This window comes from Anser brachyrhynchus (assembly GCF_964034855.1).
Source record: "Anser brachyrhynchus genome assembly, chromosome: Z".
In the NCBI taxonomy this organism is placed as follows: Eukaryota; Metazoa; Chordata; class Aves; order Anseriformes; family Anatidae; genus Anser; species Anser brachyrhynchus.
Window position 1 is genome coordinate 68,608,072 of NC_137697.1, and position 143,667 is coordinate 68,751,738.

Genomic DNA, 143,667 nt, shown 5'->3' on the forward strand with positions numbered 1-143,667 from the left:
TTGGAGGTCTCTTCCAACCTAGATGATTCTGTGATTCTGTGATTTTGATGGTGAACATGTATGTTAGCAAGAGGAAAAGTCTTCAGCCTGATCACACCTCAAGGACATGTCCCACTGCAGTAGATACCCCTGGTACTCCTTGGTGCTGCAGGTGGGCTCCAGCACAATGAATGCAGAATGATTGTGGCCATGAGCAGTTCTTCCCAGAGAGACATCAAGATGTCTTATCTGCCCTAACCTCACACTTGAAAAGTCTGCCTGATAGCTTTGAGGAGGGAAACAATGAAGAAAGCAGAACAAAATGTTCAAGGGGGAAAGCACTAGGCAAGAATCTCAGAAGTGGTCAAAGAATGCTTCAACTACAATGAAGATTTTTAGAAGGAAGTGAATTAAAACAGCTGCTCCAGCATTCTTTAGATAGTTTGCATTATTTGAGAAAGGATATATTGAAACTATTTATTTTAATTAAAAATAATAAGATTCTAGGCAGGAAAGAAACTCACAGCATCAGCAAAATAAGGAAAAATATAAGGAGGAGGGAGTAAGCCGAGCCAACATTTAATATACAGCATAGCCCAGGGCTTGATTACATTCATGGAAGACTGAACATAAGATAATGTAGTGTGTGTAATAGCTATTTTAATGTTTCATACAACAGTGGTTTTGAAATAAAAAATAATACATGTAGAAGAACAATAAGACTTCAGAGATCATGCATCTAAGTGCTTGAACTCCTGGCTGCACTGAATTATTTTTCACATTCAGGCCCCACTGCACCCCAAGGATGCAGAAACATTTGCCACGTTTGCCTCTGTTATTGCCAAATTAACCCCTGATCATGCCTTGTGCTTTCGTGCCCCTCAGGCCTTTAGACCACTGCTGCTGACTTCTTTATGACCAGCCAGGAGACCACAATTTTGGGTCCACAGGTGACAGCTCCCACCTCTTCCATATAACGTCCCTGTAGTTGTACCATTTCATAAATGAGTACTGAGGTGATGGCTCTCCTTGGGGCTGGTTCACAACGTTTCTGAATCCAGTAGGTGTTATATACCACCTACCTGGGTACGAGGGATGTGATTTCAGCCTGTGTCTGTATAGTTAAAACATCTGCTAGTGTTTTTGACAAGGGCATTGATACAGCTAGCAGAACAGAGAGAGAGGAAGGAAGTTTCCTTCAGATTTTCATTCTCCACCTCACATGGAAGCCTTCAGTGTTCTTGGGGCTCTCGTTCATCTTTCTGTTGAGGAATACCCCACAACTCACAGTGCTCAATGGTAATTTCCACACTCAAGGGAAGAAGTTTTGGATGTTGTGGCCCAATGGAAATCTCAGCCCAGGAGTCTGTACAGCCCAAGGTGGATGTGGAGCAAAGACTTGGTAAATTATCTTCCATACTGTGATGGAAAACTCTGGGAACATTAAAAAGAAAAAAAAAAAAAAAAGAAAGAAAGAAAAAAAAAGCAGCTATTAAGAGTTGCAACAGCTTTCTAGAAGTGGGTGGCTCATGACCAGATTCCAGTGCTGGATGATGGGTTGTCATTCCTGTCCCTTCTCCTGCAAAAACTGCCAGCTGCAAACACCTTTTCTGGTGCTGGCATAACCCCAGCCTCATCCCCTCCCCTTCTTTTCCTTTATTAGCTCCTGAGTGGCGTGCAGTACGTTGTGCAACAGGCTGCTCCCTTGGCTAGCAGTCCTTGCTCCACGTAGCCCAGCCTCACAAGGGCGGGGGCCTCCCCGGCCATCTCTGCACCCAAGGAAGCCAACTCTGACCTCACAGCAGGAGTCTGGAAAACATCTCGTCCCTCCTCCCCATTAATTGCTTGGAAGGAGACGCTGCTGCAACTAATAGCTTGAGGTAATTCACCTAATTCGCAGCTGGCCTGGAGCATCGTGAATGTTGTGGGGGTTGGAAGTCAGAAGCTGCAAAGCAATCTTATACATCACGGTTTGTATAGAAGGCTGCATCACTACTGGATGGTACAGTGTGTCCCCAGATCATAACACCAGGAACTCCTAAAAACTGCAGAAAAAATAAAAATAAAAATAAAAATAAAAATAAAAATAAAAATAAAAATAAAAAAATAATAATAATAATAAAAAAATAGGCTTCAGGCTCAATTATCTAAATTAAAGCATCTTTGCAGACCAACACCACATGTTGTTCATGGTGTGCTATATAGGAATGTGCTATAGTCTCCTGCACAGGACCCTCTTAATTGTGAGTGATTACAGGCAAGGATATGATAGATGGTGAATAAAGCAGAAAACAGGGCAATCATCTCCAGCAGGCATCAGATGATGTGTTTTTTTCATCACCCCAGGTTTTTTCAAGTGCTAGTTGCCCAAGCCAAGCTGCTGCTGGACTTACCAAACACCCCCAAATCCTGAGGGAGAACCTCAGGATGGCTGGACTCAGCTTAGGGGAACACACCCTGAGCAGCCTCTTTTGCCACCCTCCTTTTTTTCTTTTCTTTTTCTTTTCCTACAGTTACAAAAGCCGTAGCAATTACTTTACTCACATTTTTAAGCTTTTCTCCACCGCTGTGAACAGCAGAAACTCTGGGAAAAAAAATGCATTTCCTGGAGCTTCATTCATGTTCATTCATTCAGTGTAGCCTCAAGCAAACAGCTAAATGGGGACACAGGATGGGCAAGAGAAATACACTTATCTGGGGAAAAATAGGGAAAGAAAAAAAAACTATCCATGCCAAATTGATATTTCTCTTTCCATTATCAATTAGAATTTTGGAGCAAATATATTAACTAGTTCTGCTAGCTTCTGCACATCATTATGAAGGCTACAACAGCAGCTGCAGTGCATGGACTTATGCTACAACTGTCTGCAGAGCACAAGAATCACCCTCGTGGGCAGAGAGGGGGTTCACAACTGAGCGTTGTACTCCAGGAAAGGTGGCAAAAATCGCCTTTTCTGATGATAGGCAACCAGGTGAGATTCATAGTGCCACTGTATACTTCTGCTAAAATTACATAAATTCAGCCAAATCCGTTTCTTATCGTGTTAAAACAGGTATAACTCCTCTGTGAGACACCTAACTTTTGTTAAGTGTGGTTCAAATGGATTTTGATCTAAATTAAGTCCTAAAAATGATGCAGTCTTGGTTGGGATTATTTTTTAGTAAGTGCCCTAGGAGCTGTAGATTTTTTTTCTGAAAAGACTTCTTATTGATTCTGCGGAGTTTTGATCAAACAGCTGTGGGATTGGCACGATAATGGAAACTCGTGATTTTTGGTGCCCCTGGTAGTTTGCATTCGGTGTGAGATAGGTTGTGAAATCGCAAAAGGGCTGTAGTTACATGCGCAGAATTAAAGGACACTTTAAGGAATGTTGAATTTGGTGGTAAATTCCTCTGAAAGCTTTGGCTTACACAAGGACTATCATGATTATTTTATTACTCAATGCCAGGTTTGCTATTCCCTTAGCCCATTTGATCTTAATGAGATCCACATTGCAAAAACCCCATGCAGTCTGTAGGGAATATATACAACCTTGCATGTTTATTTAATGTTGCTTACTTCAAGACCACTTAGGATGAGGAGAAAGAAGAAGGCTTGGTTTCTGAATGTGCAAAAGTAAAGGCAGATACAAGCTGTGTCAGGAAATTAGGGGCACACTTGGAATTAATTAGTTTCTGTATTGCTTTGAGAATATTATACGCTGGGCTTGAGGAGCGCTGCTGATGTCATCTGCCATGAAAGCACAGCTGGAGCGCAGCGTGAAGGCAGCAAAGCCCTGGGACACGATCACACTCTTGGTATTGCAGCCACAGCCACGTGCAGTTTTCTGGGAACTGATGCTGCCTCACAGAGAAGAAAGCCACTCAGGAAGCAGAGCTGTGGTGGATCTGTCCCCGCAGGCAGGAGGGAATCCTGCCCAAAGGCAGGGCAGGGTGTCCTTCGGACCTGGTGTGGCACGGACATCCGCTGGGTCCTGCGTGCTTGTCCAAGCTCCTGCCAGCTGGGTCTGCCTGCATCTGCACGCTGACCTCTGAACATGGCAGGAGGATGCTTCTTGAACCAGCATTACAGAGGCATCTCACACACCCGACCTGTCCAGTCCCTGCAAAGCACCTGGAGCAGTCAGATGAGGCTGGCAGAAGGAATAAGCGACCAGCCCAATTTAGGGACAGAAGGGGGGAAAGCTTTGACTCATGCGGCATTGCCCAAAGTCCTGCTGATTGCCTCGAAGGACACGCTGGGCACTGAGCTCAGATTGGTGGTCCCATCTCAACACATAAACCTTGAGACAAGCACCTTCTCTCTTAGGGTAGATCTGAACCAAGCAGCAGGGAAAAAGGTCTGGTTGAAATGTAAGCTAACTGTACTCTGATTTTCCAGATTTTGTCATAGTGTAAACTTGGAAAAAGAGAAAAAGGGACAAGCTTTAGGTCAGGCAGAGCTGAGTATAAATCAGAATTAAATGGACTTTGCATTATGACTGTAACTGCAGATCAGTTTTCCCCAGAGCTACCCCATATACAGTTGATGAACAGCATGCACCTTTCCCCTAGCTCCATCTGTTGTGACATTGCTGTTTCCTCGATTGCTTTGGTGTGATTCTAAGCAGTGTAAGACCGGGCTTCTTCTAACCCCAAGGCAAACAAGAAGCTCCTGCCCAGGATGAAGTGGTCTTTGCAGAAGTGGGGGCCGTTTCCTCCTGCTTCAGCCCTTTTGTCTCTTAACCTTGAGCAAAACATTCCCCATACATTAGTGCAAAGCGATGTTGAATTTACGAAATGCAGCTGTCTGTACAGGTATGGACAGAGTTTGGCTTTCCCTTCACCCATTCCTAGTAACGGAGCAGCATTTCATCTGCATTTACAGCTTGGTAAATGCAATGTCATCTTTCAGTTGAAATTTGGCTGCACTGTGAATTGTTTTGCTCTCTTCCCTTTCCTGCGCAGCTGGAAGTGAATCCCTCTCCAGTCCTTTTTGGGATAGGATGAAGAGTGGAGAGAGAAGGGAAAAAACTGGCAAGGAAAATGCTTGTTCCAGATTAAGTGAAGTAAGCTGAAGTTAAACAAGGCAGCGTCACCTCTTCAGGGATAAGCTGACGCTTGCATCAACACTGTATTTTGGGGGTAGCATCTGCAGGGAGAGCAGAAGCAGCAAGGTTCAGGAGCCTGGGGGAATGGGAGTGACTGCTGGCCGGTGGTTTGGGCACAGACCCGAGAAACAAGCGTGTGCTCTCAGTGCCCTGAGGTGGGGAGACAGAGGGGAAGCGCCCTGCCGTGCCATGCAAACTGTGGCTGACCCCAGCTGGCGTTCATCAGCAGTGTTGAAGCCTTGTCTGGGTGTAGCAGTGCAGCAGCTTTCCTCCCTCCCTGAGAGCAGGGGGAAAATCACCGCCCTGACGAAGCATGTGAAGTGAAGCTGTGATGCACCAGGCTCCCACCGAGCCCCAGCCTGATGCTGCAAACAGCCCAGAGCATGACTCAGCCCCACGTCCTGCTCCCGTCACCACCAGGACAGCAATTGGGGCTGCAGGAGGGGCTCTGCAGGCAGCGGTCAGAGAGAGTCAGCTTCTCCCTTGCATACGTGACGCTTGCAGAGCAGGAAAGGTCAGACCGTGCAGACAATGAGGTTTTGGGGTTTTGCTTCTGGAAAATATACTGTGGGTTTTTTTGTCAGGCTTGAAGTTTTTTTTTCCGCAAGTCGTCTTACCAGCAGCCTGCCTGCTGCCTACTGCCACTATGCTGCTCGTTGCAGACATCAGCTTGAACATGCGTTCTGCTACCAGCTTGGGAAACCTACAGCCTCCTGCAAAGGTTTTAAACTTACAAGCAGCTGCAAGAACTGAGCATGCAGCTGAGGCCCGACCAGAAAGCCATAAGCACTGGCCTAATTAAGCTGAGGCTGTTTAGAGTGATGTTAAGTGACACCAGTTGTGAAGCTTTGTGAAGATTAACCACCCACCTCCTAATTGCTTTGGTATTCTTCAGTCTCCCTGCAAGGGAATTAGTCTCTGCAAGTGCTGGTGGAAAGAAGAGTGAGGAGCATGGCACAAAGAAGGAAAAAAAGGCTGAGTGGAGTTTCTTTTTGAACAACAAAATGTGGAAAACCTGTAGTTTCTGCAAGGCAGGGTACACCAATAAATAGAAAATTCCTAAGGTTCCTGGGAGCCTAATTAATACTGACTCAGACTTTCAGATACAAAACCATGCTATTTCCTCCTGTCTGTTAGCATACTGCATTCTTGTCAAGACAACAATGTTGTATATGTAAACAACCATAATGTTGATTTGATGTTAAATAGGAAAGTGTAATCCATCTGTTCACTTGTACAGCAGCTCTTTAGATTGGGACAGTTTTCCTTGCAGTGAATACTTGCTCTGGGATCACTCCAAGTGTATTATGTTTCCTAAACTTGTCTGGGGGCATGGCACGCCATGAAAGGAAATCAAAACACCAAGGAGAGAGCTGCACAGAGCTCCCAGCACCTGCAGCATTGCACCTATGGATGATTCCTTCACCCTGGGGTGCCTCTGAAGGACTTTGCTAAAAGTTCCTTCTCTTTGTAACAGTCCTGTTCATTTACACAGTCTGACTTTGTAGTATCCTTCGTAATTTCATCCACATTCTCATGGCTATATTTTCCTGAAAAATTTGCTTCCTTCTTTCTCACAACTCAAAAAAGCTGTCTCCCATTCACAAGCAGACCATCATACCCATACACCAGTATAGTAATGCAATGATAATCATGACTTAGAGCACATCTGGCCATCACCAGCAAGCCTGTGACAACTGTCTCCTGAATCCCACCCCAGTAGAAAAGGATAGGTACTCCTTTCCATGACCCACATGTGACTTTCCCTCCTCTCAATTAGGGCTAGATGAAACTAATCTACACTCTACCATAGAATGCAGAAATGGCCATGTGTTTTATTTCATTATTATTATTATTGTTGTTGTTGTTTTTGTTGTTGTTGTTGTTGTTGTTATTATTATTATTTTCCCATGGTTCACTGTCTTAAAATCCTCACTGGACTCACAGGTGTGCCTCAGACTTTCAGTGTCACAGACTGTTTCAGTTCTGGTATTGTCACCCCAAATAGTGGTCTTACAGGTGAAGTTATTCAACATCACAAAAGCAGAAAATAAGTGGACTCACCCACGGGTGTGCAACGAAGTATTTTTTCTGGCAGTAACCGTGTTTCCAGTTTGCTGTGGCTGTCTGAGTGCCACCAGGTTCGTTTCCAGCAGAGGGCAGAAACAGACACGAGGTTCACCAAGCTTGAATTTGAAGTACATGAGTTTTGCCAGAGCTGCTCAACAGAGGTGGGCCCAGACCGAGATTTTGGATCCAGAGGAGATTTGAGAGCATTCAGTGCTGTGATTGAAACTAAATTGAGAATTCACCGCAGTTGTGATGCTCTAATAGAAAATTCGGCATCCAAACACTACCAGCCTTTGGGAATACTTGTGTCACTGTTTGCACTTTATCCACGTCATTCAAGCCTCGCTCAGATTTAGAGTTTCTCACTTCCAGGGATATGAAAAGTTGTTATTTTTTGAAGCATACTTCTCATTATGCTTAACATACATCTAATTTCTTACACTTAATGTCATTATATGGTCTGCAGAGCACACTGTTCAATGGCACCCAGAAGACTATGTTATTGGTGGTGTATAGTTCATAGCAAGGCTACAGAAATGAAGAAGGAATTATGTTTTGGAAAATGGTGCCTGTGCTAAGCAGGTGTTACAGCGAAACAAGCATTTTCATGCAAACACCCCATCCCAGAACGTGAAGTTAAAATAATATATGAGAATCTCTATTTTGGGAATGGGCTGTGTTTCGAAACCTTTATTTTTCTTCTTCTTCCCCTATTTCCCATCTGTCATTGCCACCCTTTCCTAGTGGTGACCCTGATAGCTTTGCGCCAGAAGGACAAAAAAGCCTCACAGAAGGTGCTAATTTTACCTCCTCAGGAGTAGGTGATGGCTTCAGAGAGGTCAAGGGACCTTGCAAGGTTATTAATTTTCTCACCCTGTTCTCTGAAGAATATTTCTGCTATAATCTGGCTGAAAAATATGCACAAAGGAGGAGTGGTAACTGGTAAGTTCTACCTCAAGAAACACATTATTTATAAGCAGTTTATATTCCCAAAGATTATCATCATGCACTAAAGGTCGAGTCACTTTTCTCACTATTGTTGGTAACCAAGACTTTCTGTGGCCCTTGTTTTCACCTTCCTCATGAACTCAGACTTGCAGGCTTCTTTTCACAAGAGTGTAACCTTGTTTGGGGTTTCCAAAACACGGGAGGAAGGACTAACCCATCCATTTGCTTTGCTGCTTTAATTTGGTGAAAGTCTTACTGCATCCATTTAGCTGTCGTAATGGTGGGTAATCATAAAATCATTAGCTGAATACTTTCAGCAGCATGAAGCAAGAAAATGCCTTCATAAGGGAAGGGAAGGGAAGGGAAGGGAAGGGAAGGGAAGGGAAGGGAAGGGAAGGGAAGGGAAGGGAAGGGAAGGGAAGGGAAGGGAAGGGAAGGGAAGGGAAGGGAAGGGAAGGGAAGGGAAGGGAAGGGAAGGGAAGGGAAGGGAAGGGAAGGGAAGGGAAGGGAAGGGAAGGGAAGGGAAGGGAAGGGAAGGGAAGGGAAGGGAAGGGAAGGGAAGGGAAGGGAAGGGAAGGGAAGGGAAGGGAAGGGAAGGGAAGGGAAGGGAAGGGAAGGGAAGGGAAGGGAAGGGAAGGGAAGGGAAGGGAAGGGAAGGGAAGGGAAGGGAAGGGAAGGGAAGGGAAGGGAAGGGAAGGGAAGGGAAGGGAAGGGAAGGGAAGGGAAGGGAAGGGAAGGGATCTTAGTGTCTAAAAATAAATAAATAAATAATAAATAAATAACTAAATAAATAAAATAAGGAAAAAAGCATTTTTCTTTTCCAGGATATACACTGGAATTCTTGAAAAAATAAGGAGGAGGCATTATATCCTTCAATAAAAATTCTTATTTCTTTGTAAGAATAATTGCTTTCTGTTACTTGCATGCACACTGCTACTTGCTGAGTATCCCTCCCGCTGGGTCAAGCAGTCATAAGCGAGCAGGGAGGAAATATTCACCCACACTAATTAACCTTTTTTTTTTTTTCCTACTGAGAGCAATGTTCAAGGTTGCAGCTGCAGGCGTGCCTGCCTTGAGAGGAGGGCCCACAGAAGCAAGGTTGATAGAGCAACCGATAACTAACGTGACCCGAGCCCCCAAGGGCTGAGAGGCACAAGGCTGCCTTGTGTGGTGCAAGGTCCCACGGGGCAGCGTGGCTCTGTGTGTGGGAAACCCATGCTGGCCTTGCAATAACCACAAGAAACTGCTGGGCCGTACCTCATTTTGCAGATGAAAGCCGTTTTTGTTCTCTGGTGCTAGTAAGCAAATGAGACGGCAGGTGATTTGTCAGATGGTGCTAGCATGTTTGGAAAGTCAAAAGAGCTTACAGAGGCTGAGAAAAGGCACAAAAATCAGGGGCTCTGACTAAAGTAGAAAACCGAATGACGTTAAGTGTCCCTGTCCATTGGACACCAAGCCTAGCTTCCTTCCTCTTCTGTTGCATGTCGTATTTGCTCAATAACCCATGCATAATCACTTCCCTGCTTCACACTGACTTGGTCTGTCCCAAAGTCACGCTTGTCTTCTGCTGCCTGCTTCCTTTGCGTCTCTGCCCCTGCTGATGCATTTCACCCGTCACCTGAGCGCTCTTTGGGATGGAGATGAGTTCTCTACTCAAGCAGAAGCCCACCAAAGCCCACCCTGATGCCCACAGGCTGTGTAAATGGCTCCAGGAGCGGGCCAACACAGGCCAGGGACAGGACGGTGGCTCATCCTTCCAGGGTTGCAGGAGCAAGGGAGTGCCCTCACTTTGGTTGTGACCGCCCAGCTCCTGGGACATTTAGTGCTGCAGTGAGGATAACCGTGAGGGTGAGCTTCTTACAGTGCTGGAGTGGTCTGTAGTAAGGACAGGCTTGATGACAGCAACCTCAAGATGTCTGAAATACCACAGGGATCCTCTAATGGGATTCAGGAATGCCTTTATTCTCGTTTACTGGCTACAACTGGAAAGACACATGATTTTAATTTTAGCTCGTTCTCCGCCATTTGAGAGGGAGGTTTACAAGAGCATACACTGACAGGAGAACAGCTCTGCAGAGCAACAGTTCACTGAAGTACCCCACAGCACTTAAAACAAAACAAAACACTATATAGCACCCACCTAAGAACACCTGATGGAATAGACAAAAATGACCAGAGAACGGGTTCATGCTTATAAAGGTGTATTTTTTTAGGGCTGTGTATGTGGATTTGTGCCTCTCCAGCAGCCAGCTGAAAGTAGCCACTGTATGAGGCATCTGTGAGTCTTCATATTTACAGAGCTGCACAAGCTGCTTTTCCTCTGATCATTTTGCTGGATCCCAGAACAGATACTTTATTTATTTAATTACTTACTTACTAATTTTATATATTTATTACCTCTTTCTGTTTTAACAAGTCTTCTTGTAGGGTTTCTACAGGATTTGGGCCATGTGAAGGAGACAAAAGAAATAATATTTGCTTTTAATATGACCAAAAAAAAAATGTTTGGATGTGTTCAGGAAAGCATCTGTGCTGTTGCAAACCTGAAGTTTTCTGAGTACAGTAACAAGAAGAGAAGAAGAAATAAAACCTGGTAGGAATAAGAGGAGGAGCACAGTTTGGAACAAAGTAGACTTACTGTATTAGCATGGGCTCGAGAAAGAAAGAGCCTAAGTCCTATCAGACACGTTCAGATTTTACTTTATTTTATTATTTTTTTTAACAAGCCATGTTTTGTCTATGTAGCCAAAAGCTACAAAAACAACAAGGATTGTTTTTAAATAATGTGTTGAAAGCACCAGTCAGGTCCTTCGCTGTAGGAGTTTCCAGCCTTTTAGTCAGATTGCTGTTGCATCTGGCTGTGTAAATATAGGATGGCTGGTTTGTTAAGGGCTAAAATCTCTTCTTTTCTAAATAAATTGTGGATGCCTCAAACCTGGCACTGGAGGAAGGCAGAGCTTCGGAGAGAAGAAGTGACTCAGACCTAAAAGCTCACACTTGAGGTGGGTGATATGGGACATTGCCTCTGGCTGCTATCTTGTTGTTTGGAAAGTCTGTGTTTTTTTTTTAATAGTCTTTGTTTTGTTGTGAACAATATCTTGGAACTATGTCTGGGAGAACAGAACGTAGCGGGAGGAAACTTTGTTCTTGTATACTTTCAGTAGCCCAGTGCTTCATTAAAAAAAAAAAATGCTAATAGGGATAAGGGATTTTTTTTATTGGTCCTCAATTATAAAGCATTCCATATTTATCCCCAAATCCAGCCTTAATAGCACACAGTCCTTTCTCACCTTGTGTGTGTACCTGGAAAGAAGAGGAAAAGAAGTGTCTAGAAACCCCCTTGATGCTTTCTCAACCCACCCCAGACCAGGCTTGGTCACTGCAGCAGAGCCTGGGCTGATACAGTACCTAGCGGAGGTGACATTTGGACTGCACATGAGCAAGGCATTTGTCTGCATCATGGAGTCCTGCTTCAGGGCCTCGCGTGTGACATGGGCAGGACTTTTGTCCCCGTAGCCCCGCTCATGCCTGTGCGGGAGGGCAGTGGCTGAGATGAGCAGCAGCATGGGCATAGGACAGGGATAAATACAATAGCAGCCACAAGGTGCTTAGATATGTACGGTACCCAGAGTCATATCCCTGCCTAAAAAGCAAGGAGAAAAACAATAAAATGCTTTTTATTTTTATTTACATTTATAATGTACATGTGACATCATTTCTGAGCTGGGAGTTGTGGCTCCTGAGGAGTCACTGGTTGTATTTTTGTTCTGTTTCAACGTGGAGGCCCTGAGAGCCCTGCTTTGTGCACACGTGTGCATTCAGGAGAACACTCCTGTATCAGGAATATGCCCAGGACTTGCCCAGCAGGGCCAGGAGGTCCCAGCCCGTTCCCAGTAACCTTCCCTGGCAAACAGCCTGCAAGCATAGCAGCGGTGCCAGGGGCTTTGCTTCCTGGCCTCACAGACTTACTTTCACTTCACGTTTAGGCAAATTTACATTCCCCAAGCACAACTGGAAAAGTCAACAGGGATGTCAGGGGTTGTGTTAGCTCACACTCTTTCAGAGCATTATTTGGCACAGCGCATTCCCAGGCCCAATAGTACTGAGCGTTGAACAGGAAAAGATAACTGGGGTTAACTGCATATAGACTTCTGTTTGCCATATTGGTAATGCCTCAGCCAAGATAATGCCCTATATCAACAGTTAAATTGCTGTGTTATCTGAAAACCAGCGACTGCCGAAAAACCCAAAGGCAAATTCACTCTAAGCTTTCACCACTCAGAAGTGTTGATTTTAGCCACAGCCGTTTGGTACCAGGTGAGGCCATCGAGTGAAGGTAAAACCAGCAGCAGCTCCAGAGATATCTCTGGATGGGCTCCTGCAGCAGGGAATGGGTGGCTTGCCAAAGGAGAGCCCTGCCTAAAAAGCAACAAAATTACATGGAGAAGTTGGCCTTTTGAGGCCTTTCCTTTGTGCTCGGTGGCAAAGATGCAGGGGACAGTACTGCCAGGGCCCCGTCTGCTGGCTGTCCCTGACACTCAGTCAAAGGAGTTCATTCTTCTGAGGCAGGGATGCCTAGATCTAGAACAGAAAGCAATTACTTGCACTGGCAGAAACTCCCGTAGTAACCATGGGAAAGCAGCTCAAGTCTCGGTGCAGCAGAGCAGCATCTCACAGGAGTGCAGGAGAATAAATCCGACCTGTGCTCAGGTGCCATGGCAGCAGAAATGCGAAGAGGAGAGAGTCACAGCATCGCCCGTGAGAGCAATGCCACCGAAGTATCACGGATCTTCATCGAAGGAAGAGTGCAGCTGGAAAGCATAGTTCAGGCATAGCAATGTGAGATGTTAACCTGAAAATTTAGAAAAGCTATTACGTGCGTTATCACCACGAGAGTACTGTTTATGGCTAAAGCAGTATGTTTACAGCTCAGTAAAGCAGAAGCTCTGCAGTGAGAATTAGACTGTAATTGCATAATGGACCTCAAGTGTATTGAGGATTGTAGCCATGAGATTTTTAAGGGAGAAAATGAGGAATATAGTTCTGGGTATATAAATAGAGCCCAGGAGGCTGAGGACAGAGGAACAAGAAGAGCTCCTCAGCTGGAACTGGCCACTGAACAAAATCTCACTGGTGTGGACAAGAACAAAACACAAAAATTAGGGTAAACATTGATCCATCCTTCCTAGAAAAGGAAAGAGTGACAAATCAAGTACAGCCACTTGTGTTAACAAGAGTTAGTAATGGTGATTAGACAATGAAAAAACACCTCTCATCTTGAAAAATATTCCTCTGTTCTCAACTCACAGTATGCCGAGCTTCTCTCCAGCGGGTACACTGACACCCCTGTTTCCTTCCAGCAAAAGGGAAAGATGCACATGTAAAAAGTCTGGCAATCTATCTTGATATCTAAAAACTGTTAGGAATTTCAGTAATATTTTCTATATAAAAAATTATTTACAGAATTGGCTATTTTTTCATTAAATACCAGTATTAAGTAACTGTATTCTTTCTGTTGTATTCACAAGTGATCTTTCTCACTAAAGATATCTCAAAATCATTTCTTTGTGCAAGATTATTTGGGGGGACAAGATACTTTAGTTTTCTCAGTGCAATAATGAGGATGTCATTATTTAGGGTACTGCTGGATGCTCTCCATGTCTGGAATTAAGATTATTTTATGGCTTGGAAAGGTAAAAGCTATGAAGCAACAGTAAGTGTGCCAATGCAAGGCAGATCAAAATTAAGTTTATGAGAGCAGCCACTAAGTTTTGCAATGAAAAATTACAAATTTCATTCCTTACTATATCTCTGACTCTAGAAAAGTATTAATTCAGGAAAGCAGAAGCTATGGAGCAGCAATAAGCATGCCAATCAGAAGATCCCATAGAATGAGCTTAGCAGAATAACTCTGAGGTCTTTATAATAAAATTAAGAGCTATAGTAGAAATTCCATTTGTAAGGTTCAACATTAAGTTTAACGTTATAGCAGGAGAGAATATTCCAAATAAATGTAGCATGCAGTTGCTCAATTTCAGGAAAGGAACCACATAAAAACTAGCAAACTGTAAAGACAACACATACATCAAAGATTGAGGAAAAAAAAAAAGAAAGAAAGAAAGAAAAAAAAAAAGACTATGAGGCAGCCAGGAAGCTTATAAAAAAACACCATTGTAGAAGACAAAGTTGAGTACCACAACTAAAAAAGAAAACAGAGCAAGCCTAGCCCTTCTTACTTCACAATGATGGAAATTAAGGAGTTATCAAAACATTAAAAAAAATCAACATTCATTTTTTATTTTTATTTTTAAAGGAACGTTCCTTAAATTAGAAGAAAAACAAAGTTTAAAAAAATGGATTGAGGTAAATTCCTGGATGACAGGTCTGTAAGGCATAAGGAAGTACATCCTAACATCCCCAACACAAAGAGATGCTAGGGGAATAGAGCAAGGGCCATGAGCTGAAGAGCTCAGCCTGGCACACATGCTTTTCCCAAACACTATCTCGTTATGCTGATTTTCAGGACCAAAAAGTGAGCTGTATGTACCAGTGAGCTGGCCTGGGCAGGTAGAGTATTCTTTTAATTCTTATTTTACCCTAGTTCAGGTTTAGGTTTTAGGTGAATTAAAATGTACTGAATCTAACTGAGGAAAATAAATAAATAAATAATAAAACACCAGGAAATAAATAGAGATTTTTATTATTTTTTTTCAGTGGTAGGAGTGCATTTCCAGGAACAATGCTGATAACTAGTAAGATGGGGGTGAGAAAAGTTGTTCCTTAAAACAGAAGGTAAAGACATACAGTAACAAGGACATTTTGAGACATATCCCCCAAAACTCAGAACGGTAGATATCTTTAATAGAGTTACCGAGAAACTTACTGAAGTTTTCTGTCCTTGAGTGTGGACAAGGGTTAAGACTAGTCTCATGGTGAAGAAAGGGAGTGTATTTACTATGGCGTTCTGAGCTGCCCTGAGCAAACTTAAATGAAGAGCTGTTTGCTTCCTTGGTGATAAAATTGGGAATGTCGTTTTATGGGTATCACTGAAGCAAATCTGAGCCTAAACTAGGCATTGGGGTTTGAGTTCAGGCTTAAAAATGTTTGTCAGGTGAAAGTGGGCTCCAGGTTTATTTAGGACAGCCACAGGGCTTTCCAGTGACAATATTAGGAAAGCATTCCCCTATGAGCCCTCTAAATTTAGTCTTGACCCAAAGGTAGGGTCAGAGTGAGAGTGCAATAAAACAGAAGTCTAAACACTAAGGGTAAGTTATGGATGGTGTTTGCAAGGGTAGACCACCATAAATGTAGATCTCTGGCCTAAAGGTCCCTTGAGTAGGACACTTATAAACGTCAGTCTTCAGGGTATCACTTCATCTTGTGAAATGGGCACGTCGGGATTAATTTTTTGTTTCAGTACAGTGGGATCTACAGAGCTACGGCAGTGGTGAGAAGCAAAGAATTCAAGACAGTCAGTTCTAGCTTCTAAGTGACAGACATGCAAGTTCCACTGGGTATCACTGAGATAAGTCTAAATCTAGAATTAGTCCAAGTACATTAAAGCAAGAGCAGAAGAGCAATAGTAGGGATGTCATTGGGAAGGCAGATCCTTGGTTTAAGGGTTTAGGATGAGAGACAGAAGTTGTCTATACTGGAGAATTTACTCTGCCCAACTAATATAGGAGGCTAGGCCCCAGCCTACTGCTGTTTCTCAGTATCACGGGTTTGAATTTGGCTTATAAAAAATTAAAGAATATATTCTGAGAAAGCCTCAAGGTCAAGTTGTGGAAGCTTCCAGTATGGTGCATTTGTGTCTGAAACGGAACTGTGAGCAATCAAGGAAAATGAAAACTCATAAAGCAGCAACAAGTTGTCTTACCTCAAAATTCCCTTTTTATAAACACATATTGGACACAAGGATTGCTGTGAAGCTCCCATTGGACACACTATGTACTCACTATAAAGAACAGTTGTTGGTTTTTTTTTTGTGGAATATCAGCCTCTCTAGGACTCCTAACAGTACTTCTAAACTACAAAGGGACTGCAGTACCTACCTCCAGAAGGACAAAATTTGTCCCATAGTGAAGTACGTTTTTGATAGTGGGAAAATGCTACACTGCTTCATAGTAGAAAAATAATAATAAAAATAAAAAGACAAAATTACCCCAAAACCTGGCTCTAGTATTTGCTTTAAGATTCTTAAATCTGTCTTCCACTCCAAAGCAAATGTGATTAAGATGGTTAGGATGCATCTGCACTGAATTTGCAAAGCAAAGTGCTTTCAGTGGCCTTTGCCAATGTGTGACTGCAAACACTTTACCTTTCCATTTAGCTAAGACGTTTAGGTTCTGTTACACCTCTCTCCAAGCAAAGCTTGATATTTTTATGTGTGAAATGAAAGGAAAACCAAGATGTCTCTAACATTCTGCATAACTGTAGGTATTCCAGATGATGGGAATACAAAGAGATCCATCAACTACATTTACTGTTTTTATGAGTGGGTATTACTGGCATCCTTATTTCTAAGTACCAGGGGAGGTTGGACAGGCCATAAATTCCAGAATGTCTTATTTCATACAGTCTTCTAGTTTGACCCCAATGTTTTGGTGTAGGTTTTGCATTTTCCATTTTGTTTTGTTTTCCATCCTCTTTATTTTAGTGTGACTGCAACAACTTATTCAGACCCTCTTGAAAGGTATCAGACACACAAAGATGGTAACTTTCTAAATGATTTATATACCTTTCACAACTCTGCAAACAATTATGTACTTCACTCCTGTGTTACAGCAGGCTAAAACCCTCTTGTTTTGCTTCACTGGGTCACTCCACCATAAATAAATAAAAAAATAAATAAAGATTTTTTTTTGCACATTTTCAACATCAACATCAAGAAACTATCCCATTCTGTTTAACTAATGACTTTGTTTGGCATAATTTGATTTTTGTTCTTGTTGTTGAAAATTCTGCTCTTGACTACATGGGAAACATGCGTTGGACCATCCAATGTATAAAGAGTTCCTTTCATTTCTTCTTGGTATCGAAGCAAAGCTTCAGTCCAGAGATTAGGAAGGGAAGGTCATATTTCCAATTTGAGCAAAAGATGCCCTGATGGTCTGCCCCTAGAATCCAGTCAAGTCCAGACTAGTCCAAACAGGGGTTGGTTTTGTAGGAGATATTGCTAATGAATACTTCTATGCAATATAAACACTGCAAGAAAACAGTGAACTAAACAGGTTTTAATTTTCTACAAAATAAAATAAATAAAATAAAATAAAATAAAATAAAACAAAACAAAACAAAACAAAACAAAACAAAACTTATTATTCCTTATTAAACAAAAGAAGTAAAGCCCCTGTAGCAATCATATTGATTCTTGTAGTCCCTCCTATAAGTAGCCCAGCAGAAAGTCATACGGAAGGTGCCTTGGACTTTTCCTGGACCGTTTATATTAAGTTCTGCTGAAACACTTGTGTGACTTAGCAGGCAATGGTTTAATCCATATGCCCTGGGAGTTCTCTCCAATCCATTTGTCTTGGGCAGAGTTTAATTGCAGAATTAATTTCTTCCTCTCAGTACAAAACAGAATTAGGAGCTAGCTCATGTGACTTTAATCACGTGCTAAATGGAAACTATCTACTAAATGTTTCCATTTAGCCTAACTTGAATCATTTCTCAGAGGCCAGTGCTGTGAGGATTCAGATACAAGAAATACACATAAATGAGGACAGAGAGTTAAGATGAGAAACCAGACTAGCATGGAAACACTCCTGTATTCTAATAAGAACAAATGGATTTGCAGAAATTTAAATTGCTTTCCTGGAAGAGACAACACAAAACTTCAACCTCTCTGTATTGTTATACTTCAACTGCTTTACTCTGTCCTTTTCTTCTTTGTTTCTTAAATCTTCTTTTTCTTATTTATTTTGTTGTTATTTCTTTAAGGTACTTCCCCAGGCTGACCTAGTCCTTCTCACAGTATCTCTCCATTCATGGGTAATGGATGAAATGTAGTAGGACTTCAAAGGCCAGATCATTTTTGATCTAAAATTCATCTATGGAAAGATTTTTAGTATGGATGAAAGTAAATGCATCATGCAAAATCATCTGATGTGACTTGAACTCTGGGTTTTTAGTGCTTTTATGGCTAAACTGTGAGCAAAGAAAGATTCTAGAAAATATCAGTCAGGAAGTTGCTCTGTTGTGGTTTGCAAGGGGGTATATTATTGGGGTTGTTATTTTCATGCTAGCAGTTCTCCCAGCCCTCTCTCTGTGAAGTATTCTTTAGACAGAAGCTGCAATTAAATGCCCCTAACGTACCTCAGACTCTGCAAAACTCTGAAATGAGTTTTGGAGGAAGAGGACCTGGGAAGTAAGGTAGGATGTGGAGAACAACAAACTGAATACACTCAAAGGAGGGACCTCTCATGCTGGAAATCTGTAATTCTCCCAAAGCTTTCTGAGTCTTTTGTGTAATTGCAAGATGGAGACATGGAAACAGGCAAGCGAGTTGTTTCCATTCAATAGGGACGATAGGAATAGGAAAAATAGGAAAAACAGTTTCAACAGGAAACTTTATGCTTCCAGCCAAATTATTCTGACATAAAATTCCAACAAGGAACCTCTTGTGCATATGTCCACTAACTATACAGGCTGCAAGGATCCATTAAGCATCAGGATGCTTTCGTGCTTTTTCAAACCAAACTCAAACATGCTGAGGCTGCCTATTATTTCAGGCTGCACATAAATCTGTGCCGAAGTCAGAGGGAAACCTGCTGCATTCACCTGTTGTCCAATCATTCCATGTCCTCTCTGAACTATGCAGCAGTGGGGTGTTAAATGGCATGAAAAGCACTTGTGGAACCACAATTTGTTACACTCATTACCTCTGACCTGCTTGTAATTCACTGCTGAAGGCATACGGCTCACTCTATTCGTGACCCTCCCATGTGGCATAAGCCTTCTCCTCTCTGTGTTTACTTACATGTATCTTGGATTTTCCCTGTGCTTAAAAAATGTGGTTTGCCAAGTGCAAAATGCCAGGACATCACAATTCCTACATGATGTCCTGTCCCCTACTGAGGAATTGGAGTTTGAAGATTATCCCACTCTTTCTTTGCCTGGGATGTGGCTTTACTCTAAATACGAAAAATATGCCACTTCCATTCTTTACTGTTCTGTTCCTGGTCTGAACTTAGAGTCATGTCTGGGCGCGTCAGTGACAAAACTATTATTTTTTGTTGGCTTTCATTCTAGCCAACACTCAAGAGCCACCCAGGGTAACTGAGAAGGAGCCATCTTCAATTATTTTCTCTACTTTGCTGCACAATAGAAATAGTGTACGTTAGCCAACATTTTGTTAGTTTGCTCATGAAATCCATCAGATTCATACCAAAGCAACTGCATCACCGAGACAAACAATATCCAGAGAAGCAGACTTCTAACTTTTTTGTGCATTAAAAAATTTGGGCTTGTTTTCCTCTTCTCACTTCTGAGAATACTGAGTCAGTTTTGGCTAACACACTTGCTCTTTAAAATATTATCCCTCTTAGCTGATGAAAGAAAGAAAAAAGGATGGCTTCTTTGCTGGAGGAAAATGACACGTTTCATGAAGAAAGATGTGGAGCACTCTGCTGGGTACAATGGTTCTTCATGCTAATAGCTGGCAGCCTCTTTCTAACCTTCCCATCTTCTGACCGAGTACAGAAAATATTGCTAAGGCGCTTAGGCAGTTTTCACATTTTCCTGGTGTCTTGGAGTACTGTTTCAATTCAGTTATGGCACAAAGTTTCCTTGTTGAACTGTGTTATGCAGAAGCAGCTGAGGTCATGTGAGTACACAAAAAAAAATAAAAAATAGTTCTGCATGCAATAGGCATCTCAGCTCAGCCCACAACAGCTGTTCCCTTTAAGGTGAAAATCAAGGAAGAAAGGAAGGAAAAGGTTGCTTCTTCAAGCACAGGGTGAGACAGAGAGATTAAATAATTACGTGCACACATTACTTTCAGTGCAGAGTCATGAGTGGCAAGCGTGTGGACTCCCGTGGTGCTGTCTGCATGAAGGACAAGCAGACAGGATCCTTACATGACTTCAGTTTGCAAACTGGATGTAGTTCTTCCTTGAAGAAACAGGATATTGGAAGATACAAGGAGAGGCTGAGAGATTCAGAATGTATTTTTTTCTAAGCCAGAATTTGTTTCCGCTGCTGACTGATTAAATACAATGGTTAAATCTGGCAACCCAACTGCATGGGGTTCTAAGGGTTGTAAGGATTCAATTAAATTTGGGATAATCAGTTATACAACTACAGTGCATGAGTGATGATTAGCCCCTGGCAAAAAGCAATGGTGCAAAACAGGAGAATTTCCCCTTCTTTCTCGCTGTGCTGCATAAGTTTCCACAAAGTGACAAAACTCAAGGCCAAGGAAATGTTCATTAAAAGAGTCATTTGCTTTTCCTTATGATTCTAACGCTTGTCCAACTAAAGCCTGTCTGTGGCCTATGGCTGTTGGCAATACAAGCAATTGCAATGGCAGCTTTGTGGGTTGCTTCAGTGTGAGCAGAGCCCGCGTGCCTAGGCACAGCCCCAGTGTCTCTGCAGGGTCTGCTGTCTGTATCACAACAAGCTGACGGAGGAAAAATACCCATCACAGCAGGAAAACAAAAAAAAGGATAAAAAAAGGAAAAAGGAAAAGGAAAAGGAAAAGGAAAAGGAAAAGGAAAAGGAAAAGGAAAAGGAAAAGGAAAAGGAAAAGGAAAAGGAAAAGGAAAAAGGAAAAGGAAAAGGAAAAGGAAAAGGAAAAGGAAAAGGAAAAGGAAAAGGAAAGGGAAAGGGAAAGGGAAAGGGAAAGGGAAAGGGAAAGGGAAAGGGAAAGGGAAAGGGAAAGGGAAAGGGAAAGGGAAAGGGAAAGGGAAAGGGAAAGGGAAAAGGAAAGGAAAAGGAAAAGGAAAAGGAAAAGGAAAAGGAAAAGGAAAAGGAAAAGGAAAAGGAAAAGGAAAAGGAAAAGGAAAAGGAAAAGGAAAAGGAAAAGGAAAAGGAAAAGGAAAAGGAAAAGGGAAAAGGAAAAGGAAAAGGAAAAGGAAAAGGAAAAGGAAAAGGAAAAGGAAAAGGAAAAGGAAAAGGAAAAGGAAGAAAAAGAAAAAGAAAAAGAAAAAGAAAAAGAAAAAGAAGAAGAAGAAGAAGAAGAAGAAGAAGAAGAAGAAGAAGAAGAAGAAAAAGAAGAAGAAAAAGAAGAAGAAAAAGAAAAAGAAAAAGAAAAAGAAAAAGAAAAAGAAAAAGAAAAAGAAAAAGAAAAAGAAAAAGAAAAAGAAAAAGAAAAAGAAAAAGAAAAAGAAAAAGAAAAAGAAAAAGAAAAAGAAAAAGAAAAAGAAAAAGAAAAAGAAAAAGAAAAAGAAAAAGAAAAAGAAAAAGAAAAAGAAAAAGAAAAAGAAAAAGAAAAAGAAACAGAAAAAGAAAAAGAAACAGAAAAAGAAACAGAAAAAGAAAAAGAAAAAGAAAAAGAAAAAGAAAAAGAAAAAGAAACAGAAACAGAAAAAGAAAAAGAAACAGAAAAAGAAAAAGAAAAAGAAAAAGAAAAAGAAAAAGAAAAAGAAAAAAGAAAAAGAAAAAGAAAAAGAAAAAGAAAAAGAAAAAGAAAAAGAAAAAGAAAAAGAAAAAGAAAAAGAAAAAGAAAAAGAAAAAGAAAAAGAAAAAGAAAAAGAAAAAGAAAAAGAAAAAGAAAAAGAAAAAGAAAAAGAAAAAGAAAAAGAGAAAAAGAAAAAGAAAAAGAAAAAGAAAAAGAAAAAGAAAAAGAAAAAGAAAAAGAAAAAGAAAAAGAAAAAGAAAAAAGAAAAACCACCTACATCCACATGTTCACCCACATGTTTTCCTGCCTCACCCTTTAAAGACTCTGTTGGGAGCATCTGAAAATGTTTCCTGCCCATGTTGTAGGAGGTAGTGGAGTCTCAGTGCTTTGAATCAAACCCTGTTCACTCCATGAGGATGTCCACCTGCTCCAGGCTTAGCTTTCCAGTGCTAAGCAGCATGAGAAGAAGGGTTCAGGTAACCTTTTCCCTACTCCATGTACCTTGGTACAGCTGCCAGTATGCTAGTAAACATTTAGCTACTCAGGTGCGCTGAAGTGATTGTCAAATGAACAGGAGAAGCTGAACCTCAAGTCTGCTGTGGGAAATTACCCAAGAATCACTCAGAAATATCACCGTGCACGCAAAAGCTGTGCATCCATCCTGATACTGCTGAGTAACCTAAATGGCTGAGCGTGGCAGCGAAGGGTGAATGCCTTGCTGAAGAGACACCATGAAGGCATGGAAGCTCACCTGTCAGATGAAGACAGAGAGGTGTGTTAGGATGTCCTCCAGAAGAAGCAGCAGACTCTCACTGCTTGTGACTGAGCAAAGCATGCAGAACAGTCAGCTAACAATAGCTGCAATGTAAGTCTCATTTGGATCTGGTATTGTTTTACAACCAGAAAATGGGACTGCCATGGGAATAAGGAGCGGTTGCAGCAAAGGTAACAACATGGAGTGTGCTGCTGCTGCTGCCATGAGATGAATACACCCAGCCTGTTCTCAAATGCCCAGAGGAGAGAAGGGAAAAAAAAAAAAAGGACAAAAAGGAGTAACTTGCATGTGTTGTTCTGGTGTTAGCCTCCCACAGCTTTTCCCAGAGGCCTTTGAAAATGTGCAGGAGTTTATTTCTGCATATGTGCACTGCAGTCAACTTGAGGTTGCACAGCGAATTACACCATTCAGAGAAGTCCTCGACCTGTTGAGCACATAAAAGAGGTGTGATCATGGGTCACATCTATGGCATAACAACTGTCTCCCATCACCTGGCCAGAAGGTCTTGAAATTTCTCCTCTAAAGCATAGTTATTTTTATCTCTTCCAAAGAACAATCTGTATAAGCCCATGTGCAGCTATGCAAAGACCTAGCATTTATTTCTTTTCCTGAGAGCTCCTGAGAGCCTGGACACTGTGACTTGTGGCACATTTGTGCTTTCAGGAGGGAAAAAGTAGCATCTTCTCACAAGCAGAGGTAGTGCTCAGTGTGGGAACTTCTCTCTTTAGTTTTGCCCTCTCCTTCACTGCTGATTCTGTCTGCTCTGAGGTTGCAGTCAGGTATCTGTCCTCCCTGGGAAACAATCTTCTTAAATGTTTCTCCTATGCACCTTCCTTTCCTTGCTCTTCTGGCTTTCCATTAGATGCTTTTAGGGGAGACTGAAAGATGCTTTTAGGAGAGACTGAATATCGGCGTGTTCTGCATTCATGCCCCAGATATTTCCAGAATTTCTTTCTGGCTGGTGAAATGATTTTTCCTGCTTGGCAATGAAGTCTTCTACTCTCAAAAAATTCCAGAAGCACAGATATTTTTTTCATTATTATTTATCATTATTATTTTATTTTTAGTTTTCCAGTCTGAAACTTTGTTAAGATTCCAGCTCCCACAGATCTCTGCTGGGCAGAATGAATTTCATTTCAAAATTCTCTGTTTGGTTCTGTGAACATGCATCTTTGATTTTCGTACTGTGTTAAGCTGCATGAATGCTGCAGTTATCTTTCTGTTCTTGATTGCTAAACTTTCTTGTGGTTTCTGTTAGCTGTTATTGAACTTCTCATGTAAAGATATATTAAAAATAAATAAATAAATAAATTATGATGATGTTACCCAGGTTTTAAGGATAATTTCTTTGGCTTAATTGAATTTGAGCTTTGCTTGATCTGCTTGTCCTTATCCAGGTGTTCTGCTTTTATCTATCACTCCTTAGAAGCATTGTTCAGTGGCATACCAGCAATGAAGGTCATCTCAGCAGCTATTGACTACCCATACATGCTAGGATGTGTACTGTTCGTGCACATGTTCATGATCCATCCATGGCAAGACCTAGTATAACTGGAAGCAAAGTACAGCCACATTTTTAAGAGTATTCATGCCAGATCACTGTTTACTTTTTCTCTTACACTAGGAAAGAGAAAAGTGAAGTGCTATATCATATATCATATATCAATTATATATCATATAGCTCTTCACTTTTCTCTTTCCTAGTGTTAATAATAGAGGCAACTGGGACCAAAAGATGCTTCACAGCAAAGATTTCTCGAAGCTATTCTGGGAGTTTTGAAGAACGGAGACTTGTGTTGCATATGCTATGATGGTCTACAGAGGGCTGTTCTCAAAACTTTCCATCTACTGCTCCTTTCACCCCGTGGGGTGCAGCACTTGCAGAAAACTTTTCAGACTACAGACAGCTCGTAACTCTTTTCCAGACATCACTGTTTCTGTGATTACGTGTTGGGGGCATTTTGACAACAATTTTGTGTTTCCAGTGCATTGGAGGCATCTCTTTTCTTTTTCAGGAAGTGCTGATGAGCTCCACCACAGCTTCTTTTAAGTGGTACATGTCACATATCATTAACATTACTGCTGGGACTTTCTTGACTGCTGTTCTATTGTTTTTCATCTTCTCAATTGCAGCTTGTGTTTCTGACATCTCTATTGGACTGATATTAATGAAAATTTGGCTAAGTTCCCATATTTCACTGAAGGTTGTATTAAGGTGGAACTAAACTTTTTTTTTTGGAAGTTCTGTGGTTTTTACTTTGCTTATCTTTTTCTCTTTTTTTTTTTCTATCCAAATCTGAGGGTGTTTCCTGCTTTGCATTTGATTAGCTTATTTCTTCTTTTGCAGATTGTCACTTGGCACAAGGCTCTGTGTTTGCCCACTTTACTACAGCTTCTGCCCAAATCATTAGGTATTCGGTATTTTTCACATACCTTTTCTGCATTGTTTTTCCCTCCTCTGACTGCTTGCACTTTTCCCTTATTTATTTTTTTTTCCCCACAGTTTTTCAATGAGCTTTGCTCAGAAAGTTTCCACGCCTCTCAGCTCCTCCTGTTCATGCTCACTGGGTGAGCATTCAGTTGTCCCACATGCAGCTTGAGTTGCACTGTCTCTGGACAACATCATTTTTTCTTCCAGTGTGCTTTTTCTCCCTCCTGTCAAACCCATACTTCAGTAAAGGGGGAGTTTCTCACAGCACTATCTTTCTTTGCCAGCACATGCTCTGCCTTTGGTGACTGCACCTACTCTGCATTTTCCATTGTGTCTCTCCCCCTCTGAAGGTGGAGATCCTGTTTCAGAAGAAAAGTTGGAGTCACACAGGTGCGCCTGTACTTTCAGTCTACAGGACATGGTTAGATCTAGCACCTGCTCTGTGATAAACAGGGTATATTAGTGTATATTGGGTATACAGGGTATATTTTATTGTATAAAATATAATTGTATATATATAAAATATAACTGTATTTTATTGTATAAAATATAGGGTATATTTTACTGTAGGAACAAGGTGCAGTGTAGGACATAGCTGAATCTCACCAGAAGAACCTTGGTCGAGCACTTTCTACTGCTGTGCTCTGTGGAGAAGTTTCTGTAGGTCAATTTCAGACAGACCTGGGCAGGTGCAATCCTCTCGCTGTCACAACTGGCTGGTGTGTTACCACTAATCCCTTCCAGCTGTATTTTCAAAGACCAAAGAGGGCAGAAGGATCTGACCCTGGATTTTTTTTCTGCTTTTTATCTTTGCAGAAGGCTAGCTGCAGTGTTAGTTAAGCTCTCTTCTGTGCAAAACTGCATAAAATAAAATCACAGATTTCTGAGAACTGACTGTTCCACTTATTGTGACTGTAGGAACAACACTGCAACATGATCTCCTTTGTCACAGAAATTATAATGCCTTCTGGCCAAAAGACAGGAGTTCTGTTTCTGCTTAATAGCTCTTTCTGCCAACTCTGTTTGTGCTGAGTAGCGTCTTGCTCGGCAGATTCTGCTCTTGAAGCCAAAAGAGGAACCTCAGAATGAGGAAGGGCAGAAGGATTAGCCCCACTATTACATATTTATTCCTAAAATTTTTACTCAAAGTGCTGGACAATGTTTGCAAACATTAAAAGAAAAAAAAAAAAAAAAAAAAAAAAAAGAGGAGTGAGAGAAAAAAAATTGAAAGAAAAAAAAAAAAAAAAGAAACCAGAAACCAGAGCATTAGGAATCTGTTCCATTAGGAACTCAGCAGGAAGGTGAAAAGTTTAAACAACTGAAAAACAGAGTAATAGACAACAGTTGGAGATTGTGGTGCAGATGCATATGTACAAAAATACTAATGGAGTATGTTGTCAAAGATGCAATACCTCTAGTTCAGCCCTATGTAAACAGGCACAGCTCCAGGGGAATAAACCAAGCTTCACCCACTTAAACTCTGAATACATCTCCGTGTGTGTCTGTACACGCATATGGAATTTGGGCTTGAGAAAGAAGGGATTTTACTTGCGCATGTTTTGATTTATGTCAAGCATATAAAACCTTCAGGTTTATTTTTTAAGGTGTATTTTTATTTCCTTTAATCAGAGCTGAGCAAATCTTGCAGAAGTCTAGTTTCTTAGTTCTGGCACTTAGAGAGCTCCAGAGTCCTGTTTTCAATTCTTAGCTCTGATAAATTACATGCGCAACTTGAGCAAATCACTAAATCCTTCATTTCTTAATGGGAAATAAAATTCTTCCTTCCCTCCTGCTCTCTGCATATCTTGCTTATTTAAATTGTAAGCTATAGAGACTATAAAATACTGTTCCAGCATATGCATATCTGGCACGCTACAGTCTTAATCCCCATGGGTAGAAGCTGGGAGGCAGAAGAGAGAATAGGTGCTACTGCAGTACAAATAATTTCCAGATTCACCAGTAAAGGACTAGGATTCCGTGAAGGGTAAGAAGGCAACTGGGCGGAGATTGCCTTTTGATAGATAAAAGCGTATGAGTAGCCATGAGCCACTAGAGCTTTCATCCAACCTACTGCTCACCTTCAGCAAAAGGCAAATACTACATGGTTCAAGATTAAACAAAAGAGCAGAGATGTATAATTACTTCCTGTTAGGTTGGTTTTTTTGTTTGTTTGTTTCTTTCTTTCTTTCTTTCTTTCTTTCTATTATTTTCTAACCAAAATTTTCTAACCAAAAGCAGCCTTTACCACTGCTATGGTTTGAGTTTATTTATGCATTTATTTGTTGTAAAGGAGTAATGGATTTTTTCATCTGTGCTGATGATGCTGCTTTCTGGCATCCCCGATACTGGTCGCTTTTATCCTGTGCTCACCTCTCAAAGCCACAAGAAGGTGGTCGTGCATGGAAACCACCCCAAAAAAACTTACTGCAGGCAATACTCAGAATGACAGAGATGTTTAGCTTACATGTTCTTTTCCAGAGTCTCTGTTTCTGTATGCCTAAATTGGCTGGCATTTTTAAGTATATACTTGGAAGAGGAGACAGAGGAGGTCAAGATATACATACTTGGAAAGGAAGACACCCGAATAAGGAGGAGGAATGTGTGTCCTTGGGTATATACATTTCTGCTTCAAGCAGTCACCTTAGCCTTGGACTGCCAGGCTGCCCTCATTCACTGAGCTGCTCAGATACATTAGTCATGTGTTGGTCAACTCTTAACGTGATATCTAAAATCAGTCATGACTATGGGACAAAACATGTCTTTTCCTGCTGGCAGGAGAGAGGGAGGGAAGGGGGGGGATTTACTTTCCAAGCAGATGGCAGCACTGATGACTCTTTAGTCTTTACAAAAATGAAAGAGAAATATGCTGTCTTCTAAGACTTTCATCTTAGGGGAGGTTTTCAGGTATGGGGAAAAAAAATCAATTGAAAAGACAAGTCATCTGTGCTGTCCCCTTATTCCTGTAGTGTAGAGATGATTGAAATGAGGAGATAGCCACAGTCCTTGGACCAAATGGAATTTTTGCCTGTTTTCCAGATAACATTGTTTGCAAGAGGAAACAATGAAACCCACATAGACAAAAAGGTCTTTTTTGTTTTTATTTTATTATGCTAGATAATCACTTAGGCAAAATTCTGTTTTCTTCCTGTCTTTCCATAAATTGCTACTTCATAATGTCAGAGCAGCAGCATAGAGCTTTCCCAGATTCCCATTGCCAGCCCAGTGCTTCCCATAATCCCATCAAATCCAACTCCTCAGCACAGGTCTCCCAAAATTAAAGGGGGTTCAATCACTGGGCTTGTATCTTCGGCACCCCCAGCCCCCAAAGGAGCCATCTGCAGCGCGCTGGCTGCATGGAGCAGCAGTGGGGGGACGTTCAAACCAGCCTGCTCGCAGACTTGCCACGGGCTCGGAGGGGGACTTGATGGTTTCCAGCTGTGCTTATTCGACGGTTTCCTGGCTTTCCGCAGCCGTCACGTCTGCCATCGCATGGCAGAGGCTGCAAGGAGGCTCCTGGCTGCTGTGGGGCCACTTTGACAGCACAGCACAGGCACCATTGGAGGGAGGTAGGCCTCCGTGTACCACCGAGGCCTGCACTTCATCCCCTCACCTTCTGCATGGCTGGAGGTGGGACATCGTGACATAACCGTTGCCAGTGAGGAAAGAGGCAAGCCTGGTGGCTGTGATGCCATCGTGGAGCACTAATTTGTGTCTGTAGAGTTACGGCAGGGACCTCAGAGTTGTTTCAGAAAGTCAGTGAAATCAGGAGAATGTCTGCAGCAAGGCATGCGGCCAGCAGCAAAGATACTCTCGACTCTAATAGACTTCTTGTGTCATTTGAAGCTCAAACCCAGGATTCACTTACTCCCAAGACAAAATGTGTGGGGTGGCAGTGTTTCAACAGCATTGCTATTTTTTTATGGTAACACCCATAGGTTCCACTCAAAACTGATGCTGCTCTTTGTGTCAACACACAGTCTCTGCACCAAGGAGTTTACAATCCCTGCTGTTGCTGTCGCTAAGTTTTGTGCTGCTTTTAAATGGAGCATTTGAAAGGAGATGTCCTCCTCCTCCACTTTTCTTCCCCCGCCTTTTCTCCACCATGCCTAACTGACAGGAGTTTCTGAGGATGATGAACTTTTTAAAGATATACTCTTTAAATGATGATCTTTAAATGATATATCACAAAATCCATGCATGGGAAGAAGAGGAGCAAATTTATTGTTCTTGGTGGTCCCTGGGAATCAGACTGGAAACCAACAAACTAGAATGGGAAGGGAGAAGGGGAGAAATATTCTCGTCTTGCCACGGATATTGAAACGAGCTCTTCCTGCTCTGTAAAGGGAATCCCCTTACTCTGAAAGAAAACCTGCTCTTTCTTGTACCCAGAATCTCCTGTAATTCCAGTAATGTAAGGCCAATAAATCTTTGGTGTAACAAAGCCAATTCTCCTGACTCACTAGGAAGCAGAACAGGGAAGTCCTGCTGCCTCTTATTCTTAAATTTCTTCCAGGGGAGCACGGGTATTTGTTCTGCAGAATGAGCAGTGTAAGGAGCACTGCAATTCGAGGAGCAGCGCTGCTCTCAGCCCCTGCTTGACTGACTGACCAAAAGAGCGTCTGGAAGCCACTCGTCCTGAGCCACAATGAGTGCATTGCTCCAGCCTTCCTGGGAATGTGCTGAAATAGGGGGGTATGTTGCTAGTTTGAAGATGAGGGATTTTGCTGTATCGCACTCCTTTCAAGTGCTAATGGGAGTCACATGCTGAACTACCTCAGCATGCAGACAGTGGTGTAGACTGCTTCATGTAAAGCTGCTAAACTCACATTAGCCCTCCCCTGACACTGAGAACTTGATTTTGACCTCAATCATTAACTCATCCTTGCCTACAAGACTTGTGTATCTTGAGGCAGTAACTGATTTCTGGAGTTCACAGAAGATAGGCATGTTACTGTGTGAATGACTTTACAGAGGTTTTCTTGTTAGGCATTAGGTCTCCACAAAACATAATCCTTCACTTATTGCAGTAAATAAAAGTTTGGATGAATCACGCTGAGGATGAGAACAGGTCACAGTTCAAAAGGCAAGAAAGAACAATAGGGTCCAAAAGCGTTTGGCTGAGAATATCTCCTTTAATGAAACAAATTCAAAAAATATCCTAGCAATGTTCATGAAGATGCAATAAATCATGGTATTCAAAAAGCTTTCTTAGCAAGTTTTACAGATTGTTATTAAAAATGTAAAGACTATACATGATACCAGTCTTTTTATAAAGAGAATTTTTAAGCATTTTGCCTCAGGATTTTTCACCCCCAGCTGCTTAGTGCTCCAGGTAGATTGTCAGCATTCCCATTCACCTTCTGGGGAACATGCACAATGGGCCTTTTGGAAGCTGGCATCTTCTACGCTTGCAAACAGTTTCTTCTACCTGAAGGAGAAATAGTCACCCCTCCTTTACCTTGCCCTAAACTCTGAAATCAGGAGGTCATGGGATCTAAAACATGCAAATCCTGGGAGCAGACACTCATTCTACCCACCAACTGGGGAAGCACTGTTGGTATGGTTAAAACAAACAAACAAACTAACTAACTAACTAACTAACTAACTAACTTCACCTATTCACTGCTTATGGGACCAGGTACCCACCTGGTCAGGGTTGTGAGAAGAATTGTCATTATTGCCTGTATTCACCCTCAGCTGGGAAGGACACAGGGTGAAGGGTGCATTTCACTTGGGTCATCCAGCTGTCCATAAACCTTTAGGGTGCCTTGAGGAAGAAAAATTGGCTTCTGGCATACACATAGAGGAAGTCCTTCTTTCTTGTCCTTGCAATCTGCTATTTTCCTAAAGATTTCAAACACAGATTTTTGCTGTGTATCAGAAAGTAAGACACATTGCTAGCACAATAAATCTGTGACCACAAAGCTGAAATAGTACACAGAAAATATTGCCTGAAGAGGAGGTGGATTTCTGATCTTTTTGAGGGTATGAATCTTGCCCTGTAGATGCCAGCTGAATGGAAAGAGGCACTGTGACATGTCTGTTTCCGGTGATTCAAGCATTACACCACCTGAGTCAGGATTCCTTTTTATTACCAAGAGATTGTGTTAAACCTCTAGCTTCAGATGTTCTTCCTGACTAGCAAGAACTTGGTGGCCTTCAGCAGAAAGCAGTCAGAATGGGACATATTTTTAAAGCTTCTTCTTAAAGCAGCTCAAGACTTGGGCTGCAGCACGTGCCATCCAGAGGTAAGGCTCTCAGTATATAATATTGAGCAGCCTAGCACCTCGGTCTACTTCATCCTACTCAACCTTAACAATTCAAAACTTTGATGAGAATTTTTGCTTAGAAGAGAAAAAATAAATAAATAAAAGTTTTGATGTATCTGTGTAGGCTGAGGTGCTAAAGACCAAACTTCAGGTCAAGCATTTTAATAATCGTTTATTTATAATTCCACTTTTCTATGGGGTAAGTGCTTCTGTAGTTCTCATTAACCTTCAGAGGGCTTATGGAGCTACCCTCAATGAAAAGAAAATATCTTAGTTTTTAGCTTTCATGCACAGATTGTAAGATGGAGACTAATTTTTTCCTCAGGGTCTTCTATGAACAAGTTTCCAGGACAGTTTGAATAGATCAGTCTCAGGCAGTAGGTTTACATTTTTGCTGTTGCCTCTTATTGTGGCATCCATTTAATGACGTATTTGAGCAGTGTATGTTCTTCTTCATTACCCTATACCATCAAACAATCCAAAATTTCACATTCCTAAAATTACCATTATTCAACTGATTTAAGCCCAAACACACAACTGCAGATCAGTTTCCTAATTCCCACTGGGGGAAAAAATAATAATAAAGTGCCTATTTTAATCACTCATTGTTGAATTTCCAGTTGTTAATTTGGTCCCCAAACTAGTGGGTGCCTTTCTTTATTCTGCTCTGTTGAACAGTAGGAGTAGGCAAAACTATAAAGCACAGCCTGTTTCTAATTACACTCTCATATTTCCTCTTAATGAACAGAAAATCTCCATTCTGTGCATTGCCTCTTAACCCCTGGAAAGGTCAGTGCCTTGCTCCTGTAATGCAGCACATGTTTTCCCCTTCCATTTAACACAGTTATTGCTTTCTGGAAGTGAGGATGTTTCTTGCCCAGGCTGGTGCAGAATTAGGCTGGCCCTTTTCATTCAATGTATATATCTGAAAACTCACTTAGTCTGCCCTCCAGTACAATACCCATCACAGACTTTCCCTTGCCTACTCATCCTTTATGTACAAAATTGGTGACTGATAAAGCATGTTTGTCAAAAAAAAATAATAATAATAAAAAAATCTACATACCCTTGGCTTGAAGATCTTATGCTATGGTACAGCAAGGCCTTGGATTCAGGTATTTCTGGTCCTGTACAACCTGACATACATTACTTCCATCAGCAAAACTGTAGGAACCTTCAACCAGTGTTCTTCTGCCTTACCAGGCAGCAAAGGTGGGCTTTTTTTGCTCCTTTCTGTCATGGAGGGAAAAATACATATGTATTATGTCAGGAAATTATTTCCAATTAACAAGCTTCTAATTACTTATTCCAGTATTGAGAAATAAAATTAAGCAAACTCTTAGGGAGACATTTCAGTTTTGCTCCTGACACTTCTCCTCCCTTGGTGCGGCATGGGGTTGCACAGGGGCTGGGGCAGGTGTGTTGGGATTCCTTGGCTTTGGTCTTCTCGTTCCTTACTCCACAGCTCCAGCATGGGCTCCTCTCCAGTCCCCCTCAGAGCTCTGTGTCGTCCTGTGTCTCCTCCCTGCCTCTGCTGGGGCAACTCTCCACTCTGCTTTGCCTGGGAACTGAAAACCTGCCTGCTCCTGAAACCAAACCTAAAAATCAAAAAGTGATGTGGCCTCACATCCGTTTCATGGCAAAACTCAAAAGCCTGAACTGGAGCTATTTCTGGTTTCTCTCAGTGCTGAGGAGGTCACAGTCAGGCTGACAATGTCTCCAATGAGTTACCATAGAAATTACCAAAACTTCCTCTGTGCTTTGGACACCCTCTTCCTACTAACATAAATGAGAACTGGATATCCAGATGTCTTCTAAAACCACAGTCCGAGCCAGCAAACTTCTGGCAGCTGCTCAGTAAAGCAAAAGTGGCATCAGGGAAGGTGGACTCATCTCTTAAAAATATAGAGCTAGACTTTTATCAGGCTCAAAATGTCTTTAGTTGATGAAGTCAAGGGGTCTGTTCCCCTAACCGACTGGCATTAAACAAATACTTTATACTTGCTTTTCATCATTGCCCTTACTCTGCCTGCCCTACAAAGGCGACACAAAGGAATGACAGGAACATTTGCAAACAAACACTGCAAATATTATGTGTGGGTTTGTAAACACAAGCAGTGATTCAGCCCTAAGTGACAACAGATTGCAGCAGGCACTCAGGCCTTCAATTATTAACTAAAGAGGCTGGGCTGGCCCAAAGTCTTCCCTCTGTGATGGGTGAGGCAAAGAGGGGGCATTTCACCGAGTGTGCAAGGTCAGGCTGATGGGAAGGCAAAGTGGTGGCCCTCATCTCCCACCATCAGCTGGCAGAGCAGATGTAAGGGTGCAGTGTGGGTTTCTGGGTTATGTGGGCTTTGCTGCCAGGGTGGTGGGAAGAGACTTGAGATGTCCCCACCATGGTGGTTCTCCTCACTCTCCCTTAGGAGGGAGCTGGATTCAAACCCACATGCCTTTTCCACCTGAGATGCTCCAGAGTGTCCTACCCCACTGTTCCAGAAAGACCTCCGAAAAGCTGTGTGCACCCTCTGCTTCTGTGCCACGTCTCAGATACCCCATAGTATCCAGGTAGAATGAGATGGTGGGGTGAATCCCATTTTACAGCCTGGTTTTGAGGCTGGAGGTCAGCAGCATTACAGCCCCTGCCTTCAGCACCCCTAAGAAGCAAAACTGAAGTGTAGGAGAAGCAAACCACATGAAGGGCTGCTGGCTCTGCTGCCTGGTGTCACTGCCTCTCCCATCCGGGCTCGCCTTTTTACTCCTGTGTTCGTGCACCAAAGGGGGAGCTGAGGAGAGCAGACACCCAAAGATCCCTCAGCCACCTTCTTTCTCAGTGTGATACTGCCACCAAAAAGCAGCATCAGAACTAGTCCCTGAAAGCCTCAGTGGGAACTAGGCAAAAAGGGGGGGGGGTACAGGGGGCTCTTGGGAACAGAAAAAAAGCAGAAACAGGGTCTTGTGAGCTGTCTGCATCCACACTGCTCTACACAGAGAGACATCTTTCCCTCTTTCTTCCCATGTGTTGTTGTTGTTGTTGTTTTTATTTTATTTTTTTTTCATTTCTTTTTACTATATTTTTAGCTTGCTTGGTAAGTACAACCTTCAAAGTGCTGACATGGGAGTGAAAAAAAAAAGAAATGAGAGAGCTGGCTTTACTGGTGGCAGTAGGAATTACAGCCCCTCCAGCATCCCAAAGGCTCCTGTCCATAAGGTCTGTTCAGATATTGGGCTCACAGTTGAGCAGCAGAGGACAGAGATATGCTTCAGACCTAACTACAGGAGGCCTGTTTGTGAGAGCAGGTGGCCTCAGAGCCGTGATGGAGCTGCATCTAGTGTAGAGTTGAGTGTTGGAGCTGCGAGTGAGTTTACAGTGTTACAGTGGAGGTTTAAGCCAGAAAAAAAAGGAAAGTGCCTGTGGTAACACACCCGAGTAGTGAGCTCCTAGACTGGTCATTAATTAAAACCTGGAGACTGGGTAAATTACTGTAATAGGAATGTTATTTAATGAAGGGGGTGTGTGCTCTAGAGGAAGAGTGAGTCTCCCAGAACCTGACATCATTCCTGCATTTTCATGTATCTAGAAGGAATTTCTCCCCATACACACACCCATGATTTTTTTTTTGTCCACGATATTCATCACCAGGTAATCCCGTTGACTGTAACAGAGAGTCACCTGGAATGAATTTGCCCGTGCCTTGGAAGAATATATTGTGCGTGGGTCCTGCATACATTATTTAAATGGCAGTACTAAGAAAACAGAATGAAATGTATTCATCAGCCTGACTGCCAGAGGTGTTGCACACCTGCAGGTCCCATTTAAGCCCAGTGGAAAGTGGAGGCTGAGGTATCTCCTCTTTTGCGTTCTGAGGACTGAATAATTTATCGGGAGGTTATTGAAGGTTTTTAATGGTGCAGTCAAGTCATTATAAGCAAAAAGCTACAAAATCAAATTCAGAACAATGAAAGCATCAGTTCATTAATGGAACAGTTCCAGCCATCTGGCATTCATATGTTCTGTGCTGGGGCTGCTCTTGTGCAGACATAAATGACACAATCTTACCTTCAAGCAAGAGCTTTCATTAACTGAATATATCCAAATTCTTTACAGTTCAGCTAATATTACAGGTTCTGTCCTGTGGTCCTGTGTTTTTTGTTTGTTTGTTTGTTGTGTTTTGTTTTGTTTTGTTTTGGGGGGGAAGTGATCTTATTTATTCATTCATTTATTTTATTCAGCTACTGCTTCAATCCTAAGCCACATCTCCTTTGGGGATGTGTGTTCCCAATCTCCCTGTCGGCACAGCATCTTTTGGAAAACTTTTAGTGGTTCTTGGTGCCAAAGCTCTGGAAGAAAGAGAAGAGGCAAACTGTATTTCAAGTGAAAATAATAACACTGATTATAAATACTGTTGCTCCAAATGAAAGCGATTCTAATGTAGGACTGATTTTCTCATTCGTCATTATTTAACTTTTTCAAATGAAACCTTCAGCAGCTCTTCAGGGATCTGACATTTAAGCAGACCAAACCGATGCACAAGGTTATATACAGTACAGAGACATCCACCAGACTATTCCAAGTGTTTATTTATTAACCCACCGTTTTATTAAGAGTATAGAGTTCAGCTTACTAGCGGCAAAATATCATTCAGTTCCTGGTGAAAGGTCACAGAGAAATAAATCATGCATTCTGGATGCTGCCTGTGTTAGCTAAGGATGTCCATGGGGAAGGACTCTACATCAGCTGCATCTCACACCTGCAGCCAAAGGAGTGGCTGCAGTAGGGGTGTCGAAGCAGTGCAACCCTCCGGATCCTGCTGTAGTTGCTGAGGCTAAAGCTCTTGGTTGTCTCCTTGCATCCTCACAAAAAAAAAAGGCGATTTCAGTCCTTCCATGGCAGACCTGGGCCCTGTGCTTGACAAATGAGAGCAACAGTCACCCTCCAGTTTTCCCCAACTGCCCCAAAACCCAACATTCCTAGTAAAGTTAACAGAATGCTCATAGGGTTTCAGTGTCCTGGCAGCTACATGGGCTATTCGGCATCTTGTATACATGCACATCCTCCCCAAAACAGGGGCAGTGACAACAGGCTGGTTACACCTGCAACCAAGACGGGCAGATGTCACATTGGGCTCTTCAGCAATGGCAGACACCTTAGCCCCAACAAAGCCAGCATCCCACACTCCACACAGCCACTGGATCTTGCGCACTCCAGTACTTGATGCTATGCGGCTCAAAAGATTATTAACTGCAATGCTGAGGATTATGGTCCTATGCAAGTTACCATCGGATTATCCAGTAACATGTTGAGCTTCTTTGCATATCTGACAATAACTTTCTCAAAGCGTTTTACAAACCCCATTGCAATCATCTGTATTGGGTTTACGTGGCAAGGTTTTGGTAACAGGAGGGGCTGCAGGGCTGGCCTCTGTGAGCAGAGCCCAGCAGCTGCCCCATGTCAGAGCAGAGCCAGCTCCAGCTGCTCCAAAAGGGACCCGCTGCTGGCCAGAGCCGAGCCACGAGCCATGAGCCACGCTGGGTGGGCCTCTGAAGGAGCAGAGTGAAGGAAGGGAAGGAAGTGCTGGGCAACAGCAGCTGGGAGAGAGGGGTGAGAGCCAGCCCTGCAGCCCCCAAGGGCAGTGCAGCAGGAGGGCAGGAGGTGCTCCAGGCAGGCAGCAGCAGTTCCCCTGCGGCCTGTGGAGAGGCCCCTGGTGGAGCAGGCTGTCCCCCTGCAGCCCACGGGTCCCACACGGAGCAGATCTCCACGCTGCAGCCCGTGGAGGAGCCCCCGGTGGAGCAGGTGGATGTGGCCTGGAGGAGGCTGCGGCCCATGGAGAGCCCCCGCAGGAGCAGGCCCCGGGCCGGAGCTGCAGCCCGTGGAGAGGAGCCCACGCAGGAGCAGGGGGTCTGGGGGGAGCTGCCGCCCGTGGGGGACCCGTGCTGGAGCAGTTTGCTCCTGGGGGATGGACCCCGTGGTACGGAGCTGTGTGGGAGCAGTTCTTGAAGAGCTGCTGCCTGTGGGCAGCCGCTGCGGGCTCAGTTCGGGAAGGACGGCATCCCATGGGAGGGACCTCACGTGGAGCAGGGGCAGGGAGTGACCAAGGAGTGGTGGAGATGAAGAATCCCCCATTACCTGTTCCCCTGCACAATTTGGAGATGAAGTAGAAGAGGGTGGATGCGGGGGAAGGTGTTTGTAGCTTGCTTTTAGTTTATCACTGTTCCAGCTAGTTAGTAATAGGTAATTAATTATATTAATCTCCCTATGCCGAGTCTGTTTTGCCCATCGTGATTATTGTTGAGTGATCTCCCTGTCCTTATCTCAACTTGTGAACCTTTTTTTTTCTTTCCAGCATAGTTTTTTCTCCCCCTCTTCTTTTAAGGAGGGGGAGTGAGAGAGCGGTTGTGGTGCAGTGCAGCTGCCCAGCAAGGTAAAACCACCACATCATCTCAGTGCAACATGGATGGTGCAAGAGCCAGGGCAAACAGAGTCAACACAGTCGTCACCCGGACAGATGCCGCTCTCCTGTCTGGCACGAGGCTGCTCCAAACATCCTGACGTGGCCCACATCTTGTCACGGAGATGGTAGGGCACAACCATCCGGGATGGGCATGGGCAGAAAGTCTTTTCCCAAAGGCAAGGCCTGGCTTCCAGGCATGGTAGAGTCATGTTAGCTTTCCAGCAACCAGCTATGGTGCAGGAGAACCAGGATGAGCTCTAGGCTGAGGAGCATGAGCCAGGGAGAGAGAGAATTTGCATGGAAAAAGCAGCTCTTTGACTTGAGAGCTCTCCAGGTTTCAGAGTCCATGGCTCATAGGATGCTGCACACAGCATCTCTAAGTACATAGCAGGAGGCTGGATGAGATTGAACCTGGGCAGAAGAACTACAATGACACAAAGATGATGTGGCTTTGGGGATAGTGTTATTTTCTGCATGACTTTTGATCCATCTGAAGGTGCTCAGGCGAGCAGTATACTTTCCAGCCATCGGATAATGTTATTTGCTCAAACTTCTCTGCACCCAGCTCCAAACAGATACCTCCAATGTGAGCACTGGGGTTCTGGTATTACAGATATAACAAATAAGTAAAATTTCAAACTCTAGAGAGCACTTTCTTCTGCCTGGATTGCTGCCGCTGCTCTTCATAACATAACACGTGCTTCAGCAATGCACTATGGACCGCAGTATTTTAGGAAACTGGAACATTTTTAAAAGCTGCTTGCTTATAAGGCCATTTCATCTGATCAATAGAAAGTGTATGTTGAAAATATTTTTCAAGTTCTCCAGTCATTTCTATCTCAGAGACAGTGATGTTCACCATTTTTTTATTCGCTAAGATACTAATTGCCTTCTCATCTAATGCTTCCTTCAAAACACCCACTGCACTAAAAGATGTAGATGAAGTACAACGCACTCCCAATCTGAAATGAAATATCCATCATTAAAAGAACTCCACAGTACACTGCACATAGAAGTGCCAAAGTGAAGAGACATCTTAACTGTAAATTCCCTGAATTTTTATTTTTTAATTAAAAACACCAGAGGTACTTTCCAGGCCCAGACTAAAGAGGAATGAGATGTCTAACTTTTCTGGAACTGCATGAGTAATCTTGCAGACACTCAGCTCAAACTGTATGAACACTGAGAATTAAATGTAAATATATCAATATGTGTACATGCTAAGCATATTTGTGATTTGAATCGATTCACAAAACCAAGCACATGGAACTTATGTGGTTTGTTCTGGAAACAGACACTTTTTCCAGACTGAAGGATGTGAAAACTACTTCCCTATCTAATGTGATTCAGTACATCTGTATGTGATTACAGAAACACGTTACAGACTGCAGAGCAGCATAGCCAAGTCTCATAGAAGTTACATTCATTAAGCTCTGCTGGACCATGTGATCTTCCCCGGACCTTCAATATTTGCCTGTTTCTAAGCTTACTGAAGTTCCCCCATATTTTCTAGTCAGAGAAAGAATGGAGAACTGAGATTTAATTAATCATGTTAGCCCTTAAAAAATAACAAGTCACTGTTTCAGGGATGTCTGAAGCTACTAACAGAAATCAAAGGAACTTGCATGCTATTGTAACTTAAAGTATATCATTTCACCACTTCTATGGACTAAGAAATGCTTTTTTTTTTTTTTAAGTGTATGTCATCATTTTGCCATCACATAATTCCATCTCATGCATAGAGCAGCATTTTCCTACAAGCACAGCTAAGACTGCTATTTTCCTTCAGGCGTCAGTAACTCAAGTCACTGCCGAGAAGGTCTTGACTATCAAAGCCATACTGTAACCATATTAGGTGAGACACTGTTTTTATGGAGTTAAGTGCTGTTAATTCCCGATTCACAGATGCTGTAGCTCTTCCCACAAAATGCCTTCCTACCTGCACCATCCCAGTGAAACATGTTCCTGCATGCTCAGGGTGGTAGGTCTCACCACTGACATGTGAGCCCTGTCAGGCCGTTCCTCGCTTGAAGCTTTGATAATTTGTGTTAATCTTGGTTGTTGTAGGGGCATCTGGGCAATTGAATGAGCATGGGACAGGAACTGTGGACATGTGCCCGCAGTTCCTGGTCCACAAAGCCAAGGAAAATCCTTTTTCCAATGAAGCTACATATGGAAAGCATATTGCTACAGAACTGGAGGAATCACTTTTACTCTCTGAAGACCTGCTTTTCAAACAGTAGGTCATGCAGATGACTCCAATTCTGCCCTAAGGTCAGGACACCTGTCTAATTTAACCATACTGTTTTAAGTATGCAGTTGTCCAGACTGGATGCAGCCTGTGCATAGATGGGAAGCTATCAAGAACTGTCCTGGTCCTTAGTGTATGGATGCTAAACCAGGTGTTATAGCTTGTGACAGAACATCCGTCTTGGCCTCATCTGCAAACACTTGATAGCTTGCTTTGAGCACAGAAGAAACCAAACATTTTGCCAAGTTAATGGCTTGCTGAATGCTTTACAAGTCCTTTGAGCATGCTGAATACCAATCTCTGTGCTAAAGTACAGTGCTGAGAACAGAATAAAGTCCAGGATTGCGTGGGGCGTAAACATCTCTCTTCTTGAAATATACACACACGCCCGTTGTCAATACACAGAAATGCATTCAGCTCTTTCCTGAAGGGAAAGAGCTCCCAGCCAGCCACGACAGCAAGAGATCTGGTAATGCTGACACCTAATACCCGTCAGTAAGTGTTGAGGCCAGTATCATTGCTGTGTTGATGGTTCACAAGCAAAGATCTGCTTTCAGGATAGCTACCTCTGCTGGTTTCTGGTTCCTTGAGAAACACCAGAAAGAGTGCTTTAAATGGGCTTGGTCTTTCATTATAGGCTTTTGTACTGCTGGAGGCACTGCCACCGTGTTTAGCTGTAAGTAATCTCTCTAGAAATCTCTCTACAGCATGTAGAAACACCTAGCCATGTCAGCCACTAAGCACGGAAACTTTGCACCAGATGCGTGCACATGCAGAAGCGGCCTCTAGATGCTACTGCAATCCAACTAAATCGGAGGTTACCGGACAACAAAAACTCGCGGTGACAAAAAAAAAATAAAAAATAATAAAAGTAAAAAGAAGTAATCTGAACCTGTTTTTGCATAATGAAATGACTCCTCTAAGCCTGGATAAAGCACCCGCTGTGCAACCCTGCCCCTTCCCAGCTGCTGGCGTTTGGTGAACCTACGGACCGATCCCTGCAAACTCCTGCCGCCGACATCTCCCGGAGGTCCGGGCGCTTTCGCAGAGGCAGCAACTCTGTCGCTCCAGCTGCGTACCGCTTCAAAGCTGTTTCTTCCCCGAAAAACCCTTGCAGTAGGTCCTCTCCTCCCCCGGCACCGTGCGGGGACCGGCGGGGGGCCGCGGGGGCGCACCTGGCCCCCGCCCGGCGAGGCGGGCGGAGCGGGGGAGGAGGGAGCCCGTCCCGTCCCTCCCCGTCCCTCCTCCTCCTCCTCTCCTCCTCCTCCTCCTCCTCTCCTCCTTCTCCTCCTCCTCCTCCTCCTCCTCCCTCCCTGCGCGCCGGCGGCGGCGGCGGAGCCGCGCTCCCTCCATCCGCGCCCGCGGAGCCCCGCGCAGCCCCCGCAGGTAAGCGCACCCCGGACCCTGGAGGGGTGCCCGGCTCGCCTCTCCCCGGGGTCTCCGAGCCCACTGCTACCCCCTTTCCCTGCCGGGTTCCCGGTTTCTGAGAGTGGTTTTGAAGTCCCGTGGGTGTGCGGTGATGCCCGGCGCGGTGCGAGGAGGAGGAGGAGGAAGAGGAGGAGGTGCGCCGGTTGGGTGTGGGCTTCAAGGGCTGTCCATACTGGGTCGGACCGCTGCTTCTGCCGGGCTAACGCCTGCGAGGTTGGCCTGGAATAAGGAATGGACACTTGTTTGATTAAGGGTCGCTAACAGTGCTACCATTGTTCTATGGCTTAGGGCCTGTCCTGATTTTCTTTTTTATTTATTTTTTTTTTCCGTGAAGTCTCTTTAGGTTTAGTTATACCGAGTTGAGGCGGTGGAAAGAGTCCCAGTGTAAAAAAAAAAAAAAAAATGGTTGCCACCTTTCTCTCCTGACTTTTTCACTTCGGACGATGAGCCCGCTAAAGTCAGGCAGAAGCTGCACTGCTGTGTCCGTGGTGCTGGCAAAGGTGCGGGACGGGGAGAGGATGAATGACAAGCACAAGGGTAGGGAGTACAGGAGAAAGACTGGGAGGGTGGAGAGCAGGAGGGAAGCTTTAGGACAAAAGCCGTTAGCAAACTAAAGTGAGAAGAGGGAGGTGGAACCAGAGGGACCAGCTTTGTTCCTCTCGCTCTTTTCTGCATGCTCTTTTCAGATAGCTCCGCAGTGGGAAAACCTGAAAAACCTTCTTCCTGTGAAAGTGTATGAAAAATCTTCTGTACAGCTCTTTAGCAGAAAAATGTTGGGATATCTAAACATTTTTTTGTCTCGTGGAGCTCTCGTTGAAACAAGCTCACACCTCTCTGATTTCTCTTGCAGCTAAGTTGTCCACGAATAAATTAGAAGCTGCTCTAATCCCCACTTTTTATTTATTTATTTTTTTTTTTTTAAGATCCGAGGCAAACTAGCTTGCAAAAGCCTCTGCAGGCATCCTGTGTTCCCAAAGAGTAGGGGAAGTGGGGTGGCTGTAGCCGCTGGCTCTAACAAAGTGTTGCTCCTGTATCTTTTCAAAGAAAGGCTCTTGCATGCTAGGTCCGGTTTGGTGCGCCGTACCATTTGGTCTGAAATGAGTCACTCTCAGGTCTGAGACTCATGTTTCAATTTGGCAGCCAGGACTGCGTGCCATGCAGCCTCGTTACTCCTGTGTTAGGATGGGTATAGTGTAGTATTAAAACAATATGTTCTGGCAATTCCAGCCACGGGCTGAAGCAGCACTGTCTGCACAGGCGTAACTGAACTTCTCTCCTGCAGTTTGCCAGTACTGGCTGTAGGCATGCTGTGCATTTCTCCTTAAATGATACACGCTCAGACTTTGAAAGAAATTTTTTATACATCTCTCTTTTATTGTTGCTTTTATTAACTACTCAAAATCAGATGTTGTTCTTCTCCAGAAAAGATTGACACTGTCCCATCCTATGCAATTGTACATATGCTGTGTTTTTTCTGGCTGCAAATTTGTTTCAGATACAAATAACTGAGGAAATGTTATTTAGGAATACTGGGAAACTTTTGTGCTCAGCGTGGTGCTGCTCTTATCACTCCCTATTGCAGGTTGCACTGGTTAGACCCTTGGCTGCTGCAGTAAACCTTGTTCTGAGAAGTTATCTGTAATTGTGCTGGATGGAGTGGGAAAAATACTGACTGGTGTCTGCTTTCTTTCCCTCTCTTCAAAACAAATATTGAGAATGGAATGATTAAACAGCTTTTGAGACAAAACACGTGTGCAGTGCGAAACTAGACTGTGTACCCAGCTTTAATATGTGAACCTAACGTGTGAGTAACGGGCAATCCTGTCGCTGTGAGCAAAGGCACTTATGGCCACATGGCTTTCAACAATAGCTCTGGAAGAATGTGTTGTTAACTAAAATACAATTCCTTAACTACAAAGAAATGGGATGAAATAAAAAGCAGTCTTTAAGCTGGTCCCCTGGTAAGTGTCACAGTGATACTATGTGGGGAGCCCAGGGTGCTGAAGGAAGCATTTTGCCCTGTAGCTGAAACTTAGGTAGGAGTTACGTAGGGTCAGCTTTTACATCTCTGTGATGAACCATTGATAACACTTTAATGAATGCTTAATTGCTTCTCTGTAGCCCCTCCGTACTGAGCTTGTTTTGTCCAGCATTCAAGGGTTTAAACTGAAAGGAGAGAATTTCTCCCAAGTATCTTTTGTCACTGGGGGACCACCATCATCCTACCTTTGGGTACACAGCAGCTTTGATTGTTTTCTCCCAGAGGTAAGTGGCCTCCATCGGGTATCTGAAGAGCTGGCTTTGAGCACCTCTAGGTGGTGACCTGCCAGCACTCACTGAACACTAGTACGGTGTCATTGCTGTGCGGATGGCTGCTTTATTGTATGGCCACAGGTGAAACCAGTCACTGCCAAAATCCTGAGGTAGTTCTGTTGCTGGATGAGGAACTCTTTGTAACTGCTTTTCACAGTATTTGTGATGGCCCAAGGACACGCAGAATTAGGGAGTGGGAACAGACTGTACTGTCAGGCTGTTGTCCTTATCATTTCCAAAAACATCTTGGAATTTGATATGTTCATGGGAATTCTCCCTCTCCCCCCAAAAAAAAAAGAAAGATGTGTGCAATTTAAGGGGCGCTCACAGTCAGTTTATATTCATCTAGATGAATGACTTCAACTGCAACTACAAACAGTGCTAGCAAAAAGAAGCAGTTTTACTGAAAGGAGGATAGAACAAACAATATTTGATCCCTGCAGCATCTTTAGTTATTTGTGATTTAGTTATTTGTATGTAGTCTGCTATTTCACTGAGTCTTCCTTCACAGTGGGTTATATTCATTTTTCCTTTTTTTTTTTTTTTTTGGCATTTTAATAGTAGGAAAAGAAAAGGAAATGAACAGACTGACTTCAAAAAGTAAACAGTGTGGTTGAAAAAGACAAAACAAACAAAAACACGGGAGTTATCAAAAGACAGCTGTAACAGATGGAAAAAAAAGAAATTTTGCACTCTCCTTTTTTTTATATCTCATTTCCATTAAGTTTGCTTCCCCTTCAGGTGAGGTACCCATTTGAGTTCTTACAGTTTAATGATAATTTGAGGAGAGAGCTCTGCCCAGTGCTCTCCAGAAAGACCTAATCACGAGTGACTCGTGGAGGTGATGGCTTGAAATGGTAGTGATTATGTGTGTGTAATTTTGCTTTTCTGTGCATCACAAGGTAACACTGCAGAAAGGTGACATGCCTCAGTGGTGCCCCTTTTGGGCTGAACTTAAACATTTCTCATTTTGTCTGCTTTCTAATAGTTAACTTCATCAATGGCCTATTGATGTCAATGATGAATCTGTGTTGAGATCAAACGGCTTTGGATTTGACCCAAGGCTGATGTGTCGCTGTGACAGAACTATGAAGTTATTTCCAGGGCAGAGGAAAGCTCTGTCCAGGGAAGAAGAGATGCTCTTCTGTTTACATTACAGGGGACTTGAATTTTGGTTTTCTTCATTTGTCTTTCAAGCTCAATTGCTCTAAAAGAAGTAGTAGCTTGTCCCATACATTCCCCTCTTTTTGCTGCTGTTCTGAAGGAAATTGAACATCTGAAGCAAGTCTGGTGTCTTATTTTGATTTTCAATAAGCCAGAGGAGAATTCTGAGAATGGTCTGTCAATGTATATCAAGAACTCATTGCTCTCACCCAGTGCTGTTTTTTGACGTCCTGTCACTCTTCCCAAGCAGATGAGCAGCATACCTGGTTTGCAAACCCTCAGTCATTGCTTGGCTGAAAGGTTGCACTCTAGGATTAATTTCTTTATCTTCAGTGTTTGGTGCCTCTTACTCTTCCAAGTGTATTTTCTGTTTGTTCAGCGTTTAGCACTGGTAAGGAAAAGAGCCCATTTAGTGCCAGTTTAGGTAGCAAACACGTGAGCCTATCCCACGTGTCCCCACTCCATGATCATTGCGTTTCTCCAGCAAGCTCTTGAAAGAGACGTTTTGAGGTGGTTCAGGCACTGTATTTCTGTATGGGGGAACAATAGCCGTGCTCGGAGCAGTGCAAGGTCTTCAGCATTTCCTGACAGGCACAGCCTGGAGTGGTTTGTTAAACACATTTTTCTGAGTCCTGCCTTCACGTCCGACTGGATCCAGCTCCTTCTTGACCCAGATAACGTCGGCAATTACGTGAGCTCACATAAACAGGAGAGTGCCGGCGCCTTTACCCCGGGGTAAAGAGGAATTTCTTCATAAAATGAACATTGTTCATCACATCATATATGTGGTGTTTTCGCCACAGGTACCGCTTGTGAGAACTGCGCCGCATTTTTGTGCCGACTGGATTATTTTTGTTTAAAGTTACTTTAACTCGAGAGGCGTTGGAACTGCTTATTTTCTTTGGCTTCCACGTGGCATACCCCAGATAACATTTGGAGGTGCTTTCACCTTCTATTTAGAAATACAAAGGTGCCAAGTATGCGAGTCTAATATTGTCTTTCTGCTTTTGCCTCTGTGAATAACAGGCAAACCTCTCCAGAAGTCATTTTTCTAAACTGCTGGAAAAAGTGCTGATGAGTTTGGTGTCTGCATATGATGAAGTTCACCTCTGTGCAACACACCAGTGTGAGGCCTGCACAACATTTCGCCTTTTCCTTAGGAATTTACGTGCTGCAGTGACCCTCTGAGCAGGGTGAATTTCACAGGCACTCTCTAGACAGTATGCTGTTTCTTTGCCAGTTAGAAAATGTATTGCATACTGTACTGCTTGCAGGAGCAAGCAAAAAAGCATTGGATTGACATCAAAGGCAAAATCTTTTTGTACAAAATGCTGGAGATTTTTAGAGTGGTAAAAGTCTGGCAAAGGAAATGCATACTGTTTTTCATTGTAAGCCCCTCTCCCTCCTCCTCCCCTTCTTTTTAGGGAGTGTGTGTCAAATACAAAATGGTGCCAGCACATTATTTATGGGAGCAGTTTGCAGAGACTTTTTGTAGAAGTTATTTGGCCGTTTGGGGATGATTGTTTTCAGCCTGGATGGAAAAATGTATGTATAACTAGGGCAGTATCCTCTTTTTTTCCTCCTTTTTTGTCATGAAGAAGCTAGCTGCAGCTTTGTTTAAAAAATAAATAAATAAAAAATAGTGAAACTTGTGCATTCCTTTGAAGGTGAGTGATTATTTAGGGCTTCTGAGCTTAGCATGAACTCCGGCAAAAACTTACAGGTATCTGAGAAGTGAAGGAAGTGCTGTACAGGTCACATCCATTTTTTACGTGGTTGGTTATGCTTTGGACAGGCATTTGCAGGAAAGGAGAAGGACCACTGACATCTCAGGAGTAACACCTACGTACCTTACAAGTGTGGTCAGTGTCATTTGTCTGCTGTGGTGGGATATTGGTAAAGGGTCCACAGCCAATGGATTTCACTGAATGTTTAGCTGTGGGTAATGCAATCTGTTTTCAGCCTGGACATTGGACCTACAGGATGGTGTCCTGAAGCCTCTGGGCTGCTGCTGGTGGTCGCAGGAGAGAGACAGTGCAGCTGTAGTGAGTGCTTCCATCAACTGTACAGCTAGTAGAAGTAAGCTGTGTGCACTAGATGCCTGTTTGTGTAGCTTCTGTTCCCGTGCATCCTGTGACAGGTATGTTTCTAGCAATTCCCTGGAGAGATTGGGTCTGTAGGTTTACAAGGTATGTACAGTTGTGAGGTGAGCTGCAGTGGAAAGGTGTTGCTTTGATGTGGTAATGAAGCTGTAATGTAGGATGTAGAGGGACACTCTGACTACATTGCCTCAGGTTATGCTTTAGGATTAAACATTTTAGTACATATCTGCAGTTGCCTCGTAGCTTTAAACATATAAAACTAATTATTGAAGCACAAAAGCATTTGGGAAACTGGTAGAGGAGTGTACAACAAACCAGAAGAGGTTCAGACTGAAGACAATAAGCCTGTAAGTCCCAGAGGAAGGCGTTGCACAGTAAATTCCATACTAACACCACGTTGCAAGTGAATATTGCACTGGGAAGAAGACATCTTTGCAAATGTGTACACAGCTCTGCTGACAAGTCAGATTGATGAGTTTCTGGCAAATTACTGGTACAAGACGATATCCTGAAGTTTTCTGGGTCCACATCGAGAATGCCCCAGGGCATTCCTATCTTGTCAGGAGGTACCAGACCAAGGTACAGAAGCACGTTGTACTCTGTGCCACAGTAACACCTGGGACCTACTGGGAGTCACATTTAAATGTGTGTGTACCATAACATCATTCAGATTCCGTCAAGGAGGGAAGCCTTGGCTTTCAGTGAGGGATTCTTGGGACAGTCAGCTGTTTCTGTCCATGTGTCAAGTTCAGGATGATGCTAAAATATGGTTTGAAAAATTCCCCCACTTACTGCTACACTCTTGCAGACACAAGGCCAGTACTCCAACACAGTCTGTGCTCCTTGTGCCTTGTCAAGGAAGCTGGATTTGCTCACCATTTTGCTCAGATGTTGCAGCAGGGTAACTAAATGGTAGTTGATGTTTGGGTAGGTATACAGCATTCAAGGAATACCGTTGTAAATGTGATGTGTTGTACTTTAAAGATACCTCTGTAATTATCTGTGGAGCGCAGTGGTCTCTGCTTGTGCTTGCAGTTCCTCCCAAAATGCTGCAGCCAGGGCCTACACTGAGCACAGTCTCTGGGCTTTGAGAGCTGCGCCTATGTGGCTGGCTACAGGTCAAGTTCATTTTGCTCCTCTTTGGATGGAACTCATAAAAACTGCACCTGAGAACAGAGCATATCCCCTTACAGAAAATATGCAAACTGGAGATGACTTTTCCAAGTCAATCTGTTTGCTGTCCTCAAGTTCCTTATTTACAGCCGTTGTAGCATCCGATTTCACATGTCCCATGCAACTGAGACTGCAAGGTGACTGAAAGTGCAGGATATTGCTGTGATCAAAGCAATTCAGGTAATTAGTGAATAGGCTTAAAAACAGGTCTGTAGAAACTTTGCATTTTTGCAAACAGCTGATAGGAATAGCACAGCTCGTTGCCTGGTACTCCAAGAAGGACAATGTGTTTCTGTTCCTTGCTTAAGTTTCACAAGCAAAAGCATCCTAAGAGGCTCAGCCTAGAGAAAAACATGCGGGGAGAGCTGTGCGAGCTGATGACAACCTGATGACAGGAGGGAACCACGTGATTGTTGAACACACAGAAATGCCTTAAAACTGAGATGCCTCAACAAACATTTCTGCTGCGGCCCTGCGTGTTTGCATCCTCAGCGTCTCCTCTGTGTAGTTTCTTGTGAACAGAAACCAGCTTGCCCAGATTTTTGTGACAAATTTCTGATCAAGAGACTTGGTTAATTCATATCTATTTTTTTCTGAGTGCTCCACAAGGACTGCAGAAAGGGGCTCTAAGCGTGATCATTTTGGGAAAGCAGTTGCTTTTTGGCACCACAGCATCTGCGCTTCAGCATCGGCAGGCATGTGGGAAGGGAGGGAGAGAAAATACCGTCCTCCTCGGGGCTGCCAAGGCAGGCGGTGTGTCTCAGTCGGCAGCGGGCCCCGGCGTGATGCTGCCATGCCTCCGGCTCCCACAGCTCTGCCAGAAGCCATCCCTGCCCCGTATCCTCCTCCGTTACTTCTGCTTGAGGTTTGATCTGAATTCCCCCTCCGTAACTGTGCAGAAGGGACTCTCACTGGTGTGAGCTGCGTCTCCACTAGAGGGGGGTGCCAGTATAGCTATACCAGGAAACTTTGAGGATTTGCTGAGTTACACTGCTGAAAGCTTCCCGGCAGGCGTGGTTGGTTGTCTGCTGGGGTGAGCAGAGCATCCTTGGAGGCAGAGCTACTGCGGGACCCAGCAGAGGCCATCCTCAGGGGCTGGCCGAGCAACAAGCACTGGATTTCTCCAAAACAGTGTTGATTCAGCCGGTGCACTGTCATGCACGTTTGCAAAAGTTTGGCCAACCTCGAGCAGGCTGCTGAGCCCCGGGAGAGATGGATCATCATCAGTGGGCTCAGTCCTTCAGCTTCACTCTCATGGACAAGCTTGGGTGCCTTTCTGGGATGCCCAAAAAGTCTAGTGGGTGGATGGATGGCAGCATGCTCCCCTTGTGTGGCCCAAATCCCTTGGACTCCTTAGTTTATGTGTACAATCGCAAAAAAAATCGCAGTGGTTCCCTAGGAATGCTTCATGGTTCGTGCTTCTGTTGTAAAGAGGCTTTGAAGAGTGTGTGTGCACTTGAGTGTTTGTGCCTGTGGTAAAGTTAGGTCCAAGGAGAACATTTGAGGAAAACTATTTAATTCTGTTTTGTCTTTTTTTTGTTGTTTTTTTTTTCTTTTCTTTTTTATAATAATCAATTGTTCTTCAGTTGCATTCTTCTTTGACTGAACCACGTTTTCCCTTTCTTTGCTCTTTAAAAGATGTGCAAAAGCAGGGCATCTGAAAAGAAGTAAGAGAGACACTAGCTAGTCCTCGAACACAAACTTTTCCCTCATTGTATAAGTGTTAGAAGTATATTTTTTTTATTTTGTTCTCACATCGATTGCATTCTGCCTTCTGGCTTTTTTGTTTTCCTCCTGAATTCTTGGTGTCTCCCAGACACTCTGCCTGAAATATGTCGTTCCTGCTGGACGGTACGTATGCAGAGAGAGGACCTAGTCAGAGAAGCTGAGTAATCACTGAAGTATGGTGTGAATTTACAACAACCTACTTAATTCACGTGACCTCTTGTATGCCCTGAAAGCCCGTCTGCTAAACACAACTCGGAGTTAATCCAAGCCAGCTCTTAAAGGGAATTAGTCAAGCTGCGTGCTAATCCCCTGTGTTTACCTGCGTATTCAGATATGCAGCAGCCCGAGCTGTATCAAACCTAACTTGATAATTGAGAGGGGAAGGGTTGCAGGGGAAGGTGATGAAATTTTGGTGTTTTCTCCATCTGTCTCTTTTCGGGGCATGTTTCAGAACTGATTTGTGTTTATAAATCTTGAATTCGTGGAATGATCAGCATGAGCTACCTGAGGCCAAAACCCCATACTCTGCTACAGCTCTCCAGTAAATACCTCTGGAGCTGCTGCTCCCAGGATGTTGTGGGGGTATATTGCTTCCTGATCATCCCTAGAAGTTGTTCCTCGAAAACTGCAGCTGGTAGAGAGGGGGCATTGTAGATGGAGAGGAATATGGTGTGGACTATGGGGATAAAGGAAATCCTTTTGATCCCCACCAAGAAATTAGCATCCAGCCCCAGTTTTACATCATGGGCTCACAAATTCCATGTGTATTGTTGTGAGCACACCGGTGACTTGCATGGTGGGCAAGAAGTAATTACCTTTAATTTGTCAACATTAGGATTTTTGTTGTCTTGAGCTACTGGGTTCATTGCCCCTCCCTTGTGGTGAGATCAAAGGTAAGATCTTATTTCTGGGCCACTGCTGTCCATCAGATAAGTTTGTTTGTGGCCTTGGGAAAAAAGCAGTTACGTGAGAACAGGGAATTTAAACCCCGCCATTAAGATAATTCTTTCCCGTTGTCAATTCTTAGTTCTTTCAAACTTCGTTTGGCTTAGCTATGCAAAATGCAGTGCAGCAGAAATTGCCAGGATAACAGTCAATTGAACTGATGCAGATGTTACAGAAATATTTCTGAAGCAGCTTGAGTATTATTTCTAGTTTGTTTTGAGAGACTGATAAACAGTTACTGCGTTGGTGCTGGCCTGAACCACGTTAAGCTGATGCCTTGCAGTCTTTCATGTAGTTTTCTGTGGGGAGTGGAGGGCAAATTTCTGCTTCAGATAAACTTAATTAAACTCCTGTTTGCACACCATTGGTCAGGGTCCATGCAGATCTATATTAAGACGGTACGTTTTGTAATTTGAGGTTTGGGGTTTGGCATGCTTAATTGCGGACTTCCTTGGCTTCAGCCTTTCCAGATTATTGTATTTTGTGGTGGTTCGTTTTGTCTGAAGAATGAACATGTGTTTTGTGTGTGTGTGTGTGGAGGGGGTGTATTTGCTTTAACTTTGGTCCCCCTCAGAGCTGTTTAGAGAATTGTGACATTCTGTTATCATCCAGATGTTTTTTATCCAGTGAAAAGGATAATGCCTGAATGTCTAAATACAAACTCGTTTCAGAAGAATGCCAGACTACTACTACTTCTTTGTGTTTTAAACAAGAAGTGGATCATGTCAGGTAGGGTTAGCAGATGGAGTCTATGTTGCTGATCCATGGAGGTGTTGAACTGTATTACTTTGCTTTTTCTTTTTTGAGATACATAGTAGAAATCTGTAAGATATTATGAAGAACATTTCTTGCTGCTTTTCCTGCTGAGGAATGATAACAGCATCTTAGTATTTTAAATGGTGATTTATACCTTGATACGAGTGACTTTGCCTACTGTTGTCTTCTTTCATGTTACCGAGTACTAAGAAAAATAATGAGAGCTCTCTAAGAGTTAAATTCTCTCCACTACCTGTGTGAGGCCATGCCCCCCCTCTTGGCTCTGTGTTGTGAAAGCTGCTGCTTTCCCAGCATTCAGAATGGTTTCAGTGAGCATCTCCTTGCTTGGGTTTAGTCATTGTTTATAATGGAGGAGGACAAATGTATGCACTGCATTTCCTTTTTGCATGCCCCCACCCCAGTGATGCTGGTGACAGTTAGTGATGCATCCTAAAGGATGAGCTATCCATGGTGACTTTGAACTTTTCTCCCTGTTGGTTAAACTCTTCAAATTTCGAGTCTGTCTGTAGGAATAAACCATGTTGAAAGAGTTTCAGAAAATGTTTTGAAATAGCTTATTTTAGAAGCATTCGGTACTTCAGAAGTCATTACGATGGAAGTGCAGATTATCAAAACATTGTCATATGATGGCAGCTTCCTTGTAGTTGTGCTCTGAGAGACCATCCACATTGAAGTTACTTGTTTACATGAGCCTGAGCACATTGGTGTTACTTTCCAGCAGTCAGTGTCTACTCATATTTTTCTCTTGTTTTCTGGTTATTCTTTTATAAAGTTTATTTTAGAGTAATGGGATGATGTTGAAATTCATTGATGGCATGAGTTATTACTCTGGCATTTTCCTAGTCTACATTGCCTGTACTTGAAAGAAGGAAATCAGAAGTTCACTTTCAGGGATATCTTATTGTTCCAACATTCACTGATTCAAAGAAAAAAATAAAAATAAAAAAATAAAGAGAAAATGAACAATAGAGCAGCTGCTGCCTACAATTGTTTCTTGCAGCTGATGCTGTGGTTAGTACAAATACTTTAAAGAATTATTTTTTTTGTTGTTCATTGGTTGCTTTTTCTGTTTGCTTGTTCATTTTATCTTATGCCAAACTGATCATTTTGGTGAAGAAGCTCCTAAAATAACTGAAGAAACACATATGTGCCAGCCAGCATCCCTGTGGTGGTAGATGCCCACTCACCCCCTCAACTGAGAGCAGGAGGAGGCTCTGCAACCTTGCTGAGTCGCAAAGTAAAAAGCATCTCTAAGCAGTCTTTAACATGCAAGTATTAATGAAGGTTGTTAAGAGAAGCTATACTGCTGATAGGTAATGACTAAAATAAGTCTAGAGGTTCTGACTGGTGATGGGAAGGCAGCCTATCAGAGGTTGGTATGTTGGTTTAAAAGGTGGAAATGCAGGAAAATGAGAACTACGGAAGCCATGCAGAATTTCTTAGATTTTTCAGACAGAGCTCAGAAGAAGCTCTTCAGAGAAGTAGGAAGCTTCAAGAAAAGATGAAGTATAATTATAGAGAAATTACAAGAAAATGCTGTCCAATAGATGTTTGTAGAACAGAAATAGCATGAAAATAATCAAGAAAAAAAGCTGAGCAACTGAGGGAATGGAAATTAAATAGTGCAAACTGACTTCGGTCTGGGAAGTACACAAAAGACTTTTAAAAGGGACACCTAAACGAACCAAACAGAAGTTTTGTCTGATGGTAAATAAGATTCTACAGAACTGAATATGTAGCGGAGTGAGAGAAGTTGTCCTGTGTTCAGTGGGGGAAAGGGAGTGTGATTCAGTTACGGACAGCATGGTGGTGGCACTTTTAGCAAAATGTTAAGATATGACGAGTGCCTCCTGAGTTCTTCAAAGCTCATCTGAGCAGTATGCAGAGAAACTTGGAGTGCTGCTGCATGCCTTGTGGATTAGCCTCCAGCTAGGTGGAATTCACGCTGTACCATAATTGACAAGATTTAGGGAGAGTGCATTTGTGATTTCACGTTACAAAACCAGACACTGTGGACTTGTTCTTTCAAAATGTGTTATCTATTTATTAGTAAAATGTAACATTTGCTTTTTAATCGCAGAAGTCAAAATAGCAAAGATGCAAGTCCCCTAAAATATCCTGAGGCAAAGGAGTTAATTGTTTTGGACACAGAAAACTAGAAACACCTTTTTTTTCTTTTTTCTTTTTTTTCTTTTTTAATCAGATACGGCAATGTTTAGTTTCTTGCCTTCATGATGGGATGTTTATGTGCCTTAGAAAAGACCTTTTAAGTGACCCTCTTGCTACCATTGACACAGAGGAGGGAAGATGTTTTTTTTTCCCATCAGGATGTTCTTGGTCCTTTCCATTAATCTGAAAACAAATGTCACGACTGGCCAAATAAGCATCCGTTCTGCTTCCACCAACACTGTAGTGACATCTCCCAGTCATCTCCTCAAACACCTTTTGCCATGAGTAACCAACTGGAGGAAGTCGTGTGGGTATGTGTAGCAGAGCAAGGAGGGTCAGGGCTCTCTGACTTCAGCAGGGCTGGACTTGCAGCAGACGCTTGGGGAAGTGGGAGTCCTCCTGACTTCCTTGCCTGTCATTAGGGTCATCCACAAAACACATGAGAATTTCATGGGCACAGGATCAGGCTCTTGGTTTGCCAGAATAAACGAACAGACAACAACAAAAAAAACAAGAAGACAAAACAAAGCAAACAAACAAAAGACTGAAACAATTCCAAGAAAAAGGAATAGCTTGCTATCTTAGGAATATTCCTCTTACCGAAGAGACTTCGTGGTGGCCACAGAAAGACATCTGAAGGATGCTTCTGGGGATCAGCATTACAGTAGCTAAAGGAGAAAGGCACAAATGCACAGGTTAATTACAGATGTTTGAGCTGTCTGCCCTTTGGTGGAACCCAGCGCATAGCTGTGGTCAGCCTGCTTTTGTCATCTTCAAAAGGGCAATGAGGCATGGTGAAAGGCAAGCCAGGCTGGCTTATGGAAACAATTTCCCTGCAAGATGAATGCTTCAGGATACTGTACGGTCTACTAAAAATTTTGCATTGCAAATTTGTGGATAGAGATTTTTTCTTTTATATATATTCAAAATGATCTTCCACCTTTTTTTTTGGATGGGCAGAGGCTCTGATGTTGCCCTGCTGGGATGACTAGGAAGGTTTATCTCCTGCCCCATGTAAACAGATGATTTCTTGGAGGGAGTGACACTGCATAGCACTACTCTCTTACTGTTGTAAATAAGCAAAGTGTGTGGTAAAGGAGTAACATGATGGATTTCCTCCATAATGGTGCAGTGTTGAGGAAGGGACAGTTCTGCTCTCTCTGCAGAGTTCATGAGGCTGCTTGGTTTGGGCGAGGAGGCTCCATCTGACACGTTTCTGCATTCCCTGCTGAGATCTTTGCTGGCTGCAGTCTGTCATGGAAAGATTTAGCAGCAGTCTTGCAGTACTCAAGAATTACTAATTCTTGAGGCCAGAACAATGATCTCTTCCTGATTAGCTACAGAGCCCCTATTCAGAGAAGTATGGCTGATGTCATTTTTTCGAAGCATAGGCTGAGCTGCAAGTGCAGATGACATCGTTTTGAGGTTCTCTGTTGATCACTGTGTTGTAGAAGGCTCCTACCCAATGTGAGGGCAAATTTTATCAAGTGCTGAAATAATTTTCTTTTTAGCCTTGTATTACTGCTGAAAACTTCACCTTTTTTCCCTGTCTAAGGAAGGCTAAGATTTGTATTGTGTTCCTGTACGTGAAAGACTGAGGCAATAGAAAATGTCAGTCTTTCCTACCTGCAGGAAGCTGCAAAGTCCCCTGGTGCACCTTTTAAAAAAACTTTGAAGTGTACAGGTGTGAGTTGGCTGAAAGCAAAAGACAGAGTAGAAAAAGTGATTCTTCTTTATGTTTTAGTGATACCCTCTTGGACTTCTGCATTTTTATTTGGACTTATTAAGTTAGTTCTCTTACGCTTGAAATTTTTTGGTAGATGCTTTTCGGATGGATGGGCAAGTTGACATTAAATTTCCCAAGGTGTTTTTTGTTGTTATTTGGGTTTACATGGAAGCTAAATGCTCCAGCCAGAGTTGCTGTTCTCGGTCAAGCAATCTGTGGGGTGGCGTTCTGGTAAACAAGCATCATGCTGTTGATGCTGCTGGTGGCTAAGATGTGGTTGCACATGTATTATGCAGAAAGTATGCAACGTGCAATCAAAGCAGACATCATGCAAACACAGAAACAGATGTATTGCTAACATCGGACCACAGCAATAATAAAATCCCTGATACTGTGGGTACTTTGTAATGCTGAATAACTTCCAAGACAACTGTTCAGGACTTTTTCGTTCTGAAGACAGAGCAGCAGCAGTGTAAACAGTATCTGCTTTGACATGTTTAGTGGCTGGGTTAGGTCTGGGCTTGTGAAAGTTTTTGTCCTTCTGCTTTTCTGGCTGCCGATGTCACAAGTGCTCAGACTGTAAAAGCCTGAGACGAGCCAGAAAGCAGATGATATGCACGGGATAAAAGCAGGATGTTTCTGAGCAGCCAGAGCAGGGGGTCTCCACTCTCGTGACCTAACCTTGGGGTGCTGCTGCTCCTCGGAGGGACAAAGCATGCCAGCAGCTGGGCAGCAGGTAGCAGGCACTGGCTGCCCAGAGATCTTGCTGGAGGCTCCTGCTGCCCCTCTGTGCTTCTGCAGAAGGCCGTGTCAGCCTGCCCTGCTGCTGGCTCTTTGACATGCTCTCACTGGACATCCTGTGCATGCAGGAGCTCTAGTAGCACTCCTACATCTCCATGCATTGGGTGGCGGCCGCCAGATCCACGGATATTATTGCAAAACCTCATCGCCCTGCCATATAGCCAAACGGGGACGGCATGACTGAGGGGTTGGTGCCACCCGACTGTGGTTTTGGGGCCAAACACATCAATACTGCATTGCAGCTGCCAGGTTAGTTACTACTAACTAGTCATTTGTTGATGACTGTGAAGCATGTAAAATACTGCATTATTCATTTTACATATCTCCTTCCCTTACTCCTTTTCTCACTCCTCCCCTCCCCTTTCAACCTTTTATTTAGCCACTTTATTTGTTGCCTGTTGTTAATTTGTTGTATCAGGTTGGAAATGCATCTTTCTTTTTTTTTTTAATAATTGCTCTGGAAATGTTTGTGCGCAACCAGTGCATTACTTCACTGGTGCAGATATCCTGAGAGCAGAAATTACCTGGATAGAAATTAACGCTATTGGATTAACCCAATCAGCCTGCAAAAGAGAGTGTTTCATCTCTTAAACTCTGTCTGCAAATAACTGGCCTTTAATGCCAAAGTGAATTAATCATTGATTAGTGAAAAGAAATGACTAATTCATTTCTCCACAGAGACAGGGATCTGATGGAAAAATGTTCCTGGATATGGATTAATTTCCAGTGGCAGTTTGGGCAACGTGTGTGCTGCACTCTGGGGATGGGTTATTATTTATATAAGCATCTTGTAGTCTGTGTCTAAAACACAACTTTTGCCTCCCACGTGATGTGATAACATAACAACAGTGCAGAAAACCTCACCCCATGTTTCCTGTGAGTGTCTTGATTTTCTTTTTTTTTCTGCAGGACTGAATGGGTAGCTTGGTTTCTTGGCATCTTTAGTCTGTGATAGGTCTTTCCGCTCGGTTTGAAAAATTTGGCCACGTGCTTTGGGCCGGTTGTAACTTTTGTGATACGAACTCTTGCTAGTGGGAAAGAGACAGTCATGTATGTTTTACTCTTCATTTTTTGCAGTTTCTGTAAGGTAGGGATTTCTCATCATTGTGCCTGAACTTATCCATATATTAGCAAATTTCATTAAATTCATGTTTCTAGACTGTGAAGTTAGGCTCAGAAATGTCTGACCTTCCTGGCACGGGCTGTTTCCAAGCAGGTGACCATAGTGCCAACACTGCAAATGGAGTGGGCTTTGGGAGTAGTCATGTTCATGTAAATGTTTTCCACCGTGACCATGGAGGCTGGCATTGCATGAGCGTAACTCATGCTGTTTGATGGCATCAGGTCTAAAGACATGCTTAATAGTTGCAAACTTTTCCTCCTATAAGCATATACATAGACATTGTTATGATGCAGTCAGTGCACATGACATCAGAAATAGATATTTGCCTTCCACACTTCTCTTGACAAAATCATTCGTGACTCCAGCAATGTAATTTCAAATTCACTGCTGCTTAACAGCTTAACTGGTGCCATTACTTTATCCTGATAATTACTGCTATAGTAGTGGATGGTGGATGCAAAGGCAGTCTTTATCCTGCTTGCTGGAGAGGGCCAGGCTTGTGTCAACCGCGCTGCAGAAACTGTGGAGCAAAATGTATTCAAAAAGTGTATTCAGATGCACACAACATCAGCAAGGTTTGAAAGGTATGGTTATTTTTGTACTAGCTTCCAAGATGGTGACACATCTTTTGAGGGAAGAGAAGGGGAGGTCCCTCTTCTGATACATTGGGTATTTGAAGGGGTGTTTGCAAGGGAAGAGATTCTTTGAGTAGAAAAAAAAATTTAAAAAAAAAAAAAGCGAACTTGTTGCAGTTGTTCAGAAGGATTTAAGGTAAGAACACAGCAATGTGCCACACCATCTGCCAGGAAATTACCTCCTTTTTTGTTTTTATCTTCTGCGTCTTGTACCTAATACTGAATCATAGCTATTAACATACTGCAGTGTTTTTAATCAGTGAGCGAGTTAGCTCAGGGCACAGCAGGTTATCTTCAATTACAGGCAAAATGCATCCTAAAACAGAGAGAGAGGGCGGAAGTGGGAGGAAATACGCTTCGTGGAGATCATAACCACTGGAATTAATTTAGCTTGTCAGTACACTTTGACAGGTCATTCAGTGGAGCTTCATGTCTCTTATGCAGATCATTCTGCAAAAGTGTTTGTCATGGTGCACCGCGTGCTGAACTCACTGTGGGATTCAGAGGTCTGGTCCCTGACACAGAACCAGACGGACTTTTCCTGACACGCCACACAAGGCATGCCATGTGAAAAGGAGGAGGAAAGTCCTGAGGTGACAGGACAGGGAGCTGGCACACGGCTTTTCCTCCTTTTTTTTATCCAGTAGAGAACTGGTGAAAAAAAAAAATGCAGTACAGTATGCAAAGGTTTGCAGAGACTCAGTGCTTTGGTGAAGTTAGTGCTGACTGCAGACTTCGGAGCATGCTACAAGAATTTCATGGAGACCAAGAATTTCTTATCTGCATTTCTGTGGTATGAATTGCCCTCTGCCAGTCTGCTGAGACCATCATTTCACAGCTGCTGGTACCTCTGCTCAGTTATGAAATCATATTTGTATATCCTGTGGCTTTTCAGATTTTTTGTTATTGCTTTAAAGTGTATGTCAAAAGAAGTTTGAAGAGTTACTGTGAAATTTTTTTTTTCTGAATAGTTTTAAGCAAGTGAATTGTATTTATGTAAACAAATGTGTACATCTACTATTCAAGATCTGTATGTCATATGCAATGAAGGCTTTACCTAAAGTAATATAAGGACTCAAAAGAGCTGATATCTCCATGTTAGGAAGGGGATCTAATGCTCTGCAATGTGCAAAAGAAAGCCAACATTTTTGCAATAGCTCCTAGCAGTCACTATATTAAAGGAAGAAAGAATAGAGTAAGATCTCTACTCCTTTCTTAGCAGCACGAAATTGAAACCAATTTTCTGCCTTTCATTTTTGTTTTATGTGCTAGACAGTGTATCCATAGTTGTTCTTCTATTAACTGGGTGAGGTTACTGAAGAAGAGAGAAACACCTCCATAGTAGGTAACTGAAAATTCATGTTTGTGTTGTAAAATCTCCCCTCTTTTTTTTTTTTTTAAGAGGAAACCAGATTTTTTTAAACTAAAAGACAAAAGGCTGGAAGAGTCATATTACCACCAGACCTCCTATCTGAATGAGATGCAGGAATCACAGGCTTCATAAGCTAAAATAAGCAGTGAAGAAGTATTGAGTGTGCTAATACAAACCCCGACCTTTTGGTGCAGGAGCACTGAGTGAAGCTGTGGGCATCCTTTCGGGTGCAAAACCCATGCAGGATGCAGCGAGCAGCACAACTTGCCCCCTCCCAGAGGTGGGCCGTGCTATCTCCATCACTCTAGCAAGTGGAGAAATGAGGCAGCAGCTAGGCTGAGTCATGGTTACAGCCCTTCCCTCGACCACACTTCCTTGTCTTTTTGCCTTGTAAGGCTGCCGTGGCAGGGTCATGCTTTCATTTGTGTGTTGAGCAAGCTCAAGCTTACAAGCAGCAGTTGTTTGGCAAAGGAGGCTGCTGTAGGTGAGTGATGCCAGATGACGGCTCTTGGATGGCAAGGCTTAGGATGCCATATGAAATTTGGAATGTCTCTGGAGTGACATCTGGAAGTGGAAGCCCTGTGTCAGATCATTTTCTAATTTTCGTGCCTTTCTAAATGTTGTTTGATTGTTGTTGTTCTATTTTCCTTGACAGGCTTATTGGTCCTAGCTATCTGGGGTCAATTAGTACTTAAAATTGTCCTCTTTGTAACTGCAAGTTAGGCTTTTATTCGCTAGAGGTGGACAGGGAAGGTAGCCTTCTTTGCTGAGCCAAATAGCTTCCAGTTCATACTAAACCAGTATCTTCTGAGTCATCGTATCCAGAAACTTGACATCTGTAGAGAGAAGCAGTGGTACCAAAGGATGCTGTGATAGGAATGCAGAAAACCTAAGCTGAAAAACAACAACAGTGCAGAAAAACTGATACGATCTGACACGGGAGACAAACACAAATTCTGAAAATCCAGTTTGCCTTCCAGTCCCAGCGCCTTATTCTAGCAGAGGCACTGTGTGCATTTGTGGTCCAAGTGAGATATGTAATGATTCAGAATTTGTTGCTAACATTGTGTTACTCTAAATCACAGATATGTGTGTGCTATACAATAAATTGTGTGTGCAGGGGGAGGTGTGGGGGGTGTTCATTACTTCAGTCATTGTAACGTGTGTTTTAGAAGTGGTTCCATCAAGACTATGTTTCTGTGATGCATTATTGCATTTCTCCTAACTACTCAAAGTAATGCCAAAACTGCATTGTTCCTCTTTTCTGTGGTCTCGGACAGCCGGTCCAGAAATTATGATGCTGAATCATGATGTGTTTGAGAGCAGCATTTCATTTGGTGAGAGTGCACTCCCGGTCTTCATGTTAGACATGTGCCACTCTGTCAAGTGTCAGCTGATTTATCTCCGTTACCTGAAAACACAGTGTGTTACCATAAATGACTTCCCAAGTGTTGTAGTTTATGGTGAAATTTCATTTTTTGGAGATGAATCACTTTCACAAAGGAAAAGAAAGTCTATAATCTTCATTTTACTGATTTTAAATATGGATCCAATGTCTTTTCCCATTTTTCTTTTGGTAGTTCTGTAGATGGACTCAGTAGAGATGCAACTTATATCAAGAGAAGACTCAATGGAGTGGCGTTCACAAGTGACACCTGCAATTCCCATGTTGCGGAGTGATATGTGGGAAACTGTTTGCAGATTTGGGGACTTTTATTCAGTGTATTGTAGGCACTAAGTCATCAAATCTCATAAGGAGCCACTCCTGTGCTTTTGTGTTGCAGGCTTCCTGTTTAATAGAGATTACATTTTCTGCCATAATGCCCCTTAGTGAAATTCATTACGAGATCCTATTACCTTTATTTGCAGTTCTTGAAAAACTCAGGGCTCCACCCTGAACTCACACGGGTATTAAGTTAGGTGCCACCTTTGTTTGCCTGAAAGAAGGCAGCCTGTTTTTGCACCTCCCTGAAAGCCCTATCCGCTCTGCATTTTGTTAGTGCTGAAGGAGACAGGGTGGGGTGGGAGCAGGGGGGAGAGTCCTTTTGTACAGCCCAACTCACTTAGAGCTGGGGTGAATTTAGGAGCCTAACCATTTAGCAGAAAGTCGTCATCACCACTGAGGTTGTGCTCAGGACGTTGAATAGCTTTGGTACGGCACAAAAGCAGCAGTGGCCCCATGTTGTGCATCCCTGTCCCCTTCCATCTGTGCACTCCTACCCATGCATGACTTCTATTGGGCGGGCAGAGCTCCAGGTGCCTTAGTCCTGGAATTTCAGCCAGAGAAGCAGCAGGGTAATGGTTCAGTGGCATGTATGGCATTCAAGATAGAATGGGTGAACCCTGTTTTTTGTTTGTTTGTTTGTTTTGTTTTGTTTTCATCTTTTGCATCCTGCTTTTTTATTTTATATTATTGCACCAGTTGGAGATGCCTTTTGCCATGCAAGGTGTATGCAGAAGAGTCCTCCTTTTCCCTGCACAAATTGAGGGATTGGTGCAGCACAAGCAATGAAAATGTGGGGAGGTGCAGAAAGGAAAACAAGAAATGTTCATATGCCTAGGTATTTTTTAACCAATCCTGTTATTTCTGTTTATTGGAGAGATGGTGAAAAATGACTACAGAAATATTCTCTCATCTGTGTTAAAGTACTCATTGCCTGCTACAAGATTAGGCTTATTCTATCCTTGGTGTACTACCAGAAGTAGACAGAGCTAGAAAAAGGGTGAACAGATTCATGACTTTTTTTTTTGTCAGTTTTTCTCTTCTGGTTTGTGATGATCCCTAGTAAAAAAAAAAAAAAAAAGAAGAAGAAAAAAAAATCATAATTTTCTCTCCTTTTTATATGTGGCAAACACGATTCTGAGCATACATCTAGTTTTGGTCTAAAATAGTCCTCCCTAAAGTCTGCTTCATCTGTAATATATTTCTTCTCCTCATTATGCAACAGCAGCAGCATTTCAGGAGTAAGAGAGTAGAATAAATTTAAACAGAAACTAACAATGAGCTGCTGTAAGGTAGGTGCAGTGTCATTGCTGCGCTTCAGCGTGTTTCGAGAAGGACAGAAACTAAGGTCTGATGAGTTGTTATTTAAGTACATTTGTGACAGCTCACAAGACAGTGAAAATATGTGCCAGCTGAGGATCTTAAGGCTCTTGATGGAGTTTTACTGGAAGTCACGGTCTTGTTCAAATAGCAAATCTTCTCTGAATCAGGAAAGCAGTAGTTTCAAGTTGACAGTATGTTAATGTTTCCCTCATCTGTCATGCACAGTGGAAAAATTAGTGAATTTCAGAAAATAGACTGAAGTTTGTTTTGAAAAGGAAATAGGAAGCCTGAAGGATCTGCAGCTTGGCTCTTTGATTTCCAATGAATGTTTTCTTGGAGGAATGCTAAATCTCCATTTTCTGTCCTCTACATGAGCATAGTAGTAAAACTTTGGAGCAAGGAGTGGAAAGAATGAAAGGTTACTAGCAAGAAATTAATAGGAAAGAATAGGGGTCACTGGAAAGCTATATAAAGATGGAAAAAATGATCCTAGAGCTTGGAAGATGAGCCAGTCAGCTACATGTGACGTAAGGCAGGCTGGGGTGTGCTGAAATGTGGAGCAGGCATTTAAAGATGATGCTTTTTAAGAAGGAGGAATAATTTCCACAGTGGTGTGCGAAGGCTGAGTTTAAACGAACAGAACACACACACAGACAGAGACACACAAAAAGAAAAAACTGACTCAGAAAAGCATGTGGAGTGCAACTTAGCCATCCCTTCTTGGCTGGGTAAGTAAGGGCTGGCTTTGAAAAAAGGAACCCAAGTCTGGGAGCGGTGGTAGAGTTGTCTGTGTGCTTGCACCATGGTCTCCATTTGAGAAATACTGGTTAGGTAAGGGATCATTTTTAGTGTATTTGTTGGATGCTGAATACAATTTGCGGGAGAGGTTTTCCACCGTGACTTACAGAGTAGGAAGTGGTAGATACTGTGAGCAATAGGATTTTGTTCAAAATCCCTTCTGTGGTAGCTATTTTGTGGGTCATGTTATATATATGTCTGACCTGATTGTGGAAAAGAAATTAATAACTGCAGTGGCATCAGTCTGGAGTTTTTAAACAGACTTGATTTCTTGGCCATTTACAGTTTTCTACCCATTTGTTTGCTTTTATTTGTGCATAAGAATAGAAGCATAGGCTGAAGCTGGTCAAATCTTGATAATCATGATAGTTAAGGAAACAGCTCCATTCTGTTGTATCATCTGATCAGCAGTTCAGTATGTTCACCTACTGTATGTATCTGGAAAAAAAAAAAGGTTAAAATACATCTAGGATAACGTAAGTTCATCACAATGTCTATGTTATTTTTGTTAACAGAGAAGAAAAGTAGTGTGCTCACTAAAATGTAAAAAAACACCAACTGAGAAAATAAATGTATCCTAAATTCCAGCGAGTATTTGTATGCTTACTCTTCTGTGAGGTTTCTCTGTTGTTTCTTTCACTGGGGAAAAAATGTTAATGCGATTCTAGAACTCTGCAAGTGACCATCTTTATTTGGAAATGTCTGCATGGCCTTCTTGCAGCATTCAGTTCCTGTGAATTCCAGTTTGTGTGGCTGAGTGAATAGTTTTGCTGTTCTGGACCACATTACACGGTGCCCTTTGAAACTTCTGCAAGTGCATTGTAAGCGGGTTGGGTGGTGTAAACTGCCAGGCTAGTTTTGCAGCAGCTGAGGGGCTCATGTGTTGACTGCATACCCAGTTTTCTTGTTATTCTCAACATTTTTTTTTTCCTTCCTGCCAGGAATAAATGCCAGCATGACTAGGATCTGAGGAAGCATCTCTGTATTCCTACCGAAAGTTCGCGGGTGCAGAGGAGAGGTGCAAGGACAACAGGGACATTTTGAGCTAAAATGGATATCCCCACCAACTTGGTGCCGTCCTCCATGATGTCGCAACCTGAAGTGATTGAGGTGAGGAGATCGCAGTGAAACTCTGACAGCTGAACTGACTGAACCTCTTTATTTCTTCATCAAATCCTAGGTTTTTTCCAGTCTCGATTCTGAGTCATCGAGGGAATTTTCCCTGAAACGTTGTATTGAAGACACTCATCATTTGCTAAGAATGTTGTTATACTTTGAGGCATGACATTGCTGTGTTATAATACTATTTGTAGAAGAAAATATATGGCATATTATGATCTTTATTGTTTCCACGTAGGTGGTCCCTGCAGTATGGTTTGATTTTACCATGTGTAATGAACACAAAGGAGAAGAAGGTCGTGTTGGGGTTCAGTTGGAATAGTACTACAGAAAATTTCAGGTTCAGTGCTCTTATCGGGAAAGCTAAGGTTTTAAGCCAAAAGCAGCGATAAAATTAATCATATACTTCCAATTACTAACACACTAACCTTCCTTTCATGAATCAAAGTGTATATTTAAGCCACGATATTTATAAATACCGAAGCGATTTCTTCTGCTCCATGTACTGAACGCCAAGTACTTGTGCCTGCTGGTGAAGTAAATATTACAAACAGAAAAGGAGATGTTAGTACCAGTCAAGATTTCATCTCGGAAAGTATTTTCAAAATTGCTTTGACTTCACTGAGACCCAGGAGTCTGTTACATCTTAAAGCTTTTAAGAGTATGTACCTTACTGAACAGTGCACTACAATTGATTAAGGTAGATGATACTGCCAGAAAATGGGAGATCTGAAGGTTTTTTATTTGTTTGCTTTGTTTTGTCTTTTTTGTTATTGTTGGTTTTTGGTTTTTGGTTTTTTCTTTGCCAAAAATCCTTAGGCTGAGGAGAACTGCAGCTCTTAGCAAAGAGCACAGAGAAGTGCAGTAGTTCACAGAGATACCTGTACCCTGTGAAGCTACAAGGAAATTGTCCACTAAAGGGTGGCAGAGCTGAACCCAAAATCTGTTTGCGGAAAACTTCTTTGTGCTCCTTTTCCTCCTGGTTTCAAATGGAGGTGGATTTTGTGTCTTCACAGCAGGTCAGGATACCTGTTAGGATGGAGATGATGTATGCCTGTGTCCTGGGGTGCAAGGCTGCTGATGGACTCTTCTCCCTTTCTGGAGAAAGGCTTCCCCAGGCCATCTCCTTGGTGCTCTGAAAGACACTTGCACCACTGTCTCTGTGGGTTCCCACTTTGAAGAAAGGCTTCTTTGTGCATAAGAAACGTGTGTAACTGTTTAGGGATTGCTGTTCAGGATAAATGTTTTCTTGAAGGGAAAATACGGTCAGCTGTGGCACAAGAATGAGTGGGAGAAAAGCTACCACTTGTAAAGGACCTGATGTGAAAATGTCTTTCTAATACGCATGGTCACTATTCTGTTGTATTTACAATGAATGCAGCCTTTTTCAGTGTTTGCAAGGAGTTTCTGCTGAGTAAATCTTGCATGGGACTTGGATCACTAAACGAAAGACTAGAGAAAAGCAGAGGATATCAGTCATTGACTGGTAACACAGATGGCTCTCCCTCCCCGCCTTGGCTTCGGAGGCCGTGCTTCCATGAGGTTTGATTTGGGAACAGAAAAGAAATGGCAACAGGAAACAAAGAAAAGTCTGATATCTCAGTGTGGGTTGCAAAATATCTTTCTCTCAACCTCATGTCGTAAAAACAGACTCCAGTTTCACAGATGATATCCACATGGGCAGACTTTTGTGCATGCATGAATTCCCCACAGATTTCAGTAAACCATCCTGGATGTGATGGTTGAGACAGGGCTTCAGTCCTATATAGGGGAGTAATGGCTCCAAACAACCAGCCTGAAGACATTTGTCTTTCTGATGGTAAGGAATGGCTCTTTAACAGAAAAGGATGTAGTGAAATGCATCTAAAGAGGATGATTACTGAGTGCAAGTAATGTAGTAAAGCAGTTTCGCAGGGAAGGGCCTTGCCTTTAGCATTTGTGTTCACATTACAATGAATTTTGATTATAGTTTAGAAAAATGTATTAATTACAATACAGTTCTTTTCTGCAGCACATTATTTTGCCTTTAAAACTGAGCAGATACCACAGTGTGCTGCAGAAGACATTTAGAGGCTAATGTTTTAAGGATATTAAAAAAAAAAGCCTTGGAAGTAGTTTTGCATGCTTTCCGCATGAGCTAGATGACATCACATTAAAAAAAAAAAAAAGTTTCATTAGTCTTTTTTTTTTTTAAGCATTATCAGGACAGTTGTTTTCCTTTCATTTGGTCAGTTTAGTATTATAAATATTACCTATTTTATACACCCATGCATTTATATGCGTGTATGTGTATAGATCTCAGTAACAAATATTACTCTGCCTGTCATCAGCCCTTTAACTGCATAGGGACAAGCAGAGGCCTCAGCAGCACATTTTCGCAGCCTGAAGCCCAGTCTGGCAGTATTTTGCTTAGGTTTGATCCTACAGATGCTTGTGGTGGCAACACACTGGGGAATTTTCTGCTAATTGAATTGCTATTGGTATTTTTCCTGAGATTCGTTTTCTGAGTCAGGTAACAAAAAAGTTTCTGAAAGTAGCTTCTTGGTACAAGGTGTGGCATTGCTATTACTACTTTAAGTATCAGTAGTGTGTCAACATAGGAACAGGTTCAGATGCATCTCTACAACCTTCTACTGAAGCAAGGCTGTTTTTCCACAGTAGTGTCTCTTGATATCCTCCCTACACACTGACCTCTGAGAAGCTCTGCTCCAACCTTCTTTTCTCCTCCAGCATCCTGTTACCAGAGATGAGGACTGGGGAATAGACTTAAGGCATCTTGGTGAAGTTTAAATGTGAAGGATAAGTAAAGTTTGGGGGTGATTTGACTAACCATAGCTGGAATCTGGAATAGAAAGTGGTTCTGCGACAACACTCCCAATGTATCAAAGAAGTCAATTAAAAGAAAAGTTGCCAGAACATGCCTTGAATTTTTTAGCTATGGGGTTTTATTGTAAGGCTGAATCTATTCATTTCAAATTAGACAAGCCATACTGTTCCTAAAGAGAGAGAAACAACAAAATAACAAAACTTTTTTTTAGTATTATTTTTAAGGTTCTCTGTGTTTTTTGGCAGATATGACAACTTCATGTTTCAGCTGTGTATAAGCAAAAAGATAACAGAAACCTGATTAGTCTGATAATGCAGTAAAGTAGAAAGTTAAAGCAGTCTGTAGGAAACATTTAGCATCCCAGAGGGCTTTCTTTTTAGCAAAGAGGGAGCGTAAAAAGTAGTGATTTAAACAGAGCGATTGTCTCTATGGAGTGATTAGTATCTTCTCTTCTTGTGAATGGCATGAGATGAACTCTTCTGTAAAAGCTTTGAAGAAGAAATTGTGTGAGCTCTACTTGCTTAATGAGCTAGGGACTTCCAACAGTGCTTCAGAAATGCTTAAAACAAGAAAACAACAAAAATTCATCATTCTCTCTTTGCTTTTGCCAGCAGTAGATCCTACCAGCCAAATACTAGAAGTAAATGAATACATTTAAATAACCGCCTTGCAGCTGTTCCAGAGAGAAACCCGGAGCATTTTCCATTATAGTGGCCTTTCATGGCGGTGTGGTTACCAGAGCCAAAAACCACTTCTTCCACTAAGTGCCATTGAATACTTCTTTATTTTCCCTTCCCTTTGTTCAAATTAGAGTGGGAGAGATTTAAGCTATCTATCCTTGCCACAGAATGGTCATGTTTGGTATCTTTTTCCTCTTTGCAATGATGCTGGAGAACCCCTTTCCCCAGTAAAACCCAACATTTTACATCTTGGATTTGCTGCTCAAATTTCTGTAGCTGGCAAAGGCACTGCATTTTTCTCCCCTTCTAAGTGAGTAAACAGAGTACCCTCTGTATTAAAACTGACCTCTTGGGGTGATAAATAAAGTAAATGAGAGGGGAAAAAAAAAAAAAAACAGGAAGAAGCAAACGGTTTGTGATTAGAGGTGTATCTACCCAGGTACAGACACCACAGTGGAAACTAAAATACCAGTGTGCCTTTTTTTTTTAATGATAATAGATGAAATTATCAGGTGTTCAAAATATAGCTTCAATTTGTTCAAAACAGACTGGCATTGCCTTATAGGCAGCTGTTTAGTACTGTACAGACAAGCTAATGACAGGGAACCCTATCGTTGTTGTCAGAACCCTGAGAGAGAAAGATTTTTCTGTGTTCTGTTAATACATTTCACAAAAGAGTGCATCAAATCAAACAAAACCAAAACTATCTGATGTATATTTCAAGAAAAAGATGTATTTGCAGTGGTAAACACAGGACAGCCTTCTTTCCATTTTGAAATCTTAGTTTCCAGCCCACAATTAAATGTGCTCTGCTCATTAACATAATTTTGAATAGGCATTTGCTTGAAGGCTCAGCTCTCCCAAGTGCTTGCTTTGCTGGTTTGCTCTGTGAGGAGTGATGGAAGGTGTGCCCTGGAAATGGAAGTAGCCCCAATAGCCTGCAGCATTTTTTCAGCATAAAAGACCAGTCTTTCAGCTGCTGGAGCCAAGAACTAATCCCCAGCTTGGATCACAGAGCAACAAACTGGGCCTGAAGGATGCTTGTTGCATTTCTTTATGCATGGAAACACACTTGGGATGTTTGAGGTGTGGGTTTTTTGGAGGCTTGTTTTGTTTGTTTGATTGTGGTTTTTGTTTGTTTTATGTATTATTTTGTTCTGATGTTTGTTGTTTTTTTGTCAATGGTTGTTTGTTGTTTTGTCTTTTTTTGGAACCCCTGTTTTCTTCCAGTGTGGAGGCTTCTAAAACAACACAAAGAGGGGACTGTGTGCTGTATCTCCCTCAAAAAAAGCTCTTCCCAGGGCTGGGTAGGGCTGTCCTGAGCTGCACTCAACCTGCAGAGCAGCCTGCAGGAACACGAGAGCAGGTTGGATATCTGCCATGGTGCTCAGGTGGAGGGCAAGGGTAAGGCTGGGAGGGTAGGGCAGGTAGGCCTACGGGGAGTGAACCAGGTGGCTTATTGAAGACATGACATGTGGCTTATCGTGGCACAGACATTTTTTGAAGGTATGAGAGGCAGCATATTCTGGTAAGTTGATAGAATATAATCACTTTATTGAGTTTCTCACAGTGCCAGGAGGTGCTGGGCCTATACTAGGCCTTGTCTGAGCTCCCTCTGCAAGGAGGAAGGGGCGGTTGGGAAGCCCAGCTTGTCATGAAAGCTCGTCCAGAAGAAAATGAAACTCAAAGAGTTTTGCAAAAACCCATTAGGTAGTCTGTATGGGATATTCAGGCTCAACAACCCAGAAGATTTGCACAGTCATGTCCCTCATGGTTGCAAAGTAAATTAGTGTATTGCAATACTTACATGTTGCAGTGGTGGCCTCTCTTTTGAGAGGGGTTTGGAAGTCAGTGTTGGGGCAGCACAGAAGTGCTGACTAGTTTCGGAACAAGTCTTCGGTAATCAAAGTGCTCAAGCCAGCCTTGCAGGGGAAGGGGGAATATGATAATGTGGAATTATACCCTGATTCAGGTGGTCTTCATTTCCTACTGTATTGGAAAATATTCATCAGAACATGTAGGTAGAACTTGTGAGGGACGCAGCTCATTTGAAAATGATGGGTCTTTGGAAAAGAAGCAATGATAAAAAAGTGTCTGAATTATTTGGTAGGCTGTTGTATGGAGGTCTTCACTCTGTCTTCCACTGGGTATTTTTTTACAATCTTTCTACCTTTTGATTTTCTAAATCTTCTTAGGCAGAATTCTGCAGTGAAAGGGATTTTGTTTGCACGTGCATGCTTCTTTCCTGTAGCAGTAGAAAATGCAAGAGCGTGAAACCAGACAGCTACCTGGAGACCTGCTGGCCCAGCTTGGTGTGCTCCTGACCATCACTGCTCTTCACCAGTGAGAATTCAGTCTGTGCATTGCATGATCCCTGATCTATCTATCCTGAAAAGTTGTAGGGTTGCATCTAAGTATTTCAGACCTACTAGTTATGTTCCAGAAGAAAGGCATTTTTATCCTTTGCTGGACTTCCTGCTCTTGCCCGTTCTGTTTTTTTTAGCCCACAGAAGCTATTTTTGAACTTGCTTTTGTAGTAATGGATAGTGAATAAGCACTAAGGAAGGTCAACACCCTCTTTGGTTTTATAGTCAATCTGTGGAGGTTGTAATCACGGCTTCCAGCAGGATCTGTGTCACTTGTGAATTATACCTTCCAGCGGTCAAACTGCTTCTTTTTCCAGTGTTGCTGGTGGCTGGGTCTCTTTGGTACCCTGAGGGCCTAGATGTGTTAGGTTACTCTTTTTAAGTATAAGCTCTTGGATAACTCAGGGCTTCTCAGTTTGATTTTTGCTAGCTTGGACATTTCTTAGGTCTCTGCTGAAACTCAGCAATATAGTCTACTACAAAAGCATTCTTGAAATGTTGCCACAAGGTCTATAAGTAATTTTTTTTCTTTATCTTGTCATAGCAGAATTAAAGGAATCCCCTTGCAAAGGGATTCATTTCTCCCCTCTTTTCAGCTGTGAGAAATGAAAAATTATTCTAGTGAAACTGAGATGGCTTACTAAATCTAACATGCAAGTTTTTATTTAAATCTGTCAAACAGTTGCTTTGGAAGATGCAGTTCTGCAAAGGGTATGTGAAGAGCTGTTGGATCTTGGTGATAGTGTTTTATACTTTCGTTTTTCAGACTTAAATAATTGCATAAGGTATAGTAGATATAAGGCTTGATGAATCAGCACCCTTGTCTGAACACTTTCTTGATTTTGGACTTAACATTTTGGGTAAATGATACCTATCAACTTCTATTTTTAAAGTAAAAAACACCATCCTTTCCCCCTTTATTTTTGAACCTCTTATTTCCTTTGCATCCCATAGTCTGAACAGTAGTTTATGCTTTTCATTAGATAGTGGAGAATTTTTTGTTGCAGATTGGATTTTTTTTTCTCATCTGTTACAACTTTACTTCTATAAAGACCAAGATTTTGCAATTGCAGCTTGAGAAATTATTTACATATTGAATCAATTATTCCTACTTACTCTCCTATGCTTATTTTAAAGATATTCTTAATTTATACCCTTTTTGAGGATTTTGAAACTGGCAGTTTCCCCAAGTCTTCCAGCTCAAGCCTTCCTGGTATGTTGGTAAATATCAGAGTATTTAGCTAAATTCAAAGAAGTGCTATTGCTTTTCCATTCACTGCTGTACTAAATGTAGACCTGTAAGCCACCTATTGCCGTTTTGGAGTCCTAACCTACTGTTTCCAATTCTGCCTTTCCTCTGAAATATTTTCTGGACTTCCGGATAGCACTGAGAATAATAAATATTATTTTGGGGATCCAAGGGTAGCTACCTAAGAATTAAAATCTCATCCTGTATAGGATGAGTCTCCTCTGAGTCTTGCAAACTTCAAGGAGACTGCATGCAAGTTGAATGACTTCTGTAAATTTGAGGTCTCTGGCTTCTACTTGGCATTTTGCTGCATGCAGAGTTGTCATCTTTCCCAGGCGTCTTTGCCAAATAAATGGATTTTCATCTCCTCTTCGTGTTCTGGGTAAGAAAACAGCAGCATGTCAAGGTTAATTCAGTAAAGGGGAAAAGGAGAGAAACAGACTGTGTTTGGAGGGCTTAGGGTTAAAATACTTTTTAAACATTTTCTTGGATATGGAAACATTGTTGTGGCTTCCAAGTTTTAAAGGCTCTATAAAAGTCAGACCTTAGTATGCTAAGACTGTTCATCTCTATTTCTCTCAGCAAGAAATAAATGCACACATGTCTTGGTGGGGGGTCTTCTGTTGTGTTTTTCTTGGGGGAAGTGGGGGGCTAGGTGAACTAAGGAACTCTGCAAATTCTCAGATGGCAGTGGAGTTTATGTAGTGATCATTTGCCATTCATGCACTGAGGTGGTAGGATCCAGAGCTCCCCTCTCACCTTTCTGCTCCAGGCACCCCCTGCCTTCTCCACTCCAGTCTTTCTCCCAGGAGGATAAGGTGGTAATGGGCTGCTCACCCAAGAATAACCCCATGGGCAAGGCCTCTCCGTGCCTTGGCCCAATTCCTCACCCCACTCTTTCAGCCGTGCTGGAGGGGCTGGGGCAGCAGCAGGATGAATCAAGCACTGATCACTGGAGAGAAAGTCACTCTTGTTCCCAGCCTCCTCATTGCCACCCCAGTGGCATGGTCCAGTACCACCACAGCGGAGGAGACAAGGAGACACGTGTAGCAGAGAGTGGCTGGAGAGGCCACTGCCAAGGTGACATTCTCACTGCAGGATGAAAAGGTGTTGGCTGTAAAACCAGAGTGAGTTTTCTTTATGAAGTCCTGGTGCTCAGTTTCCCAGTCTGTGTGCACTGGGTTGGGGTTGTGCCTAGGTCTCATGTTTTCGAGAGGTTTTAACCCCATATACTCAGGATTTTGTTGTTCTTTGGCTTGGGTATTAAATCAACTTCATATGGTTAGAGGAGGCTTTGATTTCAGCCAGTTATTATTCAATTTTCCTTTATGTATCTTGTTGATTTGTAATGCAGATGTTGTCTTTTTTCTGCGCAGACGTGTCCTGGAGATTTAGTTAGCATGGGCAATTTGTGGCTCAGTTTGTTTTAAACTTCTGTTGAGATATATGAAATGGATGAGGTAAATCTCAGGGCACTGCACATCTGGCTCACCCATGCAATGAAACACATTGAGTGAAACTTCAGGAAATTAAAATATAAACTTCCCTGCCCCTTTTCCTTCAGGGGCAGGAGAGGGGCTGGGTCTGCCTGCTTGTGTGTGTCATTATGGTATATTAACACTTTCAGTACTCGGAGGTACATTTTATTTTCCTCTTGCTGAAGCCTCTGCAGCCAGACAGCAGCATCATGGGTAAATGTGATGCCTTGGGATCTCTGTATGTTCATGACCCGTGAGGTCAAAACCTTCCCGTGGATATCTGCTGGCATCCGAGAAAGTCCATCATCTGGAAGTCCCCGATTTGAACTTTTGTTAGTGACCTGTTCCTTATTACTGTCGCTAATGGACCCATTTATTATGGTGTCTGGAAACTCCAGTGGTGAACACCAATCAATTCCCAATTTAACTCTCAAGAGCAAACACCTGCATGACCGAGGCCCTGAAAAACTCTTCTTTCCCCTGGGATTGAAAAGATTGCTCTTAAAGGAGGATTCCAGGTTTTAGATTAGCATGCCCTGAGCACAAAACGTCTTTCAAAATCCTTTACATGACCAGAGTCTTTTGTTCCTATGTATTCAAAAGAAAAGAAACTAGTGAGCCTCGTTTTGTTCATCTGGGATTATTCAGGTGCTACCCTGTTTTCAAACCTAAAATGTCTGGCTCTGTAGCACTTAGCATATTCTTATTGGCATTGCACACATTTAGCCCTGGCTTGTCACTTTGTGAATGAGACAAATGCAATACACTTCGTGCATATTACAATGAGCCTTGTGTTATCCTATCTCGTTTCAGGTTTCATATGAGGAGTGTGGGGAGAATATTACAAAATCAGAGGAATATTTCGCGTTCTAACCCCAAATGCAAAACAAAGTCAACACAAGGGAAAAAGGAAAGCAACATCTACCACATTTTCAATTTCTGAAATTAAAATATATGTTCTGCCAGGTGTAGTTTCTGTCTCTCTGCAGGAGCAACAGGGGAGCAAAAGTTGTTAAGTATGGGCAGCAGTCATCTACAAGAAACATTTAGATCAGTAAATACATGGAAAAAGATAGGATTTATTCAGGATCACAAACTTCCACTAGATTTTGGAGTCATGACCTCCTTTGTAACTGAGACTGTGTCCAGATATTCATACAGAGGGCAAAAAACAGGGCATTCACATAATTAATGCAGATGTTGGCAAGATTTTATAAGGTCCACTAATTCATTCCTATGACTTCCTCCCTCCCTCAAGGCTTCTTATAGTTGACCTGTTATTACCACACAATATTTAAGCAAAGAATTAAAGCCAGATGTCTTGTAGCTAGGTCTCCCTTTATTAAGTATCCCTTGTAAATCATTTTTTCTAGGCAGTGGAGAGATCCTGAGAACTTCTTTAAATTCTTAAATAATTAAGACTGAAAGGTTTCTAACCTAAGAGTTGATGTATCCTAGAGGAACAATAAAAGTTTTATAGTAAGTGTGCTGAGAAATAGTATTTACTCTGGCTTTTTATTATCCTGGGTCTACAAATGTTTCTGATCAATGTTTAGGTTGGGGGTAAAATCATTTTTAGAAAAACCTTTTTCTTTAACACAAATCTAGCTATCATGTGGCACATTTGGGATACAGGTGAGAAGTTTTGTACATTGCTTTATTGGAACTAGCCTAGTTGTGACGACAAAGAGATGCAAATGAAAACAAGCAGAAATAGCTCTGAGTAGTAATTCTAAGGAAATCTTTATCATATACTATTTTCACTTGAGTCCAATTACTATTTCTGTTTCCCAATTGTGTACGTTTGGTTTCAAAGTGAAGGCTGTGTTAGCTGTAGCATTTCCTCAGAATGGCCGGACCTGTCTAAAACATGTTGTTTTTTTTTTTTGTTTGTTTGTTTTTGTTTTTTTGGTTTGCATTTTTAAATGGGAAGAAATTCTTATCTTTTAATATTGTTGATCTGTTCCTTATTTCGTCTTATTACCTGCTTTCTTGCTAAAACTGCTTCTCTTTCTGTGTTTAAGAAAAAAAAAAAAAGTTCAGTCAGTAAAGTTTCACAGCCATAAAACTAGAGACAGGTCTCCTGAGCCTCTTCAAACAGAGACTTTTCTGACATGAACTTCTTGTTGGTTTTCTTTTTATTATTTTATTTTTAAGTCCTTTATGATAAGCCATGCTAAACAAGGAACCAGTGTGTTACTCAAAAGAGTTTCTTTTTCTGAGGTTTGCCTTATGGGAATTACACCTTGAGTAATTGATTATAACTTAGGAAGGAAACTTATTAAGCATTTTCTTGTTGGCCAGTGTTTTTACACAAAACTTTTATATTCTGGTAGGGTACAGGCCTTGCCTGCTGCACCCATAGCTGTGCTCAGCTGGGTACTCTGGCAGGAAAATTAATCATGTATTTCTTGACATAGCCATAACAATATTTAATGCAAGAAATAAAGTCTGTTGCTTTTAACACTTGCTAAGACGAATACTGCTTTTTTCTTTCCTTGCCTCACTCCTTCCTTTTCTAACTGAAATAAGCAAGTTTAGGTGAGTTATAGCTAAAGGCACAGTGCATTTGTAACCCGGTTTAGAAACATGGTTGATGGTAAAAGGAGAATGCTCTTAGAAATCCAGTGGCTTCCTTTATGGCTTATAAATGCACTTCGTGCTTTATGGACAGACAGGACGACTGGCCCTGGGAATTTACATTCTTAGCACACATTGATGATTTTAATTTAGTGTTGTTCTTCCCCATTTTTAAGACAGCACAAGAAACGCCCCTGACAGAGACCTAAATGAATGAAAATCTCCTGAGAACTGCAATAACTTTTCCTGCTCATTGAGGAGCTTGTCTTTTAACACAGCTACAGAAAAACAATGTTTTTATGCATTGATAACATAAATAAGGCATTCTATAACAGAGGTAACGTCTTTTAATTATGAATTGCATGCCCTTCTCCATGAGTGAGTTTTTTCAGCAGGTCTGTTTGGCCAGAAGCTCTTAATATTTACTATGTAATTTACAACTATGTCAGAAGTCATGCTAGTTCCCAGAGCAGATGGAAGTATTTCTGTTTGTTTCTAATCTGGTTGCAGTTACTGGACTCCTCAGAGCAATTGTTTGTGAGTTGTGGAATGCTATTTGTTCTGAAAAAATAAATTTGTTCTGAAGCGTGTTCCCTTCCTGCCTCCAGTGCCTCTCCCTGCTCTCTGTGCATGCCTTGTCCGTGCAGGCAATCATATGTTTTTAGTTCTGATGTCGTTCTTTTTCTCTCTCTTTTTCCCCCCCCCCCCCCCCTTCTTTCAGTCCACAGCCATGAGTGAACCACAGTGCTACTACAATGAAACCATTGCCTTCTTTTATAACCGGAGTGGAAAATATCTAGCCACTGAATGGAACACTGTCAGCAAGCTCGTAATGGGCTTGGGGATTACCGTCTGCATCTTCATCATGCTGGCCAACCTCTTGGTTATGGTGGCTATTTATGTCAACCGCCGATTCCACTTTCCTATTTATTACTTAATGGCCAACTTAGCTGCTGCGGACTTTTTTGCAGGGCTGGCCTACTTTTACTTAATGTTTAACACAGGACCCAACACTAGAAGATTGACTGTAAGCACCTGGCTTCTCCGTCAGGGTCTCATTGACACTAGCCTGACGGCTTCTGTAGCCAATCTGTTGGCCATCGCTATCGAGCGGCACATTACAGTCTTTCGCATGCAGCTACATACTCGGATGAGCAACCGGCGAGTGGTGGTGGTAATTGTTGTTATCTGGACTATGGCCATCGTAATGGGCGCCATACCAAGTGTCGGATGGAACTGTATTTGTGATATCACTCACTGCTCCAACATGGCACCGCTCTATAGTGACTCCTACCTGGTCTTCTGGGCTATTTTCAACCTGGTCACTTTCGTGGTCATGGTGGTCCTATATGCTCATATCTTTGGGTATGTCCGCCAAAGGACTATGAGAATGTCCAGACACAGTTCTGGACCCCGCAGGAATCGGGACACGATGATGAGCCTCCTGAAGACTGTGGTCATTGTGCTTGGTAAGTATTTACTTCGTCCCACCTACGTTCCCCTCTCTGCTTCTTATCATGTGATTGCAGTAATGCATGCCCAACTTCTGGAAGGTCAGCAGCATTTGAAGGATGGTAGAAGAGGCAGGGCCCATAAGAAGCCCCAGTATTCATTACTGTGTTGGGATTATCAAGCCTTTTTATTGAAATGGACATCAGAGACTTGGTCACTCAGCCCTGTGACATGAAACTGATGAAGAAACAGGACCTTGAGATGTAAGGGTTGTTGGTTTTTTGTTTGTGTGTTTGTTTGCAGCTATGCAGGTTTGAAACCTATAGCAGCAGCCTATCCTGGGCAGTGTTCACCCTTTTGCTCTGGAAGATGCCAAATGGTTGCAATCTTAAAAATAATAATAATAATAATAATACAGGGGAAGCTGCACTATCCACTGAAGAACCTGTTGTTTCCTTTTGCTACTCAAAAAGCAGTGTGCATATTCAGGCAGTACTTTGTGTCTGGAGAACAAAGAGGAGCTAAAGGCTATCAGTGAAAGGATTTCACACGTTAGGCAAGACTGCATGCACAGTATGCTCAGGTCTCTGCTATAAGTATATCTAAGAAACTGCCACTTTATTTATGCAGAAAGATACAACATGAGGTTTTAACGTGTTTCAGTGCAACACTCGGGAGGTCCCTGAGGTTCAGAGCTTGGAAAATGAGGAAACATGACGTGAATATCATGGCACACTTTGGGGTCAGATGTCTTCTGTCTTTCTGTGGATGGGTGTATTTGGTTTTGGTCTTGGGCTCTCAGCTTTCTTATGCGAAAGGACATGTTGGATACAGGGCACCACTCTCTGGCGATTTTCCTTGCAGTTTCTTCTGCCCTTTGTTGCAGCAGATGTAGGTGAGCTGCAGGCAGGCAGGGATGGTGCTGGTTGCTTCCTCAACCCCAGATGTGGACCTACCCATGAGACCGTCCAGCATGGTACACGGGTCTCTTGGGATAATAGTTCCCTTTTGCATGGTGAAGTTGCCTTAGTCATCCATAAATGCCACAGTACCCAGTCGCCAAGGACCAAAACTTAGCCAAGGTTCTTGCCCTAAGGTCCTGATATCCGTGGTTTTACACTGTGATTTTTGCTTTCTAACAGTTACTGCCTGTACAGACAAAGAAGATGGTTACAGAGCTTTATTGTGAGTCACCGTGACAACTCGTGTTTTAGTTTAAGAATGTGCATGCTGCTTTCTGACCTAGCAATTTGCATTTTAACCAGAATATGGACTGTGTAGGACTACCAGGTCCATCCATTAAAAAGCTGTATTCCTAAGTGTCCTGCTTTTTTCTTTAGGGAAAGAACATCCTTCAGAGTTTTGCATGGGAGGCTGTAGCGTTGGGTTAAACTTCTTTTGACTGCCTGGTGGTTCAGAAACCTGTCTCTCCATACCTCCCTCCTTGCAGAAGGCAAGATGAGGTTAAGGAAACAAAGAGAACTTGGGTTTTGAAGACTTTCTTTTTTTTTTTCCTTTTTTTTTCTTTTTTCTTTTCTTTTTTTTTTTTTTTTGAAATAGATCCTTGTTTCCTCTTCTGAGTAAATTACTTTTCATATAACAGTGAAGTATTTCCTGTAAGAAGAATGACTGGTTCAGGCATTAAAAAAAAAAAAAAAAAAGCGAATGGGGAATAGAAAGCACTGATAACAGTAAAATGCAGAATTGTAGCAACATATAAGTCACCGAATAAATTGCAAATGGTAGTTAATACCAAGCATGCATGGGGCTAGCTGGAAGCATAGGTACTGACTGTACCTTCCTCCATTCTCCTGGGTAGAGGCCACCCAGTACCACAACAGCACCACAGACCCGGACCACAACAGCTATACAAAGAACCTAGAGTAGCCCCTAATAAGAGCCTCATTTTTTCAAGGTATTTATTGTTCTCAAAACAGCGGAACAACTCCAATGGCTAAGTAGCATTAGCCAAACTGAAGGTGACTAAAGTTTAACTGCTGATGTAGCTCAGTAATATCTCTGATTCTTCATTTAGAGTATTTGGAGTAAAATTTGTCGGTACTGCGGGTAGCACATGTTAAGTTTTCCACAAAACCCTAACAGGACCTTATTTCTTATCACTGATGCAGCTAAATTCATTCAGCGTTGTGCACACACTTTGCTTTAGCACCTCTTCTAATCTGCAAAAAACCACCATTTTTAGTGAGAGACAGTCTTTTATTGGATCTCTTTGAGGAAGACAAAGCAACTTCCAGGCAGTTTGGCTGGAACAGTTCAGTCATAGGGCTGTCGGGTAAAGCAGCAGCAATGCTTTCACCTCGCTATCATCTGGGAGATGCAGCTGCAAGGTAAAGAAGGCTGAGAAACAGCAGTATAGAAATGAGGAAGATCAGCCTGAAGCCAGGAATCAGGCGTAGGGGCAACCAGAGAGAATTTGGGGAGGTTAATTGTTTGTACATCGGGGTGTTAAGCAGATTGCTAACTGAACCGTGAGAAAAGCTCGTTAGTTGCCACCAGCTGACGAGAGCTGTCCCGTATCACCGAGTTGCCACTTCCAGTGGAGGATTGTTGTCTGGTTCTGAAATGAAAGTTGAGCATCAGCTGGAAGCGCTGATTAGGTAGGGGATGTCTGAGTTTGGAGGAGAGAACTTACTGATCCTTTGGGTGTCTTGGTGCTCTTGCACTGCTTGAAGTCCACTTGCAAATCTGGTTTAAAGTTTTCACAAGCAACAGATTTAATTTCAAAGCATCATACGTCCCAAGTGCCTCCTCCCAAAGCTAGCTGATCCACAGTGCTGCAGAGGAAGAGTTTGTTTCTGCTTTGGGAAAGGCTGAAAAGGTGGGTGTCCTGGACTGCCTGGAATGGCTGAATGTGTATCTTATGCTGTGTGGCTTTTTCTGTGCGAGCAGGTCACCTCTTCCCCTCTCTCCATCACGCTACCTTTTGTGGGAGGGAGTCAGCATGGGAACTGCCTGACACCCCCAGTCCTCAGGCCTGGCCAGGACCCCAGTTTCGGTCAGGAGCGAGCACGATGCCCTGGGGCTGCTGGCGAGTGGGACGGCCGCCAGCCACCACGCACAAGCAGCCGATTGTGCAGCGGGAGAGGTCGGGGTCTGGCACCCGGCGTCATCCCGCAGAGCCGGGGTACCGAGTCCTGGGAGCACGTCGGAGGCGAAGAACATATTTTTTTTTCTTTTTATGCCCTTTTGTTTTTAGCTTTTTTTTTTTTCCTTGAGTGAAATATTTTAAACAGAAGGAAGTGATTTCATAGTTGAGCGCTTTTTTTTTTTTTTTTTCTTCTAACAAGGCGGCTTTTGAAATCTTTCAAATGTAGCAGGGAACATAAAGCTCTTTCTCCAGAGCATGCCTTTTCCTGTGCGCTGGGGCTAAGGCAGGACTGATCTGTATACCGCACACGGCCATAAAATCGGGTCTGGTTTGGCTTGCAACCCAATGACACTTTGCATTTCACCACGAACATGTGTTAGGTTTAAATGAGCAGTCAAAGGAACAGGCAGAAACCTAGCGGATGCCACAGCTGAAAGCTGGCATCTTTCTTCCCTTCTGTCCTCGCTGTTTTTGTATCTTCTTTTTAAGGACAAAGCTAAACTGCTGTTCCTTGCAGAAGTCATAGTTGGACTGTGAAAGCATTCAGCAGGGCCAGATGCAGATTTGCAGATTTGTTCCAAAAGAGGGTGACAGTATCTAACTGCTCTTTTAAGAAGTGATGAAAACATCAAAAGGAGGGAAAAAAAAAAAAAAAAAGAAAAAAAAAAAGCAGATTTCAGAGCTCACGTCTGAAAAACTAGCTCTGCTTTGGGTTTTCATGAAATGAAACAAGCCATGTAAGACTAGGTGTTTTTGGGCATTCATATATTCATGCATTTGAAGAAAAGTATCAGCTTAGATCACAAGCATTGGAAGGTCAGCCTGTATATTCTCCTGCCTTGCTTATCAGCTCCTGTTTTCATAATGTGGATAACTCTTCCCTAAACCTCCGTACACATCTTTGGACAGTATTCCCTGTCTAGAATGTGGTCTTTGTCTGAAAACCTTCTTTTGCCACCATTATGATACAAGAGACAATAAAGGCAAAAAACTGAACCTGGTGTGTGGTCCCCCTGCAGAATCATTAAAATTATGAGGTAGTTTTGCCAGTCCTTTCATTGTAATTAATCATTATGTCTTCCTGATACAGGCTGGAAAACTGCTGTATCTGAGATTATGATACTGAGGTTTTATAACTAAATTTGAAATAATAATAGCAACAGCTCTTCCTATGATCCATCCAATTAGCCTTCTGTTTTGGGTGAGTTCTCAATGGTGTTTGGCCCAGACGAGGCAAGCCTGTTGAGCTGAGCACCACAGTTACCCCCTAGGACAGAGGGAGAGCAAACAATGCACTCCTGATTGCTTACCCTTTATGTTCACGGGAACTAAGAAGACACTTAGGCCTTCCCGGCCTGTAAGACCATCCACTTTGTAGGAGTAAGGTTTAATCTGTAAGATTTTGAAAACCAACGTAAGCACAAATTAAAAAAAAAAAAAAGTGAAGGTTCTTTTTGTCTAAACTGTTTTGATTTAAAGGAGTCTTTCTGCGTTTGAAGACAGTCCCTTCCCATATTATAACGAAGCAATAGATGCAAGGAAAACATCTGGAAGTTCAGTATAAACATCTGGAAGGGTGGAACTGCTCGGTAACAGCTTTTTTCCTGCCCTCTCTTTCTGCCGCAGTAATGAATTGCACGAGAGACTTATTTTTGTACTTTTGTAGCTTCTCTTTCACAACTAAGTACCAAATGGGGATGGAAAGCAGCAAATAACTGTGGTAACATACCGAGTTTCAACATGCTGTATGTGGACAGGCAACTAAAGCACCCAGAATGCATTATTGATAACTTTAACTTTTCTGGGTGATTGATTGAAATGCACTGTTTTATTCCACAATCAAAAACATGGAGTTCTATGAGAGCACATTTTAAAAAGATGTTTTCAATATCTACGCTGTCTTTTATGACGTGTGGTCTGCATCTTTTCCCACTTCCTCCCCCCGTGCAACAAGACTACTAAATTGGCAGTAGAAAATGAAAAGAGCAAGAATTAGTGCTGCAGCCTGAACGAAAACACCCTGAGTGTCACCGGAGGGATGTCTTTATTTCCATACCCCTGCAGTGTCATGTGGCTAACAGGCATGGCCTGTCTTCACCGGCTGCTAAATCTTAAAGGTTTTAAACCTAAGCTTTATGAAATGTATTTTGACAGTCACCGAGTAAGTGGTCATGGGCTGGTATCAAGATGACACTGTCTAGCCAGAGCTTGGTCATGGATTCACTTGACCGTCAGCAGGCCTTCCCTGCCATGGAAAGTTACTCTCGTGGTCCAAAGCAAACATCAGCTCTGGTAGCACAGTGCAGCTGATACGAGGATCTTTCAGAGAGGATGGGGGTTTAACTCTGAGCCCTGGGGCTAGAGGGTGACAGCTTCACCTCATCGCCTTCTCCCTAAGGAGTCCTGCTGGCATGAAGAGAGACAAGTTCTTCAGCAGTGTTTTCCCTGAGATGACTGTAAATAAACATGTCATCTTCATTTGGAGACATCCATCCGCAAGGTAGTGGTGGCCCTGACAGTAGCATCCAGATGTTTTTCCCTTAACAAGATTGCATTTTCCACGTAGAGCTGAGCCAGGGAGTGAGATCCGGCTGGCGTTAGGCTGAGGGTGGCACATTTCACATCTTCCCTGGAAGTGGGGGGATGTGAAGCCATAAATACCGGGTTACCCTGTGGCCAGCACGGGGGGCTCATTCAGAGTCACCAACCCTGCCTGACCCCTGCATCACAGTAATGTCGCTTGTGTATTGATTTAGTCCGGACGGAAAAACAGGGCAATAAACTCTGGGACTGGCGCTGGCAATACGAGCCCGAGCATCAATGACTTTCTGTTCTAACACACAGGGTGCAGTTATGTGCAGTCCCAGTGTTTTCAGATAAGTATATTTTAAAAGTGCATAAACTGTGAATTTAACCCACGGTCAAGTAAACTGGGAAATAGTGGCTGATGACCGTAGTCTAAATGGAGCGCTCCTCGTGGAGTTTATACGATTAATTGTTATTACCATTGTATGAGCAGTGTGGAGGAGGGGAAGGTTTATAATGAGTGCTTTCAGAGCTGCAGCATGACTGCAATAATTTCAAGCTGTATCATCAAATATTTGCATGAAGAAATCTTCATTAAAATACAAGATTTTCATACAACATACCTCACCCTGTAAGATTTTTGATGGCTTGGGTTGCTTTCTCTTTTCTCGATGGAAGTCCTTATGAGCAGGTGTGATTGCTCCTCTGAAGATTCCTTTGACAAAAATAGAGAACACGTACAGTTTGGGGTGGGGATGGTTGCCAGGGCTGCTAATGCTTATCATGTGTTACTTTTTTTTTCTTTTCTGTCTTAATAACATTTTGATACTGAGTTTAAAAAAAAAAAATCTGTGTACCTTCAGCTTGTACATAGGTGAATGAAAACAGAAGTCTTCAGAGTATTGTTTATATTTGTTAGAGTATGTAACTGTGAAATCAGTCTGTTTTAATACCAGTAAAAATGGAATTTTCACAATGTCTGTTATCCCTAACAAGAGTGGACTAGTAATTTTTATATTCATACAAGTGTCCAAATTCTTATATATGAATATATATGATATATATATTCTTGATATACGTTTCTTACTGCATTAGCTAGATATTGCACTATTTTATAAAAGGATTAATAATTTTCATGAATAACTATTTTTTGAAAAATGGGTTTCTGCTTTCAATTGAAGAAATGGAAGCATGAAATCTTGCTAAAGATGTAAGCTGCAGTGCATACATAGTTACGAAGTAATTGGAGTGTGTCTTAAGTTTAAAACACTTTGGACTTGGATGGATGTATTTTTCTTGCTTGCTTTTCGTACTCTTCTAGTAAAAGCAATAACATGTGTGCTCTGTGACACTTACTGATCTCTCTAAATCTCACTCACTGGTCATTTTTACTATTGTTTATACTCCAGAAAATGAATTACAGTTGATCTTATCAAATTTGGCAGTGTAGCCCCAAAACAAATCCTGTCTCATTGCTGCCTGGCAGGTGAGGATTTTGCAAGAAAATAAAGAATAAGGAAATGTGGCATGTGAAAATAACAGTGTGGGTAGTTTACGTCATAAACCTCATCAGTAGCTTCCTTTTTCAAAACAAGCCTGAGCAAGCTCTTGCTGCTGAAACAGAAGTTTCTGTTGCTCCGAATCCAGACAGCTCTTTCTCTGAACCCAGAGCCTGTTTGGGTGTGTTGGGGGTTTGGTTCTAGATGTTTTGCTTAATTTCTTCACTGACTCTCCCAATTAAATTTATTGCATCCTCAGCTAAAGCTGATATGTCCTTGGTAACAGTCTTTTCTCTAAAGTATTCCAGGTATCCCTGTGTAATTCATCACTTCACCCTTGGGAATCCATTTGGAAGTTTCCCCCATCTTTCCCCCTTCAGTTAAGAATAAGCATTATTTATTTTCGTTCGGGATCTTTTGAAACTGCTTTGAGGAACTTCCATCATTTACCAAGGCAGGAATGTGGTATCATTTTATTTCATTTTTGAAGGGGGAAAATTGCTATAGTAAATCCATTTCTTTACATATGATGGAAATGAGGCCTTGTTTAATAAAAGTCTTTCCCCTGACTTCACTATAATTTATTACCTTTCAGGGAAGAAATAAATTTAAAGGGCAAACTCTAGGGGTTCCTCCAAGAATGGCCAGAGAAAGATAAACCTGAGTAGTTCAATATTTACACTCATGTTCAGTTTTTAATTTAAATAAATAAATAAATAAACGAACGACTCTTGTAATTGTTTGCATAGGTGGTTTCTTGTTTCCAAAAGGTTCACAAAAATGGATTTCAAAAATAGGTTTTATTCTCAACAAGGCCAAGGGAATTGACTTTTATCTTTCTTTGTGAATTTTATTTGATTTTTTTTCTTTCTTTGCGCATTTGAAAAACACACCCCTACCCCCAAGCAACAGAAGACAACCTTTTAGATTGGGTGCAGGTGAACTAACAAACTGCTTTCTGTACAGTTAAATTCACTTAGTGAAAATGCACACAAAAACAAAATGAATTAGTGCCATATCTCAGTCTCCTAATTCCTAATTCCACCTACCAATGCAACAGCCATGAATGTACTCGTCTACCTGGGCTACTCTGAAGTAGCTGAGATGGACACTCATTTATGGCATGTTCATTCTAACCTAGAACTCTCAGCAAACTTTGAAAAAAGCTGAAGGCCCAGGGTAGAAATAGTTAACAAGAAAAAATTTAGCAATCTGTGTGTGCAAGAAAACATGCATGTAAAATTTCAGCACATGGCTAAGAAGACCTGCTGATCTTAGACTTTCTCAGCTGAATATTTTGGAACAGAAGATGGGATTCTATCCTTTAGAAGGGTTAACAGTAATGCTTTTGCAAAATGGCTGCTTGAAAGGTAACATTTTTATCTTCTGGAAAGCACATAGTTGCGTGGAGAGTTTGCTTCTAAATGTTTTGCTTAATTTCTTCTCTGACTCTCCCAATTGAATTTATTGCATTGCCAGCTAAAATTGATACATCCTTGGTGACTGTTAAAATACAGCATTTTGCAGTGTGGGAAGATCTGGAGTAACATGCATGTCCAGCACTGGCTTGGGTGTTTTCATCTTTGAGATGCCATTTGAGTATCACTGGAAACCACTGAAGGGCTAAGCCAAAAAGTCAAAGCCAAATTTACAGATAGACCTCGGCTTGAGAAACTGTGAACAAAAAAGCCTGCTGTTAACTTGTCACATTGCAAAACTGTGTTCAGTGAAGCACTGAACGATCATTTGTTTGCCACAGTGGAAAACATTTTGAACAAGAGGCTGTTTTGTGGGAGAGGAGAAGGGTGCTGCTGGCGGTGTGTTTCATCTCACTTGGGCAGCAGGAGCAAGTAGCCCGAGTCCTCTGTTTATCTGAGGGTGTCCGTGAAAATAGAAAAATATAATTTTCAGTCTGAGATTATTCCTGCTTCTGTAGTTTTAATGAAATTATCGCTCTCAATGTCAAAATAGAAAATTACTTCCAGTAGAAATGCTTGTGGAGACATCTGAGATGCATCATCTGCCCTCGTTCTGATTGGTGGGGTAGTGACTGCAGCCCTCGAACAGCAGCCTTTGTGCTTCCCTGCTTGCAGTCTCAACATGAGAAATGTGTTAAAGGAGAATGCCTAGTTATTTTTTTTGTTTGTTTGTTTGACTGTTTTCTTTCAGTGCATGCATTTTGAAGAGGAATATGTGAATGAAAATTGTAATTTGAGTACTTCTCGTTCTCGCGTCATTAGCGGGACAGCTTCCTATTTCATACAGCTGTGGGCACCGTCACTGACCACACATGGACTTTTTTTCTTTCAGACAAAGGTCTTTTTTTTTCCTTTTAATTTTGTTTTCAACCTTCTGTGAATAAAGCTTTGTCACGCACTTGCACACTTGATGCACGTCCTTAAAGTTGGAAGTTTACTGCTGCGTCATGGCTGGTGGCTGTGGCCAGGCTGGTGGCGAGTTCAGTGGCTGCCTGAGTCTAGGCATTTTTTTCTCCTTCCTCTTTCTCCTTGCTCCCCATAGCTGCTCTGTCCAAACGTGTGAACCCTTTGGGAACTCGGCTTCCTTTAGAATTTACTCTCTTGTTTATTTGAAGTCCTTGGCCTGGTGAGAAAGGTCAAAAAGCATGATCCGTATGAGCTCGGAGGAAAACCTGGAGAGCAGATAAAAGGACTCTGAGCTGGTATGGAAGGTCACAGGGCTTCAGAAGCAATGACATCATTTGCTAAGTCTAAAGTGTTTTTTTGTTTGTTTGCTTGTTTTTTCTGCCCTCAACATTGTCTGTTGTGTGAATCTGCTCACTGACGAGGAACTAGGGCTCAGGGAACCACCATCAGTGACAGAGCTTGCTGCTGCAGGCTGTTGCTCAGAAAGCAGCACTACGTGATGCAGGGGGCTGAAGCAATAATGTCTTCACATTGGTGCTAAAAGCCTGGGAGGTTATTTAAAATTAGCAGACAAACAAAACCATGCTTCAAATAAGTTTGTGAGGGAAGCGAGAAGGAGCACATCTATTGTTTTTCATTGTGTTGGACTAAGAGGTATCTGGGGCTTTCTGCTCTAACAAATGACTTGGCATCTTAGTATGAAATTGAAAATATAGCTGTAGATGTGCAGGGACAGTTAAGATTTTTGAAATGTTTTCCTTTGTGAAAGAGGAAGTTGTCTCCTAAAGAAAAGGGCGAGAATTTAGCTGTTAAAGCAGGAAAAGCTGCCAAGCTACTGCCTTTATCTTCTTTTCATGGAAATTGTTTCCTCTGACCCTGGACTCAGTACCTTCCATGTTCACCTAAAAGTGGTTTGGGGAGCTGTTTCCCATTTTCTGGTATTGCTATAACCCCAGGAAGAAGTTGTTTCTACATATGGAATTGATAATTCTCTTCTGCCTTTGTTTGAAGTCACTTTTAAGTGCCCAGTTTTTACTTTTCTAGAATTACAACGAGTAACATAAAGTTGAATTTTTCCCAGAAGAAGCAGTGTGTGTAGATAGGAAAAAAAAGAAAAAAAAAAAAAGGGGTGTAAATCTATTGCATATTTATAGAATAGCTGATGCTCTCTTCCATTAAACAAAATAAAAATGAAAATCGTAGTTCATAAAAGGAAAACTGAAGGAAGTTTTTTTAAAAGAAGGTATTAAGTGGTTTTAGATGTGTAACTGGATTGCTTGAGTGACATGTATTTTTTTAAGTTGGTTATTAATTATCAAAGTAAACATATGTAATGACATATTTTCTACCGTAAGTGCATCCTGCTTCTATTAGAGGAAAGGACATACTGGAAACTGTGCTCACACATCCAAACATAGCATGGTTGCTGCACTGGTGCCCCAAAACAGGGCAGCATGCCCAGCTGGGAACCCAGTGTTGCCTGCCAGTCCCTTTGGTGCAGATGCTATTGCACACGTATTTCAGTTAGTTCCCGTGAATTGTGAGGAAAAGCTTCTACATAATTACCAAAAAAAAAAAAAGTTTCATTTCATTTAAAGTGAACAGGTGAGGAACAGGCTTTTGATTTCTCTCATCATCTGGCAGGCAGCGTGAGAAATGAAGAGTGATTAATAACATTATTACAAAGTCTATCTTGTGCCTATTAATCAGCAGCCACAAGGTCTGTGTTTGATATAGGTGGGTTGCATTTAAAAATTTGCCAGCAGAGCCATTAATTTGGTTAAGTACTTTAAGTAATGAGGTGTCTACCTCCAGGTTACAAACTTTTAATGGGGAAATGTATTTCTTTCAATGCATAGTAAGGAATTGTCAGCTTGTAAGTGATGTGGAAAACAGCCCTTACTCCCAGTTAATTGGGAAAAGGGCCACAAAGAGGTTGCGTACCTCCAGGCTCTGAAAAGCCTCATGAATGGGGCGAGACACAGGCTGAAGGAGTCAAGCCATGTCTTTTCTGCAAATAGAAAGGCATGGCAACTCCCCTTTGCTCATACCATGTAGGAAGCAGTGTGAGAGCGACCCTGTGGGTGTTTCTAATCCCTGTTTGCACAGGTCAGAGCAGAAATTTGTAATGTAAAAGCTGTTTGTCTTGAGCTGGCAGACCTGCAAAGCATGTCTGCAAGTATTTGATGTTCCACGTTGTGTCAGCTGCGCACACCATGATGGCCTGGTTCCTCCTCTGGAGGCAGTGAGTGGCATGGAAAAAAGCTGCGCCAGTCTGAGAAATTAATATAGCTGCATCCCCAGAGCACAGCCAGCGCTCAGAACAGCCTGACCAGCGCAGCAGTACTGCCCAGCACAGGCAGAATGAGGCTTGCCTTGCACCCCTAAGGCACGGTGCTCTTTCACGTATTTATGTGGTTACAGAGGTTTTGGTAGGGTGTGCTGTATCGTTCAGCTTGTCGTTTCTGCCTTGGTTCCTCTTACTGCAGCTGTTTTTGTGGGACTTTGGAGCACGAGAGTGAATCCCAGTGTCTCTCTCCTGACCCTTCACTTCTGGTTTGCTCAGCCAGACATTCAGGCTTTGGCGCTGTGGGCACAAGCATTTCAGTCTATTCCATTAGAAAGACTGTGCTGTGCAGACAAGGTCAGTGATAACCAGGAGATCCCCTGCCTTTGTCATGTGTGTGCCCAAGCAAAAGAATATAACAATATAACACTAGCATATTTTCAGTTTCTGATAGTAACAGCAATGCAGAAAACTAATTGGTTCTTTGTTTCTGAATCAAAAATTTCTCCTCTGTCTGTGTTTTGTACTGATGGTATCCAGTTTGCCCTCTGCAGCAACTCTTTTGTTTAGATACTGCTGCACGCGAAAGAAACTGCTATATATTTCTTGTAGTTTTTATTTGGACTGCCTTTTGAGCTCTTCAGACACGCATTAACAGTTTGCAACTTGAAAACTTTGCCCTTCCTGCTCCTTGGAGGAGCAGAGGAATGCATTTGAGGAGACTAGAAGCTGTTCTTCTACCTTAAGGTACGAGGTGAACGTAGCATGTGGTGTTCCTGCTGATATCCTCAGGTATTTCAGTCTCAGGCTCCACCTGAGAATGAGAAGTTTCTCTCTTCCTTTTTTTTTTTTTTTTTTCACCTGTAAAGAAGTTAGAGAGGTTGTGGTCTGCATTTGGGATAGTTCAGAGCTATGCCTCCATTTTTGTACCTACAGCTTCACTTGAAGCATGTGACTTGTCAGCTGAGCCTATTTATAGTGAGTGTTTATATATATAATTAAGAATAGCAAAGGGCTTGCTTGGTCAGCAACTCTTCTGCCGTAGGCTCCCGAGCATGTACCGTAATAAAGCCACAATCTCCATTTGCTAGCTGCACTTGCCGCACATGAAACTTTTAGGTTACCTCAGTTGCAGGTATGAGTTTTGAAAACAGAAGGAGGTTTGCCTTTGATTTCTGGCAACCTGGCTTGCCAGAAATCAGGTGAAACGTGGGTTGCGCTGCTGGGAGTCGCGTGGATACTGGTGGGTTACTGGAAGGGTGTCCCATCTTAGTGTGCAGGATGGATGTAACAGGGTAGTGCACAAGTCTTGAAGGCTAGAAAAATCTGTAAGATTGACAGTAGAACGAAGGAAAGATTTGTAAGATAGGCAAATTGAGTGCACTTTAGTTTATGTTGTGTTTTGTCTAAGATATTGACCACCCATAAGGTTAATCTGAAGCATGCAGCTGCAGCATGTCTACTGTTTTTCCCAGCATGCTGCGTCATACCAAGCACCACTTAGGAAACCAAAGACTGATGTTCCAAGAACTTGTCATGGCTAAAATTCTTACTCTGAAGCTGACCAGTATATAGTTCATGGTAGAGAAAAGGAAGTATCTCTGTTCAGTGACAGTGGATGAAACTTAACAGGGAGAGTGAAAGAGTGCCTGTACCTTGGTCACAGAAGCTGATAGACTCTGTTGTGAAATACAGAATAAATCAATGTTTCTTACAATGCTTGGCATAGTTTCTGGAACTTGCGTGATTTCCCCATTCATTTATTTCAACAAAACATTCTTTTGGAAGTATCTTTTGTAGTATACAGCAGTGGAATGCGTTCATCGTTTCTTGAAGAGGTGACAGTTTTTTCATCGTCAAGTCGATGCAGGTGCTTGTTACGTAACAAGGTGAATGGAGCAGGAGTGCATCGAGCTGGCTTTTCACTCGCTCTGCCTTTGTTCTGGTGCCAGGATGCAGGCATCTGAGATGTGAAGGTGGGGGCAGTTCTCGGCCACGCCGGGGTCGTCCTGCGACCTCTGCTGAAGAAGCCTGCCCTCCCAGAGCCGCAGACCAGGTGCTGAAGGCATGCAGGTGGCTGGCTTTGGCCTTCCCAGGTCTCAGCAGGGGCTCCCATCCCAGCAGTGAGCCCCCAGCACCTCCTGCCACGACCTTGCAGCCCCTCAACATCCCCCTGCCTGTCCCTGCTCTGCCTGCCTCATGGCACCATTTTCCTAAAAAGCAGAACGTTTTGGCTTCTTTCAAGGTAGAGCAAGGCAAAGCGAGGAGGGGTCAGTTTAAATAAACCAATAAAGCGAGCTAATTAGCCAGAAATAACTAATGTAGCATTCTTGAGATGAGGAGAGCACTCCGGCATGCAGTGCATTGAAGCCCGCATGCCCCACGCACCGTGTCCCGCTATGTGCTGGTTCTGAGTAGCAGGAGGCTTCAGGATGCTCAGCATTGCCTTGCTTGCCCTGCCAAAGAAGCATGTGAGGTGTGTACAATACTGTATGCACTCAAGAAATGCAACTTTTAAGTGCACGGCAAAGAATACATTAGTGCTTTGCACCGTTCCCCATGATGTTTTCCTTTTTTTAAATTCTGGGGGCATTCTTCACCCAACCCCTTCTCCCCTCCCCTCTGTTCCTGTCTCTCCACTCCCTTTTTTTATCTGTGGCTTTACCTTTCTGCTCACATTCACTTGGCAAGGAAGGTCAACACCTTTCAGAGCCAGCTCAGCTGCTGCAATGGGAGTCGGGGCGCAAGCTGTAGGAGGATGCTGCCGGGTGCTTCAGGCTCCTGGCGTGGCAGAGAAAAGCAATTTAAGGCCTATTTCCCTAAAACAATATGTAGCCACCATCCTGATAGTGTTCATATCCAGAATATAGAGCTTTAGTCCTGGAAGAAGGACATTTTTTTTCCACTCATCTTTGGAACTAGATTGTGAAACAGAAGAAGCATTTCTTGTGTCTTACACTGCCTGTGGTATCCAATCCCATGTTTTATTCAGTGGGCATTAAAAACAGACTTATTTAAACAATGAGTGGATCTAATCAAACTATTGTCAGGAATGTGCATTGAGAATATAATCTTTTACATTTCTTTTATGGATATGAATTCTAATTTCACAAGCAAATGGCATTTTATTAACAGGGAACTGTTTATTCAGTGTGCTTTTTCTGTTTTTGTTTGTTTGTTTCTAATTTTGAAATTCTTTGGGTTTGTTTTTATTTTTTTTGCTGAAATTACATGTTTCATGCACTTCAGTCCACCTGCAAGTTGTTTACTTTCAGAATAAATTCTGAATGCCCGAGACACTTTCAGAGTTGTTAATATATATATATATTTTAAAACCTCACATTACTTTTGAAAATTGTACTTTTTTTTTTTTTTTTTTAAATCTTGCCTGCCAGGCTGGTGGGTAGGTGGGCATTTGCTCAGAACATCTGTATTTAGATATATTTGCCTGGGGACCACTGGTTGGACCCCGTCTGGGTCCACCTAAACAGCGGCCAGGCTGTAATGCTCACTGCAGGGACACCAGGCAGGGCTGGGGTGGGTTGATGCAGAAAGCAGTTCTGCCTGTTTGGGTATTTTTCTTTGGGAGGGATGTCCAGGCACAAACTGACTGGTGGTCTAGGGCACGGCATTTGCGACAGTGCCTCAAGCTGCAGATGTGCCCTTCTCCATCCAAAGTAGGGACATGAACCAGATAATAAAACCTGACCATGAAGTTACCTGTGACTTGTACAGCAGAGCAGATCCTGCAAGGGGTCAGCTAAGGGATGTCTCCATTGCATATTTCATTGCTGAGTGGAAGTCTCCCAAAAAAATTAAAAAAGGACTAAATAAAATGTTGCCAAAAGTTTTATTAGAGAAGCTCTGACACCCTGCTTTTCATCTGAAGTTTAAGTTCACTGCCTCTTCCTGCTGCTGTTGCTTACAAACAGGAAAGAGAAATGTATGCTGTATGTAACAATTTTATTGAGTATCTTTTAACTTTCATGTAAGAAAGCTGAAATCAATATATATATATGCACAAGCAGAAGGCTTCTGATACTGCTTTAGAGAGGTTTTTTGTTTGTTTTTAAGAAAGCAGTTAGTGCTATGTGTAGAAAAAGTACTAGTATTGCTTACAAGGCTGAATGTATGATTTTGCAGGCAGCATTTTGCAATAGCGGTATAGTGGACCTCTGCATGTGCTTTGCAAATCTGTTGTAATAAGAGATGTATGTCACCACATCTTGAAACTATCTCCTCCACTTCTGTGACATGGACAGACCACTTTTTTAACCAAAAAAAAAAAAAAAAAGGAGGAAGAAAAAAAGCCTGCATACTTGAAAGTATGTTTTCATTGTTTAAACACCTCTATCTCCAATGCCCTAGGGGAAAAAAAAAAGAAACACAAAGTGATTGGAAAAGTCAGGCACATTGCCAGCATTTTAAAGAGCTGTTAGAGAAGAGCTTCTAGGCTAGAGATAGGTTCAGAAACTTCCTGAACCAGCATGAGAGATATCAGTAACGGAAACATCCGAAAACAGTTAATCATTTGCTAACTCGCTTCACAGATGAATCGTCCTGCGGTGTAGGTGGAGGGGACTTGTGCTGGATTACTTCCATCGATGGATTATTTCCATCCTTTGAGACCGAGGCGCATGTATGAGGACTGTGAGGATGCCCCCATTGCTGTGGCTGCTGCTGCACGTTCGCCCTCAGCTCTCGCCCCAGGCTTTGCCTGGAGCTCACGAGCTCTCCGGAGCTGATCAGTGTGCCTTCATCACGTACTGGAAGCAGCTGCCTCCCCAGTTGTCCCACTGCTTGAGAACTGCCATGGGTGAGGTGTTTTGGGTGCCAGCAGGCCTCATGGAGTGTGTGCGCGACCCCTCTGGTGCCTGGCGGCCTGCTGGGCCCTGCCTGGCCCTTCTCGCCGAGAAGGCCAAAAGCAGAGGAGCCCTGGCTCCTTCTCCTGATCCATCTCCCAGCAACGTCTCCCAGACAGCCACGGCACTTCCCTCCACATGGAGATGCTCAGGTGCTTTTGCTTTCACCACCCTGCAAAACAAAACACAACAAGAAAACATTTAGACATCCTTGAAGCCAGCCAGCACAAACACAGTTGTGGCAGTGGCTTAAACAGTTTCCAGCACTGTATTAAATAACATGCTTTTGAAAAGCTATGCTGTGCTAAATAAGCCACAGAGAGATGTAAGGACCATTCCTCAATTTGCACTCCTTCCCTGCTCCCTGCTTAGCATGTTGCAGATCGCTTTAGTTACAAATGCTCCCCCTCCCCCCTCCCAACCACCCCCCCCAAAAAAAAAAAAAAAAGAATAGCCTAAGCATTGTGGCAAGGAATGGTTTTGTCAGCAAGTGTCTAGTGATTATTCAGCACAGGAAGGAGACAGCTCGTGGTCTGGTGGTGCTGGCTTAATGGGACAGCCTGCCAACGTATCACAAAATTCGGAGAGTATGGCTGTATGGCTGGGAAGAAGGACAGAGAGGCATCAGGTCACCTGTTGCCCCCTTCTGTTGTAAATAACTTCTGGAGTTGTCTCTTTCCATGTTTTGCACATTTTTCCACAGAACTTTTCTGAGGAAAATCTTCAGCTTTAAATTGCATTTGCAAATGTTTGCATGCGTCTGGTGCAGTGATGTGCAGAGCTCCTGCAGGTGCCAGTGCACTCTGCCATTCCCTTACCTGCTCTCAAGCCTCCTGACAGGGTGTAGTGTACTGTATTTTGTGGACAAACTCATTCCCTTGCTGCTTGATATGTTAGTTCTTACTGTGCCCTGCTCCATCTACTGTGAATTACTGCATTTCCCACTCAGAATGCCTGGATTGCAGCAGCTTTGAAGCACAGACCTGCTTCTAGCAGCAGCTTTGATGGCTATAACTGAACTAAACTTTCTTCTGTCAACCTCAAAGTCCTTCCCAAATTGACCCTGATGAACACAGGCATTATTCTGTGGTGCAGAGTAAGAAGGAGATGAGGAACATCCAGGCTGTGCATCAGAGACACTTTTCTTTTTTTTTCCCTTTCTTTTTCTCTTTTATAAGTGTGATAAATAGGCAATTCCAGTAATGTATAGACTGTAAACACCAGAGTCCAACAGCAGCAGACTTTAGTCTCGAGGGAATTTCCCTGACCAACTGGGAAGAGAACAAAAACCAGCACTGTCTGAGCAATACTGTTTGTGACTTGCTGGGGCCAAGACTTCCTGTCTTTGGGAGGGTGCACAGAAGTCATAGTGGTGCTCCTGAACCTCTCTATTCTCTCCCATGTCCTTCACTAGGTAGGTACAGCCCTGTTTTTGCAAACAGGGGTCAGTGTAGAAGGAGGGCAGCTGCACCATGGCCAGCACCCATGTGCTGAAGCACCAAGTCCAACACCAGCAGCCAGCACCAAGGGCTTTGCAGAGCACTCAGGCATAAGCTGGTGACATTCACCTGCATCTTGCCGGGTAAGTATCATTTGAGGAAGGAGTGCAGTCAGGGATAAACAACACCAGTGGGTGTTTTCAGGAAAGTGTTTGAAATACCATGGGATTGTCAAACTCGCCGTCAGTTGGTCGTGAACGCTTGCCCAGGCATTGCCCTGCTCGTAGCCCCCTGTTGTCATCAAGCAGCAATGGACGCAGTTACGTGTCAGGGTTCAAACAACAGGACAGCAGAGACAGAACACTTTAGCATCAGTCAATACACTTGTGGTGCCACCAGCTGACCAAGCTGAGTGATTTTGGAGAAGGCAGCTGCATCCCTCACTGCCTGCCTCTCCAAGAAGGTACCTGAGACAGAAGATGATGTGCCCTACTCTTCCCTGCATGTAGCTTGCACAACAGCTAGCAAGAGCCCAGCAGCCTGTTGTGCTGCTTGGTTTGGGACTTACTATGTGAGGCACAGCTGTGATCCATCCCCAGGCTACAAAGCCTGCCTTCTGAGGAGAAGCAGCTGGGGCCATGGGCTCTTCCCACAGAGCTGACATGGCCTTTCTTCCTTCTGCACTCATCTCTGGTTTTGCTATGCCTGCAGCTCTGAGCTGAGCAGAGAAATGGTAAGAAGCCAGCTAGGATCACCAGAAGTTCTCATTGACATCCACCAAAGGCTTATCTGAGGGTGCATCAGGGCTCCCCTGCTTACACCTCCCCTGCACGGGTATTTTTGTCAATGTTACTGCAATATTTCTTTCATTGTAACACATTTAAAAAGAAAATGAGGTCAGCTCTGATTGACTTCCTTTAGCATGTTTGGGTTTTTGTTCTTATCTCAAGTTTAAAAAAAAAAAAAAACAAAAAACTGTGTATTTCACATAGAGCACCAGGAGTACTTCTTGGAAGCAATTACTTTGCTGAGTAGATGGATTTTGCAAGCAGTTTGCTTACATTGTACTAATTGCTTTTTTTTTTTTTTTTTGAAAAAGAAAAATCCTGAGCAGAGTGCCTTTTGCCTCGAAGGTCTCCATTTATCTCCTGCTGCTTTCCCTTTGCTTTAGGTGCAAGCCCACAGATATCTGCTCAAAAACAACTGCAGAAAAATTCCAAACTCATACATCAGTATGTCCACCCCAAAATAACCAGACTTAACTGTGAGCACTGCCAAATTAAAACATTTGAATGGTCCTGCAGGCACTGTTTTGAGTCTGTGCTGTAGGAGGAATGCTCAGTGTTGCTGCTGTAGTACTAAAATAAAATAAAAGTTCCTGTGTACCCAGATTCGATCTCTCGGACACGTGCTGTCACTGCAGTGCCTGTGAGCACAGCCTGTCTTCTGGGTGCTGTAGGTTTTCAGCTTGGAGCAATCTGTGAGCTGGCAGCAGGAACCTGAGGAGGTGTCTTTTTAAATCCCAGTGGCTCTGTTCCAACTTTTCTGCATCTCCATAACTTTGCTGCCTCGTCAGCCCGGTGGCTGAGCTGCAGGCAGCTGCAGCAGCTGAAAGTAATCCAGCTGGACATTGCATTTATGGTTCGGTAGCAGTGCTGGTCCTTCACTTGCGCTTTCACCAGGGAATAACAGCAGATGTACACTAGTTAGGTCTTCCGTTTTGCAACCTGCATCCACGATTACAACACGGTGTTGTTTCAAGTGGAAGGATGCATACCAAGACCTTCTTTTGAAGACTGATAACCTTGCAGAAACTTCTTGTGTGAAGAGCACCAGAGAGCCCAAAGGGACCTTTTGTTTTTCCTTTAGGGGGCTGCTTTCAGTGAAGCTGTACCTCTTGTGACCATTTGTTTTTTACAACTGCTTCTGGAAGCCAGAGGAGTTATGATGTCTTTGATGGGTGTATCCCTGCTTATGCACTGTCCCCTTTCCCTGAACAGATGTCCAGATCCCATATCTAGAACCTCTTCTTGCTGAGCGATCAGAGCAGCACGTTGTGCAGATGTGGCCAGTTGGCACAGCATGCAGGATTGGTAGGAGGGATCAGAAGGATCCAAGCGCCATCCCGAGCATGCAAAACAAATTAGGCTTGCTTTTCGGATGCCACTCTTTTGTCATTCTTAGCGTTCAGTCTCTGCCTTTCCAAGTGTGTAGCAAATGCTTTCATGGGTGTCTTCTGCCTCTGGCACCCAATGGTGTGGCCTGCCTGGTACACAGCTGGTCTGACACATCTGATCAAACTGGTGTTACTGGTTATTTTAAAACGTAAAGTACCATCCTACTATATATAGTAGCTATGTGAAGTATTACCAGATCAGCTCTAGTTCGCATCTCAGAGAATTGTTTAAAATGCGTTTTGTGTTTTGAAAACATCTGGATGGTTTTGTTCTCAACCAGCAAAGGTTTTACACTTACCCTCACCTACGTCTTGTGCTCCGTGAGGACTGAGGTCCCTGGCTGGGGAGGGTGCGAGGAAGGACACATTCCCAAACTCCTGCCCGGTGGGAGCAGCACGCTTCTCTGAGTGCTCCTGGGGAGCCACGAGGAGCTCTGTGCTGCTGGGAGAAACCGGTATCCACCCTGCTCTGAAGACAGGTGGCCGTGAAAAATAATTAACATCATCTCTGGTAGGGTCATTAGGGAGGCCAAGTGTCTGGGGGAGGCAGAGATGGCTCCCCTGTGCCCAGCAGCAGCAGCAGCATCACCCAGAACAAACCCAGCTACAGTCAGGACACAGCGAAACTCTCTGCAGAGAAAGTAGTGATGTTAACACTTCTTCCTTCCTTGCTGGGTAGATAGGGGCTGGATCGAAGTGATCTTTATTTGTCACTTCTCACAGGCATGCCCGAGAGGGACAGAGGTGGCTGGGGACCAGCCTGGTTCTGCCATTGGAAGTGTTTCAGCGTTCTGCCGCAATAGAATTGCTCTTTCCTGAGTAGGTGGGAGTAAGTGAACCGAAAGAGAAGACCTTGCACTATTTTTTTCGTTGTTGTTATTTCTTTTAACATAGCCCAAATCTAGCCCATTATGAGGACACTGGCACAAGCAATGTGCCAGAGGTTAAAGGAGACGCATCCTCAGAAACATGCAGATTGAGCAACCTTCGATGTGGTATGATAGTGCTCTTTTTTTGTGGTTTCAGAAGCTATTTATATAGAAATCTTTGAGCCACAGTGACGCAGGATGTGGTGGTAACACAGTAGCTGAAAGGCAAGCACTATTGTTGGACACTTCTAGGTCCCATGCTTTGCTTACCAGGGGTTAAACTTAGACCTGGAGAGCACACTGCCAGAGGTAGAGCACTGCTCCCGAAAAGCAGCTGGGACATAAGGAATTATCCGGTGTGCCGAGTCAAACTCCCATCGGTGGTAAATGTGTGACTGTGGGAAACTCACTCAAAAGGCTCATCGCTGGCCTAACCCAGAAGCAGTTTTAGTGGCTACCTTTATGGGGGATAAAACTGGGGTTGCCTCCTTCACAGGGATGAGGGGTGTCTCATGCATTCTGAATTTCTCCCTTGCTTTGATTTTTACCTGCTCACGCTGGACTGAGGACATAATGCAGAACTGTGCAGAGCATCACTTCCCCAGTAACTGTATTCCAGCACTTTCAACAGCTGAGAGAAGGGACCAGCTGAAGATGTACCTTTTTTTTTTTTTTTTTTTGGTATAAAGCCTTGTTTGGCAATGTTATTCTCAAGTAAAGGCTAAATTTTATCAATGCAGTCTTCTGTGTTTGCCTGAAAAGTTTTAATCAAAATCGATTCAGTGACGGCATGCACAAGGGAAATTACAGAGAAGCTGCCACTGGCATTCAGATGTATTCACCAACACCAGTGAAACATTTCCAGGCTCGTTCACTGTATCTCCCATTTTAAGTACGGGAAATACTGTTTTTTACCACAGTGAAATGATATGCTGCAGGATGGCAAACACCCTTCTGACAGGGGAAAAAAAAGTGCCTACTGTACACTTTTGCAATGCTTCTTTCTGCATGATAATATTTTAATGAATCCGCAGACTGGCTTCATTGAAGTTGATAAAGCACTTGCCTTTGATTCTTCCTGACATCTAAGACTTAAGTTACAGTGTAAGGTGATCTTATCCAAACAGTGAACATTAGGTATTCCAAGGGAAACCAGAGGCATCTGTGAGAGCCAAGAGGTAGTTGCTTCCCTTTAAATCTTGTCTCGTCTGCAGAGTAGAAAGACGAGCTAGAAGCTGTGTTTTCTGCCTATCAGCCTCATCTAGACAAGTTTAAATGAGTACATGTAGAATTAAGTGCTGAAACCTGGAACTTACCTCTCTGATAAGCTGTCGGTATATACATACCACAAACAAAATCAGGGTGGTTAATCACTTGGTGGTTCTCTTGTGAAGTGCTGTGCCATGCCTGTCTGCTGTCCTAGGGCTTTATCCTGCCTCTGCTCTATCATTGCTCTTTGTAGATGTTTCGGTAGTCGGGTGATAGCAGGAGCAACGTCCTTTGGGCCTGGACACCCTCTTTCTCCATGTGAGAGCTGCTTGACCTGCAGCGTGTACGGGGGACTTGCGTGCATGGGCTATCCCAGGCTGTTGCTGCTTTCAGGCAGTATTTTATTTTGTTAACGTTTAGATCAGGAGTAGAAGGTCTGCTTGGGAAGGAGGCTTTCCCAACAAATACAGAAGACCATCTGATTGTCCAGGAAGACATATTCTGGAGTCCCCTTAACCACGAGAGCTCCTTCCCTGTTGTGCCTCTCAATCTGGAGCTCTGCTGTTTGCTTTGCCAGGGAGGCACAGACGTCAGAGTTGATTCTGCTCTAAAATCTGTGTTTTGTGTAGCTGGACTTAACACAGTTGGCTCAAGGGATGTCCACCACACCTTACCAGCTAGCTATCATTGGATAAATTCCACTAGGGCTCTATCAAATAAAAGCACACACAGATTTCTTGCAGTTGAGTGTACAGTGCTGCCATTTCAAGTGTCTCTACCCTTTTGTAGCACTTTGTCCTGTTCACAGTCTGGTACGAGCATGGGAGAAGCTGTTTTTATTCCTATTAAGGAAGCAGATAGAGGGTAATATGTTCCTTCTAATATTACTAGTTTCATCTTACGTAAGAATCAAAGCAGGCCTTTACACATTAAGTTGCATCCACCCATGCTTCATTTGGAAACTTGTGTTGCAACTGGAGCTTATCCAAAGATAATACCAGCAACGCTTAATGTCCCTGACAACAAAGGAAAATACAATTAAACAATCTCATGCACCAATGTTGCTTGAAATCTGCTAAACAAAGTGTATAGCTTAAGTGTGGCATTGTGACGGTCCCCGGGAAAGTGCCAGAGTACGCAGGGGGTTTACGGATTCCCAAAAGAAAAGCAGGGAAAACAGTGGGTTTTTTTCAACACCGCCATGAAAGATTTTTCTGTGCTTAAAACCTGCAGGTAGTTACAGGAGCGAAGAAACGCCCAGGTCCCAGGCATGCTAAATATACCTTGGAGGTGCAGGCAGAACAGAGCCCGGCTTGTGAGCTGCCTGTGGGGTGCCAGCCGTCCCGCTCCTGCCTGAGGTGACCTCTGGCCATGAGCCTTCATGTGGGGGTGGCCCTGTTAGCGTGGCCACCACGAGGACTTTGGGGTTGCCCACTCTCTGCTGACCCACAGGGCTCCCTCACGGCTGATGTTGACAGAAGGGATGGGGTTCTTGGCATTGTCCATGGAGACACAGGTGCACGTGAAGGGTGTTTTGCATGTCTTCAGGCCCATCAGCTCAGAGTCACCACAGGGCCACTGCTTGCCACCCCCAGCTGCACCACGCCAGGGACTGAGGGCCTCAGAAATTCCTCTTGCCTCTGGGACGCGTCTGTCCCCCACCCGGTGTGTCAAGTCTCATGACCATGAGCAACCACTGCCAGTAAAGAGGAGGCTGAATTTCAGCGAGGTGGGACAAGTGGGATGCCAGGTGTGGACTGAAAGGTGATTTCTTGCTCCTAATTTTCCCCATAGCTCTGTTGCATGTGTTTCTTTCTGCTGTGTCACTGTGACACAGGGACACCATCACCATGAGCCTCATGAGCCTCTGATCAGCGGGACTTTGGTGCTCCTGTTCCAGCCAAGCTACCACCACCGGTTTGGGACTGCCTGAGCATTTCTGTCTGCAGTAAAGCATAAAGGCTCTTGTAGAACGGCTGAAAGCTGAAAAAGACACTGAGGTTTCCTCTGTGTGTCAGGTTTTTGGCAACAAAGAAACTCCATGGGGACTACTGTTTGTCTTTACACAGAGATAAATACTCAAATTGCTTTGGCAACAGCCGGGCCTTTATTCAGAGATTAGCTTCACATATCTTTATGAATTTAGAAATCAGTTGGAATCCTGACCATTGGCACTTAATGACTTCCTGTTTTTGTCTAAAATGTTTTTTTTTTTTTATAGATAAATGGCTTACTTTTGTCTCTTGGGGGGGCAGGGGAAATAAAAAAACATTTTCTCTCTCCTGCAGTCATCATTAGATCAGTGACGAAGTCCATTTTCCCTTAAAAACCTTTTGAGGTGAGGGATTCAAATGGATGTGGATAAGCTGCCCTAGGCTCAAGCAATTCCTTTTCTTTTCTGAAAGCAGCTCACGCGTGCCATCTTTGGAGGATATCCTTTAAAACAACAACAGACGTGCGTTTGAAACAAGGGTATATCCAAACACCTTTGGTTTGCATGTGTCAGTTGAAAAACAGCCCTGGTCTCCTAAGTTTGCATTAGTGTTGATTTCTGCTGCAGAGATGTCAGCCAGAGGCTATTTGAGGGTGGCCAGGTCAGCTGGCCAGAGATCAGCAAACTCGTTTCGCTGTGCTGCTCGCAGCGGGCAGAGAATGACACCAAGTGCTAACCTGGGCCAGAGTCTAATGTGTACCCAAGTACTGATGGCTTGCTTCTGCCCACGTCTCATTTTCTCTTCAGTTTGTTTTGCTTTGTTATCATTCATCCTCAGTCAAGCTGGCTTGAGGAGGCAAAGGCATGAGTTGGAAGAGAAGGCCAAAAGGTGTCAGCCACCCCAAAAAACAGGAAAGTGTGATGGTGATGGGGACTGTAGATGTAGCCCCAACCACTGGTGTTTTCTGTCTCTCCATTTCCATGCTGCTGGTCAGCAAAGGGTGCCACTGAGGATGCTGGATAGCATTTATTGTCAGCACTTTGCCAGATGCTGTGGTGGGACAGCTGTATGTTCAGTTGTCTCTGTGTACAGAAAATGTAGGTACATAAATTAATGCAGGGATTCATCTTTACACAAGGAAGATATTTTTTTACAGTGAGAACAGCCCCGCAATGGAACAACCTCCACAGGGACATGGTCAAGTCCCCAGCACTGCAGGCTTTCAAAACACAACTGGACAGGGTGCTAGATAGTTTCATCTAGGCTCCTTTTTCCCACAAAAGGTCAGACCTGATGGTCTTTTGAGGTTCCTTCCAGACTGGGCTGTTCTGTGGTTCTGTGACAAGGATGAAAGAGACGAGCAGTCACAGGTGAAATATTAAGTATTATTATTGACAAAGATAGCCATGCCTTAAACACTGAACAAATCCTGTGCACAGGAGCTCAAAGATGAAGACATGTTTGAAGCAGACATACTGTATCCTCCTGGGAAGAAGTGCATTTTGGAGGAAGGTACAATTTCTGTGCTTCTCTACAATGCAGCCATTAGTTTGTGCAAAGTCTGACCAAACACAACAGCTCAACATCCTGAAGTAGGATTCAGGAAGAGGTTGGAGTGTGGGCATGCATCTTCTATCTGTGGAGAAGGTAGGAAATCAGGGAATGTATACAGTGCTAGCAGAAGCAGCTTATTATTTTAAAGTCCCTTTGTCAACCATGCGTGCACACACTAGATGGAAAAATCTGGCAAACCTGTCAGTTTTCCATGTGAAATTGGGAAAAACTGTTGGAGATATGCTCCCTGTCCATAGGGAGGTCAGGATTTTGTCTATTAAATGCAAATTCAGACTTCCTCAGCTCATGGAAGACTAAAACAGGGGTCCCAGGAATGGGGCAAGTATAGTGCTGTGAAGGACAGGCTGGTAACTCATAGCATTGGGACCCTTCCATACACCTCCTAGTTGGGTATTTTCTCCTACTTCCTGGATTATTTTGCCCCAAACCATCTTTCAAGAAGTGTATCTAAGATACTGTTTCATGAAGATGGATGCAGATTTTTGTTAGCTTTTCTTTGTTCTCATTTCCCATTTTGCACTGCTGCAGATATTGCCCCTTCCCCTCACACACAACCCATCAGAGAAATGTCAGGTGTGAAACCCAAAGTTTCTACTGCATCAGAGTTTCTCAGCCAGGATACGTGTGATAGAAAGCAGCATTTTGCACTCAGTCAGAAACACAAAGCATGGTAAGCCCCAAGCCTGGTGGAGCCTTGGGGCCTGTAGATAGCGGTGCAAGACTCTCATATCTCAGTCTTTGCAGACTTTGCCAAATCTAGACTGGGATTATTTTACCTTTCTTAACCTGGTCCACTTCTGGTAGCCACATTTTATATTTTAGCATAAAAATTCCACGGGTGAAAGCAAACCTTACCCCAATGTCGAGTATTTCCAGCAGAAAACTACAGATAACAGCAACAACTGTGTTTTCATTCAGTAAGAACTATAAGCTATATTGTAGTAATGTTGTGGCAAAATCGGGGACAGTGATGTCAGACTAGCATTAGAAGAATGACGCCCACGCTCTGTATGTTTACAGCACGATAAATGGTCTTCACAGGTCCTTTGCATATATAATAATCCAGCATTCATTTTAGATTTCATTCTATAATATTTCTATCTGGGGAAAACAATACATAGCTATAAACGAGGCCTATTTCATGCAGTACTTATCTCCATTCGAGCTATGCACACAATAATATGCAGGGTGATAAGGAGGCTTATTGATAAAGCTTTACAGATGGCGAGGGCATGAAAAAGTGCAGTTGTGCTGCAGCTGATGAGGTTTTTCCCCAGCTAGCATAGCAAGCGGCTGTCCCTGCTGAAGGTGTCATTGTGCTGGGAAATATCAGGCATTTCTGAAGCCTTTGGCTATAGCTCTGTTAAATACAGCCAGGGCTCTGTGCTTTTACATTTGTTTTTAATCAACAAGGCAGATGTAACGCAGAGTTTCTTCTGCACCTCCACCACCTTGCTGCACAATGGGCAGGCCACCGCTTGCCCGCAGCTCGTTTTGGATGCTGCAGTTTCTGTTTTCTTTCTCAATGCTTTCCAACATCAGTACCTTCCAGCTTTCTCCCCCAGCCACCAGCCAGCCAGGTCTGTGCTGCTGTGCTCCCATGGAAGTTGTGTCCCCACATCATTGCAGAAAACACAGCAAGAACCTGATCCCTGTTGGTCACCGGTGGTGGTGCCCAGTGTTCTTCTCTCTCCTGGTCCTTGGATGTCCTGCTGGAAGAGGTGGTGTAGCTGCCCACCATACTCTGACACGAGGAGGGGATTTGGAGAGGACAACCTCTCCTCTTTCTCCCTAAATTGAGCCCTTTCCATATTTTCCTCCTCCACCGCTCCTCCAGATGAGGAACCTGCAGGCTGAGCTTGAGAGCATGCCAGAAAACAGCAAAGTCAGGGTGGACACGCAGATGGGTGGAAGAGGGCTCACAGCAGGGACTCGCGGTTGTTAAGGAAAATGGTTATGGAAAATAAATGTTTCAGGACAGGGACGTATTGTTGCAGGTCACATCTCACCAGAGCCTGAGAGTAACCTCCCTCACGCCCCTTTCCCTCCTTCCAGCTCTGCCTCGCTGCTTTCTACTTGAAATGCACTTTTTCTCCTCATTGACGAAAAGCCGTGGATGCTCCCCCCCTGCATGTGGGAGATCAGGGTACGAGCAGCAGCGGTGTGTGACTTGGCAGGAGCAGCCGCGCTCCTTTTATTTCATCATTGTGAGCGAGGGGAAAATAAATGTTCATGGAATAAATGCAGTCTGTCTTCGTCCAAGGTGAAAAGTCTGAATAAAAAATAAATAAATATAAAAAAATGGTGCTGCTTAGGAAATGCTTTGCCTGCTAACCTGAGAAGTTTCAAGAGCAGCTGTGTCTGGGCTGGGTTGTGTCTTTGGCCACCGCAGGGACACCACGGCGGGGGACACGGGGGGACAGAGGCACTTACCTGTGCTTGGTATAGGGTCTGTGCAGTGTCTGCACTGAACTTCTCTGAAAAACAGAAGAAAGCTCCTTAAGACATACTGGGAATGTTTCTCCCGCCCTTTTCAACATCTTTACTATTAACCATGTCCAACATTCTGGCTGTGCGTGCTTCTCAGGAGGGGGACCCGTACTTGCTTTGGCTATAACCAAGTTTTTGTAAATACAGGCATCAGTGTGAGACAGTCTCCACTGGCAGGAAAACAAATCACCCCAAAAGGTCTGTTCTTAGCAATAAACTAAACCATGGCATGACTGCCTGTGGTAGCACAGATGTGATTTGTCTCTCAGGTACGGCCTTAAAGCAATATTTCTGTGTTTTCGGAGACTGTTGTTTACCTTACCCTCTTTTTCCTTCTGTACTGTGTGAAATTTGTTGTGTTGTTTTTGCAGACATTCATTAGAGGACTGAGGACTTAGCAATAAGTGACTAGTTTGTCAGTGTTTATCCTCATGTGGTGGTATGTTTCCTTTCTGCTGCCCTTTTCTTGGAGTTGTTTTCTCTTTTGTTTTTCAAGTTGCTCATTTTTGTGTGATTTATCATGCGTGGTTTCGTGTGTCTGTTGCCCACAAGAGTTTTTACTCTCTCGCAATCACATCTTGACATGATGCCACACTTACCCAGGAGTTTCCAGGCTTGCAGCTACCATGGATTTTATTTCAATCCAGACAGCTGCACCGGACAGGGGTTCAGGGCAGATGTGATGTAGTCATACCATGGTCACTGGAAAGCCCTCAGCACAACTTCCCCGCAGCATAGCAAGCCAGACTATGCACGAGGAGCTGGAGTTCCAGCCCTGAGTGGGATGTATCATCACGCAGCAAGTTCCAGAAGATGAGATTCATGTCATGACTGCTTTGTTGTAACTCAGATTTGTGCTTCCTGGTCTATACGGATGCTTCCCCTCTAGTCTCATTAAATCTTGTTAAAGTATGCTGTGCTATTTTCCCTGTTCCCCAAGCTTTCCCACCCCTCAGCCTGATGGGCATTTCCCAGACCCAGAGGGCAGACCTTGGCTGTGCACTGTGGGGATGTTGCTCACGCTGCAGACCAGCAGCCAGGTAGCTCCGTGTGAGGCCAGCACCCTATGGGCTGCCACGGCTGGAGGCATCACCCCAGGGCACTCTCTGTGCAGACAACTCAAGGACTTATCATCTGCGGCTTCATTTGTGCATGTTGGGCTCTCCCAGTGCCATGGCAGGACAGTGACATACCCATAGAGATGATCAGATGTGATTCCTTGAATGCAGTAGATCTGCTTTGTATGTCCTTGTAACGCGGGTTTCATGGCATTTGTGAAATGCTAAGATGCACCTGGGAGTTGATCACTTTGGGCTCCTCTTGGTTCTGTTCCTGAGCAGAAAAATACATCAAGACTGTGAAGTATGCTGAAGGCTTCTCAGTATATAGGCAGTATGAGGCTTTTGGATCTTGTTTTATTAGATGTGATATTTTTAGATCTTCATTGTTGGTGAAATCGATGCACAGCAGATTTCAGAAAAGGGAAGAATTTAACCTCACTTTTAGCTCAGTATCACTTTACTTTGACAAATATTCCAAGAAAGAAGTAGAAAAAATAAACTCCAAGCCTTTTTCGTTCCAGGAGAAGAATTCCACCTTTAACAGATGACCTACATCTGAAGTAGCAGGAGCCTGCCACTTTTACGTTCCTTGCACTGTACCTAATTCAAACACGCCCTCACTGTGAGTGATGCTTTCCAGTATTTTCCAGGGCACTGACAGTTAAATAACAAGTGAGAGAAAACCGGAGGCATTGTTTGTGTCACCATTTGCAAGCACTTAGCTTAATAAGCCACAGGAGCCATTAGCGTGGTGGGAAGTTTTGCTAGGAAAATCCCAGGGGCTAAAGGGAAACAAAACCCGCTAGACTGAATGGGGCTGGCTTCAATGGCTTTGCTTCCCAATAACAAACGAGCCGTCTGTTCCGAAGCCTGAAACTCACACTGTGTGCCCAAAGGTCAGTCCTGGATCTTGTGTGGAAGAAACTGCGTGGAAGAAACCAGATGGGAAGTCGGCGGGATCTGCCACCAGGAGCCAGGGCAGCCCAAGTTACCTCTGGGGTCTGGAGCCACACGTTTCTTCTGCTTTCCACAGCCTCGTCACCAGTGGGCACAAGCAGCAGGGTGGCAGCATGCAGTGACAGCATCCTCCGCACTCAGAGCTGCCTCAGGCATCAGCCCTACATTTTTTCTTTTTATTTTTGAGGGCAGAATGAGGAGCGTGGAGAGTGTAGTTGTTTGCTGGACCACAGCCCTCTTTTTTCTGGAGTGCAACCATGTCAGGCCTCAGCATGTAGTTTACTGGACGTACCTGAGATACTGAGGAGCCTTGAGAGGCTCCAAAACTCCACCTGAGACCAATGTTCAGATGTTCAGTGCAGTGGGCTGCATGTGGACTTCTGTCAGCAATTCTGGGGCTTTCTCAGGGGCCAAGGGCAACCTGCCTCACCATACTGCTGCCCCTTGTTGCTGCTATTAACGCGTCCAAAACTGGTAGCAACAGAATGATCTGTTTGATACGTTTAGTTTCTCCACAAAAAGATTTGAAACAAAACAACAAAAATTGTTGGAAAATTGGAAGCTTTCAATTGCAACTTTGAGCAACCCTAGGAGAGCCTTCCTGTCAGCCCCATTGTTCCCACGTCGGACTTCTCTGCTACAGGCTGGGTGAGGATGCTGTCATCATCTTTTGTCCTTGACTGGAGATCCCATGACTTGCAGAGTTCCCGTCTCTGATGTTACCCTCCAGAGGCAGCGTGTAATGAAGAAAATACACGCCAAACATGGAACAAAGTCCACCACTGCCTCGCTAGCTAGGAGGCTGAGCACAACACGCACAGCTTCTGCAGCGAGTGGTTGAATTTGAAAGATTTTCTCAGTTTCTGCAGAAACGAGCTCAGCAGGGCTGCTCCGTGGGGAAGGCAGCCTCTGAATCAGCCTGGGCAATCCTGCATGTAACGAGATGCAGTTTTCTGCTCTTGCAGGAACAGGTACGAGTAAGGGACAAAAGAATAAAACCCTCTGCCCAGGTTTCAAGTGCTCTTTTCCAGGGCTGCTGGAATCCAAAAGAGCTGCAGACAAAGGCTCTGAAGTGGGCTCGTGTTTGATGCCACCTCACTGTCGGAGAATTTCAGCCCTATTCTGTAAATCTGCTGCCAGCCCCTAACAAAGTAATCTGGCAAAAGAAGTCAGGGCTTTGTACTGGCAGCTGGCATCTCACCTCCCAGCATCTTTCCCTGTGTGAGTTGTTGACCAGCAAAGTGATAGGCATTGAGGGGCACTGTGGCACCACTGTTTGCAAGCAAATTCAGTTTGGAGTTGTCTTTTGGTCCGTTGAAAACCTGTGTGTGCTTGCCCGGTTGGCAACCAGCATCTTGTAGCACAGCACACCCTTCAAAGCCCTTCAGAAACCACTCTTCTGCCTGAGCAGCATCCGAAGGGAAAGGTGTTTGCATGGCGTGCGGCTGCTGCTGCCCAAGCTGCGGACAGCAAGCAGCAAGGCAGAGTCTGACTGAGGGCAGCTATGAGACCCACAGAGCTCACTGCTGCCAAAAAAAGGGAGGTGATACAAGAACCTGCTGGAAACAGCGTTGGCTGGGCAGTGCTGGGAAGCCCTCATAGCTGCTCTGAAGCCCGCCGGCTGATGATAAGAGCTCGGTTCCCACCCCCACCAAGCATGTCAGCCTGGAAAATCTCAGGAGCACTGTCTTTGCTCTAACAGGGCCTGTGTGCGAGGGCTTCCCCCGTTGTGCTTGGATTCAAAACCTCTGTAACCCTGCAAGAAGTTAGCATCACTGTTTGACTCAGTACTTCCAGTAAAATGCAAGGCATTTTGATTTCATTTCTGCATTGAGCTCCAAATGTTGTTCTGGGCTTTGTCCCCATCAGGGCTTTGCAAAGCAGAGAAAGGAGGGGGAAGCATTTTAATCGGGCTAAGGCTCTTTGGCATTTACACTATTGAAGCCCGAGGAGTCTCTGAATTTCTGTTGAATAGAGCCCTAAGAAAAGAAGTAGATTTGTTGAAGGACGGCATTTCAGTGCAAGAAGGATGTGTGTTTAGGACTTTCCATTACATAATAGGGCTGAAATGGATTAACAAGACCCAGGCTTTCTTTTTTCTTGAGAATTGCTGCCTGCACCACTTTTTCTCTATTACTGATGCTTCAGTCACAGCTCTCACAGAAAGGTTTCCTTTGTTGTTATCGGTTCAAGAAGTAAATTACAGCATTGTTTCTCCTGATCAAGAGATTGATTAGTCAGAGGTCTCTAACTGAAGGGGAAAATGTTCCTCATCATCAACTTTAAATGCAGGCGTATGTGCCAAGCGGAGAACATTTAAAATCATGAGTGTGGGGGGGAGCGCCTTGCTCTTTTGATGTGCTGCCCGTAACTGTTCATGGGTCTCTGAAAGGCAGCCATCTCATCAGGTCAGTGAAGAAAATAGTGTGGGAAAGATGCCCTTGAATAAGAAAACTAAACACCACCACTTCCAGCTGGATGGTTCTCGTGGTGTTGTGACGGGTGCCAGCACATTGGTATATCTGTGGGTTTTGTTGTGTGTCATCTCCTCTTCCCCTCACCAGGTGCTTTCATAATCTGCTGGACCCCGGGATTAGTCTTGCTGCTCCTCGACGTCTGCTGCCCGCAGTGCAACGTCCTGGCCTACGAGAAGTTCTTCCTGCTCCTGGCCGAGTTCAACTCTGCCATGAACCCCATCATCTACTCCTACCGGGACAAGGAGATGAGCGCGACCTTCAAGCAGATCCTCTGCTGCCAGCGCAGCGACAACGCCAACGGCCCCACCGAAGGCTCGGACCGCTCGGCGTCCTCGCTCAACCACACCATCCTGGCCGGCGTCCACAGCAATGACCACTCGGTGGTGTAAAGCCCCCCGCCAGCCAGCCGCACGGCCGACAAAGCCACCCCGGGGAGGTAACCCACTCGTAAAGGTTTTTTTGTTGTGTTTTTTTTTTTTTTTTTTCTCAAACACTAATGGACTACGAGCGCTTCTCTTCCAGGCAGCCCGGCACAGCAGCTGGTGCCGGGACCAGCTGTGCTGCCAGGCCTTTGCCTTCTGCTCGCAGAAGGTGGGAAGCAGATGCCTTGCAGCCACGCTCACCCCTGAGAAGCCTCGCTGAGACTTCATCGGCCCTCGCGGCGTCTTGGTGCCAGTCTGAATCAACTCTGATTAATTAAGCTTATACCTGCTTCACTGCATTTACATGTAGCCACTTAGTCTTTTTAAAAAGGGAGTAAAGGGGATAAAAGTATGCCTTTCATTTAATAGACATGTAATATTTATCACCATCAGCATGCTTTTGATGAACATTTTCTGTGCAGGGAGTAAAACTGTGCTCTAGTCTTCGTATCCTTAGCCACACTGCCGTAACTACAGTAAAAACAAAAGTATTTTTTCTAATACAGGCAACAGGAAGATGATGGAAACTGACTCTTCCTACCTTCGTTACTGGTGTTAGAGAGCATGCATGTTCTGTGTGTATGCAGATTGTTTTAATTAATGGGAAGAAAAAAAAAACTCGTTGTAAAGTCTGCAGGAAAGTAGAAAAGCATAGACTGTATTCCAGTGTTTGTTTAGATTATGAAATAAACAATACTCTAGTCACAAGGTATTTAATGTTCTTCTTTGAAGTGTGGTATGAAATGTGTAACGTGTGAGGGGTCCCAAGTTTTTCAGGGTCAAGTTCTTAAAGTAGGACACATCTCTAGGGCTCTTCAAGGGCTACAGTCATGTTGGTAAGTTTAAAAAATATATATATATTTTTGCTGTTGGAATGCTTTTCTTGTTCATGATGGAAAGAAATGGGATTTTTAACATGAAAAAAATATATACATTTTTAAAAAACTTCTTCTAATTAGAAACACAACAACTTCTGTGTTTTGCACTGAGAAATGTTTGTAGGGTATCTCCTAAATTATTTACCCTGCATTTCAGAAGCAGTGGGCTGCTAAGAATGAAGATAAAATTTTATTTTGTAAAATCAAGACCAAATATGTAGTAGTCTATTGCGAATGACTGAACCATTCTGTATAATAGTCACATATGCACATTACTATGAAAAGCTAAGCTGACAGACAGATACTTTCATATGTAGCTGTTTCAAAGAGAAATGCCACTAATGTGAATTTCAATTCCCAAGAATCAGTGATGTTAATCAAAATTTCTTGATGGGAACAAACATGAGCAAAGATGGGATCTTGCAGACAAAGAACTTGGGACCTTCCTCTGGGAAACTGTGTCTTCTCCTAACAATGTAAAATATATCAACGGTAAATTTCTAAGACCATTTTCCTTATAGTAATATGTCTCTATAGCAAAAAAAAAAAAAAAAAAAAAAAGTAAAAAATGTGAGGTGTATCAGTCAATGTAATGTATTGGAATGTAACATAAGGGACTATATTCTCCCATGTGGGCAGGGAAGAAATGGAGATGAGAGGGTCAGCTTAACTCAAAGCCGAATTTTTAGCATCTCTGTTTAAAATCATGGGAAAAAGTTGCTCAGAAAACGCAGTTCCTTGCTGAGAGAGGGAAAAACAGCAAGTGAGCAAAACCTGTCCCCACTAAACACAGTGAGAGTTTTGCCACTGCTTTCAGTAAAACTGAAATTCACTTGTACTGTTAAGCCAAATTTGTACAGACACTGTGGAAGGAGGAGTGGGAAGAGGGGATAAATGAAGCATTATCTGCCATCTGATCAAGGTACCAAATGTTGCACTTCCTTTGGACAAAGCAGAGGTCTTTATCTGATCGTGTTTAAAAGCAAGTGAATCTAAAGGTTGATTTGTGTTTTATTCACGTGACTGTAGTGAGAAAGAGAACAGGCTGTATGAAATTTTTCATGTAAAAGCATCTGCTTGCAAAGCCAGTCATAATGTTTCTTGGTGCCTGCATGATGGCCGAGCTAGTGCAGGTAAGCAGAAGAAAGGAGAATGCCTCCAAAGAGAGAGGACATCTCACAAACACTTTTTTATTATTTTTTTCTTATCTAAAAAGTGCTCCGAGTCACTTTCTTCCCTGAATCTAGGGAGAGCACTTTTTCCTGTCCTCCGCTTCCTCACAAAAGAGGAGCATCATAGACACTTTATTTTGGGGGTAGTCTTCCTTTTCCCAGTGTCCTTTTAACTGCTGTTTGCATGTTCTTCACAGAGTCTGTCCTGGATAAGTTGGGAGGGTGATGTTAAGAAATAGCAGTGTTTCGTTCACCCCAGTTTTCTGTGCTGGGAGTGCGTGGTGGTTTCGGAGAAGCAGTGGGTGAATAACTTAATGGGGAGCGCGATCGTTCATGACATGCTGGTGGGTCCAGAGACCCGACGTGAAGACAGATGCCCAAGGAGGCTCTTGCATTCTTGTTACCATTGCAACAGGTGGCAGGTGCTGCCCGGGTACATCGATCAGACGTTCTCCAAGGAGGCACTCGACAATTCAAGAAGCTGGACCTTTCGAACTCCTAACAGCAGTTAAATTTCAGCCGTGGGGTAGATTAATCCGGGAGCACTTCTGGCAGCAGGGGGCTTTTTTTTCTAGAAGGTGAAGTGCAATGCTTTAAATCAAAGGCAACAGGATGCAAAAGTTGCTTCTAAGGTTCCACTAGAGGAACTAACTGAGCATGTGGCTGCTGTTTAAAGTTTTAATTAGTGCTTTGTTTTATTGAAGTGATCTCCCTATATCCTTGAGAAATCTGATCTGTGGATTGAGTGTTTCTTTGCAAGCTAATGAAATTAAAGCTGCTGTGAGCAAAGAGAATAAAATCAAGAGCTTGGAATAGAAGAATTCTTCTGCTCTTTTCTTTAGAGTGGCTCCCATGCCACTTGGTTTTGTCTCAGATTTTTTTATCTTTTTCTTCTCCATTCAGACTTTTGCACCTTCATTATGCAGATGCAGAACTCATTTCTGCTATGTGAAAACACGGTGTGAAGTACTTAGGGGAAAAAATTGCTCCACTTATTTTTCTTATCTCAAATCCTAAAAAAGGTTTTAGAAGACTTCTTAAAATACCAGCGATCCTCCCACAGTCATTAAAATTCTTCTGTTGCTGGCTGCCTCTGGTCCAAGTAAATCCTCTTGAAGTTCAAATTTAATGGTGTTTGTTTCAGCAATTGTAGCGGTGGGAGCTGCGTATTTGTAGCAAAATGGCTGATGAAGTCACCTGCAGGTCAAAGAAAATGTGTTTTTCCTACTTCATTTATTTAGGGGCAGCACAAGTATGGAAAGTAATAGAAATGATTGCCCTTGAATGAGGGATTATTAACTAAAATTATAACTACCCACTGCTATCACATTTGACATTAGAGGCTGGGTGACGCACTGGTCCACAGAGTTGTTAGTTGCAGTGTTTACATGAAAAGCTGAAAACATATTCTTTGTTTTACACAGTGCATTTCTTGTTCTCTGGGATTTCTCTGTGGCTTCAGGCTGGCTGCTGACTGGGATGCTGAAGGCTGGGCACATAACTGGCACAAGGAGAAATGGCAAACCAGAAAAGAGCTTTTACAGTGCTTCCTAAAGCTAAGCATACCTGTCCTTAGTGCACCAGTAGCAGGGTTTTTTAAATAGTTGCCCCAAGACCAGCCACTGTGGGTTGTATTTTTTTTCTGGTTTGGTTGGTTGATTGGTTGTGTTGGTGTTTTTTTGACTTTGCCTTTCCCAACTACTCAGCACTATGGCGTTGCTTTAAAAAGCTGGTCACTTGGTGAAAAAGAAAGGCCAAGCATGCTATATATGTTCATGGTACAAACTACGCCTGAGTAATTTGGGTGTCAAAGAGGGAAGAAATATGTTTGTGACCAATGTCTTACTTTTGCTTTCCCCTGAAAGTGCCTTGTCAATATCAGCATAAATTGCTCCCTGTATGGCATTGATATGAAACTTCTTGGGTCACTCCAAGGAGTATATTTTTCGGGCTATATCTCTGCAGGTCAGGCCAGCCCAGACCCCAGGTGCAGCCTGTCTTGGGCAGCTCAAGCCAGCCCTGCTTCTGAAGCAGATTTTACAGCTTCTGACCTTCCCGTTGTCCCAGTAGTTTGCTAGCAGATACCAGGTTAAATTAGTATAAAGCCAGCTGGATTTTCTCTCTGTGACGCTGCCACCACCAGCTCTGTCTGTCCTCAGTGCAGGTAGAGGCCTACGGACTAAAACCATGAGTTTTTGAAATAAACTTTTTCTACCCAAGTGAGATTAAAGAGGGTATCACCAGATGGAGAGGCTTTGCTGCAGATGTTCCTACTGTCTTTCACTCACGGGGAAGCAGGATGATGCCAAAGCAGAGCTGGGAGATAAAACCATGCACCCTTTGTGTCCCTGAGGTGGGCAGAGGATTGCATAGGCCAGCCTGAACCAACTGGCTTGTTTTCTCATGCGCTGCAGAAGTGCCATAACTCAAATATGACCTTCTCCTTCACGGTCTTTTGAAGGGTCTTGTCTGCACAACAATTTGCAAGTGCTCTAGTTAGCACTGATAAATCAGAACGAAAGCTGACAGAATAGGAAGGCCCCAAATCTGGAACCCTACATTAGCATGCTTCAGGCTTCTTATCTCAGTAGGTATGCATCAGCCTTTAGTAAAACATTATTTAAAAGAAAGGTAACTGCCACTTGAGTTAAACACAGACAGTACAAAGGGCTGGCTCCTTTGCTTAATCCCACATCTGCAAGTGAAGAAGACAGTGAATTCTTCCATGGAGAAGAGATGAGGCCATGGAGAGCATTGCTGTGCTCTCGCAGTTACAGTGCATAATGTTCTTTCCCATCAGTTCTTCCAGATAGCAGCCAGTCTCAGCTGTACACTGATTAATGTACTTGGAGGGTCTTTGCAGCTGCAGTCTCACGTGTTTTGGGGGCCAGATTGCCCAGGATTGCCCAGGATTGGTTGGGCAGCTTGATTGGAAAGATCACTTCCAAAAGAAAACTTCAAGTGTCCAAACTCTCACCCCTTTCCAGCCATGCCTCCTCAAGAAAAGGTGTCCTTATCTTTCCATCCATTTCCTATGCTTGGAGGATTTTCCAAAGAGTTATTCAGTCAGCTCCAGCTTTCTAAGTACACCAATGAGAAAAGAAGAGGTAGATACAAAAACATAAACAGATATTAATCTATGCTGCTGTCTTCTGTAGTATAAGGAAATGCAACCCACTGCTAAGCTGTCAGCATTTTAACAAGAGCCTCCACGAAATGTTCCCCCTTGCCTATGATAAACTTCTGATAACCAGAAGTGTATGTGGGAGACTCAGGAATCTGTTCATTTGTTTTCCTGTTTAAACAAAATTGTGCTCATAACTCACAAGTATGGAGAGAGCCAATGAGGTTTGGCAAACAATTTTGCTATTAAGTGCACTTACTGTAAATGTTTAGAGGTTGTATCTAGTACAATAAAGTATTTAGCATGTGTAATATGGAGTGTGCAAGAAAGGCCCTTCATTTGGTATGGCCCTTCAGCTGGTATGTTGGGTGTGGAGGGGAATTCTTTAAGTGTGTCTGTGTGGAAGCTCGGGCTTGTCTGGCCCAGGCAACAGGACAGGGATGAAATGCAGGGACAATGAAGGGACAGGTCGTTTCACGTAGATCACTTAATGATCATTTCTGGTCCTGACTCCTATCTGCCCGCCCTTCTCTATTTCAAGTCCATATTTGCACCTCTTAAGCTCAGGCCCCCTCTTCATGATGCACAGAAAAGTCTTCCTGTACAGAGAGACAAGCCTGCTGCCTCTTCTCCCTGTTCCCTCTTTTCCTTTCTCCCTCTCCTTTCTCTCTTTTCCCTTTTCCCTTCTCCCTTCCCTTCCTTTCTCCCTTTTTCTTCTGTGCATGGACATGTTTCTCCTAGAATATAACCCTACTTTTGATTTAACCATAGAAGGTCATACAATAACTAACCCAAGACTGGAAAGCTTATATATGGAATTGAATGTGTCCATGCACAGATTTGTACAGCCACAGGAAGCAGGAAGAACGGGAAAATAAAAAGAGTTACTGCAATGCTGGTTGAATACCACTGGTTTACAACTCTATTTTTATGCTAATTCCCACTTCACTCACATTTCGAAGGAAAGCAGTCTTTAATAAAGGGTCAGTTAACCCCTTGCCTTTTGTTAGAGAAGCTGATCACTTACATACTGTGAAAAAAATACAAGTGGCTGTTTCGGCATAACAGCAAATAAAGCTGATGTTCCTAAAGTAGAATTACAGTACTAATCAACTGGGACATTATTAAATATCTTACAAAAACAGAAAAAGGGAAGAGTCCAATTTTTTCCTCTCCCAAAACACTGGTGATCCATGACTAACACCCTGGTGATTTGCACGGCATGGAAGTGTAATGTAAAGCAGCCCCATAGGCTTGATTGCTGGACATAACATGCAGAAAGCCAAAACACACAATTGCTAAATAAATCACGCCTCGTGAAAATGCAAAGCAAAGCCTCTGGGATTTTTTGTTTTAAGAGCTGGATCACCACTCGTTGGCAAGGTTAGAGTGTTTATATGGTGATCAGTTAATGTTAAACACACAACACGTGCGGCGACGCAGGATGGGGCCGCAGGGTGCAGTAGGAAGCACACAGCACAAGCATGGAGAACCTGCCTGCTTTGGGGTGATGATGCCCAGAGCCTGCAGGGCTCAACCCACCAGGGGACAACCCACCCACCTGCCACTGTCCCCAGCCTGGAGCAGAGAGGGGTCTAGGTCCATTGGGACTTTGCAACCATGAAGCTGTGCTTCATAGGGAGAAAAATAGACGGTGCACGTCCCTTGTGGTGCTGGAGCTGAATTGGTATCCACTATGGCCAGTGTGCTCCTCGGTCTGGGGCTCCAACCTTGGGTGTTGCATGCTGCCCAAGCATCATTGCCTTTGCTTGCCTGGCTTTAAGTGCTTTGCTTTTGTTCACACGTTTTTTTTGTTTGTTTGTTTTTGTTTTTGTTTTGTTTTGTTTTGTTTTTCCTGTGTTGTGCTTTCTCCAATCAGCCTTTGGGTCACTTGTGGCTAGGATGAGAGAGCCACTGGGGCTGGGGACCTTGGGCCTGGAAGCTGAAGCAAGGCTGTCTCTGCCCACAGGAGCCAGTGGCAGCACTGGCCCTGCTTTACAGGAGAGAAGCAGAGAAAGGAGGTGCCCTGAGAGGGACAGCGAGCAGCCTCTTCAGGGAAAACTCTTTACAGTCCCATTGCTGCGGGCAGCATACTTCTTCCGGAAGGTCTGAATGCCCTCCTGTCTTCTTTCCTAACCAGCCTTGGTGAGGTTACATGAGCTGAAGTGGGAGGCTGTGTCTGGTTTCGGTTCCTAGCATTAGCTTGGGTTTGCTGGAAGACCCCACGTCTGGCCTCCTCACTCAGGTGCCTCCCTGGCTTTTGGCCTCAGCTTGGAAGCTCTCTAGGAAAGCACTTCGGCTTATCTCTGTTCACACCGGCACCAGGCTGCTGCAGGTGGGCCGGGGCGAGTGGGAGCCGCTGCAAATGGGCCTGCTCCACTTTTATCTCAAGCCTTCCCCTTCCTAGCTGCGAGGCCTTCACGCGCCTCCTTCCCCCCGTCACGGCACGCAGCCTCCGGCAGGACTTCTCCTCTCTCTGCACCCACTCTGAAGAGCCCTTCCTGCTCCTCCTCCGGGTTGTTTTCCTCTGAGCCTTCTTCTCCAGGTAGCCTGAATCAACCCTGAAATGAGCCGCGAGGTGCTTGCCACCACAGGTACGGTTTCCTTGTAATTCCCTGAGGATGAGGGGGGAGATAAACACAGCACACGGAGAACACAGAAATGAAGAGTTTCAGAGGGGAAGGGAAAACACAGAAGAGACCCCCCCCTGTACCTTCAGTGCCTTATTTTGTGGTTATTTCAAAGGCTTTCTGTCAAGTTCAGGAAAGGTTTCTGCTATTTTTTTCTCTTAGGAAGGATAATGCCCTTTTCATGGCATGCCTTTTTTTTTTTTCTTTTTGTATGATGGAAAACTTTGTTGTTTTAGGTGTATTTCATTTATTAAGAGCTCAGAAGGCCAACTGAAACAAGGATAAGCCTTCCCATTTCCCACCCACACTGAACACAAAATTAAACTGTTTTTATAGAAATGATGTTTTACCACTAAAAGATTGAAGGATGCTTCAAGGACTGACATAGGTTATTTTTTTTCACTTCTCGTTTTTTCCAAGGTTCACAATATCTGGATATTTTAATGCTTGTCCTGCCACAGATTTTGAAGTTTGTACATTCTTCTCGTCCTCAAGTGTCTCTTTGCAATCCTGCTTTTTCAAAATATGTAAACACTCCTTAGTTCAAGGGAGTTACTCAAAAATGTGCCTGGTTTGAGCTAGGCCAGCTGCTATTGCCTTCCAGACCCTTCTCCTCTGTGCTGACAGCAAGGGCTAAGTATGAACCACAACTAGATGCTGGTAAGTGACAATTATTTTGTTTAGAAATTATGTCAGAGGAGATGCCAATATCATGCATATGTCCTTACAGCTAACACACTGTCCTGCAGGCACGCTGGCTGCCCCTTTGGCATTACTTAAGGAGGAACACCAGGAAAACACACTTCCCAGCACTGGAGTGGGTTAAGAGCTTGAGAAAGCTGACTGACCTTTCTTTTATTTTAAAACAAAATTCCTGCATCCTTGCATGACCATGCTTTGGGATGAGCTGTTGTTTAGTCTCCAGATCATCTGTCCATTCTCTTGCTATTGCAAGATGTGCACGCTCCTTGCAAGTACTCCAAGCAGCAGTGTCAATGGAAGCACTGGTGGGATGAAGACTGCTCGACATGGGGCAGGAGGAGAGGATCCATCAGCAGGCTCAGCAGTGCTCCAATCCTTCTTTTTGGTTTGTGTGGATCAAGGAAGCATATGGAGAGATAAACTGGGGCCCTTGGCTGTCAGACCTCCTTTCTTGTCAGCTGGAGGCATGCTTAGCATCTGCATTGTGATGGCTATTTTGGTCAAGGAACATGAGACACGTTTAATGACTTATTTTAAGTGCAAAAATAAAACACAATTGCAACACAGGCAGCGCGTTTACTTAGACAAACTCCATGAAAACTTGCAGGGTTAGCAGACTTTCACTTAAAAGGCTGTGTTTTTTTTTAGTATTGTTCTATATTTCTGTATGGAAATCTGACAGAAACTGGGATGTGTTACTTTTTTCTAAGCAGAACACACCCTGAAGCTCAAGTGCTCAAAAAGTCTGGAAAAGCACAGAAGGCAATAATAAAAGGAGAAATTATGATTTTTTAATCACCATCACAGATGACAGATTCCTTTTTTAAACAAACCATGTAAACCTAGCTGCTGTAGAAGGTCTGCAGTCCTTGAAAACGCTCACCAGCTTCTGAATCCAACCTGCACCCAGTGAACTCAGAGGAAAAGACGTGGCTGGGGAGGCTGGATCCCACCCCACAGGGTGGAGAAGGCAGAGGCTGAAGGGGGATGTGTAGGGGAGCTTCCTCTTGATGGCTCTTGATGCTTGATGGCTATAGCTTAGCCAAGAAAAATGTGTCCAAGGACGTGTACGACTTTGTCTGTATGACAGAGTCCCACCAGAAGAGTGGAAACCCACCAGCAGGATGGCTTCCCGGCCTCCCCAGTGGCTCCTGGCAAATGGAGATTTCTGGCTTGCATTGCCTCACCAGGAGGTATGTGCCACAGCAGATACAACCAGCAGGATGAGAGTATCCCACACTTTACAGCAGGGTCTGGGGATTTTTTCTCCCCAGCATTTGAGCAGCATGTTGGAAGCTTCCTGCAGCACAGCTGTGGCCAGGCTGGCCATTTTACTAATGAACAGACAACAGGCAGTTGCATAAGGAGAACATGTAAGAAGTGATCTATACAAAATTCATGTTCTTTTTCTATTTGTTTTCCAGTATACAGTGGTACCCAAAAAAAAAAAAAAAGCCTTTGCAGCACAGCTGCTTTGTTTTGTATTTTTTGTTTGTTTGTTTCTGGTGCCCCATTCCTTTATTTGCAAGTCTAGGATCTCCCCAAAGCATTTGCTTGTCTGAAGAAACATAAAGTTTTGGTAGAATACTTTGGCAGAAAGTCAGACAGGCTTTTCTTCCTAAGTGCACCAAGTCAATCATGAACGTGGCCACATCCATTTTGCTGAGTACGATGGAAGAGACCCAACTTCCCTTGCATAAACGTGTCTGTACTAGTCCACTAGTGCTTGTGCCAGTCCAGGTTATTCTGGTTCAGGAACCAAAAGAAACTTCTGGTAAAAGGCACCTTTGTTCAAGTGCTTTGTATTACAGTGTGAAGGAGCAAGCTCTGAAAGAAAAACATCACAGCCAGCCCAGCATGCACCAGTGAATTTTTTTCTGATGTAGGCCATAGACTCTTAAGTAGCTCAGACACTTTTGAAAATACTACTCTTCATCCAAATAAAGTAAAAGAACAGCCAATATTTGGAGTAAGTGGCTTTGCTAGTAATGTTGCTTAAAGCAACCTCCCACAAGCTTCCACCTTCAGTGAGTAACTCCATAACTGAAAAGTCTGGAGGTAGCCCAAGCCAAACAGTGTGTTTTTCATTAAGAGTGGAAAAAAATTACACTGTGTATAAATTTACTATGAAGCCATGTTTGTTATGAACTAACAGTGACATACGTGTGATTTTAATACAGAAAACCATGACTTCATTAGTTAACACTGTGTGGAAGTCAAGCATATGATGAAAAACAAAGCAGATACAGTCATTCATCAAAGAGACATTCATCAATAATGCTACGTGAGCCTTTGCAATAACACCGCCAAGCTGGGTGGGCTTCCACCTCCTCCTTCCTCCCTAGCCAGCCCCATTTGTGACCGGATTTGCCCCCACAGCTGGCAGTGGAGTGCTGTCCTCAAGGGCTGTGGCTGCGGTCCCACTCGTACCCTGCTCCTGAGGCTTGCTGGAACTGCACAGGGCCACAGGACCAACACAATGCAGTGGTTCGGTCACCGCACCAACCCCAGCCTGTACTTCTGGTCCTGCCTCTAACCCAGAGACCTAGGACACAGCCGACAAATGCAAATAACCAAAAGAGAGAGGAAATACAGCCAGTTGAGTAAAATATTGGACCAGGACTCTGGAGATACAGATACGACTCCTGACTCCGCCACGGGCTTTGCATGACTGTGGGCAATTTCCATGCAGTACCTCAGTTTTCCATTTCAACACGGGGCAGTAGTTTTCTGTTCCCTTTCCACCACGAATACCACAAAATGGGGAATGCCTCTTTGTAATGCTTTTATGCAGAACTCGGAGCAATAAATGAGCATCTCCGCAGGAGAGACATTTCCACCAGGAAATGAGGCCATTTCTGGTGCAGGAGTCAGGAGTCCCTCAGTAGAGCAACTCAGTCACTCAGTTGACTCTCTGTCAACTCCGGGATGAGCTGCTAAGTAATGTACTTACCTCATTCTTTGGAGCTGGGACCAGAAAGCAGAAAGAGGGAATTACATCAGAGAGTGGTTAGACACTAAAAAAAAAAAAACAGTAATGAAGGAAGAAGGCAAAATATATGTTCAGTGTTGGTGAACCAACAGGAGAAATATAGGAAAAGGTGAATGTAATGGATTTAAAGTAAAGTTGAAAGACTCCTTGCGGTCAAACCTTGCTGGACAACGTCCAGACAGCTAATGAGAGTGCAAGGCTTGCTTTTCTGCAGGACTGGAGATGAGGAAGGCACCAAAAGACCTGCTTGGAAGTAGGATGCCGAAGTAGCGTCCAATGGGAAATGACTACATTTCCTGACAGCCTGGAAGGCTTGAGTTAGCAAGTTTATCATCCAAGCAAACCCAGATCCTTACAGCTACTGAGGAAGGTTATGGAAAATCAGTGGGACCTTGTGGACCTGTGAGCTGCTCTTGAAGGTGAGCCTGTGGTACTTGGGAGGAGAGGGGAGGGAATGCACTTTGCCTGGAAAACAAGGAGCTGAGCCATGCGGCACCGAAATATGGCTAGAGCACAGAGGGACATTTGTTAGAGCAGACTGACTTGACAACAAGAGATGTATTATGAGGGATTTTGGCTGGTACCTACTGCATCAAACTCACTAGCGGGAGAGATGTCTCTTGGATGGGAGCATGAATCCACAACACCCCATGAAAAAACATAACCTGACTTTTCCCTGGCCATGTTCCCTGATTTCTCTCCTGGGCTTGCTTTCCTTTCATGCATGGTAATACCCCAGGGGCAACTAAGAGATAAATACTGAGATGAAACTTGTAACCTGGGGCAGAGTAGGGCTCCACTGACCACATCAAAATGACCTTCTGTGGGCCGGCTGCCAGCTCGCTGGGGTTAGTTTCCATTGGACTTCGTGCAGGATGGAGTCCAAGCCATCCGGCTGCTAGCCCCTGTTTCCTGTTGTGTTGAGTTTAGTTGGGCTTATTTCTTTCCTTCCCATTGTTACAACTGAAAATAGGATCCTGGTTTCCTTCACCAAAGCCAAGCCCATGGCCGTAGCCATGTCTTCCTGAAAGTCAGCCCAACGCTGTCTTGCTGAATTTTGTAGAAACAACCAAGTATGGCAAAGCTGAAGGAAGGTGGTAGGACAGTGGCTTGAAATCTGCCTCACTGCAGTGTGCTCATGTCTCTGTGTAAAGACAGAGGGAAAGGCAGTATGGATCTTCCCCTGCAAGTATATGTATAACTGAACAGGAATGTCATGTCCAAGATTGACAAGGTTGGTGCCATTGGAAGGGATTTGCCTCTAGAATAATTCAAGTTACAGAGTGCTAATGGACTCAGAGCACATGCAAGACTTCCCTTCCACGTAATTTTGAAGGATCAGTGAGTTCAGAGGTCTGCTGCCTTCTCCCAGCCCCTGAAGGGGGTGAAAGGAAGTCCTGCTGACTTCAGAGAGGTTTGGGTGGGAACATCCCTACCAGGGAGGGAAGTGCATGTCTCCACTAGGGACTGAAACCTGCGCAGGGCTTCCCACACTGCCCAGCAGCGTGCCTCAGGGTGGATGCTCAGGATGCTCAGTGGTGCACACCACTGGTTTAGCTGGAATGCCAACCATTTGTGTCCATCTGATAAGAGCATATGTCCATTAGAGCAAACACATGCTCTTCAGACAGGAGAGCCTTCTTTGGAGGAAAACAGCATTCCCATTTCATGAAGTCTCTATCAGGTTTTTTGTAGTGTTCAACACTTTACCCAACAGAAGTGAGAACTATTCCACAATAAATTCATTAAATTGTTTTTTGCATAGAGTTGCAAGTAGCATACTCTGCACAAATTAGCTGTAAGAGGTAAAAGGCTTTAGAATCATAGTAAAATAGATTGTTCAAGCTTCTGTCAGAACCACAAAAGATGAAATGCAGAAAGTGGTGTTACTGTCATCCCTACGATCATGATTTTGTATCATTTCTCTGTATGTGCCAGCTGATCATATCACAACAAGAAAAGCTACTCCATATATATGTCCATAAAACCAGGATCAAAACCTGGGCAGTGTTTCTACTATCCTTCGAGTGGGAGCTAAACCTGCCTTTGATGATATGTAACCCCTGAAAACTGATGAACATTAAAAAAAAGCTGAAGTCCAGATTAATTTTCAGATCAGGGGCAAAGTTCCCCTCTGACAAGGACTGGTGTTGAGTCTCTGAGCTGCTTCCATGACTGCAGGTGGTCAGGGCATGGAAGGCTGCAAGTGTGACTGTGGAGCATGGATAGTACTTGGGTGAGACTGGTTTTGAACATCAAGCACAAATTTTCAATCATAATTATCATTATCCTCATAACACTTTCCCTTTTTTAATGTAAAGTTCCTGTTCTTAGTTTGACATAATGGCTGAGATCCCCAAAGAAAAGCTTTCCACATTATTTTGAGCATCTTGGATAGAACTAATGCTAATGATGGGGAAAATTAAAAACCTTTTCTCAGCCAGTGGGAATCCCAAACTAACTGTGCAAATGCATTTCAGAGAAACATTCCCGTCCAACTCCACACCTCCTACAAACCTGCCACTACCATTTGTGGGCTGTTCATATCATGTATGTTTCTGAGACTTCAGAATGGAAAGCAACAAGTCTTTTTAGTCAAGGAAAAAAACGGAGCTCTGAATTCAGGTAATGACCCACATCCAGTTGGGAAAATGCCTGTTTCCTGGCACATTCTGCACCCTGGAGAAGCGGGTGTGATTGCCTGGAGACCCAGCAGCATGAAGGCAAGGGACTTGTTCAAAAAGGTAGGATTCAGATTAACCTGCTTTTTTCTGAAGCTCCTTTTACACATTGTGAACACTTAAAAACTTTTGTTCCCTGAAGCTAAGTACTAAAATGCATGTACCCTTCAAATTTTCAAAGGCGTTTACTATCCGTTGTCCCTCTCAGAGTCAAAAAAAGATCCAAGAATAAAATGAATTACCATTTAGTTTGACTTTAACTGCTTTTACCTGCTTCCTAGTTGGGTATCCAGCTACAATAAATTTTAAGCTGGTAGACAATGTGATTTTTCTTTTTCAGCAAATAATTTTGGCATCTAAAAGAAAAGTGAAGAAGAGGGCAACTGGGAATATAGGTGCTGTATTTCACCTGTACGTCCCTTCTTCACCTGTTGACAACAAGCCTCTGGGTTGGCTCAGCAGTGGGTTGTCCTGGGGAAGAGTTAGCAAAGTTTGTACATCTGCTGAGGGAGAGACTCAGTGCCTCATGAAAAAATCCTCACTGCGTTGTGAGGTTTATGATAAGCAGAGGCCACAGGACTGTGGGGAGAGAGGGAAGCTGGAGGAATGGATAGGAGGCTGACTGAAGGATGTGTATGGTGCGAGCCTTATCGGCCAAAAGGGACTATCCAAAGCAGCTGGGGAATGCGCAGAATCCCAGGCACGAAGATGGGTCTGCCTTCAGCACATACCTAGCATTTCCGACCCCTGAGGATCGTCCATCCCCATGTATCAGCAGCCCTTACAAATCCCAGAAGGGTCCTCTCCCACCTCCAGCTGAAGCAGGAGTGTTGAGGAGCATGAGCTGCCCTGTGACCGCTCACTGCCAGCAGCGAGAAGCAGCAAACTCTGATGGGATGAACAGAAATAACATGGCTGAACGAGGCTGGGCTGCTGGAGATCTCTCCAGAAATGATCCATCATACGTTACCACAGACGTGTCAGCAACACTGACTGCATTTCCTGCCATTTTGTGCAGGAGCACTCGCACCTGATGGGAGAAGACTAGGAATGAGCTGAGGGATAGCTCTAGGAAAGGGATGTCACGATGACGCTCACTGTACCGAGAGGTGTTAACACCAGGAAGGGAGAAGCTGTTGGAAAAGGGAAGTGTGGGGGCTGTAGAGAGGAAATGGAAACTGAAAGCAGAGCCCTTGTAGACAGAGGCTTTTCTGTCTCTCCGATCCAGGGAGTGATGTCACTGCAAAGTGGTGTGAGACCTATTGCCTTTGATTCTCCAACCCAGTGCACATACTGCTTGCAGCCAGGTACGGGTCTCTCTTACACAGTTGCTTAAAATAAGTTTCCTCATGATTCTGGAGGAGGATTTTTTTATTTTGTTTTGGTTTGATGGTTTTGTTGTTGTTTTGTTTTGCTTTGTTTTTTGTTTTGCTTTTGTTTATTTGTTTGTTTGTTTGTTTTCCATTGCACTTGCCCTTACCCTTCCTCCCAGGAAGAGAAGAGTTAGCCCAATGCTGGACAGTTTTCAAACTATCATTCTCCATGCCCTGATTAGCGATAGCAGGTGACATGCTATGGCTCTGTAAGCCTCAGTGGTAGTCATAAGTGACCTTTTCTTGCCTCCCATGGCTCATGTCTTCAACAGTCCCTTGCCCAAAGGAGCATTCATCCTCCAGCACCATAAAGGACAGATGAAGAGTGGGGCCCTAGCTCATTTATATAGAGCCTCTGCTTTGTTGCATAAAGGCTTTCCTACATTTTGTTCAAGGTGACGCACTTCTTGGCATGTGGGTCATGTTCAGCAGATGGCAGGACTAGTTGTGCATGGAAAAATGGAATAAAATATTAATGTTCTGATCTAAGGACACAGGCATTACAGGTGCACCGGGGAACTGAGGATGTACATGCCTACAGAGTGAAACCACGTGGATCTGCAGGTCCCCACTCTGCTCCTAGTGAGTCCACGTCCAACCTAGGCACGAAGATTTTATGAAGGCCTAACACAATAAGTTGAGGCAAATACCATGTTGGTAACCTCAGGCAATGTGGTAACTCACCATAAAGAGTTGTCATGTATTGGCATGTAGTGCTGTTAACAAACACAGCAGACTTGAAAAGTATTATGTAATCATTGATTGCCTAGGGGAAATTATCCAAGCATCATGTTATTTAAAAAAATAAATCAATCAATCAAAAGAGAAAAAAAAAAAGGAAAACAAACAAACAAACAAACAAAAAACAGACAAATGGGGGAAAAAGCTGCCTACCTCAGGCCTGCCAAAGCCCCCATGGGTGGGAGTGCTGGAGAGGTGGTGTGGCTGGGCGGACAAAGTGTCCCCAGGAGATGTCCCCCCATCCCAGGAGGGGGCCCAAGGGCTACGCTGGCCAGATGGCTAATATGGGCTGGAAATAGCTTTTAACTCCTGTGCTGACACAACCACACCGCCAGTGCTCAGGAAATGATGGTAATCCTATCTGAAACCTAAGCTACTGGCAGAGCAAGGAGGGGGAAATGCAGGTGTGCCTCTGTCCTGAGGCACATTAGAGGACCAACAAAGCGTGAATGCAGCAAGGGGACAATGTCACCCTCTCCCACTGGCATGTCCTTGCACCCCAGAGGATCCAGAAGCACCTTCCAGACTGTGTGCCCAGATGCCACCCCTGTCATGGTAATGATGATAGCAGGAGCAGGCCCAGCCTGGTGTGTGGATGCAGGAGGATCTCTTCATCCACAGCTGTTGTCTCGCTGGTGCAGTGGGAACCTGGAAATCCATTAACATCACATTTCTTAGCTCTGTGCCCAGAACAGGCAGATCATTCATCTGGACTATCTTCTAAATTATCTTAAAGTGAATCAAAACATGTGCATCTGAGAAAAGTGTGCAAAGCACCGTGGCATGTGAGCTGTGCTGTAAAAAGCTATCCCAGAGTTTGGGACTGCAAGGCTTGACAGGTCTCTTCCCACAGCTGGAAAATCCATATTTCAGCAATGTGATGGCCAAAAGATTAATGGAAATTCTTGTGGGATGGATTCTTGCAAGAAGAGGTGTTATTAAGAGACCTCTTCTCCCATAAACGTCCAGAGGTGATCTGGAAAATCTGCCTGCCTGGAAAAAAATCAAGGCCGCTAAAAGGTAGCTTGACCATTGCAGATGTGAAGTGTCCCTTTCAAAGAGAGAGTATTCCTCTTTTTCCACCAGCTGCAGATGTTGATTGCTCCAGGTCTGCTGCCACGTAACAGGCCCCTTCTCATCTCCACCTCACCTTCTCTTCATCTCTTTTTGACCATGCTCCTCATCTTTTAAGTGCTTCCTGACTCAGCAATGCTGAGTCTGCTCCCTGTTGCACTACCTGTTTTGACCAATGCTTCTCAGGGTTTCATTCTGTTAGCTCATTTCTTCTATTTCTGGGTTACCTCATCTGCCAGATGATACAATAACTAACATTCATTTTTCATCACTTCCATTTAAGATAAACCTCTCTCCATTTTGACCTCACATCTCAGTCATATGAAAGAAGCTCCCAGTTGTAGCTCCCAATGTCCCAAGCATAGTTTCTCAGGAACATGCAGTCTCAGCATCTCCTGGTGCCCAAGTGCTGGGATAAAGGCAGGGACAGTTTATATGAGCTGGGATGAAACACACCTGCAGAAGGTTGCCTTCTGATGCCAAGCTCTCAAGGAGTTAGCTGCACTTGTCTGCACTAAAACATACTTTTATTTTTGTCTTGCTCTATCCTCTGTGTTCCTGCCCTCTTGTTTCATCCCCTGATGCATGTTGTCATTGATGTGGGACAAAAATATCCTTTTCCTTGCTTCTTTGTGCAGCACCTGGTGCCATAAAGTCCTAGCTTTACAGGAAGCCCCTTGTCACTGCTGAGAGTTTTGCACCAAATTTAGACACGTTTGCTGAGGATTAAAGGGTCATGAGGGTTTGCTCTGGCACGAAGAGATAAAAGCTTGGAGTTTTGCAAGTGAGTAATAATTACAGCAAAATCAGATTTTCTTCTAAATGAGCCCACCCTACAGAAAGAAATATCTAGGAGGCTCTTGAAATAACTGTGAGGCTCTATCCTGCCCATCCCTGCATGCTAAAGCAAAGGAAGACAGACTGCTTCAGAGAAATGGCATGCTAAACTCATGAGCTGCATACGTGATGATGTGGGGTGTCGTGGATGAAGTTCTGTCTCAGTCTGTTGCTAAGCCCTTTAAAATGATTTTGGACAGATACGAACTTACTCCTCCAAGGACACTGATTCAGTTATAAAACTGTCTATTGGATCAGTGAATATATGAATCAGACAAGATGTTTTCTGATGCTCTCTGGATTCCACAACTTGAAATAATCTTGATGGAAAAAAAACCAAAGTCAGGACTGGGGAGCAGTTAACGTGAGTTTGAGAAGATGCATGGCAGATGTGTATTTCCTGAGTTTTTATTCTCCTTTATTTCCAGTGTTCTGTTCATTTTGCCCATGCACATCAGAGTTTTCCCTTTCTATTTCTCACACTTCCTTCTTCTCGAGCTGTATGCCATCAACAAAAAGGAAGAAGAAATAACTGTGCAAACAGTGATACAAATGCCTTCCCACATACCAGCCTCACCTAACCTGGCACCCTGTGGCAGCCCATTGTACTGGTTTTAGTGGGACTGAGGGAGCAGGTAAGTGTAACCCACGTGGGAAGTCCAGCTTTGTCCCTGATGCAGGCACGGAGTCACTCCTGCAGTCCCAGGCAGCAGGACAGGGTGCACAGGGGCTGCCCCAACAGTATGGGAAGTCTGGGGGTTACTTCATTCATTTCATTCAAGCCTATTCCCAGCCCACTTCCTATCAGCAGTCTGGTTAATGAATCAAATCTCTCTGAGCTGGCAACTGTTTTCCACAGAACTGTTCTGGGAGGGATTTTTGGCTAGTCACAGAGGCCCTTTAGTCAAAAGCAACTTTTCTAAGCTAAGAACTGGTATGGGAATTTTATCACTTTGTAGTGGTACGACCATATGCAAAGATGAAAAATGTTTCCCAAAGTGACTCTAAAGAAAGGAAAATAAAACAGAATGACCCCATACCAAGCCAGTCCTTACAGCCACATGCCTTGTAATTGAAGCTTTAGGAAATCATTAGCAGGTTTAGTAATGTTCCCCATTACCTATAATGAAAAACTGCTATAACCACAACTTCTGTAAACCAGTACAGTGTCACTACTCAGTTTCCCAAACCTAGGTTACTATCCTGGGGAAGATTACAGGAAAGGCAATCATTTTACCCTATGTCATCCTCATGGCACAGGCCCATTTCGCAGGATACTCTAAAAATTTAAACAGACAGGAAGAGCCATAATGCACTGCAGAATGACCTCAGTCCTACCTTGCATGAAAGTTATGTGGGAAAAGATTTATTATAGGCTAGTGCATGATTGTAAATGATTCATGCCTAGTGTGTGTCACAGTGGATTTCAAGTTTGAAATAATTGATGGCTAGAGGCAACTTGTTGCCCTTTGGACTCCTTAAAAATTGATTGCTGGTCACTAAGGCAATTTACTAAGCATCCATTAACAACCTTTTTTAAACAATTTGTGTGTGAACCTGTGTGAAAACCATGACCTATGTTCTATTTCTAAACATTCTTCATCTACAAAACTGTGTTTTGTCGTCAGCTGCTGCCTTTACTCACTCGGAGCCCATGGCATGATTCAGCCATTTCCAAGCACCTATTCACCAAGGAAAGTACCACTTAGACTGACTGAGGAAGGCAAAGTCTTTTTCACTACCTCTGTTACTCTACAATCAGACTTTTTTTCCATAAGGGAGGATAAAATTGGCTGCAAGTTCACAGGGAGATAGCACAGGAGATGTTTTCAGCTTCTAGCAATGCAGAAGACAGAACCAAGGTGGGCGAGGCTCTGTGACTGCCAGACAGGAGCAGATACACGCTTCCCCAGATGTCAAAACCACCTGCCCTGCTGCTGGAAAAGGCATCTGCACTCCGACTGAGTCATTAAACCAAGCCTGCCTCGTTGTTGCTCCTCGGCCATAAAGCAGCTTGCCCATCTTCACAGAAGGAAAGAGCATAAAAGAAGGCAGCAAGCTAGTTCTAACAGATTGGCTAGCAAACCTAGGAAAAAAAAAAAAAAAAGAAAAAAAAACCAGCACACAATTAGGAAATCACATTTTCTGCGTTTTGGTTAAGTCGATTAGCAAGCTCTCTGTGGCGAGCTCATAAGGAGATGTTTGCGGGTGGACTAGTCTCCAGCTCTCTACCCAAAGCCAGTCTCAGGGCAGCCTGCTGAAGACAGAGCAGCACAAAGTGAGGCAGCAGAGTGCCCAGGGTGCTGCTGGCAGGAGGACTTTCGGGGACTCACAGTGTCAAGGGAGGCATTGTCAGGCTCGTGCCTGAAACCCAGCACCACCAGTCTGGGGCTTTGCTGAGAACAGGTTCCCACAAATGCCCAGTGTGGGATTTTTACACTCAGTGTGAGGCAGGATGCCCTTTTTTCAGCTGCACTCTGTCGTTCGTACCCTCCCTGCTCAGAGACCTCTCTTCTCCATGTGGTCTGTGACCCACAGTCTGGTGTCCAGCCATGAATAACATCTCTGGCTTCACGCTGCCCTGCCTGCTTCCCCATCACTAACCCCTCCAGGGGTGCACAAGTGACAAATTTGTCATCACAGGGATGCATGAGACCATTTGCTTCCCTGCTTTGGGTTTTAAGGGTGTTTTTTCCTTCTGGTGGATTTTTCTCAGTAAAGTTGCTTACGGCAACAGAGAACTTGGAAGTGTCAGTTCCTCCTCTCCGCTTTCCCTGCACAGGCTGCTCCATCCCAAAGCGTCCAAACCAGGAGGCAAAGGATGCAGCCAAAGGTGATTGTGTGCCTCATGCGAGCTGGGATCTGGCAAACAAGCCACTTTCTAAACCTTTTGGGTGGGGATCTAGCTGTCACCATGGTTAAATGCCATGCACTACCACAATATATTTTGCTGTCAAATATTAAACTGCAACAGGAGGATACGCAAAGAGAGAAAAAAATCTGTTTACAGACAGAGCCAAAGAGTGTGAAGCACAGGGCTGCCCAGGAGGGATGTTCCAGCCCCTGCATGTGATCTGCTTGTAATAAAGTAAGAGCCTGAACCATTTGCCATGTGCCAAGGCCCAGTGGAACAGCACAGCCCTGCCATTTGGCCTTTCAGCATCTCTCCGCTTCATTAATTTTCCATATCTTCCCTCTCCTCACTTTTATCTCTGGATTTCGCTTTCCATCTCCCATTTCATTTTTGTGTGTATGGGAAAGAGCAGAGCAAGACGACGCGATGCTGTGCAGCGATGGCTGCAGAGGATTCCCACGCAGAGCTGGTGCAGCGCAGCCAGACGCCTGTAAAGCTGCTGGCTTTTTTTGGGGGGGGAGATATACTTTGTGTTCTTCTTTTTTTTTTTTTTTCTTGGAAAACACATGGTGAGTTCCTGTGTGGAGTTTGCCAATTGTGAAGTTTCCCAAGCTGCTTAATACATTCATCTTATTATTTTGTAATGCAGTCTTCAAAAACTGTCCCTGGCTGTCTCTGCTGACTCCCCTACTCTTTCAGTCAGACCTCCTGGATAATGGATGTCTGTGTTTTTTGCCACTGAAAGACAGAGCAGGGATCCATTTGTTAGTTGGGTCATTGTGTTATTTTGGCTGTAGGCAAGAGAAGGGAAAAAGATATTACTTTGAGTGTGTACACAGACTTTCAATCGTTTTCCATTTTCACCGGGAGCATATCCTGCTATTTTTCACCCATCTCAGCGCTGCTGCCATGGATTTGTGCCTGTTCACACTTGGCCAAGATAAGGCATGTCTCATTTTCAGTGGCAACAGGACCCTGGGCCCAATGCCCTTAAAGGCAAGGATGGACCAAATGCTTTTGCTGAAGGACCCACCAGCACAGCACCGATATTTTTAGCTTCTGCTGATATGCATGACACTGGGGATCAGAAATAGTCAGTTTTTTCTTATTCTTATTCCCTCCCCCCCTTAATTTTCCAGGCTGGTTTATGGCTAAGGTTAGAAATGGAGGAGGGAATGAAATAACGAGAGAGAGCAGCTTCCTGGGATATGCCTCACTCATAAGAAGCCAGAAATCCCCCACACTGTTCAAACACAGTTCTTTCTACACATTTCAGGGAAGAACGAAGTTTCAACTCTTCAAGGTTTTATGCAGTAGTTATACCAGCTTCTTTTGTGCCTGCTGCTTTTTACATTTTCTTCAACTAAACTGCTCAGTATAAACCCAGCAATTTAAGTTTTTAGCATGTGACCTTGTTACATGTTGTAAAATAATTTACTGTATTAAAATTTGAAGTAAACTTAATGTTTTTATAATTTCTGATTCACTTAATCCTCTGACCGGAAAATAAATGCACATTCTTCTTCTGTCCCAAAATAGTTATGTCACCTTGTAATTGGGATCCTGGGCAACCTGCTTCCCCAGCGTTTCATGATTTCATATTGATGATTGCTTTGTCATGGCTGTTTGTGTGTAATGAATGGTTGTGTAACAGTATATGCATATCATGAGATATTTAAGAACTGAGTCAGGGAATACATGGAGACTGCTGTGTGAAACTGCATCTGTGATTAAATGCAGGAGGTCTGAGCAACAAAGACCATACTTGTTTTACACAGCATTTCTGCAGGAACCAGGGCTCAATGTGCTCCTTGGGTATCCACTCTTAGCAGTAATTCCAGACCCAAACATCCACAAGTCATGGCACTACCTTAAAAACCATGAATGGCTGAACATAATACCTTTAGGGCACCCCTGACTGCTGGTTAGCACTCCTTCAGGTCTTACAACACGTTTCAAACATTTTTATATCAGCTACAGGAAGGTACAGAGCTTGACTCTGGCCTCAGACAAACTCATCAAATTTTCATCTATCCAGGGGACACCTGGGATGCAGGCTTCACGAAAAAGAAAAGAAAAAAATGTAAAAATTGGATGGACTGAAATGAGATGGGGAGCATACCTGGGGAGAGGAAGCACTTCTCACGTGCTCCAGGGACAGAAAAGGGAAGCTTTCCCTTTTTCCAGCAGAAAGAAGAGGGCGAGCTTCCCCTGCTTCATGCTGTACCCCAAGGAACCCTTGCTCACTCAGATCCCCTGCTGTCATGGTTGAGTTTTGCAAGCCACCAGAAAAATCCCAATCTACATTTTGAATCTGGGTTCATTGCACTGTCCTGTGTCAACTGCATCTGTGTGGTGGTCTGGAAAGTCAAGCACAAATATCTAGCCCAATTCACACCTTCAAAGGCTTGTTTATGGACAGAATAGCTTTGCCCTTGCATTGCTAGAGGTTGCCATTGAGCAGCAAGGAGGGCTCTCATAAAATGCTGGCCTGGGGCAACGTCATTCTGTGCCTGGAGAGATAGATCATTTATTACTATTTTCTTAAGGTAACAGCAGAAAAACTTTTAGCTGTGCAGTTAGCTGCGTTGCCAAAGCTGTCCTCTCCTGCCTTTGGAGGCAGGCCCACAGCTAGCAGTGGAGGTGGTTGTGTGTGGTCCCGAGCGCTGTCAGAGGTGAAGAGGTGTCTATCACTTTTGAAGAATCTTTTTTGACCTCTGATCTCTGAGAAAATGTTTTCCTCAGAACCTGGACACTGAAGCAGCAACGCCACAGAAGTGGATAAACTGAAGGAAACTGGTGTTTAGCATGGAGGCTGCTGACTTATTGCTGATCCTTGGGATTTGTTTTGGCTCGGCCCAGGCTCAATCCTCCGATGTCCTCAACATCTCCTGCCAGGGATCGGGCCTTATTTTATTTTCAGCTGACCACAATGTTTTACAGAACTCCTGGCACATTTCCCACTGACAATATTGTTTAATTGTTTATTCGCAAGCCTCTCTTGGACAGCAGTCAGGGAGCTGAGGAACCGAAGGCTTCCAGGGCTGACAACGCGAGCAACTCGGCAGCCAAAGCTTTGTAACAGCTCCCATCTTCTGTGTCGAGAGACACAATGCATGCTCCCCCCCCCCCCACCCCCGAGGTGTTCTTCCTCCACACAAAAGGCATTGTCCCCATTGTTTGGGGCCCACCATGTCGCAAAGGCTGTGACCTCCCCCTGCATCATGGCCACCACTTGGACCTGGCAAGCAGGCACTGCAGGCCCTTGTGCTTCTCCAGGAGGTGCCTGCAGGAGCTCCCAGGCTTCGTGAACCAGACAGGGAGAGGCACGAGGAGCTTACATGTGCCTCATACTTCTTATTTGCCCCCAGTTTTCAGGACCTGGTCCTTGGGCCTACCTTACTTGTGTGGGCACGGTAACCACAGCAGCAGGCTGAGTGTGAGACCACCGGTGCTGCCTTGCTTGGGGTCTCATGTTCATTAAAAACACTCCTGATGTGATTTGGGGTTTGTGCTCTTTCTGCATAATGCGGATTGTATTGCTGCCCTTTTCCAGTGCTCATTGGCTTATTTTAATCAATCCCAGTGCTGAGCAGAGCAGAAAAGGAAGCAAGGAGGGGATGCAGTCACTTCTTTTTTTTGCACTGTACAATACTAGGAGATCTTGTCTTCACTTTCAGGGTTGGATTTATCCCCACAGCTGAGCTGTGAAATTTCTGTGGCATCTTCAGTGAAAAAAGGAGCTAGGATGAACTTGACCAGGCACATGTGAATGAAGGGAAGGGTAGAACAGGGGACGTGTATCTTACCAAGCTGAGGGGACTTGTACTGGCTTGTGCCTGTCGACAGAGTGGGATACTGTATATGTTACATGCACACCCATGACCAGTATTAAGAACTTGCTTCAGAAACACAGGACAGACCTTACGAAATCATACTTCTTAAACAAATCCTGCAGTGCCTCTATACTCTCTGCCTCTATACGTATGATTTAATTAGGGGAAAAGCAATGGCTGAAGCCTGGCTATGTTCTGGTTTTTGTCTGTTTTGGGAAGCTGGTACAAATTAGTGGTGCAGAAAGCAGGGGGAAACGGGACAACATTGATGCCAAGTTGTCCCCTAAGGGCTGTTACCTCGATCCTGCCCTTGTTAAGACCTGCCATAAAAGTAACCTGCAATGAAATACAGCTTTAATTAGCATATGTATTCCAGTTCCTGCACTTACTCCCTCCTGTAAAGGTTTTAAATTCACTCACAGAAGGCACTACTCCTTCATATAGCTGACTCTGGGGACATGATATTGCTAGGAGGCCAATAGCCCTGCTGCTCCATGGTGGGGCAGCAGAGGAGATCTGGCCAAAGATATCACAGCAGCTTCCTGGGCCCACCTGGGAACCAGGGGAGCTCCTGTTCATCAAGGAGTGGAGTTTGGCTCCTTGCACGCTGAGCAGCTCCTGTGGGACTTCCATAGCCATTCCGTGATGGGGATGATCCTGGAGGCACCCCGATGCCCAGGTGTCACAGCAGTCCCTGCAAGGGCAGCATCAGCCAGGCAGTAAAGGCTCTGTACCCCTACAGCAAAGCCCTGAAGTTCTTGATATCAAATAGCCATTTCAGTGTGCTGCTGAGCAGGGAAGGGCTACAGAACTGAGGCCAGAGATGAGGGAAAAATAGAATAAAATAGAATAGAATAAAATATAATAAAATAAAATAAAATAAATAAAATAAAATAAAATAAAATAAAATAAAATAAAATAAAATAAAATAAAATAAAATAAAATAATAAAATAAAATAAAATAAAATAAAATAAAATAAAATAAAATAAATAAAATAAAATAAAATAAATAAAATAATAAAAATGGTACTTTGTTGTATAACATAAAGGTTTGGTTAAGTCATTGAGTAATACTGCATTTTCTTCCTTTCAGAATAGCACTTTTATTTGTGATTCAGACAAACATGAACGTGCATTTCCAAAGCTTCTGGTCCCAGAGTGGTTTGATATATCTAGTTTTGCCCTGCTTATTTTGTTGTAGGGCCTGACACCGTACTGATATTAGTCTGTGTCCCTTCAAAATGTGCATATCTCGCTTACAGGTATTTCTTCTTTTTGCAAAATATCAGCTGCATTCACCATAGCTATTCAAAACTTTTCTCGGATATCTAGTTTTATCTTTCAAAGATCTGATATAATCTTTCTCTCCTTCTGCAAAAACACTGTAGAAGACATGAACAATGAGACCTGCTGCTCTGCAGTTCAAAAGACTGAGTTCCCACCAAAAATTGTGTTGTTTTTGTATGTGTGTGTGTTTCTGTTTGTTTTTTTTTTAATCTGCTCCCCAGCAAAGACAGAATAACACTCTAGTGAGTCCTTGCATGCCATGGCATTGATTTCTATAACACATTTCCAGCTTTTCTTTAAAAATATCTTAACCTTTGAAAGGAAGATTTCAATGGCCAGATGCGCTAGAAGCAGCTCCAGATGTGCTAGAGCATGGCCCTGCAGATGCTCATGTCTGCAGCCTCTGGCAGGGCAGCAGAGCTGCCGGTGCCAGGCTTCCTGTGTTGCTGAGCTTCCTGCAGACCCATCCAGCCCAGAGCCTCTTGCCTGTTTGACCGTGGAGTTGGATCCAGAAGGCTGTGTTCTGCTCATCTCTAATGTGGCTTGGGGTGGGGAACATAAGATGATCCGTGTCAACCCTCTAATTTCCTCAGATGCTTGAGTCTCTCACCTAACCACCATGGCCCATCTTTTATTTTCCATTCTATCCTATATCCCTATATCCTTTATATCCCTATATCCATGTATTTTCCTGTATCTTGTATCCATTTATTCAATCTATTGGATTAATGATGTGGAGTACTATTGCTCAAAATACTGCACTAAGCCTTGAGATCATTTACCATATGGGCATTAAAAAAGAAGGAATAATAAGAAGAAAAAAAAAAAGCCTTCCTAATATTTAACAATAAACTTTTACTAAAAGAAAATCCATGACCTCTTAAAAACAAAATTTTGAGGCAGGCATTACTTTTCCCAAGGGTCTGTCCTCCAGGTGTACAAGTTGGCTCCTTCAGCCAAGGGCAGCATCAAGCTTGCAGCAGTGAGTTTCTGGTTCTTTGAAGGCCGGTGTAGCCTTCAGAGACTTGACTTATTGCCTGCAGACTTGAACCAGCCACGGAGAGCTCCAAGAGAGACAGGGAGCAAGTCCTCACCTGGAGACATGAGCACCTTGCTGTTACGGCCCTGCACCGGTCTCCCAAGAGAAGGGCAAGAGCAGCGTTTGTCCCTACAGGAGATGCCTGATGAGGCCACATCTCATTAGGGGCAGGACGACCGAGACAGACCTTGGGACATTGCCTCAGGACACCACGGTGCCCTCCAGGCCTCGCCTGCTCGTGCTGCCCCAGACTGTGTGACTCAGGGCTCTGGGTGACAATTAAGTTGATGTATTCAGGCTCGGTTTCCTAAAAACCGTAAGGGAAGGGAGGAAAGCTATTTAGCCTCTCTAAAACAGAGTCATGCTTAAATATCAGCTGAAAAATGCAGTCTCAAGGGTCACGTTTCGAGCAGTGCTGGGTTTTGCAGCCCTCCTCCAACGTGCACTCTTGCTTTATTTGTGAAGCAGAGGGGGAAAGCAGCTTTCCTTGTGCTCATAAATGATTATGCTGGGCAATTACCAGGCTAGATTAGTCAGGCGTGCTGAACCCCTGCCTCCCATATTTTGATCAGAACCGTCTTGCATCGCAGTAACTAGCAGCGCTGTAAATATTTATGAGCTAATTCCCTCCCCCAAAAGGCAGCAGCAGTTATTTCTGAGAGCCCACAGATGCTGCATGTGGCCTGAGCCTTCTCACATTGGCAGACTTTGCTTCTTGCTTGCAAGCACACACACACAAAAGGAACGTGCTGGCAAAGAAAGCTATGGTCTAGCACCAAAGCACAAAATGGAAGCAGTACAAACCCGTGCAGTCCCCCTCCTGGCAGGGGTATTGGTACAGGTCTGTCACCTTCACAGGGCGTGCGAGGGGAACTGAGCCGAGGGAACTGGTAAAGGGCCTTGTGCGAGCTCCCACCTCGTGGCTTTTCTGGCTCTTCTGATTTCGTTCCCCTCCCAGAAAAAAATATGCTGTGCTGTCTTTTCCCCTGTGGCAGCACAGCCTATGGCTGTGATTTGAGCGCACATCATATTTTGGCAGGCCGGCGTCCCCTGAAGAACAGGCACACCCTTGCCGAAACATCAGACGCCCACAAACCTGTTGTCAGTTCCCCGAGTTTCAGGGGAGCTCAGCAGCCACAGTCCCTCGTGCTTTGATTTATGGTGCTTTGTTTTTGCTTCATTTTGTTTTTCATGAGGAAAATTTCTCTCTTCCTGGCACTTCTTAATCCCATGTGGAAGGCCACAGGTGTTTTCTCTTTGGATTGTTTTGTTGTGTTGTTTTTTTTTTTTCTCTTGGAGTTTCCAGCTTTCTGTGTTTCCCACTGGTGAAGATCCAACCTGTAGCTTTATGTGCAGCCGAGAGCTCATGGCTCTGCCTGTGGCTCTGCCTGCACAAACCACAAACTGCAAAGTGCAGTGCAGAGCTTCGCCTTATCTTTTCCCCAATTCCCTGTTGCGATGAGAGGAGGGAGGAGAGCCGGATCAGAGCCTGATTAGGAGAGTTGTCGAGTCCTGAGAGCTATTGCCTGGCTTTCTCAGGATCCAAAGGGAGGAGAGGAGATCTCCATTAGTCAGGACCATGAAGATTTTGGGCAGTCAGTGTGAGAGGTGACAAGCTGATTCCCCACCCCTCTTCTCTTCCCTTCGAGTAAATAAAACTGATCCATAGAGCGCATGGAGGTGCCCAGCCAGCAGCACTCTCTGCTAGTGGTGATGCAACCTGTGTGGTCCAAACCTCTTCCAGCCCTACAGCGGTAATAATTTTGTTCATTATTCATCAAACAGCCATGCTTTGTGCCCCAGGACACCTACAGAAATTCATCACGGCTGTGCCAGAGAAAGCCAGGGGGCAGCCAGTGCCAACAGCCAGTAAAGTGATGCACTTAGGAATGAAAGAAAGCAGCAGAGATGCTCAACAAAACAGCCTCACCCTCTGTCTCCAGGAGACATTCCCAAACACAGTCCTAGCACTTGTTTAGTCTAATTGATTTAGTGTAGTACCTCTGTGGAAGAAGTCGGTTCAGTGCTAGAAGAAGGCCATGAAAGGGCCTGTTTCCCTGTGAAAGAACTTCTCCCACACAGGTCCAGGCACACGCATTGTCTTGGGCTCCTGAGAATGCCAACTCCAGGGAAAAACAGCCATCGTATGCTCCTCATTGCTTTACAAATGCCTGGGTTTGTGTTTAACTTAGCTACAACTCGCCGTGGATTGCAGCTATTTCCCAAGTGAAGTCAATGGGAATTGTTCAACTGACTTGAATGGAAGCGGGATCAGACCTCATTATGCTGCATATAATGGATGGTTTTAATGATGGGTACCTATTTTAGTTCGCATTTTACCCAAGATTGAAAAAAAAAATGCAGGAAAGGGGTGAGGAACAAAGTTGAGCATATCTCAGAGATGTATCCTATTTGTTTGGTAATAGGTTTTTGGTTTCTAGTCAGCTGTTTATGGGCAAGTGCCTGTGTCAAACAGTGATCTTTTGTGCTCAGAAAGGGATAAACTGCTCACACCCCTGTGGAAAGCACTGTTGAGCATTCTCACCTCTCAGCAGCTCATACAAAATACACAACAGGGATTAATTACTAGCCTGATCCTGACCCATTCACTGCAGCGGTGAGAGCTTCTCTTTGCTCACCATCAGACAGACTATCCCATTTTGTGTGAGTCCCAGATAATGAGCTGGCTGTGGTGGGTCTAGCAAAATTTCCATTATGCTACTGTGGGTGTATCTTTGATGCATCTGTTTGGACAGAACAAGGAGAGTGGTTTTTAGATAGATCTATGCATCACTGAACGCTGCTGGGCAACTCACCAAGGACCTAAGGCCACCCATTTGCTTGCTCATTCAGCCTAGGGTTGTGCTAGGTAAAACTAAGGGCACAGTATCTCAGCACCCTTTGTCTGCCGTGTCTCCCGTGGGGCCAGCAATGCACCTCCTCGTCTTTTCCCACTTGCTTTCCTTCTGCTGCAGCAAAGAATGCTGTGTCTCAAGCATTAGGGAGGCAAGGGTCACCCAATGTCCTCTTGCTGTTTTGACTTGGGAGCCTCCCAGTGTGAGCTTGCCCTGCTGTAGGTGGCAGAGAGCAGTGGTTCGACCACAGCAAAACATACATTTAATTTTAAAGCAGACCAACCTCACAGGAGGGGCGCTTCCCCAGAGCTCACAACAACCTATTATTTCAGCTAGGCACTGGATGCTGGGAGCATAATCCTTATGGAAGTACCTCTAGGGGAAAGGGAGAGATGGGGATGGGAAATCTTCCTTCTCCCCCTGCCACCCAGAGCTCGTGCCTCCCCAGGGAAGACACTCCAGAGGCAGCGTTGGGCTGCTGGGAGTCCCAGCTTGCCAAAAATGAGTATCTGGAATTTGCCAAACCGTTTGGATCCCAGCACGAATTTGTCGCCAGGAGATCTCTAATTACGTGGGGGAAGTTGCCAGGGAAGGTCAGGGCTGGGTCACGCTTATATAACTGCAGCATGAAAATGCAGCAACTCCAAAAGCCGCTGTACGTGATCAGAACCGTCGGGATTCGTGTCGGCACGGACGCTGTAAATCTTTGCCTTGCATAACCACTGACGTTACAGAAACCTCGCTGCTGACGGGGAGGGTGGCATTTTCAAGCGTGCTCTGAGCAAGCCAGATTCTGCCAGCCTCAAGATTGGCTTGGAGGGCAGGCAAGCGGTGCTGGCTGCACAGGGGAAGGACGAGGGACACTGCATCCACACACTTGCGCCCTACTTCTCCTTCCCCAAAAACGGAGCAGATCAGGATGTGATCCCTGCTGTATCCCACGACGCCTATTACATGGTAATAGCATCCACACGTGGGCTGCTGTTCAGCCAGGATGAGTTGTCTTTCTGGGACAGACAGAAAGGCCATCCCAAAGCAGTCACACACACCCTGGGATGCCCGGTGGACATACTTGTGTAGTATCACAGTATTTCTTGGTGGCATGGTTTCATCTCAAGCCAGCATAGGAAGCAGAGATGTGGTGTGGAGCCATCACTCCCAGTGACCTGATCCCTCATCCCCTGACATGTCCACAAGGCCGAATGTCCTTCCCACCACCGAGACCAGGGTAAACGTGAGACACGAAGCCACCAGCACGAAGATGCTGTGGGCACTGGGTTTGTGTTCTGGGCGCACTGGGATCACTGGCTTTCCTGGCTGTGGGTGGAGATGCCTTCGGATCCAGGGAGCCATCTGCAGATGAATCATGCCGTTCCTTGGAAGAAGGCCTGCCCCAGGGAGAGGAGGCAGCCAGCTGCTGAGATGGACGGTTTCAGGGCCTGGAAGCGGAAGGATCCTGTTTGGCCACCAACATTGGAAGTGGGGGGACTGATAGCTGAGAGTGACTGAGTGGAAAAAGCACTTGCTAAGAGATGCCATTGTTGGAGCTTTACAAATAGCAGCACTGCCGAAACTGCAGGGAGAAAATGGCCTCATCCCGACGCGTCTGTGCAGCAGGTCGCCTCGCAGGGGGACCAGACTCCAGAAGCTGTTTGGGGCTGTGCAGTCAGCTTTGAGCACAGCTTTCCCTGTTGCAGGACCAGAGGCGAGGGCTCCAAATGGGGATTTTGACATGGAAAGCAGTGGTGTGGAATCCCAGATGGCACTAAAGGACTGCAGGGACCAGTCTGCTGCTACCAGATCAGGCCCTAGTTTTTAGCACCATTGCGTCTTTGACAGCTGAAAACATGGTGAAGGCTTCAAAAGTCATCAACACAAATCCGTGGGTTCAAGACACATTTCAAGATACATCAGGAAGAGTTTTTGGTCACTGGTGATTCGTCTCACCTCGTCCTGGGAGGGTGCAGGTGAGCAGCGAGTGCTCCTCCCACTGGCCTCGTGGGCCTGCAGACTCATGCAGGGCAAGTACCCACAGGAGTGCTGGCTCTGAAGGTATCAAAGCTTTATCCAAGAGACATGTACCACTCAGTTACATGCCCTAAGGCAGCCTCAGACCAACCAAATGTCCTTCAGGTTGGAGAATTCTCTGATCTGAGCCTCAGTTTTACAACCCACGCCTTTTGCAGACAAGTCTCACAAGGTAAGTAGTAAATAAGGCATCAAAAGGTCAGACATTTGATATCCTCACTCCAACAGCAGCCAGCAGGTATTTTAAGAAAAGAGCCAGAACAAGTCATACCTATGCTATAAAGATTTTTTTGTTGTTGTTGCTGTTTTTTTTTTCCCTGTGTTTCTCATGCTTCTAGAGAACAACACTGTAAGGCATTCAAAACATCAAGTTTAATAGCAATAGGCAGGCCTCACCTTATTTTTCTGATCTTTTTTTCCTTTAAATTTGTTCATGCTATTGTTTCTGCAGCCTCCTGTGCGTATAACTCTGCCCTGTGTAAAATTCTTCCTTGTTTGCTATTGACGTCCTTGGAGGTCACTTCACCCCTGCGTAGGGCGAAGCAGTGAATGATTATCAACCCCACTAACCTCTGAATAAAATTAGAAGGATTGCCAACAAAGCCAGAGAGAATCTCAGACTCCCCAGGATGAACTGTGCGTATATTTTTTTTTTCACAAAGACAGAGATACTTTTATCTTGTGTGTAAGATTTTAATCTAACATTTTGCTTGAGTTATTTTTAAAATCTTCTTGCTAACAGATAATCCTTTGTCTGGAGTGGCATAAAAGGGCAAATGTGTAGTAGCAGCTACTTGACTGTATGGTAGCTGTCCAAGGAAAATATTTGTACAAGTCTTGCTGAGTCAGTATAAGTTTCCTAATAGCAGCGTGTCCTTTTCATTGACAGGTTTTATTTCACGCAAGCCGAACCCAATACTCCGTTGCCCTGCACACTCAGGGAGAGTGCACCTGGTCTGCAAAAGAGGCAAAAACTCGGTTTCTTTGTTCAGCACGGTGTGTAAGCTTTATAGTATCATGTCCACACATGGTGTGTCACACAGTAAAGTAGGTTGGCCAAAACCTTTATGGTCCTGTCTCGAGAGGTGCCACGGGGGCCAGGGAGTATTTCGCAATTTTTCACGCCCTAGATTAATGAGAGGACAGACCATTAGCATGCCTCGCTATTGCCCTGAAGATCTCGCATACAAGACATACTGATACCAAGTCATCTCGCCAGTTCCTCTGCCAGCCCTGTGGGACTGCCAGGTATGGCTGGCGTCAAGCTGTAAATCAGGCCGGTTCCTCTTGACGTGGAGCCCAGCAGCGACCTCGCGGCTCGCGGATCCTTCTGGGCAGCCTCATCGGGCTGAGCAGTGACACCCAGACCACGAGTGTCTCCACATCGTGCCACAAGGCACAAGAAGTCCCCGTC

At 43.7% G+C, this 143,667-nt stretch overlaps 1 protein-coding gene and 1 long non-coding RNA gene across 7 annotated transcripts; one reads left to right on the forward strand and one right to left on the reverse strand.

Annotated features, from left to right (window-relative positions):
- Nucleotides 1-27,939: 27,939 nt before the first annotated feature.
- Nucleotides 27,940-41,024, reverse strand: LOC308185040. 3 transcript variants are annotated; one of them, XR_013943081.1, is made up of 4 exons: nucleotides 40,816-40,947; nucleotides 32,190-32,356; nucleotides 30,501-30,698; nucleotides 27,940-30,282 (listed from the first exon to the last, which is right to left on the reverse strand). It is a non-coding gene; the product is annotated as an uncharacterized lncRNA (long non-coding RNA). The 3 variants fall into 3 exon arrangements; XR_013943080.1 differs by having other exon boundaries at nucleotides 27,940-30,698; nucleotides 40,903-41,024; XR_013943082.1 differs by having other exon boundaries at nucleotides 27,940-30,698.
- On the forward strand, nucleotides 40,684-113,015 carry LPAR1 (lysophosphatidic acid receptor 1). Of its 4 annotated transcripts, XM_080572656.1 has the most exons (5): nucleotides 41,070-41,209; nucleotides 64,065-64,233; nucleotides 76,144-76,891; nucleotides 109,816-110,164; nucleotides 110,251-113,015. In XM_080572656.1, the coding sequence occupies exons 2-4, from the start codon at nucleotides 64,174-64,176 to the stop codon at nucleotides 110,115-110,117; spliced, it is 1,110 nt and encodes a 369-aa protein (XP_080428782.1). In that variant the 5' UTR covers nucleotides 41,070-41,209; nucleotides 64,065-64,173; the 3' UTR covers nucleotides 110,118-110,164; nucleotides 110,251-113,015. The 4 variants fall into 4 exon arrangements, with proteins under 4 accessions (XP_080428781.1, XP_080428782.1, XP_080428779.1 ...); XM_080572655.1 differs by lacking the exon at nucleotides 41,070-41,209 and adding an exon at nucleotides 40,684-40,939 and having other exon boundaries at nucleotides 109,816-113,015; XM_080572653.1 differs by having other exon boundaries at nucleotides 109,816-113,015.
- The last annotated feature ends 30,652 nt before the right edge of the window (nucleotides 113,016-143,667 follow it).

What these genes read in the sequence shown, in the direction of transcription:
- LPAR1 (XM_080572655.1), top strand. Translation starts at nt 64,174, where the DNA reads ATGGATATCCCCACCAACTTGGTGCCGTCCTCCATGATGTCGCAACCT. An exon ending in CGCAACCTGAAGTGATTGAG is followed by an intron (nt 64,234 to 76,143) that starts GTGAGGAGATCG and finishes CCCTTCTTTCAG; the next exon opens with TCCACAGCCATGAGTGAACC. An exon ending in GACTGTGGTCATTGTGCTTG is followed by an intron (nt 76,892 to 109,815) that starts GTAAGTATTTAC and finishes TCCCCTCACCAG; the next exon opens with GTGCTTTCATAATCTGCTGG.